This window comes from Engystomops pustulosus, chromosome 4, assembly GCF_040894005.1.
Source record: "Engystomops pustulosus chromosome 4, aEngPut4.maternal, whole genome shotgun sequence".
Classification (NCBI taxonomy): domain Eukaryota; kingdom Metazoa; phylum Chordata; class Amphibia; order Anura; family Leptodactylidae; genus Engystomops; species Engystomops pustulosus.
In genome coordinates this window covers 135,818,528-135,962,706 of record NC_092414.1, presented here as the reverse complement: position 1 = coordinate 135,962,706, position 144,179 = coordinate 135,818,528, and the positions used below count along the sequence as shown (strand labels likewise).

The 144,179-nt window shown below is 41.5% G+C and overlaps 1 long non-coding RNA gene across 3 annotated transcripts; it reads left to right on the top strand.

Annotated features, from left to right (window-relative positions):
• The first annotated feature begins 60,187 nt into the window (after positions 1–60,187).
• Positions 60,188–132,474, top strand: LOC140125649 (uncharacterized). 3 transcript variants are annotated; one of them, XR_011854669.1, is made up of 5 exons: positions 60,188–60,245; positions 61,933–62,062; positions 126,814–126,949; positions 128,956–129,073; positions 132,351–132,474. It is a non-coding gene; the product is annotated as an uncharacterized lncRNA (long non-coding RNA). The 3 variants fall into 3 exon arrangements; XR_011854670.1 differs by lacking the exon at positions 132,351–132,474 and adding an exon at positions 132,138–132,252; XR_011854671.1 differs by lacking the exon at positions 126,814–126,949.
• The last annotated feature ends 11,705 nt before the right edge of the window (positions 132,475–144,179 follow it).

Below are 144,179 nucleotides of genomic sequence, written 5' to 3'. Positions count from 1 at the left end.
ACGTCATGCTGGGTGGAGTGCAGAGTCTCCTGGCTTGTGATTGGCTCTGTTTCTGGCCGCCAAAAAGCAAAACGGCGGGAGCTGCCATTTTCTCGAGCGGGCGAAATACTCGTCCGAGCAACGAGCAGTTACGAGTACGCTAATGCTCGATCGAGCATCAAGCTCGGACGAGTATGTTCGCTCATCTCTACTAGGGACTAGAATTAGGGTATCCACACTCTGTCATTGTGCCACTCTGATCTCCTGCTGCTGCCACCACATCTACACTCTTCAGGATTGATAGCCAAAAGCAGGAGGGGATACAGAACACCGAGGACATCCAAATATCCTATTTACTGGTCATCTCTTTTCTGGATCAACTCCTGTTTGTTTTTGGCTTTAGCAATACTGATTATTGACCAATGAAAATATATATTTATATATACGTATACAACAAGTTGGGCACAATTTTTCTGCTAAAAAACGTGCATTTTACTTGAGTATATACAATATTTAAACACAATAAAAAGAAGTATGTATTAAAATAATGCTGAACAGTAGAATAATGTTAAAATGAAGTTTTTACCACAAAAAAACCATAAGGAAATAACCCAACTAAATTTTCATCTGAATTCACCCTGTTCTGCATTGTTGTGCAGTTTTCTTGTACATTGTTTTCCAATGGAAAACATAAAAGGGCTGCAATAGGAAAGGGTTAATGAACTGACAAATGGGAGCACCAGGATTCAGGATCTCAGCAATTCAATATTAATGCAATATAATTAAAAGGGTCATCAACATTCTGATCTCAGACAATGAATATTAAAAGTGGTTAAATCATATTAGAAGCAATAATTTTAACCAATATATTAGATATAAGAAAACATGTATTGTTCAAGCATTTGTAGATAGAATATTCAGGTGTTTCCATAGTGCATCTCTGTAATGAGTCCCCTTGGTATTAAATATATTTCCTTTTGTGGAGTCATGAATAATAATTTGTCTGGTATGTTTGTTACTGCTTGGATGTTATTGCTGTGCCCTTATAGTAACACTGGCAGAGAAGCTTCTCCTGGAATGAATGAATTAATTTCAATAAGTACAAAGACTTTGGGTTGTAATACTTTTTAAACTAGTAGAGAAGATGGTTAATATGTAAGTAAACGCGAGTAAAACTTTACTCGGTATAACTTAAAACATTTAAATTCCAAACTGCCAGGTTAAAAGCTTAAAGGGGTTTGTGCATGAAAGAAAGTTCTCAAATTACCCTGTAATGTTTACACAATAAAGATAATTAACCCCCTTACTTTACAATTTCACTCAGCTTAATTCACTTAGTGATGGTCATTGTAAAATTGTGTGGACAGGGACTCTCTAAGGAGATACTTCATGATTCCTCTGTGCTATGACATGTGTGCTGACAATGTGCTTAGATTAACATGGAACATGGTTTATATATACTTTCATTTAGCTTTTTACTGATATCTGAAACATAGACAAAAAGAGATGAGACAGATCTGAGATAAGAAATGATGAGATCCACGAGATGGATATAAAACATAATGGGGGACATGTATCTGTATTTATGTGCCTTATGAATGTACATGTCTTTTTTATTGTGATACATGTTTAATTTTTTCAGTCCTGGAAGGTGCAACTTTTGGCTTTATTTTTAGACTTTTTGTTGCAAACATCTCAAATCCACATGGACACAACCATGTAAGGGGGGTTATGTACAGGAGTGGACACTATTGTAAATTTTGGATTTGAGGATTCATCAGGGGATAACCATTATTGGCACAGCGTGCCCAAGTGGGGTGAAGAAGTGTGGCAGTAGCCAAACAATTAGGCCCCTTTCACACTTGCGTTTTTCACGCGTGTTTTCTGCGCGTGCTTTTGACGCACAGAACTTGCATTACACTCTGACCCATTGTAATCAATGGGCTTTTTCACACTTGCATTTTATTTCACACACACACGTGCGTTTTTTTGAATGCGCGTTTAAATCTCAACATGCTCTACTTTTGCAAGTCATGCGCGTGAAAAACGCACCATACAAGTCTATGGAGACGCATCAAAAACGTATAGCAACTCTGAGACACTTGCAAGTGCAATGCGTTTTTCACGCATCAATCGCCATAGAAAAGATAGACCTCAGTCCTGAGTCCTTTTCATTACCTGCGCATGAAAAATGCATTGAAATTGCATTGAAAACGCGCGTGAAAAACTGAGACACTGAACAAACTCTGATTGAATACTGATTGCACTCTGATGCAAAATGTGCGTTTTTCACTGACCAAACCCTGATCGCACCCTGATCAAACTCTGATGTGATCTGCAACGCAAGTGTGGAAGGGGCCTTAGAGGAGAGCCCGGCTCCCTTAGCGTGCAGGCTCAGGTCAGTTGGCGTGTGCACAAATTCAACTTACGAACAAACCTATTACGAACAAACCTGTGGTATGTAACCCGTGGATTGCCTGTACAAGAAAAGCAGGGAAAACTTTATGCACATTAGATAAATTCTTAGCCCATGCCACATGTTAATTTTTTTTTGAAAGTACATTATTTTTTATTACAAGTGCCCCTTAAACTGGAATATAGCAATTTATTAGCTGTTGACTGGTCAGCAGTGGGTGGCCAGGAAAAATCATAGTTGAAAATAAGTGTGAAGGTTAAAGAAGATCATTGCTTGCATGCTACTAGGTTGATTTTTATCCAGTCTGCACTGCATTTCCAGAGTATGTGAAATTATTGCACATTATTTTTAGCCTGCAGCACTTGACTTGTGTGAAACCTCAAGGGTTTATAGGGAATAATCTTTTATTATCCTACCATCAGTGTGTGTCTACCATAACTTCAATATAATTACCAGAGGGCATTTGGATTAAAACACAGCCTCAGTTACACTGTACAAGTAAAGAAATTACATTGATCAGAACTATGTTAAACAAGTGATCAATAAGACTACTTTCAGATCGATTCATTGCAATTTAACCCCTTAACGCTCTGCGCCGTAGCTCTACGGCGCAGAGGTATAAGGGATGTATGAAGAGGGCTCACGGGCTGAGTCCTCTTCATACAGAGGTGGGGGTTTTTGCATTTTGCACAAAACCCCCACCGCTAATAACCGCGGTCGGTGCTTGCACCGATCGCGGCTATTAACCCTCTAAACGCCGCCCGCAAAGTCGCGGGCGGCGTTTAAAAGACGGGGGGCGGCGTCATCGGGGGGCGGCGATCGGTTACCATGGTAGCCTCGGGTCTTCTCTTGACACGAGGCTACATGGTTTATGCAGGTTCGTTACAATGAGCCAGTGGCTCATTGTAATGTAAGACCTGCAAAAACGCCATATATTGCAATACTGTAGTATTGCAATATATGGTAGGAGCGATCTGATCATCTAGGGTTATTGTACCCTAGATGGTCTAAAAAATAGTGAAAAAAAAAAGAAAAAAAAAAGTTTAAAAAATAAAAAAAATTAATAAAATATTAAAAGTTCAAATCACCCCCCTTTCCCTAGAACGGATATAAAACATAACAAACAGTAAAAATCACAGACATATTAGGTATCGCCGCGTCCCAAAATGCCCGATCTATCAAAATATAAAAACGGTTACGGCCGGCGGTGACCTCCGAGGCGGGAAATGGCGCCCAAATGTCCGAAATGCGACTTTTACACCTTTTTACATAACATAAAAAATGAAATAAAAAATGATCAAAATGTCGCACAGACCTCAAAATGGTAGCAATGAAAACGTCGCCTCATTTCGCAAAAAATGACCCCTCACACATTTCCGTGCGCCAAAGTATGAAAAAGTTATTAGCGTCAGAAGATGGCAAAAAAATTTTTTTCTTTTTTGTACACATTCGTTTAATTTTTGAAAATGTATTAAAACACAATAAAACCTATATAAATTTGGTATCACCGCAATCGCACCGAACCAAAGAATAAAGTAGGCGTGTTATTTGGAGCGAAGAGTGAAAGTCGTAAAAACTGAGCCCACAAGAACGTGACGCACGTGCAGTTTTTTTTCAATTTTTCCACATTTGGAATTTTTTTTCAGCTTCGCAGTACACGGCATGTTAAAATAAATAACATTACGGGAAAGTAAAATTTGTTACGCACAAAATAAGCCCTCACACAGGTCTGTACACGTAAAAATGAAAAAGTTATGGATTTTTGAAGTTGGAGAGCGAGAAATGAGCCGGAAAACCCTCCGTCCTTAAGGGGTTAAAAACCACAAAAAGTTTAGACTTGGCAGCATGTTTTGTACTAATTTGTTATTGGATACCTCTAGAGCAGGGGTCAGGAACCTTTTTGGCTGAGAGAGCCATGAACGCCACATATTTTAAAATGTTATTCCGTAAGAGCCGTACCGCATGCACATGCCCCCCAGTAGATAGGTAGCCCCAGTGTCACGGGTGCCCCTGCTATCTACGTCTCGGATCGCAGGCACACCCGTGCTCCTCTCTGTGGCGGCGCCCTTTTCCAAGCTCACTCAACTTACCACTTTCCGGCTTCCATCTCAGGCTGGCCAGCGCGCGCTGGCACTTGCAGATTTAAAGTGTGCTGATTGGTGCAGCCCACTTCCCGGGTTCCTATAAAGACCAGCGGCTCCCGGCATTCCCCACCGGATCTTAGTGCTTCATGCCTATGAAGAAGCTTTCCACAGTGTTTCCTTCCCAAGTGTTGACCTCTCATTGTGACCCCAGACCTGTTCCTGATCCCTTGCTCCGTCCCTGACCTTGCATCATTGCCGCCTGCCTTGACCGTCCGCCTCTTCCTGACCACGAGGCTGCCTAGTGATCCTGTACCTCGACCTTGGCCGCCACCATGGACAAGTCGCACTGTGGAACGATCTGGTGTTACCAGGCTACAGCAAGACCATCCTGCTTTGCGGTGGGCTCAGGTGAAGACCGGGTGCCACTTGGATTCCGGTCCCAGGTGTCTGCTTACATCATCATCTGCGGTGGTCCAGGGGGCTCACTACTCCAAATCCTGACACCCACCACAAGCCTCCTAGTAGATAGGTAGTCCCAGCACATACCCCCAGTAGATAGGTAGCTACAGCACATACTCACAGTAAATAGGTAGCCACAGCACATGCCCCCAAGTAAATAGGTAGCCACATTACATGTACCCCAGTATATAGGTAGCCACAGCACATGCTTCCCAGGAGATAGGTAGTCACAGCACATGCCTCCCAGTTTATAGGTAGCCCCAGCACATACCAATAGATGGGCAGCCACAGCACATACTCCCAGTAGATAGGTAGCCACAGCACATGCCCCCAAGTAGATAGGTAGCCACAGCACATGCCCCCAGTATATGGGTAGCCACAGCACATACTCCCAGTAGATAGGTAGCCCCAGCACATACTCCCAGAAGATAGGTAGCCACAGCACATACTCCGAGTAGATAGGTAGCCACAGCACATGCCCCCAAGTAGATGGGTAGCCACAGCACATACCCCCCCCCCTCACTTATCAGCGCCACCTGCAGCCAGCTCCTCATTGCTCCCATGCCCTTCTCTTTGACGGTGGCGGATGGGTTCGTACAGGACGTAGGCAGCTGTAACATGCCTGTGTCCAGTGATTACTCTAAGAGACACACAGCAGTCATCGCTATTTATTAAAGATCTGTCTGAGAGCCAGATGCAGCCAACAAAAGAGCCATATCTGGCTCCCGAGCCATAGGTTCCCTACCCCTGCTCTAGAGGATATCAAAAAGGTGACTCTGCCAAAGTGCAAAATTCCCCAGGTGTTTTGTTACTTTGTCCTTGTCTGATCCTTCCATTTAAAATGCTAGTAGAAAACTCTGCAGATTTTCCTCACTGAACTTTGAAATTCCTATATCTGCTGGTCAGGTTCTATTTAAGCAGAATACTTTGGTATGCACAGCTGTGATAGTAACATACCATAGTTGAAGTTGTAGGACTTTTATTGTGCATGGATGCTTTGATGGTAAAAACCTCTTGCCCAGGACAGAAATCAGTAGAACAACACAAACTGCACTCAGATACTAAAATGAAAAAAAAAATATATCTTTTTCAATACATCATAATATACAGTTATTAAAGCCCCTGCGCCATTTGTTGTCTGACTTTGCATGTTCTTTTCAGTGTGAACTGCTTGCACATTTGTGTTACAGCTGCACTATACCTGACTTGACACAAAATTCTGCACTGAAAGTGCCGTTCCGGTGCACAGTCAGACCATGTGCCGCATTTATCATGCAGTATCCTACAGAAGTGTTTCACATGCCCCATGTAAAAGGTGCATCAAAAAACATTGGTGCACTCTTTCAGAACAGTGCAGGGGGCACCAGATTCACGAAGAACATGCACCAGAATTTATGAATCAGGAGCACTCTGCATACTCCACAGGAACCCTCCACATAGTGCAGTTTGAACTGTTTTTGATAGATGTTGCCCTGTGTCCACTATAGCCACTGCTGCAGCATACTTGACAGATCTTGGATTGTTAAAGGTCCACTATAGAATATTGTATATCATTATCTGTGAACAAGGTCCACTATGTCCACTCAATATGATCCCACTAAATTTGTTGTCCAGTGCCTGTTGCAAAGTCTTAAATCCAAAATAACCATAAAAAACTTTATTCACTCAACACCTGTTTGCACTTGTTCAGGATGGTTGATGACATTGGTTTCCAGGAAGTAGAACAGAAGAACACAGGTTTATGTTCTAGAATGTTAGAATGAACATCTCTCTCTCTTCTTATTGTGATGTGAATGTTAATATACACTTGCAGTTAGAAAACATGATTGAACTTTAAGCATTGACATAATCTTGCAGATTTACTTACCCTGTCCATTCGCGATCCAGTGGTTGGTTCTCTGTCGAGGATTCGGGTCTTCCGGGGATTCACTAAGGTAGCGCGCCCGATGTCCACTAGGTGTCGCTGCTGTGCTGAAGTCTGTCGGAGTTCACTGGAGTTCACCATCCGTTGCTGGGTGCAGGTAAGCGCGTTTCAAGCGACGCTGTTTTTAAAAAAATTCTGCAGGTTTTCCGATGGCCATGCCCCCCCATTTCCGATGCGTGCATGCCGGCGCCGATGCGCCACAATGCGATCACGTGCACCAAAAACCTGGGGAAATTCGTCGCAAATCAGTAATTTTCGGCAAACGAGTTTCGGGCCCTTAGTAAATGACCCCCAATGGGCCAGATCACTAGTTTTTACTGTTTGCTCTGTGCCTTTTCACGCTGGCGCACTGTTTTTGCGCCAGTTTTGTGACTAAACACTATACTAGCTGAGCAGTTAAAATAACCGAGTTGTTTTACTCATTTATCTTACCAATCCAGATGTTTTGCTATGCCTAACAATCATTCATCACTAGCAACTTGTTCATTTAGGCGCAATTTAGGCGCATAAACACTCCAGCCTGAAGGTGATGTAAACTGGGAAGCAACACTGAACTCTTGTGCAAAGAAGCTTTTCCCCAGCAGCAGAGCTCAGCAGACACTACAGACACCTACTGCAGCCTCTATTAACAGTTCATGATCTTCTATTTACAAACAATCATCAAAATCAGAAGCTCAGAGCAGTATAGTGAGAAGTATGTAGGATTTTGCAGATACTACACAGAAGTGTCTCTGTGTAGCAGGATGATGACACTGGTGTCTGAGGAGGATACTGGCCAGAATTACAAGAGGGCAGCAGAAAATTAGCACTGAAGGATCCCCTCCAGGAAAAGCTACTGCTGAGGAGATCACTGGGTGCTGCTTGTCACACACCTGGGCTCTGCTGTGAAGGTTATCTTCATGCTGGGGTGGGGATGAGAAGCAGAGAGAAGCTTGTAGGAAGATCACATGTAAGTAAGTAATCTAACATTGCAACTATATTGCGCCTAAACTGTGCCTAAAGTAAAGTGATTAATAAAAGGCAGGAACTCAACTCATCACAGATGGTTGTAGCATGTGATAATTTTGGCACAACAATGCTCCAGAATTAAGGTGCAACAATGAGACTTAAGCGCAGAACAGTGATACATCGGGTCCAATTTTTGTGTTCAGACCGTGGCAATTAATTCTAAAACATCTAATTCCTAATTCTGTTAATACTTTTAATATACCAAGGCTGAATCATGAATCCTGTAGACCACACATTTTATTCACAATAATATTTGAGCCTAATTAAATTGTAGACTGAGAACGTTTATTCAAATCTGTAGCCCATACCCCATGTGCACTCATCGGCTTTCACTATAGATAGGAAACGTCTGTCTGATCAGAATACAGCTGACTGCAAACTGCCAAAAAGAACTTTGCTTGTCTTGCTAAAATGCTGGGAAGATGTTTGCAGATGTTATGTACATCAACATGTCCCTCCAAGCGAGAGACCTTGGGTTGTTTTTGATGCACAGATTTGCAGAAGAGAAGAAATCTAAGAATGGAGTAAATATATTTATATTGGCTCTGGAAATGGTAGGGTTTTGTCAATACTATACTATATAAAAGGACATATATAGATGTTTATTTGACATGAAATCAGAATAAACCTTTCCCTTTTTAGGTCATTTAGGATTACCAAAATTATTTATATTTGCCAAATGCCAGAATAATGAGATGGAGAACATTTTTAAGCTATTTTCATTACTTCTAGCAAAGTCAAAAGTTGACATCCTGTACATTTCATTATTATTTGTTACATTTGCCCTTTATAACTTAGGAAAACATTGTTTAGGAAAACATTAGGATAGCCTTCCATAAGTTTCTCACAATAGTTGGTTGGATTTTGAACACATTGCTCCTGACAGAACTGGTGTAACAGAACCATGTTAGTAGCTGCCTTGCTAGCACCTGCCTTTTTCAGCTTTGCTCATGAATTTTCAATATCTTTGTGATGGATCCAAAACATTGACTTTGTTATACTTAACATGTTGACGCTCCTTGACATACTGTAACGACATAGAGATCAACGGATCACTCTCCATGTTTTAATAGTATGTCATGGACCCAATGCTAGTTCAGCTTGGACCATCCAACTGATTTGCACTGAGTGACAGATTTAAAGGGGCTCTCCCATTTCAGCAAATTAATGTTATTGTTAGTGTAATAAAAAGTTATATAATTTACAGTATGTAATTTTCCAGTACAGGCAGTCCCCGGGTTACATACAAGATAGGGACTGTAGGTTTGTTCTTAAGTTGAATTTGTATGTAAGTCGAAACTGTATACTTTATAATTGTAGTTCCCGACAATTTTTTTTTTTGCCCCAGTGACAATTGGAGTTTCAAATTTTTTTGCTGTAATAGGACCAAGAATTATCAATAAAGCTTCATTGCAGACAATTTTAAGCTGATTATTGCAATCTGGGACTATTTTAAAGCACCCAGAGAGCTTCACCAGAGGTCACAGTGGGCAGAGGGGTCCGTCTGTAACTATGGGTTGTCTGTAAGTCGGGTGTCCTTAAGTAGGGGACCGCCTGTATACTATAAAAAAGCTTCTAAGTTTACTTCCAGTGGACAGAAATCTGACAATGGTCACACAGGTGCACAGCTAATTAGTATCACAGAGAATAATTAGAGCTGTGTGATATAACGAGCCGTGCACCTGTGTGACCATGGTGCATTTCTGTCCACTGGAAGTAAACTTAGAAGCTTTCTATAGAAAGACATCAAGCAGAGATCTAGAAAACGGTGAGGAATTGAAACAGAAAGTATATTGGAAAATTGTATAACTTTTCATTATACAAGCAATAATATTTATTTGCTAATATTGGAGCATCCCTTTAATTTTCGGATGAATAAGGTGAACTCCGGCAGACCTGAGCAGGGAAGCACACATGCATGATCTTAGTGAATCGCAGCACAGGGCATTATAGTCGGACAATGCACTTTCGCGGAACTCACTGGACCGGGTAAGTAAATGTGTCATATTATCCAGAAGTATGGACATGCTGTCTGAGATAGATGATTCCTCCTGAAATCATATTGGTTATACTTTACATGTTTTTATTTCAAAGCACTATTTGGAAGTGCTTTTTTTGTATTTTAAGGAATCTACACTGATATCAGACTTTTAGCCAATACTTTTGTCTTATACAAAGTTGGTATCCCCCTAACTCAGTGATGGTGAACCTTTTAGAGACCGAGTGCCCAAACTATAACCAAAATCCACTTATTTACCGCAAAGTGCCAACATTGCATTTTAAACAGTAACTTATTGCTACCTGCTCTTCAACATTTATCAATCGTATCGGCCCCTTGAGGCCACTAATACAGTTGAAAGAAGGAGGGCAAATTCAGACTATCATTGTAGTTTCTCACCAGGGTCTATGTAAAGTAAGAATGAGGGGTCTAGTACGTTGAACTATAAAGATACTGCAGTTCTATCAACACCTTCTCACTTTTTACCGCAGTTCCAAACAGCCAATGAAGTGTCGTTTTAAAATAGCGCTGATTGTAGCATCTCTTAAATTGCCTGGGTCTGCAGGAAGATTTGGTGAATTTGGTCCTGTTTGGTGAGCTCTGTCTTGGGGTCAATGGCCTGAGTGCCCACAGAAAGGGCTCTGAGTGCCACCTCTGGCACCCGTGCCATAGGTTCGCCACCACTGCCCTAACTCCTACTGTCTTTCAGGCCATAAACATTAGATATTTATTAACAGGTTAATTCTCTGTGATTTTTTTCCGGTGGACTTATTTTAATCTATTTAATTTGTTATGTATAATCACTTTTGGGTAATGTTAAATATTATTTTAAGACTTAAAGTCATATTAAGCATTTGCCATTATATATTCTACATTATATACAAAACAATAAGGAAAACAAGTGTAAATCATTATTGAATAAGGGAATTATTGTCACACAAATCCCCTAGTGCCTACTTGTTACATATTTTTTACAAATTGTCCATTTTTTCTTGATGCCAGAAATCAAGTGATAGCACAAGTTTTTGTAAGACAAGTTTTTGTCTCATACATCAAGTGCTACTATCTACAAGTACTACTATTCTTCTAAGTAGTTTTGTGTAAAATTGTAATTAAAACAGTTTGCCGAAAAGTTGCAAGAAAGCGGCTCTATGTATTAATTATGAACTTATTTTTTTATATATGGTAGGAGCTTTTTACTTTGATTATTATATAATTTTAACACATTTGTAGATTTTAATCAAACATTGAAAGGAATTTATAAGCATTTACTTTATAATATGTGTAATATTTTACAGCCTGTGACTGTCTTGAAATGCAGTTGGATATTCACAGACATACCATCTAGACTGTAACTGATTTTTTGTTTGTTTGTTTTTTTTAACCACTTTACATTTTAAACATAGTGTGGATGGAGCCATTTTTTATTCTGCAGTCCCATCACTGTTCTGTTCTGCGTTGTCTCTGATCACAGACCATCGACCCTTCAAATCCAGTGAGTAGATTACCACATTTAAAAGTTTAATTTCACTTCTAGTGAAAGTAAAGGTCATGCTTCTAGGCTTCCTGTTTAATTTTATATCCATTGAAGCCTTCCTGTGGCAAGGCTCAAAACATGAAGTGGGGTAAAAAAAACATCAAATTGGTAGAATAAGTGCTTTTTATCCATTTTGCCACAAATAAAATTTGTAACTGTGGCAACTACAGTTCATTGCACAAAAAAGTTACCACTTACTTGTTTCCATACACAGAGGTATTAAAAGTAACACGTGTCAGCCCCTGGTTTTTAGGCTAAATAGAAGTGGGGCAAGCTTTGGATCCTCATGTTCTAGGTAAAAATTTAACATAATATTTGGGGGATTATATTGCAGTTTGCTTTCACATCAGAGGCGTAACTACAGCTGTAGCAGCTGCAGTACCCGTGAGCTGCAGGGGCCCGTGGCACAAGGCACAATCATATTGTCTGCCTAATGTCTGTGTAATGACTGCTGGGCTCTCAGCCTAGGCTGCACTCGGCTAGAACAGCCACCCCTGCTACGTCCGGTCCTGCTCCCTCTGTTCCTGGCTTATCAAGGCCACGGTCCGTCTACCGTCTGATCCGCCCGCCCCTGGTCACTTGACTGACGTGATCCAACGTCACATTTTGTAAAGAAGAGGGAGAGAAGAGACAGTGTAGACACAGTTAAGACAAAATATCCACTTCTACACTCAAGGGTGAGTATGTAAGTTTAATATTTGTGAAGGGAGGCTGCTGGACATTTTATTAGTAAAGGGAGGCCTCTGCTGGACATTTTATTAGTGAAAGGAGGCCACTGCTGTGCTTTTTATTAGTAAAGGAAGGCTGCTGCTGGACAAGTTATTAGTGAAGGGAGGCCACTGCTGGACATTTTATTAGTGAAGGGAGGCTGCTGCTGGGCATTTTATTAGTAAAGGAAGGTCACTGCTGGACATGTGATAAGTGAAGGGAGGCCACTGCTGGATATGTCATTAGTGAAGAGAGGCCAATGCTGGGACATTTTATTAGTAATGGGAGGACGCTGCTAAGACATTTTATTTGCAAAGGGAGGCAGCAGCTGGGGCATTTTAAACATGAAGGGAGACCACTGTTGGGTCATTTTATTAGTGAGGGAAGGCCACTGCTGTACATGTTATTAGTGAAGGGAGGGCCACTTCTGGCACATGTTATTAGTGAAGGGAGGCAACTGTGGATACATTTTATTAGTGAAGGGAGGCCGCTACTAGGCATTTTATTAGTGAAAGGAGGCCATTGCTGGACATTTGAATTAAGTTTAGTAGCTGAATTTTCCACCATAGGCTTATACTCGAGTCAATAATTTTCTGCAGTTATTTGTGATAAAATTAGATTACTTAAGTGAACTTATACGCGATAATATATGGTTTATGTGTGTATGTAGATATATACACTGTATGTATATATTTTTGTGTATATATACATGTGTGTGTATATATGTTTGTGCATATCTGTATATACTGTATCTGACGACTTTACTTTTATTTATGTTTTCTAGATCATTGTATGCTGATTCATACTTCGGGTGATTTGGAACTCTTATTTCTAGACCCTAGTCACAAGCCTCTCACTCAGCCAAACCAGTTTCCTACACTGTACTGAGGAGACCCAATCAGGTCGAAACAGTGCTGTTTACAGTTGGGAGTCTGTTTCTTCTTATATTGGTTTGTTTTTAATCCTGCATCATGACACAAGGTCTGTTGTAAGTCATGCTTGATGTCAAGGGAGCTGCCTTAAAGGGTAGCTAAAAGAGGTGTGGTTTTCCTTATCCCATCCTGAAAAACTTTGCATATTTTCCCAGAATTTCTTCAGTGGAACATCCATGGCTAAAAGACTCCACATGCCTACATGGTGCCCTTAATTGGCAATCTCCGTAAGGAGAAGTATTACTTCCCAACCATGGTGGACAGCATAAATGATCTGGATTATTATTTTAATAAAATGGTTAACAAGGGTGTGTCAGGGAGTTCTTATTTTAATAAAATATATTTCCTAAAAAGAATTGTGTGCTTTTTTAACTCAAAACTTGCCTAAGTAATGGTGCTGTCTAATATACAGCACCCATTACTAGGACTGGGGTCTAGTTTAAGCCAATAAAAAACACTATCCCCCTTATCGTTATCCCAGTACCCACCATCACCAGGGGTGCTGGGAAGAGCTGGGTACAATCCAGTACCTGACCATCTATAGATGATCAGGTAATGGGGTAGCTTCAGGGTGGTATTATTGGGCTGTGATGGCCCAAAAATAGTGGGAATTCACAGCCCAGTAATGTCAGGGTGCTGCTGCAGTATGAGGGATTTGAGGGACCACACGTCAATTTCTTTTAATTAATTATTTATTTTAAAAAAATAACGGTGTAAAGGAGGCAATACAGCAGTAGCTGGGATGTGAGTGCACACTGTTTTTGGTCCATCACAGCCCAATAATACCAGCCTGAAGCTGCCCCAGTACCTGATAATCTATAGATGGTTAGGTAGTGGATTGTATCCGGCTCTTTCCGGGGTAATGATAAGGGGGCTAGTGTTAGCATTTCTAATGGCTATTACTAGACCATGGCCTAAGTGATGGGTCGTGTCCATTAGACATTGCCATCACTAACAAAAGTTTTCAGTTAAAAATGTTTTTGTTTTTAGGAAATATATTTTATTTCAATAAAAACTCCCCGACACCTGAACTTCATAACCAAAGACAAATCAGCATTTCACAATACATTTTACGTATTATTCTCCATGCGCTAGGAATGTAAAGAGGAGTGAAATGGGTAGGTTTTTCATGTCATTATTTGAAATTAAATATAAAAAAGCAACAGGATAAAAAATCCTGAGTATTGAGTGTTATTCATTTTTGAGACTTTTATTAAATCCAATAAGCTGAAAGAATACACATGACACCTCCATGTGGTCCTTAGTGTTAAAATTTTTTAATATTTTAATATTTCTTTGTACTCTGCTCCTCACCGTTTAGCAGAACATGCAGTAGATTGTATCCATTTATTGCTTCCTGTTAGCTTCTTAGCACATATTTGTAACACAACTTTTAACATAGAAATCCATAATAATCAACACAAGGAAAAACTAAAAGTCTCTGTCACACACAGTGGTGTGGGAGTCTCTTTGGGACAAGAGTCTGTGGACTGCCAGGACCACCGCGGGGGATAACGATACTAGCCGCAACCCAGGGAGCAGAGTCTAAGTGGACTGCTGGTCTTCGGCAGAGCCAGCCAAAAAGCAGGATGGTCTTGTTGTGACGGGGAGCCACCAGGTTGCTTCACGAGTGCAACTAGGCCTATGGTGCCAGCCCGTATAGGGACGCGGGGACCACGGGAAGGCAGGACCACGGATAGGCAGGACCTTGGCAGGATGGCGGCACCTTTGCAGGATGGCGGCACCTTTGCAGGATGGCGGCACCTCGGCAGGATGGCGGCACCTCGGCAGGATGGTGGCACCTCGGCAGGATGTTGGGACCTCGGGGAGACCACTGGGATACTAGACCGCCACAGGAATACCACGACCGCCACAGGAATACCAGGACCGCCACAGGATAACAGGACCGCCACAGGATCACAGGACCGCCACAGGATCACAGGACTGCCACAGGATCACAGGACTGCCACAGGAACACAGGACCTCCACAGGAACACAGGACCACCACAAGAACACGCGGAATCCGGAGCCAGGAGAGGTGAGTATGGACCTGGAGAAGCAGGGACAGCGGCAACAGGCATGGGTGCACCCGCGATCCATACCGAGGATCGCAGGCGTAACCGTGACAGTCTCAATTATGAGTCATCAATAATATAAACTGTACAGTATGTACAATACTTTTAATGGTATATTTTATATCATAAACTGTAATGTATTTTTTGCCGCTCCATATTCTTATATTTTTTTTGTACATTATTCCGCTTGGCCGGCTGCCCCTCCCCCTCACTCCCCACTGGCGTGAAGGTGGCGGAGAGGGCTTAATAGTTGCAAGTCACAAGTCGGATAGTCACAAGTGCTAGCGATAGACTAGCATTTGCGATTATTTCAGGGCCTGAGTGACTGATAAATATGCCCCAATGTCTCTAAAAATACCACAGTCACTTACAGTATAAAGTCTCCAGGATAGCAACCTATTTGTTACTAAATAGTATAAACCTCTCACAACGCAACTGACCTCACTCTCCCCCACATATAAAACATCCCTTCATTATATAAATATTCTACTGGAATGATAGCATGCACGGCACACCAAGCAATATACAAAACCACTAATTTATTAATACAGACGCCGCAACATTTGGTTTACATGATGCAAAGTAATCTATTGTATCCTATAACTAATATATCCCACCCTGGTATTGTTTTATATACAGTGCTACCCTGGCCAATGTAAATATATAGCACCCCTTAATGAATATATACTTCATATATAATAATGTATTTATAAAGCCCTGCACTCATATATTTAAAGGCCTTGTTATTCACCCCCCAATTAAATTATATACAGCTCATATATACAGATCCCCCCCCAGCTTAGATAAAATCTGGTGCCACATATACAGTAACATACTGTATCCCATATACAGCCCTCCCAGCTTAGTAATATACTGTATCCCATATACAGCCCCACCTCGTTTAATTTAAATCCAGCCCTGTGTACAGAACTCCCTAGTTTACAGTCTCTCATATAGTGCACCAGCCCTGTTGAATTACTATCTGGCCCCAATAAATAGCCCACCCCTCAGTTTAATTATATACAGCCTCCCATATAGTTCCTCCCATTTTAATTAATAGCTTGCCCCTATATTTAGTGCCCTGACAGTTTGACTATATACAGCCTCCCATATAGCACAACCCCTGGTTTAATTATTAACTTTCCTCATATATATGGCAGATTTCCCCACCCCAGTTTTATTATGTTTAGAAGGTTCATTTACATATGGCCTCACATATAGCCACCCCAGTTTATTTATATTATATATAGTTATATATGTTTAGCTTATTACATACAGACCCCCCTCCAGTATAAAGAGTATCCGGCCCAATATGAATATATACAGACACCCCTAGTATATCAGAATCCGCCCCATATAAATATATACAGACCCCCCCCAGTATAAACAGTATCCGGCCCCATATAAATATATACAGCCCCCCCAGGAAAAAAGAATCTGGCCCCATATAAATTTATACAGCCCCCCTCTAGTATAGGAATCTGGACTCATATAAATATATACGCCCCCCCCCCCCCAGTATAAGAAGAATCTGGCCCCATATAAATATATACGCCCCACCCCCCAGTATAAGAAGAATCTGGCCCCATACAAATATATACGCCCCACCCCCCAGTATAAGAAGAATCTGGCCCCATATAAATATATATATACCCCCCCCCCCCTTAGTATAGGAAGAATTTGGCCCCATATAAATATACACAGCCCCACCAATATAAGAATAATTTGGCCCAAATATAAATATATACAGCCCCCCAGTATAAAACAAAATCTGGCCCCATATAAAGATATATATAACCCCCCACCCATATACCGTTATATTAGTATTCGCCTCTTATATACATGGCCACATTTAATTGATAAGTATATATGAAAAATAATAACTTATACTTACCTGCAGGCAAGGTGGTCCCACACCGTGCAGCTCCCATCTTCATGCGGCTCTTCTGGCAGCCGTGGCTCCGGTCAGGCACAGGCGGTGTGCCGTCATCACCTGCCGCTGTGTTTTTGCATAGTACGGAGCAAAGCCAGCAGCCGGAAAGGCGTTGGTCGCTCCGCATGTAAATCGCACCTGCGTCTTAAAGAGACAGGTGCGATTTATTTATATGGTGGGCGATTCGGGTGGCAATGGGCGGCATTAGAGCGGCAGAATGCACCTCTTAAAGAGTTCCGCATTCTGCCGATTGGGCGAGATTTTCATCTCGCCTCATGGCAGATGTGGCCCTAGGGTCAAGGTTATGTAATAATATTGGTTCTCTACTTTCATTACTTACAATGACTGATCCCTCTGCCACATCCCTCTGCTGGTGTTACTGCATTATACATTTTAAGTAGTGGCAGTGCTGCAGTGTTTCCATACATTATTTTGTCTTTTCATATCTTGTCTTACAATATTTCTTCTTGATTGAGTGTTACCTGTTTACTGCTCTGTAATTGTGATTCATGCACATATCCTGCCAGGATGTCTGTTACCTACTCATTGTTTGAAGTTCTATATCTTTTCTTCAGTGTTTTAGTTTTCCTGTGTTTTTCCCATTTTATTGTATGATTACACACAAAGGAACATTAATCTGACATATTTTATTTCATTGTGTTTAGTTTTGTTTTCTGCCATTTCACGATTGTGTTTGATCTTTCTGATTATTATGCATATGAAAAATTTAATTGTACACTTATAAGAACAATTCATTTTTATAAAATAGTATTCTTTTTCTTCAAAGCACAAAATACTAAGTTAGATTATCTAGTTCCCTTCGCTCTTGTCAAGTGTAATTACATTGCCAGATGAAAGCATTAATATTAAGTTAACCTGGCCTAAATTATCTTACAGACATTATTTTTATTCTTATGCAAATTTCCATTTCAAATTAATAAAAGTTTGTAAAACTAAATATTACCACAGACACATTGTTCACGGTCAACTCCAATAAAATGGCTGAAAAGTCATCTTTACCATAATATATAGGCAGGTCCATTTCTTTCACCGGGCAGAGCGGGTGATCGCCCTGAGTGCCTCCTGGTGGAAGGCATGTGCTGGGGCTGCCTATCTATATACTGAGTAGGCATGTGCTGGGGCTACCTATCTATATACTGAGGAGGCATGTGCTGGGGCTACCTATCTATATACTGAGGAGGCATGTGCTGGGGCTGCCTATCTATATACTGAGAAGGCATGTGCTGGGGCTGCCTATCTATATACTGAGGAGGCATGTGCTGGGGCTACCTATCTATATACTGAGAAGGCATGTGCTGGGGCTGCCTATCTATATACTGAGGAGGCATGTGCTGGGGCTACCTATCTATATACTGAGAAGGCATGTGCTGGAGCTACCTATCTATATACTGGGAAGGCATGTGCTTGGGCTGCTTATCTATATACTGAGAAGGCATGTGCTGGGGCTGCCTATCTATATACTGAGAAGGCATGTGCTGGGGCTGCCTATCTATATACTGAGAAGGCATGTGCTGGGGCTGCCTATCTATATACTGAGAAGGCATGTGCTGGGGCTGCCTATCTGTATACTGAGGAGGCATGTGCTGGGGCTACCTATCTGTATACTAAGGAGGTATGTGCTGGGGCTACCTACCTATATACTGAGGAGGCATGTGCTGGGGCTGCCTATCTATATACTGAGAAGGCATGTGCTGGGGCTGCCTATCTGTATACTGAGGTCAGTGTGCTGGATACATATATACTTGGGGGGGGGGCAGTGTTCACAGGAAATATCTAATAGAGGGGTGCATCATATATATCGAATAAAGGGAGCATAGTATATAATATAAGGGGCACAGTATTTAGCTAATTGAGTGGGCACAGTATATACAGTACAGCTAATCGAGGGGAGTAGAGTATATATAGCTAATAGAGGAGGCACAGTATACATATGTAATAGAGGGGGGCATATTATATATCTAAGAGAGGGGGCTCATTTCTACTTCTTTCAGCCACACAGAATAGCAAATATATATTATGTATTTTAAGCTGCCATTCTGAATATTAATTGTTAGTATTCTTTAGTTTTCTCCCTGTGGTTACTAGCGTGGAGAGGGGCACTGAATATATATATATATATATATATATATATATATATATATATATATATGTATATATATATATATATACACCGGCCTCTTTATTAGGTACACCTGCCCAACTGCTCGTTAACACTTTATTTCTAATCAGCCAATGCAACTCAGTGCATTTAGGCATGTAGACATGGTCAAGACAATCTCCTGCAGTTCAAACCGAGCATCAGTATGGGGAAGAAAGGTGATTTGAGTGCCTTTGAACGTGGCATGGTTGTTGGTGCCAGAAGGGCTGGTCTGAGTATTTCAGAAACTGCTGATCTACTGGGATTTTCACGCACAACCATCTCTAGGGTTTACAGAGAATGGTCCGAAAAAGAAAAAACATCCAGTGAGCGGCAGTTCTGTGGGCGGAAATGCCTTGTTGATGCCAGAGGTCAGAGGAGAATGGGCAGACTGGTTTGAGCTGATAGAAAGGCAACATTGACTTAAATCGCCACCCGTTACAACCAAGGTAGGCAGAAGAGCATCTCTGAACGCACAGTACGTCGAACTTTGAGGCAGATGGGCTACAGCGGCAGAAGACCACACCGGGTGCCACTCCTTTCAGCTAAGAATAGGAAACTGAGGCTACAATTTGCACAAGCTCATCGAAATTGGACAGTAGAAGATTGGAAAAACGTTGCCTGGTCTGATGAGTCTCGATTTCTGCTGCGACATTCGGATGGTAGGGTCAGAATTTGGCGTCAACAACATGAAAGCATGGATCCATCCTGCCTTGTATCAACGGTTCAGGCTGGTGGTGGTGGTGTCATGGTGTGCGGAATATTTTCTTGGCACTCTTTGGGCCCCTTGGTACTAATTGAGCATTGTTGCAACGCCACAGCCTACCTGAGTATTGTTGCTGACCATGTCCATCCCTTTATGACCACAATGTACCCAACATCTGATGGCTATTTTCAGCAGGATAATGCGCCATGTCATAAAGCTGGAATCATCTCAGACTGGTTTCTTGAACATGACAATGAGTTCACTGTATTCAAATGGCCTCCACAGTCACCAGATCTCAATCCAATAGAGCATCTTTGGGATGTGGTGGAAGGAAAGATTCGCATCATGGATGTGCAGCCGCCAAATCTGCGGCAACTGTGTGATGCCATCATGTCAATATGGATCAAAATCTCTGAGGAATGCTTCCAGCACCTTGTTGAATCTACGCCATGAAGAATTGAGGCAGTTCTGAAGGCAAAAGGGGGTCAAACCCGTTACTAGCATGGTGTACCTAATAAAGTGGTCGGTGAGTGTATATATATATATATATATATATATATATATATATATATATGGGAGGATGGTTTTTAATTGAGGGGGCACAATATATATATATATATATATATATATATATATATTACAGGGTGCACAGTATGAATTAAATGGGGGTATGCATGTATTCATTCATTGTGGGGGTACTGTATACATGTAAATTAGAGGGCTCTGTACATATATAAAATCATTTGGGGTACTGTATACATGTATACAGGGATTGGGAATTGGTTTCTCGGTTCTAGTACTGTAATTATGTATGGAACTCTATACTGGTGCTGTATTTATTTACTAAGCTTTGTTCTGGTGAAGTATATATGTAAATCGCTATTCTAATAATTCCCCTCCCCCCCCCCACACCTTTCATTATTTCTGCATATAACACTTTATCTTGGCTCACTATCTTGGCTTATACTTTAAATAATCTGGTTACTTTAAAAGTAACAGTGCATTATATATTTTACCTTCTCTTTTACAGGATATTCATGGCACTTGACAGTAAGTGCTCTTCCATTCTCATCTTTTTTTCCTTTTACCATTTTCTGTAAGTTCTCCATCTCCCTCTTGTACTACCCATTTATCTCCAGTACATGGAAAAAGTGAAGTAAAGTTCATTTGCCAACACTTCATTAGTGTTTCTACATGGCGTGGCTGCGGCAAGTGTCACTCTCATTTCCACGCTTGATAAAACCAAAATGCAGCCAGAAATTCAATTAACATAACCCACGTCATTTCTGACAAATATTGTTTTCTGTAAATACTAGAGCTGTGCTTATTTTTTAGAACGTAGCTTGTGAGGGATTCATGTAAGGGGCAAATCTCAAAAGCAAAAGCTGTCATTTAATTAACATATTCTTACTGACATGCGTTAGTGCTAATGATGACATTTAACCCTCATGTTGCTAGGAGACAGTAGATTACAAATATGAAATGTATGATTTATGGCTCTTTTACAATACTGTCAGATTACTGTTTATAGATAAGGCAATTCAATTAGCTTGAGAAAAATATAGACAATGGATCAGTATACCATAAGAAATTCACATTTTTTCTGGATTTTTTTTTCTCCAGTGTTTTTTTAGGCAGAAAGATGAAACAAGGGCTAATATTTGAAGAAACCTGTGTAGCAAATAAAATATACTCCATGACAAGAATTAGTAAATGTAAAGTCAAAAAACGGCAAGTGGCCGTACATTGGTCACAGCTACAGCAGCATTAATGTTCAAGTATTGCTAATTGGGGATTAACGCACCCGTTAAGGTGCGTTAAACCTGGACCTGAAGGTTCTGTTCGGGTTCTGGTACTGAACAAAAAAATACTTGTAATGCACTGGTGACCCATATGAAAAGTATAATTAGATGTAGCAATGGATTATCAAGCAGTTTGGCAGTATGTGTTACACCATATTAGTCATAATTATTATCATATTCATACATTTTGTCATATAGACCCTTCACTATATGACTTCATGCTTGCACACGATGCAAAAACTGGCACACAACCCTTAGTAAATGTGCCCCACTTAGTACAATAGTACAAAGGTATCATAAACTTAAATTGCCTGCACATATATTGCCACCATATTGCCACATCCACAACTTACCTTGTTTCTACAACTTTCACTGTGCAGTGCAAATAATGCATCCCCTTTAATGTTGGGGTCCCCTGTTTTCATTGTAAAAGGATGCCATCAGTATAAATAACTTTCCTGTCCTGGGAAATTAGTTTTGTAATGTTACCAAATGTACAGCAAGGTCCAAAGTAATGCCATATATTTGTCACTAAATAGATTTGATAATAAAGAGAACATGGTGTGAATTGGTGATGTATAGGTTACCTGACAACTGCTATGATAGTAGCATGTTATGTCATACAAATTTTATCTCAATCGAGGTTTTGGAGAAATTTGGAAAGATCAAGTTTTCTAAAAGACATTTTGCCGGTGTTAAGCATTTGCATTCACCTCCTTCAGCTCTGGTCTCCAGTAACCGTGTGGTAATTCATCAGAGACACAGGACAAATGAGCTGATCATTTCCCATGTTTATCGGTCTTATAGGATGGCAGGAGTAAAATTTGCAGTGGAAATATTTCAATAGATATATACACAGCATATATACCGTATATACTCGAGTATGAGACATGTTTTTCAGCACAAATTTTCGGCTTATACTTGGGTATATAAAAAAATAAACTCTGTACTCTCCTTTCCGATGTCACCCCCTTACCCCAGCAGGTCCTCTTCTTGATCTCTGCCAGCTAGCAGCGCACAGACTATGACAATGGGAGACTAGAATAGCAATGTAGGAGTGACATAGAATTAGCTGGAGTTTATCATGGTACTTACCAATAACATTATTAGTGATGACCGTGTTTATCAAAATTTGGGATTCGTGGGTGCACCTTAACATCAGGAAAAATTCAACACTGAGCCTGAACTTGGCCCCGAACACTAACCCCATTGTAGACAATGGGGCTAGTGGGATAAAAAAAATGGAGGTAATAACAGGGCAGTTGCCCTGACAAAAATGGGCTAGGGTAAGTACTTAAAATATTAACATTAGATAAACAAATTAAATAAACAAAGAAATAATTAATTAATAAAATGTCATTAAAAATAAATAAAATGCTGTTCATTTTCTGCTCTAGAAGATGGTATGGAATGTGATGAGTGGACCGACTATCACTATTAGGCCCCTTTCACACTTGCGTATTTCAAACGCGTTTTCTGCGCGTGCTTTTGACACGTAGAACTTGCATTGCACTCTGACCCATTGTAACCTATGGGTCTTTTCAGACTTGCATTTTTTTTCACGCACACGTGCATTTTTTTAATGCGCGTTTAAATCTCAGCATGCTCTACTTTTGCAAGTCACGCGCCTGAAAAATGCACCATACAAGTCTATGGAGATGCATTAAAAACGCATTGCACTCTTAGATACTTGCAAGTGAAATGCAAGTGCAATGCGTTTTTCATGCATCAATTGCCATAGAAAAGATAGAGCTCAGTCCTGAGTCCTTTTCACACGTATTATCTGCGTGTGAAAAACGCATTGAAATTGCATTGAAAATGCATTGAAAATGCGCTTGAAAAACTGAGACACTGAACAAACTCTGACTGAAAACTGATTGAAGTCTGATGCAAAATGTCAGTTTTTCACTGATCAAACCCTGATCGCACCCTGATCAAACTCTGACGTGATCTGCAACGCAAGTGTGGAAGGGGCCTTAGTGGGAGTGGAGGCACGAATGACTGTGAAGGGCAGCTAGAAAGACAATGTGAAGTACTACGTGTATTCCTATACCTTCCTATAGTGAAGTGACAATAACTTCATGTGCATACTGGTTCCGTCTTAAAACAGAGTGACAAAAACTGTGACTGTGCTAAAATGAAAAAAGCAGCAAATAATGGACAGGTACATGGTGCTGTCACTATTTTTCTCAGCAGGCCATCCCCACCTTGCACCAACAGGTTGTGGAGAAATCAGGTGTGCACTGCAAAATGTCATCAATAGCAAGGTGCACATTACAATTCATATGTGAACAAGTAAGCATCGGCATCTCTTTAACTGGCCACTGGGTTAATGTAATAGCAGTTGGGCCTGAGGTAGGAAACACTTTGGCGCATACTCTTCTACAATCCATGATTGCTGGGAGTCACTCTTTGGGGGGCATTTATCATACACCAGTGCTTCTGCGCAGAGTTTATTCTATGGCAGGCAGGACCTGTTGTACAAATAATGTGAAAAGTCGGTGGCAGCCAGTGCGCCGGTGCAGGGACAGTAACATCATGAACCTTTGTCTCCAAGAAAGGTTCACACACATCCCATGCCTTGTGCATGTGCTCAAGTTGATGGTGCAATTTTGGCTGGTTAATTTTGCAGACATGTGGAAGCTGATGCCTAAAGTGTGTGCTATTTACTGGACTCTTACCTGAGCCCTCTTCATACACCCCCAACTGCACCATTAGGTTAACATAGGCGTATAAGTAATTAAAATACCAGTGGATATGCCTAAAAAGGGTTTAGAAAAATAGCTGGAGATGGTACTTACAAGTAGGTCCCCACATATGTTGACATATAAAGTTACAATTATTTGTCGTTCCAGTCCCAACTACTGAAGGAAATGGTTTCTTCAACGCACATGGACATCTGACTGCAGGGCAGCCTATACGGGAAGTATCTCAAGGCTCCACGCCAAAAGCATTAAAGGTAAACCTCCACATAAGGTGCGGGTACAGGCACCAAAACTAGTCATATGAGTCTACATTAGATGAACACTGTCTTTCTTTTATATTTCCTCTACTAAGCATAGGTGGGATTTCTTGTGGTATAATTTTTATTTCCAATGGTTTCCAATTTTGGTAAAAAAATGATATAATGATTATAATGTATAATTTTTTTCTTGGAGGGGTAATAGAAAATTTTTCCCAGTTCACAATAAAATAAAATATGCTATTCTTTATATGAGGACAATTAAAGAGACACCAATACGTTAAGGTTATCAGATTTTTTTCCTCTGAGAGAGAATTGGCTAAAGATGTCCAGGAGATTTTGTTTTACCTTTCTATCTATAAAATGACCTAGAAAAACATGTCTCGATAAAACTAACGTAGAGACAAATAACTGGTGCTTCCAAATATGGTTTCCACATAAATCTAGCATGGTGTTGGAAAGCAGAAGTACATGAAATGTGCACATTTTAACCCCCATGTTCTGCACCAGGATAGCATACCACAGCACAACCTTTCTGCCCAATGTGAACTCTGGTGAAGCTCTCTGCTTTATTTGCAGGCTGTAAATGATCAGCTGTAAGGTGTCTTGATAATGATAATGATAATCCTTGTTCCCATGACAGGCACCACATTTTGAAAATCCTATTGTCACAGGTACACATATTTTTTGTCTAGAGTCACAATTATAAAATATACCAGTTCCAACTTACTTACAAATTTAACTTAAAAGCAAACCTAAAGAACTTATCTTGCACATAACCCAAAAACTGCCTGTAATGGTCTCCTGCCCACTGGAATGAAACATGCGTAACAAATTTGCATCCACATGCTTCCCCCAGCAGAAGTTATTTCCTGTGTGCTGATTACCCGTTGTAACCCTGGTTCCGTTCTTGACTTTGACTCTGTGCTGCCTGTTCTGACCTTCTGCTTTGTTCCTGACGTTGATCCTGTGCTACCTGTCTCGACCTATTGTCTGTTCCCGACCATGATTCTGCCTCACGACTTTGTACCACGTCTTGGCCACCACTGCGGGCAAAGTTGCGCCTGTGGAGGGACCTGGTGGGACCCTGCTGCAGCACGTCCATCCCGCTTTGTGGCGGGCTCTGGTGAAAAAATAATCCACTAGTTATCACTATAGGTCAGACCCTCGGTTATTTATCTGTTGGATGCTATAATTTTTGTATGTAATAATACCCTTTTTTTCTTTTTGGCAAAAATAAAGAAAAAAAAAGAAACAGGAATAACAAACTTTGTAATATAACTTAATTTAATGCAAACCTGTCACCAGGAATGTAATTTTTAGCTGGTGACAGGTTCCTATCGCCTATGCAATGCTGATTTTATCCTCTACTCTACACCATCCCACTCTGTTTTCTGTGCACATGACTCAATGCACATGATAGGAAGTGGTGAGGGGTTAGGAAGCTTCATAAGTGTGGAGGAGAGGAGACTGATACAGACATACACAAGATGTAGCTAACCCCCCTCTTCTGGTATAGCAGACCAAAATAACCCTGTCCCAGATTATAACTGGGTATACCCTGTATACCCCCCAGGGGGATAAATTCTGGGGATAAACTCTATACCAGGAGATATAAAATAACCTAGGTCCTATCCATCCAGACCTTAATGTTATCACTTTACTGGTTTTCTCACCTTTATAAGTTGAATTTTCAAGAAGTTTTCTTGTTAAAGTGATAGCAGTCTATAGTAATTTCTACAGTGCTTTTTTCTGTGTTTTAAGGAATTATTGCTTCTGTATTTTGGTGCCTAAGCCTAAGTCTGCTTTGACTAATTTATCCCGTACTGGACCGACTGCATCGCATTTCCTATTTAAACTTCCCCAGTACTCACCAGACCAGCGCTTCTTCTACACAGAGCAGTTTCCCGCCACTTCCCTAAGCGCCAGCGCCAGCGCCTGCACAGCAGCCATGTATGCTTTGTCACATTGCAAACTGGTAAGCACTGTATATCATTCTCTTTTACAGGTCTACTCCATTTTCAGCTTCTCTGCATACAGGTTGGCTAGTCCTTAGTCACCTCTGGACTGCTTTTTCAACAATGATCTCTACACTTGATCCCATATACCCAGTGGATAACTGAATGTTTAGATATAACATAGCATTTCAATGCACGGAAATGACTTCTTCCGGTTGATGGACTTACCTGTTGAAATTACTTACTTATTGTATATATGTATATATATTCATGTTTTCTAGATCTCACTTCTTTGACATAATTGGTATTCACATAGTTATGTGTCTGTTATCTACTTTATTGCAGTGTCAGATCAAGGTCAGAGATTGACCGAAACGTCACACCACTGTTTTTGTTTGCAAAATAAACTTATACTCATATTAAAAATCAGTGTGACTGGATTCCATACTTTACTTGCTAAGGCGATCGGGACCCTATCCAGAGCACCTGAAAAGCTTATTCATAGGTGTGCGGTACGACTCCTAGACATAGATTTATCAAGCTGTCTGAAAGTCAGAGTATTTCTAGTTGCCCATGGCAACCAATCACAGTTCAGCTTTTATTTTACCGGTGCTCATGAATATTTTAAAGGGGAGCGGTGATTGGTTGCCATGGGCAACTAGAAATATTCTGACTTTCAGACAGCTTGATAAATCTGCTCCATTATATTCAGTAGGTTTTGCCAGACTTGAATTTTTTTAAAGCATTAAAAATCTCAGCTCTACTTTTGCAAGTCACACACGTGAAAAATGCCCCATTCAAGTCTATGGAGATGCATCAAAAACTCATTGCAGGTTTTCTGTCGGATTTTGCACATTCTTTTATGTGAAAACGGCTTGCACATGTATTTAATGACTGTCCATGCCACATATGAAAGAGGTGTTCCAGTGCACAGTCGGACCGTGCGCCACATTTAGCATGCAGAGTCCAACAGAAATGTGTTAGACATCCCTATGTTGAAGGTGCACCATAGTTGGTGCACTCTGTTGGAGCAGTGCAAGGGATGCCAGATTATTTAAGAACGGGCGCCACAAATCATGAATCTGATGTTCTCTGCACACCATACAGGCAAACGCACATAGTGCAGTTTGCACTGTTCTTGATTAATGTTCCCCAATGTGAACACAATAAGGCTTATTTACTAAGGGTTGCGGATCGCACTTTCATCAGATTGCTCACCGTTTTCCGGATTTGTGCAGCTTTGACAGGTATTTAACAGGGTTTGCGCTGGGATTGTGTCGCGTGCGATCGCATCATGGCACAGCTACACTGGCATTCATGCAACAGAAATCGAGGGGGGCGTTCCTTCGGACGATCCAACTGATTTGATTTAACTTTCAAATTGCAAGTGCACTTACATACACCAGGAAGAGGAAGGTGAACTCCGGCGGACCTGAGCGGGGAAGAGACGCATGCAGGATATCGGGCGCATGATCGTAGGGAATCGCACTTTTGGGGAACTCGCTGGACCGGATAAGTGTCCCCATGTTTACACCACATGTCCATAAAGAGGCGTATCCAGGGACAACTTTCTTGTTTTTTAAAGGGACAAAATGGTGCCATTTATGAGAAATTATATTCACATTCATAAAATGTAATTGAAGAAATGGCTATATATGGCAATGTGAATGACAAGATGAGAATGCGTTTTTTAAAGAAAGCAGTTTTTGATGTCTAAACCAGCAGCATCTCCATTATATGTTCTCACCCATTAGAAACCACACCTGCTACACAACATACACTGTAATGAAGAATTAAAATGCTTCCAGCCCTTTAATTAGTCCATTAATTTCCTTTGTGCGGAGCAGACACAGGACAAAAGATGACCGCTGGTCACATGTCGACATTGCATGTCCTGCAACTGCCTGGGCAGGTCATGTGATCACCACTACATTTGGCTGTAATAGGTTGGTTTTATTGCATCCAGTATAGTCAGTGTTATGGTGACATGTCATCTCAGTGATGCAATATACAGTAATGGCAGTTACACACATAATTACTATGGTAACAGAGCAGGAAAGTCTGTTAGATCATCACTGGGAGCAGAGCATAAGAGGGAAGAGGAGGAGTTAATGAGAACTAAAGGATCATGGAACTTGTAGTTTCCAGTGGCGTCCATCTTGGTGATAACGCCGCATACTTTAGAGAGGCCATAAAATTTTGTGAATCAAACTATTTTGTGACTAATGACATTGAGTTTTGTTATATTCATTTATCTGTAGCATCATGGGTTTTTGTATCAGATGTTCATATTCCCGGAATACTCCTTTAACTTATAAGTAAATGAATTACATAATTCTTGTGTATATCTGTAATGTCCGTGCCTGAACGTTGCTCTATCCGCAGTTGGCAGAATAGATGACATTTATTTGTGTGTGAACTGTGGCTTTCTGCTTGTGTTTGGTTTAACTAGCCACACCCTGCTCCTTGCATTTTAGTCCTGCCCAGCAAGGGTTACTAGCCTGATAGACAGTTCCTCCAGTGTGCTACGGGGGATCGGCCTCATATACCTACCTACTCCCATCATACCTTGCTGGTTATTTTTAGTCTGACCTGTGTTTATACCCGTTTGATCTTGACCTGTCTACGCTTGTCTCCCTGTATCTGTACCTGACCTGTATATTACCTGTTCGATCTTGACCTGACCTGTGTATATCCCGCCTGTATCTGACCTGTGTATATCTGCCTGAAGACCTGTATATATCTGTTGTTTTGTCCCTGTCTCAGTCCTGTGTTTGTATTCTGTGAAACAGTGTGAACACTGGTCTATTCCTGTATTCCGGTTACCTGTTCAGTCTTGTGTTGGTTTCTGTGCACTAGTGTGAACACCGGTCTATACCTGTATTCCCGTTACCTGTCCGCTCCACCATCCAGCAGCTGCCAGACGAAGTAAGCCTTCCCTGTCATCTTGTATGGTCGCTCAGGGACCGTCTGTTAGGTTCCTGATAGTGGGTTCGCCCACGTCGCATGGTGAGTTCGCCACCTAGTCTGACAGTTAGTGCCAGCCTGGTTGTGGTTGCGCGATTTGCTGGACAGGTACTGACATAATAACCAGCCTTACTTACACTATGGAGGCCATGGAAGCTGTTGTTAGACAGGTACAGAGTATGTGTGCAGCAGCAGGAACAGCGCCTCCCTATGATTTCTGGTCAGCCTGTCCGTACAGCTTTCTGATCTCTTTGCTGGAGACATTTTTCCCTTCAGGGAGAGTTGCAAGCTGTATTTCCGGCTTAGGTCCCAGTCTTCTGGTAATGATGCCCAGAGGGTAGGCATCATGTCACTCCTTAGTGGAAGCCCTCCTCCCAACTTCTGTGGGAATGGTGAGGGTCCAGTGGCCCCTCATAAAAGGGGGGTGCTGTAATGTCCGTGCCTGAACGTCGCTCTATCCGCAGTTGGCGGAATAGGTGGCGTTTATTTGTGAACTGTGGCTTACTGCTTGTGTTTGGTCTAACTGAGCCACACCCTGCTCTTTGCATTTTTTGTTTTTGATCTTGACTTGTCTCCCTGTATCTGTACCTGACCTGTATATGACCCGTTCGATCTTGACCTGACCTGTGTATATCCCGCCTGTACCTGTATATGGATCTGACCAGTGTATATCTGCCTGAAGACCTGTATATATTTGTTGTTTTGTCCCTGTCTCAGTCCTGTGTTTGTATTCTGTGCACCAGTGTGAACACTGGTCTATTCCTGTATTCCGGTTACCTGTTCAGTCTTGTGTTGGTTTCTGTGTACCAGTGTGGTTACTGATAGTGGGTTTACCCTTATTAGGGCGGTTTATCTGCTTTAGGCAGGGCCTTAGCCCGCAGGGGGAGTTCGCCACCACTTACCTAGTCTGACAGCTAGCGCCAAGCTTGGTTGTGGTTGCGCGGTTTGCTGGACAGATACTGACAATATCACAATGCTACTGATGGGGGTTATACTCTAGCTTGGGAAGGGGGGAATATACTCTGGCCTTAGCCAAGGCCAAAGTATATCAAGGGTATACATTACTCTGGTAATGTAAGTCAGGTAATGTAAAATAAACTATTATAAACTAATAAAAAATGATTCAGATTGCTGACAAAGGCATTTCTAAAATAAGCATAGCCTTGCCTGTTGGAGACTGTCATCAAGTCATTCTGGGTGAGCTTTATGTACCTCTTTCAATTTTATTAGCTTCTCTCATGGTCCCTCTGCTGTATGCTGGTTTCCATCCTGCTTACAAAACACATAAAAGCTCACAGAGGTACAAGAGTACATTACTTCCTCCAACAGTTCTCAGATAGCGGCTACACAGAAGAATACTAACAAAAAGGGTAGAATCACGTAAAGTGCAGGTTACATAAAATCCAGAAACAGGATCATTCCTTATGTACATAAGTTTACAGCTGACTGTGGAAAGAGGCTGAGTGCACTGCAACATGCAGACAAGAGAAGCTTTTCATGAGAAAAATTCAACCATAGCCAGAATATTTAAGGTTGGATCCAGGAGCAATCAAAATTGTAAACACCAGGGCTGGTCTTGTCTTCATGGGAATACAATAAAGTCAAGCATGATAAACCAGGTTGCTTAGATTCTTAAACATATGATTTGTAATATGGATAATATACATGTATACAATTATAGCACCAGTAGTGTTTAAAAATTCCTCATGCTTTTTGATCTGGGGAAGAAGTTGTAAGGGTAAAATTGTAGAAGAACTTTTAACTTTTTAAAAGGAATTGTACCATCCAGCTTAATAAACCAGGGGCACTTTAGCATAGATCCAGTCACTGTGACAATCTGTGACAACACTGTGGTAATCTTCCTATATTTGTTATCCATGACCTACTTCCTTCTAAAATCAACTTTAAAATTATTGTAAAAAATGTAAATGCAAAAATTTATGAATTTTCAAAAAACAGGTTACTGTTTTAAAGTATGTGAAATAATTCCAATTTACTTGTCAAAACAGGGCCCATAAAAAGTGACTAAATAGTCACAAAAATAAGCAAAATAAGTGATACATAAGTGAAAAGTTGCATGAAACATGTGGAAAATAAAGATAAGGCACACTGCAGAAAGTGCAGAACAATGCGTACTTGAAAAATGATTGCAAAAGTCACAAAAACTAATTTAACTAGCAGAAATAAAGATCCCATTGTGTCTGGATCTATGAGTGACATTGTTGTAAAAATGTTTAACCATGTTTTACTGATTATCCAGGTATACAGCTCAAAGTGGCATCGCCAAGGAACATCAAGGAAAATTGGCAGGAAACATTTTATTTACATCAATATCAAATTAATATGTACCTGTTCTTTGGTATATTGAATATTGATCTCCTTGTGGTGTACAAATAGTAACGTAACAAGGCACTGAACTCAAACATTAGGATAATTGCAGATTTTAAGAAAGCCAAATACTAGAAAAATTAAAAATAGTAAGTATAATACAGGCAAAAAAATAGTACATTAAGGAAATTTGGGACACAATTTGGGACACTGAACCACTCACAGCTCCTGATGGACCTGTGGTTTAGTGTCCTAAATTGCCCTGTTTGATTTTTAAGCATTCAGAATAAAAATAACCCTTTACATTAACCTCATCCCTTGGCACCTATGCTTTCCTACAAGTAAAGCTGGCGTATTATACTCTGGTTTCACTGCGAAAGTGATGCGTAGGTACAGCACATGTGCAGTGAAGCCGGGATACTGTCCATGCTCCACTTCCTGCATTGCGAGATGAGGTGCCGGCACGGGACCTTCAGATATGAGTCCTATGTGCCTCATTGGACTCACATCTAGGTAAGTATTTAAGTTTATTTTTTTAATCTTTTTCATGTTTAAAATTCAAAAAAGGTAGTTGGTTCAGGGTCCAAAATCGTCTTTAAGAGGAAAAAAAACAGATTTTCTGTGGCTAAATTTGGTTCCACCATTAACTTTGACAGGATCATGGCAAGTTTGGGTGGACAATTCTTAAACAGGTTTCACAATTTTAAAACATGCTACAACTACAAAGCTACAATATTTATAGGACTTAGACCGAGTCTGAGATGACACGTACCCATACATGTTCTGTAGACAGAGCTTACATTACTATCATTGTCATTCTGTTATGTTTTTGAGAGGTAATAAACATGTCAAGCTGTGCATCTATACAAATAAATGTGGATTGCATGATTCATATTAACTGGATAGGAACTTGCTAGAAATGTTATTTTTTATGCAAATGGAACATCTTGTCTCATTATATATTCATGCAAGATTTACTAACAAGTGATAGAGTGAATAAATCAGTCAGTGGAGAGTCATATCTGAACATACCGTTTTATGAACTGCTTACTGGCCAGGAAAATGCAGCAAATGAGCTGTAATTTTTACTATTTTACATCTATGCGCACAGTACTACATCAGCAAATATCTGCATCATGAGAGCAAATAAATGTCGCCTAGAGTTTTTGTTGGTAATAGATGTAATGATACAACTAAAATTAGAACCTGTATCTTGCCTCCGCTAATGCAGGCAGTCCCCGGGTTACATACAAGATAGGTTCCGTAGGTTTGTTCTTAAGTTGAATTTCTATGCAAGTCGAAACTGTATATTTTATAATTGTAGCTCCAGACAAAAAATTTTTTTGCCCCAGGGACAATTGGAGTTTCAAAATTTTTTGCTGTAATTGGACCAAGGATCATTGCAGTCTGGGACTATAGTATCCAGAGAGCTTCATCAGAGGTCACAGGGGGCAGAGGGATCTTTAACTAGCAGTCATCTGTAAGTCAGATGTTCCTAAGTAGGGGACCGCCTGTATTCATGATGTAGACCTTAGCACATGATCCAATGAATTGCATGAAGAGTAAAGCAGCCTGCAAAGGCAGATCATAGTATATGTCACTAGGCACCGTGTACACAGTGCCCAGGGCAGGCCACTGAGGGAGGTGGCTGAGGGGGGAATTTTTATTTACATTTTTATTTTATTTGGCAGCTGATCGCTGAATCACCCACTACCAGGGGGATGATCGGTGTTATCAGAGCCACGGACTACTGCGGGGGTGGGCAATAGCTGAAGTGCCAGCACCCACCCCATACTTGTTGCAGCAGAGCACAGGAGTTCTCAGCTTTGGTGAGCTGAATGCATTCTGTTTCTGGGAATGGTGTTGGAGGTACATAAACTACAGTTTCTTAAATTTGTTAATTTTAGAAATGTTTGCTTATCTTAATTCTCTTTTACTGTTTAACACAAGGTAATAAATATCTAAAAGATATTGAGATATATTAAAGCTTAAGCGGGTTATTTATCACTTTTGGCGTAAAACATAGGCAAAGCAGTCTGTGCACGCCAAAGGTCTTAGCCTAAGGAGCGGGCCTATGCTTTTTATCTAGCGGGCACAGAAGAAGTATACTTACCCAGAACTCACATATGGGAGATTTGTGTGGATATAGAAAGTAATCCATTCAAGGGTGTGAAATACTTTATCCTCTCAACTACTCCAGATGTGAATTTTCATTGGATTTTTGTTCTCCTCATTTATTGCATACTTCAAAAAGCTCTTCAGACTTTGACAGCGGCAGAGAGGGAACAGGTACCAGGCCAGTCCACACAAGGGTGGGTTTCCAGACCAGTGATAGCACAAGGAGGAGGAGGAGGAAGTCACCAATGAAGAAGGAAGACCACCATGGCCACAATGTGGAACGCCATGGGGCATGTTGTACCTGGAGGCAGAATGTGACTCACATGATGGAGGATTACCTATCCACATGTCTCCTGGTATTGAAGGATGGGTCCTTCATGTTCAATTTCTGGGTGGGAAAATTGGACATGAGGCCAGAGCTTGCCCTATATGCTTTGCAGGTGCTGTCCTGCACTAAGGCATATGTGATGTCATAGCATGTGTTCATCACTGCCAGTCATGTCATCATCGACAACAGGATCCACCTCTCTACAGCCTATGTGGACATCCTAACATTCATTGTGGGGTCTTAAAGCATGGATCCCACACAGATTGATTTTGCCAGTGTCTGAATAAGTTATGCATTCCCGGAACTTTAAAGTTGAATTTTTTCAATTCTGCATTCCTGAAACTCCAAATTCAAATTATTTATTTCAACTTTCCCAGGACTTCGAATTCAAATTTTTCAATTCCACATTCCTGGAACTTTTAATTCAAGTAACTGGGTCTGAACACCTAGAGTGCCATTAAAGGGTTTTTCAATCAAGTTAACCCTTATCCAAAAGAGCAGGAGCAGACATAAGGTGAGAGACATACTGCCTTGCATGATAGCAAACACCCTTGAAAAACCCTGTTTCTTCAGGCAGAGCCAGGTAGGCTTACAAACCTTATTTTCTGGAGGTAGGAACTATGCATTTTTTAGTAAAAACAGTGAGGGTACATGTTACTATACTGCTATGGTAACTTGTTATAAGGCTTATTAGTGAAAATCTGGTGACAGGATCTCTTTAAATAAGACACTCTGGTAATGCCCTTGTAAAGTACAGGTCCCGCAGACTATAACATGCACAGTGGTGGGGGCTCACCCAGAACTTTATAATAAAATTTGGTAAATGGCACTGGAAATTCACAAGGAAACACAGTAAATCATATTTTTTACACTGAATTGTATTGAAGCTTAGATCTCAAAAATAAAGGATGTTTTATGTTGAACATAGATATTATTAGTTCCACCATAAAATATTTGTCCAAAATGAAAACAAAATAAGTTTACTTCTTCCTTTAAACACATCATGAAAGAAAGCATTTTCCATTTTTTTAATACAATAATTCCCCTAAAAGGTTCAATGCCTGGAGTGCAGAGACTTTTCCCAAGTTACCTGCAGGGAAATCTTTCATTAATATTGAATCCCTGCTGGGTGCTGAAGCTGAGCTGTGTCAGTGGAATACGGATTCATTAAATATAAATGGCAAGATGCCCTTTTAGAAAATGTAGCTTGCCTGTTTTGGCAGCATGGAGGGTATTTCTCAGCTAATCAGAAAATGATGATTAACCCATTCAAAAGTGGCATAATAAAAATATGTAATCTAGTGGATCTTAAACAACATTTATAGATAAAACGTATGATTTCTTCATAATATATATAAAAACTGGTCAGCTTTTTCTAATGCAGGTTTTCACAAAAGACAAAATTTCATTTTATAGTGTTGTCGAATGACTATGCTATCCTATACTGTGCAATAAAAATAGAAAGAACTGTAATTGAGGATAAAAAAAAACCTGAATCAGAGGAAATAGTCTTCAATAAAGATCAGCAGTTGAAAGATTATTTGAAATCAAAGTTGATAGTAAAATGAGAAATAATTAATCAAATAAAATTAACTTACCGTATATACTGGAGTATAAGCCGACCCAAGTATAAACCAAGGCACCTAATTTTAACACAAAAAACTGGGAAAACCTATTAACTCGAGTATAGGTCTAGGGTAGGAAATGCATTGGTCACAGCCTCCCCAGCATATAGCCAGCAAGCACATGCTCCCAGTATATAGCCAGCCCCTGCCCCCTAATATATAGCCAGCACTCTCCCCCCAGTATGTAGCCAGTGCTTGCCCCCTTTACTTTATAGCTAGCAGACCCCTGCCCAGACTAAAAAAAACCTGTGTACTCATCTTTCCAATGCCCTCGCAGGTTCTCTGTGTGTGCTGATGGCGGCGCACATACTATGATGTCAGCATGCGGCTGGCGTCATGGTGTGCACAACAGGACCGTGCTGGGAGCCGAAGATGGAGCTGGAGCTGCAGAAAGAAGAGGATCTGCGGGGGCCGTTGGAAAGGTGAGTACAGAGGGTTTTGGAGTAGTGCAACTCAGAAAGAAATAAAGGAACAAATTATGAATGTATTGGTATCCAAGGTCTAAAGGAGACCATTGAAGTTAAATTAATGTGCAGTTTTGGATCCAAATAATATGTAAGTCTGAACTGTCAGTAATGGTAAGAGAATCTACTCTGGTACATGCTTTTATAAGCATCTGTCTGTCTTACTGTAAGTAGGCCTATATGTAGGCCTTCCAGACAAGATGATAACATTCCTTCAGTTCAGTGTAAAATGCTGCACCAGTTTAATTACGATACACGATAACATGTGCCTATAATCCCCATCTAACCCACTTTGCACTAGTTTCCTGTCCAATATGGCACTAGAACTACAAACAACGTACACTCACCGGCCACTTTATTAGGTACACCTGTCCAACTGCTCGTTAACACCCCAGACCGATTATTACTTTCTCCCCCTCCAGGACTCTTGGTTAGTACTCATCTAATCCTGTGATGATTCACCAGGAACCGGTGATGAAACGCGTAGGGTAGGGAGGGACGGGTAGCACTTATTTGGCTATACCTTTTAGGGCATAACAGTACACCGATCTAGGGACGATTCGGGTACTGTCCTTGTCAGGACGGGAGCATCTGGGGTGGTAGGGACAGCTAAATATATAGGGAGAGAACATTTATCCCCCCTTAGGTCTCTCAAGGATACCCATCCTGCAGCCAGATACTCCACCTGGTAAGACCGCTCCATTTTTAAATGTTTGTGTATTTGCTGCATTTATAGATACAAGTGGTTTTTAAAGTGATTAAGTAAAAGTTAAGTTTTAAGTGACCAAGTCCGATGCTTTAATATATCTTTATAAATGGACTTGTAGCCTTGAGATTGCTCATACTTCCTCACAATTTTGATTCTCAAGTCCTCAGAGAGTTCTTTGGTCTTCTTTCTTTTCCCCATGCTCAATGTGGTACACGCAGGTTATTGCCACCACCTGTTAGGTGCCACAGGTATGATACAGGTGCTGTTAATTACACAAATTAGAGATGCATCACATGATTTTTCAGTGCCAATACTTTTGTCCTCACCCCCCACATTTTTATGTTTGGTGTGGAATTATATCCAATTTGGCTTTTTGACAATTATTTTTGTGGTTTTCCATTGAAGACAAATTAAATGAAGATAATAATACCAAAGAATTTCTGATTGCAATCTTTTTTTGGAAAGAATTATCTGACAGAATTGCAGGGGTGCCAATACTTTTGGCCACCGCTGTATATACTAGGGGGCATGGTATGGCTATATACTAGGGGGCAAGGCGCTGTCCAAACCCTGGGGAAGAGGGGACTGGCTAGCTATATACTGGGTGTAGGCTGTGACTGTGTTTTCAGTTTCCATAATTCTATGAAATAATAAACCTGGCATACCAATGTTATGCTGATGACACCCAGCTATACATCATTTTCAAGTCTGGAGTGAGTGACCCATCTAAAACCATGAAGCTTATACTCGAGTAAATAGGTTTTCCCAGATTTTTGTGTTAAAAATAGGTACCTCGGCTTATACTCGAGTCGATTCATACTTGAGTATATACAGTCACCGGCCACTTTATTAGGTACACCATGTTAGTAACGGGTTGGACCCCCTTTTACCTTCAGAACTGCCTCAATTCTTCGTGGCATAGATTCAACAAGGTGCTGGAAGCATTCCTCAGAGATTTCAGTCCATATTGACATGATGGCATCACACAGTTGCCGCAGATTTGTCGGCTGCACATCCATGATGCGAATCTCACGTTCCATCACATCCCAAAGATGCTCTATTGGATTGAGATCTGTTCCTGTGTCTACAGTGCGCAGTGTCATCAAGATGTTTAAAGCCTGTTGCACTGTGGCAAACCTCCCTAGATGTGGACGGAAAAGAAAAATTGACCAGAGATTTCAATGCAAGTTTGTGCGGATGGTGGATAAAGAACCTCGACTAACATCAAAACTAGTTCAAGCGGCCTGCAGTCCAAGGGTACAACGGTACTATCCCGTACTATCCGTCAGTGTTTGAATGAAAAGGGACTGTATAGTAGGATGCACAGGAAGACCCCACTTCTTACACAAAAACATAAAAAAAACAGGCTGGAGTTTGCCGAAACTTACCTGAGAAAGCCTAAAATGTTTTGGGAGAATGTTCTCTGGTCAGATGAGACAAAAGTGGAGCTTTTTGGGAAAAGGCATCAACATAGAGTTTACAGGAAAAAAAGGAGTCCTTCAATGAAAAGAACATGGTCCTTACAGTCAAACATGGAGGAGATTCCCTGATGTTTTGGGGTTGCTTCGCTGCCTCAGGCACTGGACTGCTTGACCGTATGCATGGCATTATGAAGTCTGAAGACTACCAACAAAGTTTGCAGCATAATGTAGTGCCCAGTGTGAGAAAGCTGGGTCTCCCTCAGAGGTCATGGGTCTTCCAGCAGGACAATGACCCAAAACACTTGAAAAAGCATTAGAAAATGGATTGAGAGAAAGCACTGGAGACTTGTAAAGTGGCCAGCAATGACTCCAGACCTGAATCCCTTAGAACACTTGTGGAGAGATCTCACAATGGCAGTTTGGAGAAGGCACCTTCACATCTCAGGGACCTGGAGCCAAAGAAGAATAGTCTAAAATTCCAGCAGAGCATTGTAAGAAACTCATTGATGGTTACCGGAAGCAGTTGTTCGCAGTTATTTTGTCTAAAGGTTTTGCTACTAAGTATTAGGCCATGCACTGAGAAGAGGATATTTTCTTGTGGGCTTGGTTATTAAGTATTTCACTGTGTGCCCTAAATGACATGTCTCTTATATTGTCTGGAGTGGTAAAATTTCATAATTTTGCCATCTTCTGGCACTAACTTTTTTAAACTTCAGAGTTCAGAGCTGAGGCGTGTCATTTTCTGCGAGATGAGATGAAGTTTTCAGATGCTACTATTATGAGGACTATACTGCCTTTTGATCGCTTTCATTTTTTATATATGTTACAAAATGGCAAAAAAGTAGCATTTTTTACTTTGGACCCGATTTTCCATTACAGAGTTAAACGCCGGGAATAATCATATTTATAATATTTTGATATAATACCTAGCTTTTATGATTTTTACTGTTTTTTATTTATTTTTAAATCAGTTCTAGGGAAAGGGAGAGTAATTAGAATTTTTCTGTTTAATATCTTTTTCCTAACTTTTTTATTTTATTTTTTTGATTTTTTTCAGAACCCCTGGGGTACTTTAACCCTAGGTTGTCTGATTGATCTTACCATATACTGCCATACTACAGTATGGCAGTATATAGGGATTTTACTGACCATTTATTACAAAGTGCCGCTGGCTTTGGGCCCTGGCTGCTTCTTTTCTGACAACAAAGAAAATAATAAACAATTACCCTACCTTATGCTGCAAAGAGCTATGTGGCATAGCATTTCTGCCATTATGAGACCCCTGGCCTTCCACAGCAGGATGCTAACAAGGTGTGCACCGACAATGAAGTGCCTACCTGTTAAAGGACAAGTAGCACACAAGTGTTTCAAATCAAATATTCTTTCATCAACTGACCAGCAAATTTACAAAAATGCCTCATACAAACTCTAAAGCATGATGTATGTAGTAAGGGTGATAATTTGTATTTGCTTTGCAGCTATAGGGCCTGTCCAACTCCAGCAGTCATTTGGGTGAGATGTATTAAAATACATCTACCACTAGAATCAAGGATTGTAAACTAAGCACACTTACATGCTGGTGTGTGCCCCCTCTGGCAGGAACCACTGTTCTTTTAGCTTGTTATGTCTTGTTTTTTTTCTCCAAAAAGAAATTCTGAAATTTAAAATTATGCAAATGAGCCAGAGGGGCTCTAGGCTCCATTAGCATCTAAGGAGCTTGGGTGGGGCTTCTTTCATTACACTGAGCTTCCTGCTTATACTTACAAGCAGATCAGGGATTGTCCAGAGTCAGTGTATTTATCTCCTACTCCACCTCTCTCTCCTCATTCCCCTTTTGCTGACGTCAGGGGCCACAGAGCTAACGTAAAAAGCAGTGGGTTGTGGACCCACTGTGCTATTTAACTGGTTTGTCTTAGGGCACACACATGACATTATCCCTGGCTCTTTCACAGGGATCTAGACTTTGCTGTGGAGATATCACAAGGCCATTACTTCTTGTGGTGGTCTTAGTATAGATAGCAGCTGGCTCAGCAGGCACAGAGACACTTGTACATAATACCAAGGGGTCAGGCAAAGCGATAGTCAATGTTAGTCTATAGTCGAGGCAGGCATCTTTCAATCAGAATATAGAGACTGGCAGAGGGTTTTGCAGGGAGCGCTGATCAACAAGGTCACAGAACTAACTGGGGTCAAACAGAAGAAGTCAATAGAAACAGGCATCATACAGCAGGAACTAGACAAAGTAGGAACCTTCGCTCGTGCGAGGGAAGCAGGGCATGCCAGACTATAAGGCTGTTGGTGGACCCTGATTGGCTGTGACATACTGCTGGAATACGCCCTGCTCCTTCATGAAGGGGAGAGAGGTGCCCCCAGCACCATAAGGGAGGTTGAGCATTGATGGACTTGGTGGCTGAGGGTAACCTTGCGATGGGGAATGCAATCAGGGGCAGAACCTGTCACCATACAGTACCCTCTTCTTATGCCTCCACTTCTTGGGACCAAAACTGGAAAGAAACCTCTTGATAAGGGCTGGTGTGTTGATGGTTCCCAAGACCTTTGTCAGAAGTTTACACAGACCTCTTCAGAATCTGGATGTGAACTGGACACCAAGTTCAGAGACAGGGCTTGTTTGGAGCCGACTTAGCATAGGTAGCTCAAAGTTTGGTGCCCGTCTCAAAATTTTCTTCTCTCGGGATACCTCTTTGGCACACTCACAAAAGCGCATATCAATACATTTAGCCAAGGCAATGAGTTTGTCCAGGGAGATGGGTACATCTTTCCCTACCATTGTCTTGTTGGTAGATAAATCGACTTTTTGGTCACTATTATATTTTTTTATGTATTGCAAAATGGGGAAAAGGTGACGATTCGTACATATGGGCACTATTCTGTTATGGGGTTCTCCAAAGGAAATAACAGTTTTTTAATTTTGGTAGATCGGGATTTTTGGCGTGCGCCAATGCCTAACATGTTAACAAGTTTAGCTATGCAGTTTTTGCTGATGGCACATTGTTACAGATCTTCAGAAATAACAGTTCTTGGAGTCTTATAAAGGCTGTCATGGTTGCAGACAGTCACCCCCCAATGATAGCACGGGTTGTGACGATCTGAACAAAAATGCCTCTGGCAGTCATTAGCAACCATAAATTGCAGTGCCAGTACCTATTGTGAATGTTAGCTGCAGGTGACACAAAGCCCCTCCCCTTTTTTCTAAACCACACCCATTGTCCCATCTGCAAGCATAGAATAATATTGACCTTAATGGCCCCCACATAGTATGATTCTCTTTACTGTGGCCAACACCCCTATGGACTTGTACAATACCTCCTAATGCAACCTGGTAACATATAAAACACCTCTTTAATTTTATCCTACCTTTAAATTTGGTTTTCCACTTTTATTTATCTCCTCAAACTTACACATAATACTATCTTTACTCCTACCCCCACCCCTACTTACATGGTGTGGCCCATGTTCTCAAACCCCCTTATATTGTTGCCTCCTGTCCTCTATGCTCCTCTTACTGTCCTCCAGCCTTCTCTTACTGTGCCCCCTATCCTCCAGCCTCTTTATACTGTGGCCTCCTGTCCTCCATCCTTCTCATGTTGTGGCCTCCTGTACTCCGATTCTCCTCTTTACTGTGGCCTGCTGTCCGCTATTCTCTTCATATTGTGGCCTCCTGTCTTCTAGCCTCCTCTACCTGTGGCATCCTGTTCTCTATCTTCCTTTTCCTGTTACCTCCTGTCTTCTGGCCTCCACTGCCTGTGGCCTCCTGTAGTCCATTCTGCTCTTTCTATGGCCTCCTGTGACCTCTTGTTTTTTAACCTCCTTATGTGACCTCATGTCTTCCATCCTCCTTATATTGTTGCCTGCCTCCTCTTAATGTGGCCACCTGTCCTCCATCCTCCTCTAATTATGGCCTCCTGTCTTCCAGCCTACTCCTGTAGCCTCGAGTTCTCCAGCCTCCTCCTGTGGCCTCCTCTACCTGTGGGTTCCTGTCCACTATCCTCCTCATATTGTGGCCTCCTGTCCTCCAGCTTCCTCTTCCTGTGACCTCCTGTCCTCCATCCTCATATTGTGGCATCCTGCCCTGCAGCCTGTCTTTGAGCCTACTCTTACTGTGGCCTTATGTCCTTCATCCTCATATTGTGGCCTCTTGTCCTCCATCCTCCTGATATTGTGGCCTCCTGTCCTCCAGCTTCCCATACCTGTGGCCTCCTGTTCTCCATCTTCCTTTGCCTGTGGCCTCCTATCCTCTATCCTGCTCTTTTTATGGCCTCCTGTCCTCCATCTTCCTCTACACGTGGCCTCATGTCCTCCACCATACTCTACCTGTGGCCTCCGAATCTCCCTCCTCCTCTTCCCGTAGCATCCTCCTGTCAACTATGACCATGGGGTCTATAGGGTTAAACAGCGGGATTGCGATAGTCGTGATCCCGGCTGTTACTGTGGGATCTCGGCTATTGCTTACTGCTGAGATTTCGCAGTGATCACAGAAGCTGAGCCTGGGCGATCACCATGACGTAACTGTACTTCAAGATACAGAAACTATCTGCATCCTATGACGTAGAGTTACGTCAAGGTGCACGAAGGGGTTAATGTGATGTTGAGACAATGTAAATGAAAAGTGTGTGAATGCAGGCTAATATTGCATTCACATAGCGCTTACGTGAATGCGGCATAAACATTGCGTTCGCATTGCTTTTACAGAAATGTGTTTTAAATCAATGCAATGTTAATGCAATGTGATGTGTGAACACAACCTAACACAACCTCACATTGCTTTTACGTAAACACACTTTAAAATTCTTTTACACAAGATTAGGGAAAGCTTGTGGCGTGGTTGAGATGAAAAGGGGTGAACGATCCTCACCTCTTGGTGTTTGTTTCGTTATGGTGAGATGAGACACATACGTTTTGTGGTGAGACATGACCGCCATTGACTAGCATTATGCATGGCCACGGTGTGCTGAGCACACCATGGCTTTGCATAATGCTAGTGAATGGTGGCCGTGAACAGTATATGTGGCCAGTTTACAGCCACCTAAAACAGTTGTGCACATGAGTTGAGATTAGTTACCCGTTTATAAAGTACATCTGTCCACTTAGTGAGCTGTACTCATGACTTCTGGTAACACAATCCCCATTTGGACAAGCTGAATGTTTAGATAGGTTCCTAGCTAGTATTAAAACTCCAAATGCATAATGTTGGGGGGAGGGGGTTATCATGACTGGGCACGAGCTTAAGTTAATTGTACGCCTGGCATAGAGTTGCATGGATCCTGGTGCAGGTTATAGAAAAAGTGGCGCCACAGCCTTGGTGCAGGTGGAAATAAACAGCAAGGAATTTCTGTCATGACAGAAAAACGCAATAGACTGGTATCACTTTAACCAGAAAACTTTTTGAAACTTCAACTTAAGTGAGAAAACCAGTGAAGTGATAATATTAAGGTCTGGATGGATAGGACCTTATTTTATATCTCCTGGTATAGAATTTATCCCCGGGGGACAAAAATATATTTTTGGATGGGGGGTTTACTTTGGCCTAGCCCAGAGTACATCCCGGGGTATACTCTGGGGTATACTCTGGGATGGGGTTACTCCAGCCTGCTACACCGGGGACTGTCTATACTTTCCCTAGCCCATTGTGGGCAGGGCAATTACCCTGTTATGTCCTCTAGGCCCTACTAGCCCCATTTTACAGTCATTTTGGTTGTTAAAATCTGGGTCCCCATTGATTTTAAAGGGGTATTCCCACGAAGACAAAATTTTTAAACGTACTTAGCATAACAATATAACACATTCTCTATTTTACTGTTATTAACAAAAATGCAGCATTTCACAAATATAATTCCATCCTATCTCTATCAATCCCGGCATACATATATTTCAGTTGAGACAATGTAAATGAAAAGTGTGTGAATGCAGGCTAATATTGCATTCACATAGCGCTTACTTGAATGTATCTTCTGAGTTTAGGGTCGGTAGCTATCTTGCTCTTGTGTCTGATGCTGCACTGAGCTATTCTCTGCTCCCTGCAGCGGCCCTTTGCATTCCAGGACAAGTTCTCACACACACTGACTTCCTGCCGGCAGCTTGTGAGGAGGGTAAAGCTACAGACAGATAAGATCTGACAGTATGTGTTATAGGTATGATATAGCAGTGCTGTGTATGTTATGCCTGTAATAGTAGAGCTGAGAATGTGTAATATGCATCTCATGGATGTCATCATCCCTAACCTCTGATCTCTCTTAGTATATAAGGCTGGAAAAATATGCAAGTCCACCAAGTCCAACCTTTAAGAATGAAAAAAGTGTTTTACCCCATAACCCTTGATATTTTTGCACTCCAGAAAGGCATCCAGACCTCTCTTGAACATGTACATAGAGTCCACCATAACAACCTCCATAGTGAGTTGCATAATCTCACTGCTCTTACAGTAAAGAATCCCTGTCTATGGCGATGTTAGAACCGCCTCTCCTTTAGGCGTAAATGATGCCCCTTGTCCTGGCCACTAGCCTAGGTATGAAAAGATCTTTGGAGAGATCCTTGTATTTGTACATTGAGGTTTGCCATCAGCTGTTCTTTTTACAAAACTGAATAACCCCAAATTTTGTAATCGCTCATTGTATTCTAGTCCCAATAATGATCTTGGTTGCTCTCCTCTGCACCCGTTCCAGTTCTAGCATGTCCTTCTTATGCACTGGTGCCCAAAACTGTACACAATATTGCATAGAATGTTCAGAAGCCAAATAAAAGTGTATATAATCCTGTACCCTGATAATCTAACCACACTGTCAGCTCATAGAACTAGAGGGATCCTAATGTGTCTGCTAAAAGAGTCCCTGCCCACACTCTGGAATTTTACACTGACCATCACTGAGTGATAACAGCTAAAACAGCAATAAAACTGAGTAACATTGTAAAGTAAGGGGTTAAAAATGATCTTTATTGTGTAATCATCACTAGGAGTTGAAATTTGAGAATTTTCTTTCATGGGCAAAACCCCTCTAATAGGGTTCGTGTTCGGCTCCAAGTTCAGTCTAAAGCTCGGATCCCGAACCAAACTTTGTGGCGAAATTTGGACTAACCCATCGAACCTAAATATTGACCCACCTGCTCATCACTAGATGCAACTCATTTAGAGTCACAGATGAGTATATGTTTACACAAGGAATTCTAAATCTAGGACTTCAAAAGATCAGCCACATTTTTTGCTAGTATTATAAGTACAAAGTATGGTAATGTCCATTGTGAGTTCCTGTCATTAGTCAAAATTAAAATCATTAATGACTAAGTTACAAATTATTTAAAATTCCAATTTAAACCCTTAAGTCAGAGAGATTTATAGGAAAATCTCAGCTTCTGGCTCATTAATGTTAGATATATACTGAATCATAAGATGATTTATGGAGTATGGTATTCTAGTTAAAGAAATGTAATGGAAAGTGGGAATTCAATTTCTTGCTTTGTATGACAAAATCAGTTTTTTAAGCCTTTGCTTTAGTCTCTGCATGGTGTCATCCACACAGAAGAGGCCACACAGGTACTACAAAAGACAGATCACATTCGATTAGTCACACATATGGTGATTCCACATCTTCTATCTACTACAAATCTGTGGGTAAGTCAAATATTTCACTGAGTTTCAAGTGAAGACATTTAACGTTCACATAAGTGGGAGATCAGAAAAGCTGTGTAACCTCTCCATTTGGATTTACAATTTAAACCGTAGGACTAAAATACTTAAGCCCCTCCCCCCTAAAACTGGCTCAAGTAAGCATCTTATTTATATTACAGTATGTAATTTTTCAGCTTCTTATGCCCTTGTTGTTGTTTTTTTTTGTGTTTACAAAAAAGGCTTTACAAATTATGCAATTGAGCCTAAGGGACTCTGGGCTCCATAGGTGTTAATGGAGCCAGGAGCCACTAAGGCTCATTTTCATAATTTAAAAGCCTTTTTTTCGTAAAAAGCAAGGCCATAAGAAGCTTAAATTAGAGCAGATCCTGGCAGAGGGGACATACACCAGTATGTCAGTGTGCTTGGTTTGCAATACTTCCTCCTGGTGGTAGATGCCCTTTAAAGTTAACATGTCAAGATGTCTCAGCAGATTAATATATAGTTTTGTAGGAAAGTTTGATAATAACTTTTTGTACCCTATGTACCCGAGTATAAGCCGACCCTAGTATAAGCCTATAAGCTTAGGTGCCTAATTTTACCACACCAAGTATAAGCCTATGGTGGGAAACACAGCCACTACTTTCTCATAAAATGTCCAGTAGTCTCCCCTTATCAATAAAATGTCCAGTAGTCTCCTCTCCTGAATGAAATTTCCACAGCAGCCCATCCAATTAATATAATGTCCAGCAGAGTGCCCCCATTAGTAAAGTGTCCAGCAGAGTGCCCCCATTAGTATAATGTCCAGCAGAGTGCCCCCATTAATATAGGTCAAGAAGAGTGCCCCATAAATAAAATGTCCAGCAGAGTGCCCCCATTAATGTAATGTCCAGCAGAGTGCCCCCATTAATATATTGTCCAGCAGTGCCCCCATTTGTGCCCACATTAATGTAATGTCCAGCAGAATGACCCCTTAAAAAAATTAATTTAGTTCTTACAGTTGCTCAACGCAACTCCTCAGCACGCTCCAAGAACCGCACGTCTATCCGAGTAGCCAGGCTGATGAGACCACTCAGAGTAGCCAGCAGGTCACGGGTGGCCAATGTGTCTTTGACTGTGTTTAAAAGTTGCTGACAGGGCCGCATCATCAAGGAGAGCTTGGAAGCCAGGGTATTGAATTTGACAGCATACTCGCCCTCGAACGAGTACCCTTGGCGCAGGTTCAGCAGCTCCATTTCAGCTGAGGAGGCTCCTCAAACACGGAGCAGAATTCAACCAGGAATGCATAATGGGTGTTCGTGAGGAGTGGATCGCCTCTGTCTCATAGAGTAGTCCACACCACGGCTTTCGCGGAGAGGAGCCTGACAACAAATGACACCTTGGAGTTTTCGGTGACAAACTGGAATGGCATCAGTTCTATGTGCAGCGAGCACTGTTTATTAAATGCTCTGCAGAGCTTGGGGTCCCTATCATACTTCATACTTATCGGGCATCGAGAGTCTGAACCTGGCTTCAGCTGCCGGTAGACAAGCCAGGGTAGCAGGAGAAGTCACAAGAGCTTGACGCTGGTACTGAGTGGCAAGCATCTGTTGCAGTGTGTCAGTGACTTGGCCAAGCAGCTCTCCTTGCGAAGCAATCTGCTGGGACTGCTGGGCAACAACACTGGTAAGATCAGCCAGTATCGAAAGCGGCACCTTGGCGAATCTTACTGTCAGGGCTCGGGGTTAGTGGATTCCCAGCACCACCACGGGAGATGGTACTAGCCAACACCTGCAACCAGAATCTAAGTGGCACCTGGTCTTCACCAGAGCCTGCCGCAAAGTGGGGTGGTCCTGCTACGGCATGGTGCCACCAGGTCGTTCCACAGGGACGACTAGCCCGCGGTGGCAGCCAAAGTTGAAGTACAGAATCAGCAGGCAGTCAGGGAAGGCGGCAGGGATGCAGAGGTCAGAGGTTGGGTCCGGGGTCAACAACAGGAGCTCAAGCAGAGCAGGAAGAGAACCAGGAACAAGGACAGGAACAATGCTAGGATTCTTTAATTGATCACAATTAGCTCAAAGATCCGGCGGGGGGTGATGGGAGCCGCCGGTTTAAACAGGAACCCAGAAGTGGCCAGCGCCAATCAGCGGTGCGCTGGGCGTTTAAATCTTTGAGTACCGGCGTGCGCGCTCCCAAGGGAGCGGGGACGTGTGTGCGGCCTAGCCTGGACGGGAGCAGGAAAGTGGAGAGGGGCACGGGTGTGCTTGCGATCCAAGGCATGGATTGCACGGACATTCGCGACATAGCCCAACACTGTGCAGGACCAATGCCATTTGCTAAAGTTCACCAAGATTAGAAGAATAAACATTGGTGCCCTGCGCTATTCACAGATGATAGCACATGACTATCTTTCCCTGTGTTGTGGCGTCGTGCGCCGTGGATCTCTGTGGAGAGGGGGTGGGCAACCCTCCTCCTCTCCATGGTGCCGCACGTATGTCCGTCCGGCTACAGCCTAGAAATCAGCCTAATACTGTAGATTTTTCAACAAATCTATGCATCATTCTGCTCAGTGCTTTATCCTCAGTCTATAACATGATACCTGCAAATCAGACTCCATTTCAACATGAAACGTTCCCTTCGGAGGAGGTTTTCATTGCACATATATATGCTATACTATCTATACATCCTTTCAATATGATAGATATAGCTATAGTTCTCCTAAAGATTAACCGTCTCTTTTGTATATTTCTCTTTTATTCCAACACAGTACTTGTCTATGTTATATGGCAAAGACATTTTAAATGATATATCCAAAGGGCAACGTAGATGGTATATATGTTACCATCCTGATATCATTTGATACTGTATATTGGTATCTGACAATTCAGTGAAAGGACATCTACCACCAGGATAATGGATTGTAAACCAAGCACACTGACATACTAGTGTGTGCCCCCTCTGGCAGGATCTGCATTAACATCTATGGAGCCTGGAGACCCTTAGGATCATAGCAATTCTAAAGGCTTTTTTTCTTAAAACAAGGGCATAGGAAGTTTAAAGAAGAGCACAGCCTGCCGGGAGGGGCACACACCAGTATGTCAGTGTGCTTGGTTTACAATCCTTCTGGTGGTAGATGTCATTTAAGAAACTAAAAATAATGAATGATATTTATATAAGAAATGAACCAATGAGATCTTACATTAGAGCAGCAGAATCATCCATGACAGCAGCATGCAATAATTGACATTCCATTTCAACATACATCTATAGAAATCTGCCCCAATGTGTTAATACTGGTGTAAATTTTAGCTACTGTGGAAAGTTCCTTCTCTAAATATATTGCACAGTTTGTTGTATCTAGCTTTTATCTTTACTTATATACAATCTGCAGTAATATATAGCACAATATTGTAAAGTAAAGCACTAATTCCTGTTGATACGTAATGGAAAGATGTAAACTATAAAGTATTTAATTGGAGATCACAACTGCCAAATAGTGAAGTCTTCATCCTTTCCTTCACTTTTATGTGAAGTGCAGAAAACCTTAATATGCATCATGTACTGGCCAGGTTTTACAGTTTATGTTGTAAGCTTTCAAGTATAATCCATCCAATAAATAGAATGATGGATCATAGGTTGTTGGATTTTTCATTCCTCTATAAAATGTTGGCCTGCAATTCACTGGTTAGAACTGAAATGTAGCATCCAGCTTTGAGAAACAACTAGAAATGTCTGTGTCTTCCTTTTCTGATGATGTTTTTCTGGCTACTTTTTCCTCTACTGGTTGGGTGCTTGCCATTTGGACCACGACTTACTCCTTCACTGTTTTGGATGTAAATTGTAGTTTTAACACCTTAATCACAAGTGTCTTGTAAAAACTTAATCTACTTTATAGTATAATAAAGGAAAGTATTTACCTTTATCTGATCAGTGTTATATTGTATGGTTTGTAAGTACTTGGTGTTTAATGTTATGGACTAGGCTTCATAGCTGGAAATTTCTCTGTGGCCACTTTATTAAGTTTTACTATAACGGGAAACTTTATTTTATATCTTTATAAATGTCTTAACAATGATATTATTTGGGATATTTTGAGGCTCTTGCCCAACAGTATCCCAAAAAGTGTTTGGGTTTCATGGAAAACTATTTCATGTATTAATACATTTTTGAAAAGAATTTAGGAAGCTGCCATATTTTAGTCTTCTAGTTATTTTGATCTAGAGGGTGTATATCATATTGATGAAGCTTGTCCTACATAATGTACATGGTGTACCCTATTGATAAAGCTGGTTATACAGGTTGAGTACCCATTGATTAAGCTGATCCTGCATGATCTACAGGGTGTGTTCCGTACTGATGAAGCAGATCCTAATTGATCCGTATTGTCGAAGTTGTTCCAACATGATCCATGGCAGTGGTGGCGAACCTTTTAGACACAGAGTGCCCAAACTACAACCAAAACCTACTTTTATGTCGTAAAGTGCAAAGATGACATTGATACAAACTGTATCATAAGTCTTAATCATATTGGCTTTCTGAAGACACCAATACAATAGAAAGAAAATTTGGATTTTAGCTTCCTTCCAGGGTCCCCTGAAAAGGAAGAATCAGGGGACCCAGAGCAGGATCTCTAACCATAATACATCCCTATCCATACCTTCCCGCTTCTTGTGTGGTCCTGGCAGCCAAGAAGGTGTTGCTTTAAAATATTTTTGGACCGCAGAAGGAAACTTGAGTCATGTCTAGCAAATCTTGTGCTGGGGTGAAGGCCTGGGTGCCCACAGAAAGGGCTCTGAGTGCCACCTCTGGCACCCGCGCCATAGGTTCGCCACCACTGATCTATGGGGTGTACCCTATTGATGAAGATGGTCCTGCATGATCTACACGGTGTGTATCCTATTGATGAATCTTGTCTTACATGATGTACAGCATATGTATCCTATTGATTAAGCTGGTCCTACGTGATCTACAGCAGTGGTCCCCAACCTTTTTTTGCCCAGGGACCAACTGTAAACATAAATATTCTCCAGGGGGAGATGTTCTTCTCTGGGGATGTGGTCTGGTGTCATAGTTTCATAGCCAAATATGTATATTTGCATGCCCCACCATAACTCCTTGTATGGCAAGCTTATATTGTCCCAATTCCTGAAGAAGCACTCCCCTTAAATTGTCCCTTTTCCTGCAGCATGCCCCCTTCAATGTCTTCTTTCCTGCATCATGCCTTCCACCCATGTCCCATTTCCTCTAGCTTCCCCCACTATAACAGTGCACATCTTCCACAGTTAAGATGTGCAGATAAGATAAGAATATGACAGCAAAATGACAGGGCTAGGGATTTCTCATCTCTAATTCCTGCTGTGTACTAGGCAGCTAATACAGAACCGATCTGTGTAGATGTATAAATATATGAATAGTGTATAAATGTATCAGTGCATAAATGTGTGTGCATAAGTGTAAAAATGTGTGAGCATACAAAAATGTATATTTTCTGTGGGGGGAGGGGGCCCATTCTGGTCCACCTGAAATATTTACTCTTGCTGCACAGTCAGTCCCATTTATTTTTGTACCAAGTATACGAATTAGAAGAGGCATAACTAGGGGTTCAGCACATGGGGGGCAAACCCCATCTCAGTGGGTCCCAACTGAGGAATACCTATATTACTACCATACAGTGATAAATATATCTCGCAAACCTTATTATTTATTTATTGTATATAAAATATATGGTATTTAAAAATACTAAAATGAATATGCCCCTGTGTGCTGCCCCATATACATGCTTCTTTCTATTGCCCATATATAAATTATTGTCCACTAATAATGCCCCTAATATAAATAACTAGTCGTTATATTATTGATGGCAAGCCTTTTAAAGGTTTTGGTTTCCAAACTACAATAAAATTCCACATACTTATTACAAAGTGCAAACACTAAAATTTTAGCAGTAACGGTCACAGCTTTTAATCGTATCATCATCCCCAGGACACCAATACAGTGGGAAAGTAGTAATTTAAAATTTTTAACTTCCACCTAGAATCCGCAGGAAGAATCTTGGTCATGGAACCAGAACTGGTCCTCTAGCAATTCCAAATAGTCTAGTATTTGTTGCTTAGCATTGATGTAGTGCGTCCTGAGCTATCTGGGACTACAGGAGGTGGCCTTCAAGCCTTCATGCCCGCCTGACGAAATGTGTCCTGGGGTGATGGCATAGAGGCCCACAGAGAGGGCTCTGAGTGCCACCTGTGCATAGGATCGCCCTAACTACCTTATATATTGACCTCATACACTCACCGGCCACTTTATTAGGTACACCATGCTAGTAATGGGTTGGACCCCCTTTTGCCTTCAGAACTGCCTCAATTCTTCGTGGCATAGATTCAACAAGGTGCTGGAAGCATTCCTCAGAGATTTTGGTCCATATTGACATGATGGCATCACACAGTTGCCGCAGATTTGTCGGCTGCACACCCATGATGCGAATCTCCCGTTCCACCACATCCCAAAGATGCTCTATTGGATTGAGATCTGGTGACTGTGGAGGCCATTTGAGTACCGTGAACTCATTGTCATGTTCAAGAAACCAGTCTGAGATGATTCCAGCTTTATGACATGGCGCATTATCCTGCTGAAAGTAGCCATCAGATGTTTGGTACATTGTGGTCATAAAGGGATGGACATGGTCAGCAACAATACTCAGGTAGGCTGTGGCGTTACAACAATGCTCAATTGGTACCAAGGGGCCCAAAGAGTGCCAAGAAAATATTCCCCACACCATGACACCACCAGCCTGAACTGTTGATACGATCGCACCCTCTGCACCCCCTCAAGTTACGCCCTGTTACTGAACTAAGGATCCCAGGAGGCAGGAGATCAACCTTCCACACACATGTGGGAAAATAGGCAAATACGTTTTCCAGGATAGGATAAGGGAAACCGCAACTCTTTTAGATACATTGTAAGGTAGCTCATTTACCATTAAGCATGACTTTAATAGCTGAGAAAATTCACATTTCATATCATCTGATGTTTAGAATGTGGAGAATCATTGCAAGCAAGACATCCATGGAATTCGGCATTGAACTGATATTTCGGGTACCTTTTATCTAAAACATCTAAATGTATACTAGTGACAAATTAGCAGTGACAAACTGTCACTACACCAAAAGCATATGGGACCAGACATGCCTCCCAACATTTGTGAAAGGGAAAGAGGGACAATCCCCCTAAGCCACACCCCCAATCACTCCCTGGTCACACCCCAAATTTTAGCCATAGTATAATAATAAAAATCATCTCAATAAAAAAAAAAAAAAACTATTCTCATTGGGATTTGAACTCAGAACCTGCAGTGTCCATGTACAATAATGTCACAGCGCCCCAACCGACTGAGCTATAATCTCAGTGATTAACAAGGTGTAGAATTTTGGTAACTAAGAACTATGACTACTGTTACACTGTGACACAGATTTACTGCCGTGGTATATAGAGAGGGATCTTCTCAGAGATTATTGTAATTATTGAGACTATTATTATTATTATTATTATTGAGATTATAATTATTATTGAGATGATTATTATTATTTTTACTATTATTAATAATCATCTCCATAATAATAAAAATAATAAAATTTATAATAATAATAATAGTCTCAATAATTACAATAATAACCTCTAAGAAGATTCCTCTCTATATATCAGTGCAGTAAATCTGTTTCACAGTGTAACAGTGGCAGATAACACTTCTTAGTTACCAGAAATCCTCAGCTCTGTATCACTGGGCTTATAGCTCAGTTAGTTAAGGCTCCTGTCTGCAGTGCAGAGGGTCCCAGGTTCGAATCTCAGCCTGGCCAAAACTTTATTTAATTAAATACAGAGCTTGTGTCTGGGTAAGCCCTGGAGACCATATAAGGACAGATGGTGATCTGAAGCTGATGACGTGGTCCCTGCTCTCTCCGCTAACCCGACACTTCTCTGAAAAGGATTCCCTGCCCGATGTCTGTACAAGCCATTCTTTACTATCAGTTCTGGCTTTCAAAGTATTTACTATGCGGACACAGCAGCGGGACCTGGGGGAAAATCCGTGACAATCTCATAGCTGCCCGTGAAGCGGGGCAGAGGTAAGAAAAACTGGACTTTCCCGGCAAAATCGGGACGGTTGGGAGCTATGGACCAGAGATATAAGTTTGGGTCTTTCAACTCAGCAAAAACAAAAATTGAGAGGAAAGATTTCCCATAGCAATAAATTGAAGATACCATTAACACTCTTTTACAAATAATCATAATAAAATTAGAAATACATATGCAACACCCTCGCCGATGCAATGGCGAGGTAGTGCTTGCGAATACGTCCCACCTGTAGGTAACACCACATTACACTACATGGTCCTTATAGGATCAAGGGGAAATTGCAGTGGTTAATCCTGCCTGGCAAGGCAGATGTTAATGTATGATGTAATTATGTCAACCAATGTCTGTGTTACATCCTGTGCTCTGTAGCTGAGATGTGATTGGAGGAGCAGCCACCACCTGACAAAAGGGAGATAACAAAACCTCTGGCCAGGAATGTTCTGGGTCTTTCCAGAGATCTTTTCAGAGAGATTCTGTTGTAGGAGAATCAGTGAGTGAGTGAGTAATCTCTGTCTAGCCCATACCAGAGCAGGAAGAGCCTAGCCCCTGCCTCTGAAGAGTGGAGCATTAGACTAGAGTTAGTGTAGTGAGGAAAAGGGGTATCATCTTACCTTTAAAGGTGATACCTGAAGCCCTACAGGACAAGCTGAAGCTTCCTACCAGGACACAGCTGCCTCCCAGCCTGCCCTCTACTTCCAGGCTGGTGAACTATCTCCTGAGGCTCCCTCCAACTCACATCTCGGCACCCTACCTACCTGTTAAAGGCACGTTTGCTGCGGTTCCTGCGGTTCAAATAAAGAACTGTAAGTTGTTTTCTTCAACTTCTGTCTCCGTCTGGTCCCTGCTAATACGGCTGCCTTCATCACCGGCACCCTGTCCATCACCCAGAGACTCACACTCGGGACATTAAGGGGTTGCCCCAGGGAGATCCGCTATAGCAGCCGCTCCCTCATCATTTCTTGCCAACACCACCCTGCTGGAGACCTGCCAGGCTGTAGGACAGCCCTCCGGTTCCCCCGTACCAAGCACCGTGACAATAGCGTGCTTAGGCCGCAACCGCCAGCCACTCCGGTACCGCGGGCCCCGGCTGTCTCCAGGCCTCACCTCAAGGGCTAGGCCCCGGTGGGGGATGTTGCAAGTGGCGTCACGAACAGGATTGATACTTCTGTGCCTTATTACGGCATTAAAGACTTTCCTTTATTAAAAGACTGTGCTGCCTAACCCTGCTGCCATCCGGGTTTAGGCCCAAGGACTTGTGTGTTTCTGGACTGAACTGCGTTATACTGCTGCCACGTGCTGCCGAGCGTCGCTCCAGCACTCCAGAGGTTAATCCTGGCAAGAACTGTACCAGCTCTGCTACATCCGGCGCTGCCGCGCCTGAAGATTTTTACCTCAGAAACTGTGGCGCAGCAACTAATTCAAGCCCGCCAAAACCTTCACTGGCGGGAAATCCAGATGACGCACAAAGCTCCACCCACGCGCGAATGGCGCGAACCCCGCCTCCTGTGGCACAGGAAAAATTAGAGCCCGCCACAGCTCTTGGCGGGAAGGACTCAGACTCCACCCCCTGGCCCGAGGCGGACTTCCTGCCCTGCCTCAGAGAAGCGCCAGTTCTCAAGTGGATGTTGAGCGGTGAGGACTACATCATGTGGGGTCCTCCGCCCTTCCCTCCTGTGGAGCGACCTGACTTCTACGAAGTCTTTGAAACGATGGTGGTCGTCTCTGCACAGCCCGTCCGACGACCTTCCGCTGGACATCGGCTGCATCGAGGAATTACTCGGGCTTTCGTCACCCGGACCTGCTACCAGACGGTGACGCACTACCCGATTCCTCCCGGGCGGATCCTGGTCCCTATCCCGGCTGCCATCCCGGTAGCGCGGGCCCACGTGGAGGCGCCACGTGGAGAGGCCCCGACTCCTGCGGAGCCAACGCCTGGGCCTAGTACGACCGCTCCACCTGCTCCGAGGCCTACCCCTCCGGCTACGCAGCCTGCTAGCCCCGCTAGGGTGGTTCCTGACCCTCCGGTGGTTCCTGCTCCTGTTCCGGCACCTACCTGTCGCCCCAGGAGATCCGAGCCTGCACCGGAGCCACGAGCCCCAGCACCGGCACCTCCGCAGACTCGAGGCCGAGGTGAGGCCGCCCGCCGGCGACTCCGAGACGCTGTCTCGGACCAGCGACGCCGAGAAAAGGAGGCCCAGCGGTATATGGCCGGCAGATCCACAGCGGGAGCTTGGGTCGAGAAGAACCGCACCACCGGCATGGTCAGGTTCTTCGACAAGCGGAAGGGCTATGGCTTCGCTACCCAGGACTATACCGGACGGGAAGTATTTATACCCCGCCGGTCCGTCAAGAGGCCTGATCTGCCGGAGAGCCAGCACAACCTCAAGCCAGGCGAGTGCATAGAGTTCTCCCTGCAGGAAGGACCGCGTGGACCCTGGGCGGCTGGTGTGATCCGGATCCCTGACTCCGATGAGGACCGCTACTACCCGCAGGATGACTGGTATGAGGACGACGAGTGGCCGGAGTCCCCGAACACCTCCTCTTCCTCGGCTGCGAGTCCCCGGGCGGTGACCCATGTGAATGCCCCATCCACGGTAATCGTGAGTACGGGTCCCATTGCCATCCATGGGCCGGGCATGATACAGGGCGCCACCCCCACCGGTTCCCCTGCTGGGAGCATAGCCAGGTCCCGCGGCTCTTCCGTGGGTGAGGACATCCCGGCTGGTGAGCCTTGTCCGGAGGCTTCCACTAGGCCCTCTTCTCCAATTGTCACCTACCAGTGGGGTGATGACCCGGCCCCAGAAGAATCGGAGCCGGAAGGAGCCGCGGCGCCGCCGCAGGTTCCCATTTATTTCTTCCTGGACCCCTCTGTGGTCCCTGGCTCAGTTGAGCCCCCGGCTGGAACAGCCGACACCCCGGGTGACAGCGCTCCTCCCCCTGAAGGTCCGGAGGATGTTGCTGCACCTGCAGTATCCACTGCTGCCACCGGGTGTCCCCAGCCGGCACCTACTCCCGCTGAGGAAGCACAGGATTCCTTATTGACTCTGGATCCTGTCCTTGTGGAACCCAGCGAAGATGCGGAGTAAGGCCTGAAGGGCTGTCGCCCTCTACAGGTACTATGCCCTATGTACATATTGTATATTTCTCCATTTACCCCAAAGAGCCAGAGACAGTCCTGAGACTCTTACCCTTATTTATCTCAGTCAAGAGATTATGTGCTATGATAGCACCCTTCCTCTGCCACAGCAGAGATTTCTTCAAAGGACTCTGTCCCTCTCCAAATAGAGGAGACCCTTTGCTTCTTCATTGCACTTTTTCCCCACACCAAGGGCTGTGCCCAGAAGATGGACTTTCCTATTGGAGACCTTCTGAGAGACTGTTGCCAATCTTGAGGAAAAGTTGCCATGTCTATTGACTACTATTTTGCACTTAATGCCTTCCTTTTAGGTACGGACATTCTGTTTGCACTTTTTATGCCTTTTCTTTGCAGGAAAGAGACATTTACTATCGTGCTACCCTGAGTAGCCTATCCACCTCTGTAACGTTTGCAATGTTATAAGATGTGTACCCATTGGGCTCCTAAGCCAATGTGATCTTAACCTGTTTGCACACTGTCATATATGCCAGTAGTCTGCATTAACCCTTTCATAGGCTTTTCAGGTTGTAGTGTGGCTGTGTCGGACCGTCTTTTATGTAAAACACTGACCGCTACCTGATCCCTCAAACTGAGGTTTGCACATGGGGGTAGTCCGTAAACTGCGGGTCTTTAGGGGACCGGGGGTGTTACACAGATAGCACCTGGATGCCACTCATACATGGGTAAGGTTGTCAGTCAGGAGGTACTCGTGTCGCATATGCTAACGCAATGCAGATAGACACCATATAATTGCCGCCAGGGAAGAAGCGTTGATCAAACAAATATACAGGCCTTGGTGCAAGGAGTGGATTACAGGACATGACACCACACCTTTCCTACTGTACAGTTCGGTTTAATGGCGTCAGCGACCAACTGTCATACAGCTATATTTTTGTCTTAGTCCGACACCAACCCAGGTGCCTGTCTCCAGGACCATGGGCGGTTTGTCCCTACACCTCACGCAGCCTGCACTTCCCAGAAGTGCCCTTAGCCCCCTCTGTGCCCCAAAACATCTGTAGTCGAGCCGAGGGCGGCTCTTTCAATTGCCCCCGGGGTATGCAACACCCTCGCCGATGCAATGGCGAGGTAGTGCTTGCGAATACGTCCCACCTGTAGGTAACACCACATTACACTACATGGTCCTTATAGGATCAAGGGGAAATTGCAGTGGTTAATCCTGCCTGGCAAGGCAGATGTTAATGTATGATGTAATTATGTCAACCAATGTCTGTGTTACATCCTGTGCTCTGTAGCTGAGATGTGATTGGAGGAGCAGCCACCACCTGACAAAAGGGAGATAACAAAACCTCTGGCCAGGAATGTTCTGGGTCTTTCCAGAGATCTTTTCAGAGAGATTCTGTTGTAGGAGAATCAGTGAGTGAGTGAGTAATCTCTGTCTAGCCCATACCAGAGCAGGAAGAGCCTAGCCCCTGCCTCTGAAGAGTGGAGCATTAGACTAGAGTTAGTGTAGTGAGGAAAAGGGGTATCATCTTACCTTTAAAGGTGATACCTGAAGCCCTACAGGACAAGCTGAAGCTTCCTACCAGGACACAGCTGCCTCCCAGCCTGCCCTCTACTTCCAGGCTGGTGAACTATCTCCTGAGGCTCCCTCCAACTCACATCTCGGCACCCTACCTACCTGTTAAAGGCACGTTTGCTGCGGTTCCTGCGGTTCAAATAAAGAACTGTAAGTTGTTTTCTTCAACTTCTGTCTCCGTCTGGTCCCTGCTAATACGGCTGCCTTCATCACCGGCACCCTGTCCATCACCCAGAGACTCACACTCGGGACATTAAGGGGTTGCCCCAGGGAGATCCGCTATAGCAGCCGCTCCCTCATCATTTCTTGCCAACACCACCCTGCTGGAGACCTGCCAGGCTGTAGGACAGCCCTCCGGTTCCCCCGTACCAAGCACCGTGACAATAGCGTGCTTAGGCCGCAACCGCCAGCCACTCCGGTACCGCGGGCCCCGGCTGTCTCCAGGCCTCACCTCAAGGGCTAGGCCCCGGTGGGGGATGTTGCACATACACAAGGAGAGGGTTGCAAAAAATGGGACTGGCCAGACAGGGAAATCCACAGTATAGCAGTACAAGATAATACGTCATGCAATGAAAGTGCAAGTGAAAAAAAAAATCAAAAGATGATAATAATAATAATAATAGTTTACACAGTGCTCCACAGAGGTTGCTAAATCGGTCCCTGCCCCCATAGGTCTCACAATCTAATCGACCTACGAGTATTTTTTGGAGTGTGTGAGGAAACCAGAGGACTCAGAGTAAACCAGTCCAATCACGAAGAGAACATACAAACTCTTTGCAGATGTTGATGGGGCTATAATGAAGAAGTATACGGTACTGTAATAAATAACCTTTAGTAAATTGAACAACTGTGTAAGATGGTTCTTAGTAAATATCATTAAAGGGGTTATGTCACCAAAGCACCTGGACAGAGTTCAGCTCAGTGCATTGTAAACTATAATTTCACCATTTACATTTATTAAAAATTATGCAGCCTTACTGAGATATCCTGCTGTGAGGTGACTGCTGGCTCCCCCTGCTGGTAGCTGTATCAGTCCTGTCTGCCTTCTCCCCTGGCCGAGTCTGCGCAGAAGGAATCACTTTACATCTTTGACTGCAGATTCCTCCACTGCCTCACACTGAAGGAGGTCAGCTGACAGGAAGCAGCCAATGGGAGAGAGGGGGAGGGGCCGATTCAGCTGTGTAGCCGAGTGCAGGCTGTGATCTGCATTACATGTCTAACACCAGGCTTCTCCAGAGCACATTAAAGGTAACTACATCCAAGAAGGAAGAGGGTCTCTCCAGAGCACAGTCTGCCCCCAACATGTTTGTAGCTCTGTCATATTACAGTGTAGCAGCCCCCCATGTAGCCACCATTAATCAAACAAGTAAAGGATCTGAGCTCTGACTTCTCCTCATCTCACACATGTCCTGCAGCCCTCCCCCTGTAAGTCAGCAACATGTGAGTGTTCATCTACTATCTAGTCATATCTAATCTATCTATCCATCTATCTCCTATCTATCCATCTATGTATCTATCTATCTCCTATCTATCCATCTATGTATCTATCTATCTCCTATCTATCCATCTATGTATGTATGTATGTATGTATCTATCTTCTATCTATGTATCTATCTATCTATGTATCCAGGGTCGGACTGGCCCACCAGTCGTCCACTCAAGTACTGTCTTTGATGTAATGCTCGCGACGCGGCCGGTCTTTTTTGGCCGGCACGCGTCGCACTGTGACCCCAGATGCGCGGCAGAGTGATGATGTACTCACGCTGCTGCGCATCTTGTTCCTGTCGGTGAGTTTTATTATTTTCAACTATTGCAGAAATATATACATATATTAAAGGGGCCCCTAGAAGAAAATATATTTAAATGGGCACTAGAGGACTATATGTAATAAGGGTGGGGGCTATACAGGATAAGAGCAGTAGTAGTGTGCCCATATATGCAGGAAAGGAGTAGTAGTACTCAGCTGTACCCATATATACAGGATAGGAGTAGTAGTAGTAGTAGTAGTAGTGTGCTGTACCCATATATACAGGATAGGAGTAGTAGTAGTGTGCCCATATATACAGGAAAGGAGTAGTAGTACTGAGCTGTGTCCATATATACAGGATAGGAGTAGTAGTACTGTGCTGTGCCCATATATACAGGATAGTAGTAGTAGTACTGTGCTGTGCCTATATATACAGGAAAGGAGTAATAGTACTGTGCTGTGCCCATATATACAGGATAGTAGTAGTAGTACTGTGATGTGTCCATATATACAGGATAGGAGTAGTAGTACTGTGCTGTGCCCATATATACAGGAAAGGAGTAGTAGTACTGTGCTGTGCCCATATATACAGGATAGTAATAGTACTGTGCTGTGCCCATATATACAGGATAGGAGTAGTAGTACTGTGCTGTGCCCATATATACAGGATAGTAGTAGTAGTACTGTGCTGTGCCCATATATACAGGATAGTAGTAGTAGTACTGTGCTGTGCCCATATATACCGGATAGGAGTAGTGGTACTGTGCTGTGCCCATATATACTGAATATAAGTATTTATTAGGACTTTTATATAAAATATTCGATAAGAGCAGTAAATATTAGAAGAATAATTAAGTAGAGCATTATTTAAAACATAATAAATACGTAGGAGCACTATAAGACTATAGATGAAATGATTAATTGAAAATGATATATTATGTAATTAATTAAAGGGAATGATGTCCAATTTAATTCATTAGGTGTATCATATGATTTACTCAGGAGTGTGCATGTAATATACTGAGTAGTCGCAATGTACTATTTGATTTATGGAGAGCACAGTATGGTTTTTGTTATGGGGGTATGTTTTGGTCAGTTGTGTTGTGAGTGGTAAATATTATTTAGGAGCACAGAGTGGGACATTGTTATCCAGGTGACATTATGCTATAGTGACTGTGATATTTTTAGTTCTACAGTGTGGTGATGTGCCTCACAGAGATGAAGGTATCTGGTGGAACATTCTCCAGTGATAAGAAAAAAAAAGGGAGAAGTTGTCCTGCAGTTCAGTACCCAAAGGAGAAGACGTGTGACATGTGAGGTACTGAATCCCACTTCTAATCTGGTAACTGTAGTTATTGACTATCTAGACCAGTGATGGCAAACCTTTTAGACACTGAGTGCCCAAACTACAAACAAAACCCACTTATTTATCGCAAAGTGCCAACATTTCAATTTAAGCAGTAACGTCTTGCACCCTTCTCTGTCATAGCTTTTAACCGGATCAGTATCCTGAGAACACCAATACAGTAGAGTGATAAATTCAGGTTCCCCAAAATAGGAAGAATTCTCGGACCTGAGGTCGGTGTTACAATGATAATCCAGATCTGCCCACACCTTCCCATTTTTCTTCTAGTCTCAGGCAGAACTGTCACTTTAAGATAGTCCTGGGCTGTCTGGGAATCCATTAAGATACCTTGCGTCCTCTTTGGTGTTGGCCTGAGTGCCCACAGTAAGGGCTCCGAGTGCCACCTCTGGCACCCGTGCCATAGGTTCGCCACCACTGATCTAGACTATAATGTCAGTGCCCTGTCTTCTTGTGGGCTGCAGAGAACATTCGGAGAAGGTGAAGGGTTATAGTTAGTTATTCTTATTGGTAAATTACTGCTAAGCACAATGCAGCAGCTGTGAACTCCTGGGAAATAACGAATATTTCTAGGCAGCGGTATGGTGGGCCCCTCAAAAATCTATCTCATATCTATCTATCTATCTGTTACGGATGCACCCATGTTCCATGTTTCATATCGTGGGCACACCCTTGTCCTTATATGTGGCGTCTATATACCCCGGCCCATATTCACCCATCCGGGCTCCTGGCTCTGCTCTGGGTCCGACGAGGCCGAACGCCTGCATCCAGACTAAGGCATTCGTGCGCCGGCTAGGCTAGTCTTAAAGGGCCAGCCTCCTCTTGATTGGCGCTGGCTAATCCGGCTGGCCCTTATAATCTGGTACCTCCCTTCACTCGCCGCCAATTCTTCTCCTAGGATCTCTATGGTTTCCATGCCAGGCTTCCCTAAGCCGTTCCTGCAGAAGTGATTGACACCCAGCGTTCCCAAACACTCCCGTGTTGTTGCCATTCCTGTGTCCTGCTGTGCCTTCCTGGGTTCATGTCCAGTATAGTATATATATCTCACCAGTTAGTCCTCAGTATAGTATATATGTTATATTTTATGAGAAAAAATATTTATTAAAACTGTTACGGTAAAGCTGTCTATATTGCCACTAGGAGCCAATCCTAGATCATATTTCATTTTTTAAATGGGTTTGAAAAAAAGTATAGCTTAGCTGTTATTAGCTGTTATATGTATTTTATATATACGGTGACAAGGACTGAAAGGCATTTCTATAGCAGAATCTGCTGTGCTGGGGATCAGCAGGTGTAGGGACTACTTGAACACAGCAGGTGGAAGTATACTCTAAAAGCAGTGATGTAACAATGGTGGAAGGTGAATGAGAGAGGCGCCTGTAAAGCATTATAGGATTTGTGGTTAAGTTGCCGCTGTTAGTGCTGTGCATGTGCCCGCTAGGCCCCTCCCACACCTGCTTTTCTGTGACACAGCATAGATGCCGCACAAGCATCAAAATAACAAATAAAAAAGTATTTATAACTCCAGGTAACCATTATGAACCAGATTTTGAAATATTTTAACCTCTATGGGAGCTTTTTGAAGTACATAGTTTTGTGGCATAACCCCTTTAAGTAAGAACCACAAGTACATCACATATGTCTATGCAAGTGCTGGACGTATGCAAGTCATATAGTGCATGGGAAAATGAGAAACCTCAGAGCAATATACATTAAGACAAGGGATTATAAATGCTTACACAATGTTAGAAATGGCATATACCAGGCAGTCCCCAGATACATACAAGATAGGGTCCATAGGTTTGTTCTTAAGTTGAATTTGTATGTAAGTCGAAACTGTATATTTTATAATTGTAGTTCCAGACAAAAAAATTTTTTGCCCCAGGGACAATTGGAGTTTCAAAATTTTTTGCTGTAATTGAACCAAGGATTATCACTTAAACTTCATTACAGACACCTTACAGCTGATCACTGCAGCCTAAGACTAAAGTAAAGCATCCAGAGAGCTTGACCAGAGGTCACAGTGGGTAGAGGGGTCCGTCTGTAACTAGGGGTCATCTGTAAGTCACGTGTCCTTAAGTAGGAGACCTCCTGTATCTACACTTTTTAAGGAACTTTAAATAAAGATAAAGCACATCAGACATATTTTCACATCTGTGCCAGTGCCTTTCTCGATCTGTGCTGCAACACCACCTCTCTCTAGCAAGGGTTAACTCTGTGTGTCTGTGATTGCCTACTCCTTTCACCTGGGGCAGGGCCTATACTCTGGATAAGTATTCACCACTCACTTTAAATTTCAGTCTGGCATCATTCACATTTGATCTGGTCATTTTTCTGATATTCTTCTGGCACCTGACCTCTGGCTTCTTACTACCCTTTGGATCTCAAATTTGTCAATATCTGTTCCTATTACTCCACCTTTTTGTGTTTTTAATTTGTTTGTCTTATTCTGTGTACGGAGAGTTAAGGAGAGATTGTCTTCCAGTTGTCTCGGGTCATTGGGACTCATCAAGGCAATAGGCAGGAGTGAGATTTAGGAGGCTTAGCTTAGGGCTCAAAGTCCTGTATGTCTTCCTGAATCCTAGTCCCCCTTAGGCTACATTCACACACATGTATGGGGGCCGTATATACGCTCACGGCCCTGTACAGGAGCGGTACGGTGCAGCGCACGTGCGGCACCGTACCGCTCCGTAGCACGGAAAAGATAGGACATGTCCTATCTTTTCCCGTGATATGGCGCCGTGCACTGTATCTTCCTATGGAGAGGGGCGGGGGTGAGCAGCGCTCATCCCCTGCTCCTCTCTGCAGCGCCGATGTATGCCCACCATACTATGGTACGGCAGGCATACATCGTGTGAATGTAGCCTTACACATTTAGAAAAATTTGGATAATAACATTATAAGAGGGCTATATTAATGCTTTGTTATAGTCTTACGATAGGCCAACACAGTAAAATCAGCTAGGGGCTAGGAAGTTTTACGTTGATAGGAGGACAAACATGCTCAAAAGTTAGGATTATGATCTCCTAAGGGTCAGGGTTAGGCAAATTGCCTGTTTACCTGCACAAAAGCCCCAAGGGTGTTGATTCTTTCTGCCTTTTTCTTTCTAGTTCTTATGCTGACTCGTCTTTTAGCTAACACTCCCATTTCATCTTTGATGTGATGCAATGCAATTAGCAAATCACATGGTTGGCACTGCTGTTTTATCATTGGCTAATAGAGGATGATGCAGCGTCTGTTTGGAAGAGCTGTCTGCAGCCATATTCTGGGAAGAAGGAATACATGGAAGGCAGAAACCAATTGCTGTTGGAAGTTAACCTCTACATGACCAAAGAGCACCAGGGTGTAAATTTCCACTCCATTACTGAATCTTGATATTATAGGTGCTATGTTTTTTTAATTTATCTTATCTATGATACAATGGCATTTATCTTTGGGGATGGGGTCCAGTATCCATCAGTATTGAGCTTATTGTCTAGTACTACTGAGTACTGGTGAGATTACCAAGAAATGAAGCGAGAAGCATTTTGTCAGAGCTTATATTAAATGAGGTGTATATATATTCACATTATATGTTGGTAGGCACTCTGTATTTATAGCTCAGTGCTTATCATGAAATAGCATTAAGAGATTATTTAAGTGTTGACAGGTTGTTGTGAGTTAGAAAATCAATGAGAAAACTGCTGCCTTTTATAATTAGTCAGTCTGCTTGGGTGAGTGTACATTCCCATCATTAGTATGGAAAACATGTATCTTAAACCCTACAGAGTATTCTGAAATGGATGCTCTTTCTGGATGCTTTTCAAGACTGTAGACTGCTATGATTTCACTTACTGTTTATTGTACTCAGATATTTTGCACATGAATTTTGATTGGGTTTTGAATACAAATATATCAGAAAATCTACAGCAGCAACAAAAACACTGAAAGTTAAAAATTGCAAATTAATTTAGTTTTAACATTTCTTTCTATTCCGTCAGGTGCATATGCATAATTTATCAACTGCAAAAGCAAAAAGTAGCAAATAAAAAGTTAATACTTTTAAATATAGTTAACACTAAAAACGCTAATAAGATTTGAGGTAGGTATATTGTTGGAGGTACAGTAAAAATAATAAGCAATATAAGTATACAATTTTAGTAATTACATTCATGCAAAAGGGATTATTTCCCAAGCAGCTCATATTGGCGAGTTATTGGTATTATAAAGTATAAGGTCTGTTTAAATGGGAACATTATATTAGCTTTTCCATCCTTATTTCTATTCACCTTTTCATACAGTGTAGCATTTAAAAAGATTATTGGAGGAATTTGAGGGTAACATGAATAGATATTTTTATTAAAGATTTAAACTGGTCACTTAATTTAAAGTATATGATATGAAATGTACATCAAGTGTATGATGGCACATGCCTCCACACATTTTAAATATCTCTATGGTTCATGTACTTTTTTCACATCCATAGAACTCCATGGGTCTTTCCTGTACAGGCGGTCCCCTACTTGAGAACACCAGACTTACAGACGCCCCTAGTTACAAATGGACCTCTAGATGTTGGCAATTTACTGTACTTTAGTTCCAGGCTTCATTGATCAGCTGTAAGAGTTCTCAAAGGTGTCTGCAATGAAGATTTATTGTTAATCCTGGTTCTGATGACAACCCAAAAGTTTTACAATCAAATTGTCATTGTGTTGAGACCAAACATTTTTTTGCTGGCGTTGCAATTATAAAATATACAGTTCCGACTTACATACAAATTTAACTTAAGAACAAACCTACAGAACGTATCTTGTACATAGCCTGGAGACTGCCTATAACTCTTCAATTATGTGTGGAAACTTTTAAAAACAAAAAATAGGGAGAATGTTTATTTGTTACAGTGTTGCCTTACTGGATGGTGCATTGGGTACCATACGTGGCACCATACTATGACCCACAGATGCCTACAGATCAGTTGAAAAAAGCTGCAGTGATTTGGTGTTACTCCTTATTCAAGGCTGAAAGGAAACCTACCCCCACAGTTCTACCTTTTACGGTTGATCCAGTGGCAGATCACAAGAGGCTACTTGGAGAATGGCCTCTTTAATAAATTTGCATATTATGGGCATTAAAACCTATAAAATAGTTTGGCAACTAAAGAATTAGCCCTAAAAGGGCTGTATTACTATAGATTAGAGGGACCTGCCACCGGATATAGCTTAATAGGTAGATCCGTGGTGGTAGGTTTCCTTTAACTGGGTTTTCTGGTCACAAACATTGATGACCTGATTCTGATATCTAGTACTCCCACTGGGCAACAGAAGCAGACATCACTTTTCTCTGTGTAGTGATGGAATGGAATCACTGCAGCTTAGGTTACCATCTGCAGTTACCTGGTCTTACCAATACATGGAGAAAAGAGCTTTATTTTATATTCTCTGTTATTTTTTTATTTATTTATTTTTTACATTTTTATTGATTGTCATAGTTGTACCTATACATATACACAGAAGCATATTATATTATTTACATGCACATCATATCATCTCCAAATATGTGTAATAGCAGCTATAACAAATAGCAAATACTGTTCTTATCATCAGGATTCTGGGCTGATTGCAAGGAGGCTGATATCTATGTGGGGTTGAATGGACAATATATAGATGAATGGCAGTTAAACATCTGAGTACTGTGGTACATTTATCTATATTTGAAAGCCAAACCTATCATCATTGCGTTATCATCGTTGTCATTGTCTTGCTTTCTCTGGGCCTGAAATCCAATAGGGGAAGCTTTATCTCTGGAAAAGAACCAAGGCTGTCTGTACGGGATTGTTATGTATGAATGGTAAAAAGCGGACTGTCTACGCTTCATCATCATACATACATATTTATCACAAAAGAAAGAAGAAGTCTACCACAGCGTGGAGAACTAGAAGGAAAGTGATGTGTCGGGGATAGCTAATCCACCATCCTTTGTACCTCTTTGTAGTGTCTGGAAGCTAATGCATGCATATTGGCCCTTCCACATCAGTCTGCAGAACAGACTACAAATCTTATGAAAAATTCTCTGTGCAATCCATATTGAGGGTTGCCTCTACCTACTTAGGAAAGTAGGTAGAGGCACATATTTAATTAGGCTTGGAATCTACTGGCAGTAGGTCCAGGTAATCCCTGACATAATCTCTCAATTGTGTCTCACCACAATACCAAGATATTTAAAGCTGGTTACAACCTATAAGGGGATCCCGCAACAAGTGCTTGTCGGGCAAAGAATATAGTGGGAGTAGGAATATATTTTTCCCAGTTGACGGTGATCCCCGAGTAGGTATCAAAAGCTCTGTTAATATCCATTTAATATCCCCTAGAAAGATTAATAAGTCATCATCAAAGAGAAAAACATGTCTCTTCTTATCCTTGCCTGGAAACACTTTAATCTCAGGAGAGGTTCTATAGCTATTGCAAACAGGAAAGGGGACAGAGGGCAGCCTTGGCTTGTCCCACTCTTGAGTGTAAATGCTGCTGAGAAACCATAGACTTAAGTGGCCTGGGTTGGGAATACAATAACTGAATTTACTGAGGCCCAAATTCCATAATGCAGTGGACTGCCCACAAAACAGGTAGACATCAAGATCATATTGAATGTTCAAGTGCATACATCTTATGTTAATACCAGTTGACCCAACTGGCATGAAGCCCATTTGGTTGTTGTGTATCAGGGAAGTAACCAAATAATTTTGATAAGGACAATAAGATACTGGATATCTCAAGTCCTTGTCCGTCTTGGGAATCAGTACTATCATGGCTTCTCGTATAGAGCCCAGGGTTGCTCCATGTATATTGGACTCTTGGAGAACTTCTAATAAGCGAGGCAGTAGCACCCCTTGTTTTTTTTTTATTCCCTAGTTAGCCAGTCCATGCTTTATGCTCTCTCATTAGGGAAGGGAGCCAGTACTGTTTCTAATTCCTCAACAGATACAGGAGCTTCCATCAAGTCCCTCTGTTCTTCACCGAGTTTAGGCAAGTCAAAATTAACTAAATAATCCTCTATTGCGGTTGGGGCACATGCACATAGCTTGGTATATGTCAATTATTAATAATTTTATATGGGAAAAACCCTTTAAAATTTTAATTCAGATGTTATAGCATTCACCAATGCTCTAATTCCTACAATACATTTTTTTCCTCTGGTAAATAGAGCAGACCTTAAAGGAAACCTACCAAGTGAAATTTGACTTGTAAGCTTCAACTACCGAGAACCAGCTCAGGGTGAGCTGGTGCCAGATCATAGTTTCGTTATTCTCCTAAACTGCTGTATTACGGTTTAAACACTTTTGTAATCTTTATATGTGAAGACCGTGCGCGCGTGATGTCACCGACTCTCTGGTACTAACTATTCAGGCGCTCGGTGCACGGTCGTGAGCGCATACCACTTGCGGCGAACTGGCTTCACATATAAAGATTACAAAAGTGTTTAACCCCTTAAGGCTCTGCGCCGTAGCTCTACGGCGCAAAGGTGCAGGGAATGTATGAAGAGGGCTCACGGGCTGAGTCCTCTTCATACAAAAGGTGGGGGTTGTTGCATATTGCAGCAAACCCCCACCGCTAATAACTGCGGTTGGTGCTTGCTATTAACCCTTTCATTGCCGCCGGCAAAGTCGCCGGCGGCATTTAAAAGACGGCGGCTTGCGGGCGCCGCCATATTTATTACGATCGCTGCGCCCCCGAACGTCATGGGGGGGGGGGGCGGCGATCGGTTGCCATGGTAGCCTCGGGTCTTGACCTGAGGCTATCTGGCTTCTGCAGATTCGTTACAATGAACCAGTGGCTCATTGTAATGAATGAGCTGCAAAAATGCCATATATTGCAATACAGAAGTATTGCAGTATATGGTAGGAACGATCTGACCATATAGGGTTAATGTACCCTAGATGGTCTAAGAATTAGTGAAAAAAAAAGAAAAAAAAAAGTTAAAAAAAGAAAAAAATTCCCCCCCCCCTTTCGCTAGAACTGATATAAAACATAATAAACATTAAAAATCACAGACACATTAGGTATTGACGCGTCCCAAAATGCCCGATCTATCAAAATATAAAAACGGTTATGGCCGGCGGTGACCTCCGAGACGGGAAATGGCGCCCAAATGTCCAAAATGCGACTTTTACACTTTTTTACATAAGATAAAAAATGGAATAAAAAATGATCAAAATGTGGCACAGACCTCAAAATGGTAGCAATGAAAACTTTGGCTCATTTTGCAAAAAATGACACCTCACACAGCTCCGTGCGCCAAAATATGAATAAGTTATTAGCTTCAGAAGATGGCAAAATTTTTTTTTTCTTTTTTGTACACATTCGTTTAATTTTTGCAAATGTATTAAAACACAATAAAACCTATATAAATTATGTATCACCGCGATCGCACCGAACCAAAGAATAAAGTAGGCATGTTATTTGGAGCGAAGAGTGAAAGTCGTAAAAACTGAGCCCACAAGAACATGACGTGCGTTTTTTTTTCTATTTATTTACATTTGGAATTTTTTTCAGCTTCGCAGTACACGGCATGTTAAAATAAATAACATTACGGGAAAGTAAATTTTGTTACGCACAAAATAAGCCCTCACACAGGTCTGTACACGTAAAAATGAAAAAGTTATGGATTTTTGAAGGTGGAGAGCGAAAAATGAGCGAAAAAACCCTGCGTCCTTAAGGGGTTAAACCGCAATACAGCGGTTTAGGAGAATAACGAGCTGGTGCTCGGTATTTGAAGCTTACACGTTGAATTTCATGTGGTAGGTTTCCTTTAAACAGCCCCAATTACAGTATTTTTCAGACTATAAGGCGCACTGGAGTATAAGGCGCACCATCAATAAATGCCTGCTAAAATGTCTAGCTTCATATATAAGGCGCACCTGATTATAAGGATGAATGACCAGCAGGTGGCAGACCTGTGCACAGTTCAAGGCAGCTGTTGTCTGTAAGTACGGTTCATATATAAGGCGCACTGGACTATAAGGCGCACCTTTGATTTGCTTTTTCTGCTGAAGAGTTCCACTAAATATCACCAAGTTTTTCTTATTTTTGTAATGTATTTTCACAAAAACATTATCTATCATGTCAGGCAGTTAGTGGCAAAGTTTTAGTTTTAAGTAATGGTAACTGCTATCTCAGAATGCTAGCAAAAGCATTAGATTTCTGTACACCTGGTTTTAATGGAGACTGGATATAAAAAATGACAAGTACACAGGGACAGCTGTATGGTTTGCTGCTAGGAACTTGAGCCAAAAAATAGCATTGCATTTATCAAAAAAATATATCTGTGTGATCCAAATGGATTTTCTCTGGTTTGATAAATGCAGCCTTTTGCCATTGTTTTGTAAGCATGAGATATGTGCACATTGAACCAGTGGGCTATACATAGTATGAAATCCTTTTATTGCCATGCTCCTGAAATATCGCTACTAAATCCACACGGACAAAGAACAGAGTAAGATAATTCTTTTTTTGCATTAAATAATACAACATACCCTGAAAATCTCATGCTAATAAAAACTACTGTGAGCTGTAAAAATTACAGGTTTGTGTAGATCCTAAAATTATAGACATAATTCAGGAACAAAATCTCAGAAAAACAAAATAAACGTTTTTCTCAAGCAAGGCCAATGTGATCCGTCATCGCATTGGACTTGCACTGTACTCTGACGCACAGCTGTTCAATAGATTTTTTGTTTTGATGCGTCAAAAGTGAAAAATCGAATGAAAGCACTAGAATGCATCCTAGTGCGCTCAGCATGTCCTGTATGAGTGTCACGGAGATGCTCTGTCTCGTCATGTGACTTGGGGTGCGACTGCATGGGGTTCATTTATTTAGCTCATTCAATCTTGCATTCAACTTTCACTCAGGTCACAAATTGATCATAAATCACCCTAGACAGTACTTACAATCCAGTTATGAACATATGCTGCCATCACTTATTGAATTAAAACTGGGACCAATAAGTATCGCATTCTACATTCGCTCTTGCCTCTCAAGCAGTCACCTTGTTACCCCACCAGTCATGCATGCTCAGAACTCTAGCAGTCACACAGCTAACCACACGTTACAAGGCTATGGATTTACCCCACTAGACATGCACGCTCAGAACTCTAGCAGTCACACAGCTAACCACACTTTACAGGGCTATGGATTTACCCCACTAGACATGCACGCTCAGAACTCTAGCAGTCACACAGCTAACCACACGTTACAAGGCTATGGATTTACCCCGCTAGACATGCATGCTCAGAACTCTAGCAGTCACACAGCTAACCAGACTTTACAGGGCTATGGATTTACCCCACTAGACATGCACACTCAGAACTCTAGCAGTCACACAGCTAACCACACGTTACAAGGCTATGGATTTACCCCACTAGACATGCACGCTCAGAACTCTAGCAGTCACACAGCTAACCACACTTTACAGGGCTATGGATTTACCCCACTAGACATGCACGCTCAGAACTCTAGCAGTCACACAGCTAACCACACGTTACAAGGCTATGGATTTACCCCGCTAGACATGCACGCTCAGAACTCTAGCAGTCACACAGCTAACCAGACTTTACAGGGCTATGGATTTACCCCACTAGACATGCACACTCAGAACTCTAGCAGTCACACAGCTAACCACACGTTACAAGGCTATGGATTTACCCCACTAGACATGCACGCTCAGAACTCTAGCAGTCACACAGCTAACCACACTTTACAGGGCTATGGATTTGCAGAGCATATCAGAACCAACATTAAGGTAGGAAGATTTAATACAAAAAAAAATTCAGTGCCTCCAAAAATACGTTAAAAAGTTTCCAAATAAAATGACACACAACAGAGCAAAGTTACAAAATAAAAAAAGGAGAAAAATAAAAGAAACATACAAATTTAAGTAAATTCTGATTCCCTGGAAGTAGGAAAAATATGGTGATACACGGGTGCCAGAGTATTATAGATTCCCCCTCTATTCTGGTCTTATGTCCATGTTTTAAAAATAATCTTATAATCTTGTTTCATGTGAATAATTTTGCATAATGTAAAATAAAAATGAGTGAAATGCTGTTATTGTTTTTATATTTTCTTTCGTTATGATCTGTTGTATTTACCTATACCTTTACTATTTTATTTACATTTTACATTTACGTATTTTTTAAATTTTTTTCAAATATTTACATTTTTAATTCAAATAAAGCAAGATTATAAGATTTTGATATTTACATAAGATATGAATATAGTATCAAAAAGTAAGTGTCAAGTTCCAGAAGAAACATTGGGGGTATTTATTAATTTGGGCGCAGGGTGGCGTTGGAAGTGTGCTACAATTTTCAGTGGGATGTATGATTTGGCGCTAAAATAAAAAGGATTACAAATGTCTCCCCATTCATGAAGGGGAAATAGAAAATATATAACTTTATAAATAAGGCACAAGAGTCACAGCATGGGAAAAGAAAGCTTTCCACCAGTTTGAAAGACAATAATAAATGCCCCCTATTTTTTTTACTAAATCCAGTAATTCATACATGTATTCCAGCCTTATTGCTTTGCTATAAAGATTCCCTTGAATTTTTAAAAGTGAGCTATTCTATATTTCTCCATGCTCTTTATCCTATATGTGTAAAATAAGGGTGACATTTTAATTATAGGGCACTTTGATGTGTCTAATTCTAGCATAGTATATTAATATAGCTTCTCTCCAGATTTTCAGCTAATTAGAAGGAATTCAATTAAGTTACTGTATATGAATTCTATACATGGCATCATATTAAATCTGCATTATGCATAATATAGCCATAATAGGGTTGGATTCATTTCAATTACATTAATAATCTGTTTTTAACTTTGTTTTTTTGATACAGTTGTCTATATTCATTTTTGTAACCACTGTTAACTGCTGCTTACATAGATTATAGAACAGCCACGGATATGAAATTTATTTTAACTCTTGGACAACCCCTTTAACTAACCTAATTTTTTATAATAACCTAGTTTCACGCAGTGGATGGATTAATGTGAATTTAGAGTATCATTCTCAGTTTATGCAATCTGACCTCACTCCATTGGTGAGAAGAATGATGATATGCTGTAATAACAAGTGTAATGCTTCACTTCATTATTAAACAAATGAAATGAATGCCCCCCCCCCCTTTCTGAAAAGGAGATTTGGAATCCAAGTGGATACATTGGTTAAAGACTATGACCCTGCAAGGGTCATTGTATTGTAGATGTTTACTTAACATATTGCTCTCTCTGGATCTACATAAAGAGAAGAGTGAGAAAGGTCTAAAGGTATTAGTTTTATCTTCAGTGCAGGAAGGTCATCATCTGAAATATTGTATTTCTATACTTACGCCATCAATTTTAGTCATATCTGATTAATCATGATAGGGTACATTTATAGGTTCATCTTCAAATAAATTCTTTTTTGATGTCTGTGAATGATTTTCATTGACCGCTATGATAGCCGGTTGTGATATGCAGGTGAATTAATGTGTTGAGCGATTTTATATATAACTCCACCACCTGTACAGTGTCTCCCTCATAAATTTATATACAAGGTGACTGTGAGAGATATCACATTTCTCACCAGGCGTCATCTTGTTCACTGTCTCATGAATTAGACACCATTTTGTGTAATCTGTTTAGATAAAGCATTTGTCCCTCACTCGTCTTTCTTTTCAGCTCCTGCCTAAACTAAAGGTCATGTTTTGACTAGTGGGAGCCTTCACACGAACATTTAGTGATAAGACCCTGTTTCCTTCGAGTCTAGTGTTTTTTCAGAAGAAACAATACATAGGGGCAGATTTACTTACCCGGTCCATTCGCGATCCAGCGGTGGGTTCTCCGAAGCTGATTTGTGTCTTCCGGCAATTCAGTAAGGTAGTGTGCCCGATGTCCACCAGGTATCGCTGCTGCGCTGAAGTCTGCCGAGGTCTGCTGGAGTTCACCAAGCTAGGCTGGGTGCAGATAAGTGCGTGTCAAGTGACACATTTTTTTTTTTAAATACGGCAGTTTTTCCGAATCTGTCGGGTTTTCCAACGGCCACGCCCCCCAATTTCTGTCACGTGCATGCCGGCGCCGATGCGCCACAATCTGATCGCGTGCGCCAAAAACCTGGCGCAATTCAGGGAAAAACGATAATATTCGAGAAACACGTCGGAAAAACGCGATTTGGGCCCTTAGTAAATGACCCCCATAGAGTTCATCAATATTATTTTGGGAAAAGTAGCCTAAGGAGAGGTGTTCAAAGTATATTCAAGCTAGCCTATAGCATTTCAGTGTTTGATCAACTTTTCATGCTCTTTGCAAAGCATTTCTGTTTTCCATATACGCGTCTGCCTGCTTGGAATAAAGTGTGATTTTTAGTATAGTTACGACTGGAGTGGAGTTGTGTCTGTTATGCTCTGTCATCTCAGTACTGTTATCTTATCCTCTTTCTGTAACAATTTATTTGGAAATCCCCTTAAAACTGAGAAGGGTTGTTGGAGCCCTCATGGATTTCTATTCATTGACCCTCATGGATTTCTACTCATCTTCCAGCTATACAATACCCTCTCTGGAATTTATATGCATCCATTTCTATACAACCTCCCATCATTAAATTATATAAAACATACTCCCCATACAGATTGTACATGACAGAAGAGAATCAATTGTGTGTGTGTTTTTAAGACACATATAGAATTGATTATGAGAGCACAGCAAATACTGATGTTAGGTAATCTTTACTGTAAGCCCAACAGAAAGACCTGGGATTGCCAGTGAGAAGGAGGTAAGTATTGATTTCATTATTTGTTTCTTTTGTTGGCTGGCCACAGACATGGGGCTAATGAAGTGGGGCACTGCATGTTAATTAATAAGGGTGGGCTAGTGAACCATATAGTAATAAAGCAGATATGCTGACCCTTATATTAATGAATAAGGGGGCTGTGCTACATATTCATTAATGAGGGATTGGTAATGATGTGCTTCATATTAAAGAGGGGGTGCTGGCACTGCAAATTCATTTATGAAGATGTGCTGATGGTGTACATAATTGTACAGCAACAAGGGGGTGTTGTTGCTTTACAAAAATTAGTGGGTGCCATACATAAATTAAGGACATAGTTAATATTCAGGGGAGACTATATTGTAGGTAACTGTGGTATCTTTTGGGGTGCAGTGTTGAGATGCACTGCAAGAGACTGATTACACCAGGGTGGCAAGAAATCAGCAAGAAATCAGGGACAGGAGATTATTGTTGTTGTTGTTCTATACCTGAAAGAGAAAAATTGTCCACCAGGCCAACACAGATAGTGACTAGCTGGAACTAATTTATGAAAATAATTTATGTATTTATGTAGGTAATGTCTATGTACTGGAACTAGCTTTATCCAATATGACAACTAGAATCGCATGTGTTAAAATACAGGCGGTCCCCTACTTAAGGACACCCGACTTACAGACAACCCATAGTTACAGACGGACCCCTCTGCCCACTGTGACCTCTGGTGAAGCTCTCTGGATGCTTTACTATAGTCCCAGACTGCAATGATCAGCTGTAAGATGTCTGTAATGAAGCTTTAATGATAATTCTTGGTCCAATTACACCAAAAATTTTGAAACTCCAATTGTCACTGGGGCAAAAGAAAAAAAATTGTCTAGAACTTCCATTATAAAATATACAGTTTCGACTTACATACAAATTCAACTTACGAACAAACCTCCAGACCCTATCTTGTATGTAACCCGGGGACTGCCTGTACTTTATTGCACGATAATAGATTTAAAATACTGTACATCATAAAAATAAAGTAGTAAATTCTTAATTTTGCCTTATTTTTCAGACCCCCCAAGGATACTTTATACCACATTACACTGCAAATCACACATTGTAATGAATGTGTTAAACCGAGACAGCCTCCGGTCTTTGTATGACCCGAGGCTGTTGAAAATAACAGATGGATGCTCCCTGATGACATCACGAGATCGAAAATCTAGGCCAATAAGTGCTCCCTGCACTGCTCTAACAGAGTGTGCCATTTTTTTGGTGCACCTTTAACATATTGCATGTGACAAATCTCTGTCAGACTTTTCATGACAAATGTGGCGCATGGTCCGACTGAGCACTGAAATGCCCATTTCAGTGCAGAAATTTCTGTTTTGTTGAGTAGAGTGCACCAGAAATGTGTCTCGGACACCTTATAAAGGCCTTTACTGAATGTGCAAAGTAAGACAGAAAACTGATGCAAGGACTTTAGTAAATGTGGGCCACAGTGCTTTGGAACTTTCCCTGTAGAGTCAGGCAGCTCAAGGACCTGTGATGATGTCATCATCACATGATCCTCCGGGTTCTCCTCTATGCCGCAGCCAGGGATCTGGGGACAGTGGGGCGTAAATAGGTGCGGGGTATTAAATGAGGGCAGGGGGGACTTACTAGGTGCAGGGGGATTAGCTGAGGGCAGGGGGACAATCTGATGGAAGGGGGGACTAGATGAGAACAGGGGGGAAAAAGCTGGGGACAGGGGGGAACAAGCTGGGGACAGGGGGGAACTAGCTGGGGGCAGAGGGGAACTAGACCTGTGGGCAGTATTGTAGTGGTTACATTCTTGTACATAGGGAGTAGTAATATAGTAGTTACATTATTGTATCTAGGAGGCAACTGACGTTGGAATGCCGGGCATCCTCCTTGCAACACTAAGGGGCAGATTTTCTTACCCGGTCCATTCGCGATCCATCGGCGCGTTCTCTGCGGTGGATTCGGGTCTTCCGGCAATTCACTAAGGCAGTTCCTCCGACGTCAACCAGGTGTCGCTGCTGCACTAAAGTCCGCCGAGGTCCGCCGGAGTACACAATGCTATACTTGGTGAAGGTAAGGTAAGTGAAGGTGAAATATTCGGGTAACACATCGGGAAAACGCGAATCGGGCCCTTAGTAGATGACCCCCTGTGTCTCAAGTATCTGTATTGGGTTCCGTGCACAAACAGGAAGTCTTAAAGGTCGGGTGAGCAGATGTATTTTTTTCTATTCTGCCAGTAATTTATATTCTTGTCCATAGGGGGCAGTATTATAGTAGTTATACTCTTGTATATAGGATGCAGTATTTTAGTAACTATACTGTTGTCCATAGGGAACAGTATTATAGTAGTTATATTCTTGTACATAGGGGCAGTAATATAGTAGTTATATTCTTGTACATAGGGGCAGTATTATAGTAGTTATATTCTTGTACATAGGGGCAGTATTATAGTATCTATATTCTTGTACATAGGGGGAAGTTTTATAGTAGTTATATTCTTGTACATAGGGGGCAGTATTATAGTAGTTATATTCTTATACATAGGGGGCAGTATTATAGCTGTTATATTCTTGTACATAGGGGGCAGTATTATAGTAGTTATTTTCTTGTATATAGGGGGCAGTATTATAGCAGTTATATTTTTGTACATAGAGGGCAGTATTATAGTAGTTATATTCTTGTGCATAGGAGGCAGTATTATAGTAGTTATATTTTTGTACATAGGTGGCAGTATTATAGTAATTTTATTCTTGTACTTAGGAGCAGTATTATAGTAGTTATATTTTTGTACATAGGGGCAGTATTATAGTAGTTATATTCTTGTACATAGGGGGCAGTATTATAGTAGTTATATTCTTGTACATAGGGGGCAGTATTATAGTAGTTATATTCTTGTACATAGGGGCAGTATTCTAGTAGTTATATTCTTGTACTTAGGAGCAGTATTATAGTAGTTATATCCTTGTACATAGGGGGCAGTATTATAGTAGCTATATTTTTCTACATAGGGGACAGTATTATAGTAGTTATACTATTTTCGCCTCTGGCAGCAAAAATCGGCCCTGTGCAGCAGGTAATAATGGATAATAATAATAATAAAGATAGTAAAAACACCCTATAACATAAAATAAATAAATTTAATTGCAGCAGTTGGGTTACTCCACATATGTGAATATATTTGAGCCATATGTGATAATTGATCTCTTTTGTACTCTAATGCTAACTGGGGGACGGGGAAGGGAGATCATGGGAGTGGAACTGGTATATGTTAGACATATATGGCAAATACTGAATGTTTTATATATTCTAAACGTCTCAGATGCTAATATATTTTTGGGTTATATTATGGCTTTTAGGAGTGGTTTAATATGACAGTGTTGCTCTCAAATCAGAAAAGGTTGTTAGCACCTGCAGTACAGGGTCTTATGTAGAGGACAGAAATACTTGGTAGCTAGGTGAGATGCTCTTATGTTCTTAACCTAGTTTTGTAGAAAAAACTGTGGATGATAAGAAGTAGAGCACACTGATTAATAATGACTGAAATAGAATGAGTGATACATGCACTGTAAAATGAATTGTAAATTAAAGGACTATGCTAAAATATATACCCCGCTCATACAATGACAGCTTCTTTGTGCCAAAACCTTTTAAAGTAGGGAAAGTGGAACACACAAGTACTCACTTAATATGAAATGCCCAGCAGAAAAGATGTAGGCAGCTGAATGTTCTCTGAAGTAAATAGTTATTTACAGCTTTAAGAAAGCCAACTGTGCTCTATGATTTACTTTCTATTTATAATTCCCTATATAATAACTATGCAGGCTTCCCTTTTCACACTATTTGTATGGGGAGAGCTTTGCATGTAGATAAAAAATTTAACCTGGCTCCATTTCATTATAATTTAAGCTAGTGCTGACCAGATTATCTCTTGAGTGAAATGTCATTCCGTAAGGGCTAAAGATGTTACACAAAAGAACCTTGATGGCTCGCCAAATGGAAAGAAAATGTACAATCCTGCAGTAGCTTGTCTGCCAAAACACATTGGCATGTTTAGAGTGGTTCGGAGCATACCTGGAGAATCACACTACTGAAAAATCACATTTTATTTAATAAATTTATACATTGTTATTTATTAATTGTTGTTAGGGGACCATATAAAAATGTTTGGAACCTTTTTTTGACAAGGCTATGTTCACATCTGCATCAGAGATTTGTTATGTGATGTGTTATGATTCTGTCATAAACAAAGACTAAGTGCAGTTACCTATGTAGTCAAGCAATAAATAATTCAGCAATTTGCCAAAAAGGTGCTTATTGCTTGCCGTGTTTAAATTCATTGCTTCCATTTAACTCAATAAAACATGTGCGAGCAGTTACCTTGTCACGGACGTACGCGCTATCCTCGGTACGGATCCCGGCTACACATGTGCCCTTCCATGTGGGATGGTGTCCCCCCGGCCCATACTCACTTCTACTGACTCCTGGTTCTACTCCGGTCCGGTCTAGGCCACACTCCTGCTGCCTGACTAGGCTGCACGCACCAGTTTTTTAAGATTTAAAGGGCCTGCGTCCTCCTGATCGGCACTGGCTAATCCAGCTCGCCCTTACAATCCGGCACCTCCCTTCCTTCCTGGCCCGGATCTTCAGCATTCTACAAGGAACTTCCAAGGTTTCCACACCTCGCTTCCCACAGCGGTTCCTGCTGAAGAAGAAAGCCCGTCAGCGTTTCAAGACGCTCCTGTCCTCCGTGTTTCCAGACCCCTCCGTATTCCCTCCATCCCTCCATCTTCCAGCGTTTCCCGATGCCTCCGTGTTCCCTGTGTTCCTTCAGCGTTTCCAGATGTCTTCATGTTTCCTGTCTCCGGCGTTCCCAGACGCTCTTCTCCAAGGACTTCTCCGTTCCTGTCCGCCTAGGTCCTGTGCCAGCTCCTGCCTGCTTGCCTGCTGTGAGTTCCAGATCATCCTTCCAGGCCGCACTCCTGCTGTCACCCCAGGCTCGGACTGTGTCCTGCTACTCTCTGTTTCCCTGGATGCCACCGCGGGCCTAGTCGCACCCGTGGAACGACCTGGTGGCACCCCGCTGCAGCAAGACCATCCCGCTTTGGGGTGGGCTCACGTGAAGACCAGGTGCCACTTAGACTCCAGTCCCGGGTTGCGGCTAGCACCATCATCATCTCCCGCAGTGGTCCAGAGGGTTCACTGGTCCACAGACTCCTCCTTCCGGACTCTTCCCATAGAGACTTTTAGTTCTGTTGTCTGTGGACCGTTAAAAACCTTTTAGCTCCCCTATCTAGTGGATGCAAACAATCAGTGTTCTTCTGTAACACTGTAACACTGAAGCTTGGATCTCTAGAAATCTTATAAAATTTTAAGCACTCAAAAATAAAATGATTTTGAAAGTTGGAATTTCAATTGAACCCATTAATAAAAAAGGACTTCAATACCATACAGTATTTATAGTTTTGGTATATGTAGTGGTTTTATTTTTGGTCAGCTGCCAAAAATAATCTTTGAATTTAAATGTATGATACTTAACTTTTTCAAATCAGCAAATTCTTTTCAAAAATAGTCAAAAAACAGAAATACTGGAGCAATGTGGGAACCATGAGCCAAAGTGTGATAGGTTTGTGTTTTATTTTTCCAGGAATACATCTCTAATGACTTGTGGAAAATTTGTGTAATTGCAATTGTTAATGGGGATTCCATATTAATTGTAATAATGACCTTTAGACATATGGAGTGAGAAAACTGCGATCTGCCGGGCAGTGCATACTATGATGCGGCCGCTGGTGATGTTATATTATGCAGCCGCCGGCAGATTGTATGGATGCATCTCTGCCGGCTGTTATAGCAGAAAGAAGACAGAAGAGGACCTGCGACGAGCATCGGGAAGCCACAACGAGCATCAGGGACACGCGGGCTGGCTGTATACTTAAGGGGGCTGGCTGGTTATATACTACTTGGGGCTGGCTGTATACTACAGGGGGCAGGCTATATACTACTGAGGTCTGGCAGGTTATATACTATTGAGGGCTGGCTGACTATATATACTACAGGGGCTTGCAGGCTATACACTACTGGGGCTGGCAGGCTATATACTACTGGAGGTTGGCAGGCTATATACTACAGGGGGCTGGCTATATACTACAGGGGGCTGGCAGGTTATATACTACAAGGGGCTTGCTGGCTATATACTGGGAGGCTGTGACCAGTGTATTTCCCACCCTTGGCTTATACTCGAGTCAATAGGTTTTCCCAGTTCTTGGTGGTAAAATTAGGGGCCTTGGCTTATACTCTGGTCAGCTTATACTTGAGTATATACGCTATACGTATAGCATGATGGCCGGTGGTTGGTATTAATTATTTCCGCTTTTTGGACGTGACTTGTTTGTAGGAATAATATTTTCTGCACTTGTTATGTGGTGTGGGGCTTATTGTACATAAAATGATGATGTGATAATGTTATAGTACAGATCCTTAGCATTATCAATGTGCAATATTTGATAGTGTTTGCACTTGCATTTTATTGCAATAACCTATAAGCCAGTATCCAATTATATTATTTGTCATCTTTCTTCCAGGGCTTTGATATTTGGCTATGGGTATTAGATTTTCTAAATAAATTACATAGCACATATATGGAATATATATATTGTGCTTGTGTATGTCATACTGTCCATGGTTCTGTTTTATGTTTTTACATAATCTTTTTATGTGGGGTATTTTTATGCTATTTGTTGACTGTAATTGTTTATAATAAATTTTGACTCTAAACATATTAGTATTGTTAATTATTAATTGTATATGTTTATAGGGGTTGTGATTTATAGGTCAAATGTTCAGCACAGACCCGAACTGTACAGTTCATATCCGCTCATCCGGATGTTGTTATGGCTGATACTTTGCATCTTTGCCCCAAGAGGAGCTTGGATGCCTTTCTTGAATTATGCCTTACAGGGCTTTTTTTGTCTTCCTCTTGATCAACACTCAAGGATTATAGGCTGAACTTAAAGGAAACCTACCACATGAAATGGTAGGTGTAAGCTTCAAAAACCGAGCACCAGCTCAGGGCGAGCTGGTGCCAGAGCATATTTTCGTTATCCTAAACCGCTGTATCGCGGTTTAAACACTTTAGTATCTTTATATGTTAAGCCGGTTCGCCGCACTCGGCGCACCATGCATGCGACCGTGAACGGCACTCCGGCATTTCCTATTTAGGCGCACGGTCGCGCGCATGGTGCGCCGACCGCATACCACGGTGTGGTGAACCAGCTTAACATATAAACATACTAAAGTGTTTAAACCGCGATACAGCGGTTAAGAGGATAACGAAAATATGTTTTTGAAGCTTACACCTACCATTTCATGTGGTAGGTTTCCTTTAACACATCTGCATCTTTACTCTATGAATACTCAAACTAGTACTTTACCATTGTCCCTTTTTATATATTGTAACATTTTTACTTTCGTGTTGGAGCCTTATTTATGCCACAGATAATGTCATGCTGAAGCATGAAGCAAATTGCATTAATATACCTAAAGATTTTACAAAAAGACAACAGAAGTAAATGTGACTAATTTGTGAATGACATTTTAAATTACATTTCTCATGTAGGGAATTTGCATTTTTAACAAATTCACGTCTTACAAGTTTGTCATCCATAGCCCAGTATAGCTAAGACTGTTGTCCCAATCTGCATTACCGTAGCTACTCAATTCATCAACAATATTGGAAATAATGTACTTAAACTGGCTTAGTGTAAACCAATTAGCAATATTAACTACTTAGTTAGAATTTGCAAGGCATTAGACATTTAAGCTAATACTAATTAAATGCAGAAGTTACCAGCTAATTCTGATACTTTATTAATATCTACCAACAACTGAGTGACTATACAAGCTATATAAGCCCAATATTAGAGAACAATTGTGCAACGGAAATGATATTAAATTATTATAGAGAATCCATCACAACAGGCTTACACATTTTGTGGACAAATTTCAAACCCCCATAAGACAAACCCTAGATCCCTGCACTTCTAAGCCATCACCCCTGTTGCCCTTCCATCTGTAACTAAGAATTCCAGGAGCAGCTCCTTTTGAGAGTTAACTTAATGGGGCACATTTACTTACCCGTCCTGTGGGATCCCCGAAAGTGCATTGTCCGACCGGAATGCATATCTGCCGCGATTCACGAAGATCGTGCCCTCAATATCCTGCATGTGTCACTTCCCCGCTCAGGTCCGCCGAGGTCACCTTCTTCTTCCCAGTCTATGTAAGTGCATTGTCTTGCGACACAAGTTGAATCTTAAATCCTGCCCTCAGTCTGCCTGAATCAGTCGGCCTGACCCCGATTTCTATCAAATGAAAGCGGGCGCTGCCGCGCCAAAATCCGATCGCGTGAGTCACACATATCCCTTCTTAATACAAGTTACAGTGGTGTAAAGCCCGGGAAATGTCGGGAAGTCTGACGGAAATGCGATCCGTGGACCCTTAGTAAATAAACCCCAATAAGTTAATGCACGTTATGTCATGTTAACCAGTGCTAGACAATTTAATGTATTAACATCACAGAATAAGAACCATCTTAAACTTTCTCTGGCTCCTTAACCCCTTTCCTGTTGATGCCCTTTTATCAATTTTGGCTTTCCGCTAACACCTGCCATGAGCCTACTCCATAGTCATGTGAAGGACATGCAGGTGCACGGCTCGTTATATCACACGGCTCTGGTTACTCTCTGTGATACTAATGGCTCATGCACCTGCATGTCCATCACATGACCATGGACAGATTTCAATTCACTGGAAATAATCATAGAAGCTTCTACAGCAGGACAGCAAGCAGAGATCTAAAAAAAGTGAGGAATTGATACAGAAAGCATATTGGAAAATTGTATAACTTTTCATTCCACAAACAATATCAATTATTTGCTGAAAGTGGACAACCCATTTAGGTAGTACATATGACAGTTGTTGTTTTTATTGCCCATTATCCGCAAGAATAAATATGAAATATGCAGAGTAACTGAGTTATTGTAAATGTTTGTTTAGTCTCCCTAATTCTTTCTGTTCACACTTCACTTAAAAGATATTGCAGCAAGATAGCAGCTTTTTATCACAGTCTTCCTGTTGTCAGACCAAATGATTGACACTTTAATTCTTACTTTTATTCTGTTTCACTTTGTGTTATTAATTTAAAAAATATCATTAAGTTGTCCTGAGAGATTACTTTCCTTTACATTTTTTCTCCTTCTGTGTTTATTAATCTTTAAGTGTATGAAGACATTTTACAAACTATATAAATTTGGTATTTTCATATACACCCAGTACTCACAGCTTAAGCTATAGGCACTGCGATTGGATAGCCACCATTAAGGGACCATTGATACTCAACATCATTTATATATTTTATAATATTCAAATAATATTTGGTCGGTATTAAGGAAAGAAAAGTATAAAACTAGACTATGACACCCCCCACTTCAGTAGAATTACTACTTGTGTTCCCATTGCTCTATATTACCCCACTCTGTACACTATGACATCCCTGTGCCATCTAACACAGACAATTAATCTCTCTGTGCACACTTCCTTAGATTTCCAATCTTTTATGTTCAAGACTTTTTGGGACACCTCTCCTTTAGTTCATTTGGATTTTTATTTGTTTCCCATTTGATATTTGAAACCAATACTATTGCATTGGAATTTTTTATTTATTTATAATTAATTATTCAGTCCAAGTATAATATATATATATTAGTTGGAAATCTCCCTCCATAACTGGACACCCAAGGCACAGGCCCTTAAGTGTCTAATGGCAAATAGATCCCTGTCTAGGGCATCTGAGAATGTCAATATAAAATAAGTTATGTACCTGGGTAACTTAAAGGGCTTAAGCACAAATTATGGGTAGATCATGATTAATTCCCCACTTAATTATGCTAAACTGTTTTAGAATATACTGTACTGACAGTGTACTTTATTGTGCTTGTCTTTAAAGTTTTATCTTTATCATGCTTTAATTTACCTGTAAAGTCTAATTTTAATTGTGTGTAGTTTGGGCTCTAAAAACTTAAATGTATTTCTAGTATACCAATGTAGACCCATGTATCATCTGAGTCCAGCAGGATGTAGTGATTTAGGGTTTGCTTGCTTCTGCCTCTTTTCCTTTTACTCCATGTGAAGCCTCTGTTAAAAATTCTGTCAGCACAGCACATTGTGCATCAAAACAATGATCGCCATGCTGATCTGCGTTTTTATTGGTGATAGCATAATATCGACATGAGCTTCAGTTGTAATTTACTGTATAAAATAAGTTGTTGTTTGGTATTAATTTTAACCTTTAACATTTATGAAAATATGAATTCTCATACCTACATTTCTCAATAGCCCTTTTATCTTCTGTATGAAAACAGCATAGAAGACGCAAGGGCACTTATCAATGAAAGCATTGATTGTATTAATTAATAGGTTCCCTGCAGGAAACTTACGAAGCTCACAGGCTGGCCTTGCTAACAAGCCTTCGCACAGCCTGATAGAAGGCTAACAAGGATCGCTGAATGCAGGGGGGAGATCAAAGCAAGTGCTAATTGGCCAGAGATCCAGCCTACTCCTGATTTGTTGAATTGTGTTAACTTTATTAATAAAAAATTATATTTACTTTTCCCGGGAAAAAGTGAGATTATATAGCTAATAAGCGACAAATTCATTCAACAAAACATGCTGCTAGGTTTACAATTTTTCTCTTAAATTCATAATTTAATGCCCAAAATATTCATTGTATTATATAATATATTTTTACATCAATTTCACAGGGCACTGAATGGCAAATAAATAAAAATCCATACAAGTACAGCCACATGTCTAGAAAGCTCTCTATATAGATCATCAATCATTAGTACATACCAAGATCCCCAGGTGACACACAAGATTCTGTAGGTTTATTCTTAAGTTGGATTTGCATGTAAGTCGGAACTATTTAATAATTGTAATCCCAAACAAATTTCTTTTTGGTCTACGTGTATTTTAAAAATGTTGGATTGTCATAAGAACCAGGATTAACAATAAATCTTAATTGCAGACACATTAGATAACGGTTATAGCTGTTTATTGTAGCCCAAGGCTAAAGTACAGTAAATTACCAACATCCAGAGGTCTGTTCGTAATTAGGGGTCGTCTGTAAGTCAGGTGTTCTTAAGTAGGGGACTGCCTGTAGTTGGATTGTTGTTAGTTAATAACAATTACCTTTACTTTCTCTAAGCTTAAAATATGATACAAGGGAAAAAAAATTTATAATCTTTTTAATATCTAGGGACTCTACTGTGTTTTCGCAGGACATGATTATGTAATGGGCATAAAGGCCTAATAGTGGGACTTTTGATTTCCTCATCCTGCCAAATTACTTGAGTGAGGGGTTCTATAAAAATATTAAACAGGAGGGGGAAAGTGGATGAACCCCATTTGAAATTGAAAGTGGGAGGTAAACGCCAACCCACTCACAAAGGTTTATGCTTCTATTATATGAGCTCATAATAGTATCAATGAACCCAGGTTCAAACTTTATTAGGGTAGCTCTAAGGTTGTCCCAGTGTACGCTGTTAAAGGCCTTTTCGGCATCCCTCGGTTTCTCTATCTAGATATAGTTGATAATAGAGATGAGCGAGCACTAAAATGCTCGGGTACTCGTTATTCGAGACGAACATTTCCCAATGCTCGAGTGCTCGTCTCGAATAACGAGCCCCATTGAAGTCAATGGGAGACTCGAGCATTTTTCAAGGGGACCAAGGCTCTGCACAGGGAAGCTTGGCCAAACACCTGGGAACCTCAGAAAAGGATGGAAACACCACGGAAATGGACAGGAAACAGCAGGGGCAGCATGCATGGATGCCTCTGAGGCTGCTTAATCGCACCATTATGCCAAAACTATGGGCAACAGCATGGCCATGACAGAGTGACAGAATGAAGCTAGATAGCATCTAAAACATCCAATAATTGACCCTGACACTATAGGGGATGGCATGCAGAGGCAGCGGCAGCAGCGGCAGGCTAGAGAGTGGCATGGCGACATACCCTAAATTGACTCAGGCTTCAAACCAATGGGTGGCAGTGAGGAACCAAAGGAGGTGAGCAAGAAGCGCTCAAATAATATCGGTACATGATAAAAGTTTGCCAGTATATTTTGTGGATTACACAGCAGGGTGGCGACAAAGTTAACATGGAAGCCATGAAAACAACCCAAAATTCTGCCTGACACAGCTCGTTTGATAAGGGGACTATGTATGGAGGCAGTGAACTAGTAGTAGATTAAAGGTGCTGCAGTTAAAACTATGTTAGTTGGATCTTGGCATGGAGCTGGCGCTCCGCTGCCAGGCGAGCTTTCGCCAATCCAAGCCCCTGTCTCTAGGCTACTCCCCAAACAGCACTTCTAAGAACCTTTTGTATAAGATCAAGTGTAGTAGCGTTCTTATAAGTTTAGGATATGGCGGGTGAGGGGAATGTAAACAGATGCGCAAGAAGCGCTGAAATAATATTGGTAAATGATAAAAGTTTGCCAGTATATTTTGTGGATTACACAGCAGGGTGGCGACAAAGTTAACAAGTTTGTTGTGGAAGCCATGAAAACAACCCAAAATTCTGCCTGACAAAGCTCGTTTGATAAGGGGACCATGTATGGAGGCAGTGAACTAGTAGTAGATTAAAGGTGCTGCAGTTAAAACTATGTTAGTTGAATCTTGGCATGGAGCTGGCGCTCCGCTGCCAGGCGAGCTTTCGCCAATCCAAGCCCGTGTCTCTGGGCTACTCCCCAAACAGCACTTCTAAGAACCTTTTGTATAAGATCAAGTGTAGTAGCGTTCTTATAAGTTTAGGATATGGCGGGTGAGGGGAATGTAAACAGAAGCGCAAGAAACGCTGAAATAATATTGGTAAATGATAAAAGTTTGCCAGTATATTTTGTGGATAACACAGCTGGGTGGCGACAAAGTTAACAACTTTGATGTGGAATCCATGAAAACAACCCAAATTTCTGCCTGACACACCTCGTTTGATAAAGGGACGATGTATGGAGGCAGCTATATGGACGACTTTTGGAGGTAGCAATGGAGACAACGTGTGGAGGCTGCTATGGAGACAATTTAATTTGGATAGTGCCTGTATGTGGCAGTCCAAAAAAGTTTTCAAACCAGAGGAGCAGGTAGGTGGCCCTCCAGAAAAATGAAATAGATTGAGTGCCTGTATGTGGCAGTCCAAAAAAGTTTTCAAACCAGAGGAGCAGGTAGGTGGCCCTCCAGAAAAATGGAATAGATTGAGTGCCTGTATGTGGCAGTCCAAAAAAGTTTTCAAACCAGAGGAGCAGGTAGGTGGCCCTCCAGAAAAATGAAATAGATTGAGTGCCTGTATGTGGCAGTCCAAAAAAGTTTTCAAACCAGAGGAGCAGGTAGGTGGCCCTCCAGAAAAATGAAATAGATTGAGTGCCTGTATGTGGCAGTCCAAAAAAGTTTTCAAACCAGAGGAGCAGGTAGGTGGCCCTCCAGAAAAATGAAATAGATTGAGTGCCTGTATGTGGCAGTCCAAAAAAGTTTTCAAACCAGAGGAGCAGGTAGGTGGCCCTCCAGAATAATGAAATAGATTGAGTGCCTGTATGTGGCAGTCCAAAAAAGTTTTCAAACCAGAGGAGCAGGTAGGTGGCCCTCCAGAAAAATGAAATAGATTGAGTGCCTGTATGTGGCAGTCCAAAAAAGTTTTCAAACCAGAGGAGCAGGTAGGTGGCCCTCCAGAAAAATTGAATAGATTGAGTGCCTGTATGTGGCACTCCCAAAAATTGTTTAAAACAGAGGACCGGGTCGGTGGCCCTCCAGAAAAATTAAATGCATAAAGTACTATAGCTAGAGCCAGTGGGCCCTGTCAAAAAATAGCCAGTTTCCTCTGCTTTACTGTACAAAGAGGAGGAGAAGGAGGAAAATGAGGAGGAGGAGGAGTGGATAAATTATTCAGGTTGAGCTTCCTTCACCTGGTGGAGATTGGAAATTATGAGAAATCCAGGCTTTATTCATCTTAATAAGCGTCAGCCTGTCAGCGCTGTCAGTCGACAGGCGTGTACGCTTATCGGTGATGATGCCACCAGCTGCACTGAAAACCCGCTCGGACAAGACGCTAGCGGCAGGGCAGGCAAGAACCTCCAAGGCGTAGAGCGCCAGTTCGTGCCACATGTCCAGCTTTGAAACCCAGTAGTTGTAGGGAGCTGTGTGATCATTTAGGATGATGGTATGGTCAGCTACGTACTCCCTCACCATCTTTCTGTAAAGATCAGCCCTACTCTGCCGAGACTGGGGACAGGTGACAGTGTCTTGCTGGGGTGACATAAAGCTGGCAAAAGCCTTGTAAAGCGTACCCTTGCCAGTGCTGGACAAGCTGCCTGCTCGCCTACTCTCCCTCGCTACTTGTCCCGCAGAACTACGCACTCTGCCGCTAGCGCTGTCAGAAGGGAAATACTGTTTCAGCTTGTGCACCAGGGCCTGCTGGTATTCATGCATTCTCACACTCCTTTCCTCTCCAGGGATGAGAGTGGAAAGATTTTGCTTGTACCGTGGGTCCAGGAGAGTGAACACCCAGTAATCGGTGCTGGAATAAATTCTTTGAACGCGAGGGTCACGGGATAGGCAGCCTAGCATGAAATCTGCCATATGCGCCAGAGTACCAACGCGTAAGAATTCACTCCCCTCACTGGCCTGACTGTCCATTTCCTCCTCCTCCAACTCCTCCAACTCCTCTTCTTCTGCCCATACACGCTGAACAGTGAAGGACTCAACAATGGTCCCCTCTTGTGTCTCGCCAACATTCTCCTCCTCTTCCTCCTCATCCTCCTCCACCTCCACCTCCTCCGATATGCGCTGAGAAACAGACCTAAGGGTGCTTTGGCTATCAACAAGGGAATCTTCTTCCCCCGTCTCTTGTGACGAGCGCAAAGCTTCCGACTTCATGCTGATCAGAGAGTTTTTCAACAGGCCAAGCAGCGGGATGGTGAGGCTGATGATGGCGGCATCGCCACTGACCATCTGTGTTGACTCCTCAAAGTTACTCAGCACCTGACAGATATCAGACATCCACGTCCACTCCTCATTGTAGACATGAGGAAGCTGACTGACCTGACTACCAGTTCTGGTGGAAGTTGACATCTGGCAGTCTACAATCGCTCGGCGCTGCTGGTAAACTCTGGATAACATGGTCAGTGTTGAATTCCACCTCGTGGGCACGTCGCACAACAGTCGGTGAGCGGGCAGTTGGAGGCGGCGCTGCGCTGCCCTGAGAGTGGCAGCATCTGTGCTGGACTTCCTGAAATGCGCACAGATGCGGCGCACCTTCGTGAGCAAATCAGACAGATTGGGGTATGTCTTGAGGAAACGCTGAACTATCAGATTTAACACATGGGCCAGGCATGGCACATGTGTCAGTCTGCCGAGTTGCAGAGCCGCCACCAGGTTACGGCCGTTGTCACACTCAACCATGCCTGGCTTCAGGTTCAGCGGTGCCAGCCACAGATCAGTCTGCGCCGTGATGCCCTGTAATAGTTCTTGGGCGGTGTGCCTTTTATCGCCTAGGCTCAGCAGTTTGAGCACCGCCTGCTGTCGCTTAGCGACGGCACTGCTGCTGTGCCTAGAGCTACCGACTGATGGCGCCATGCCCACGGATGGTAGTTCGGAGGAGGAGGTGGAGGAGGGGTGGGAGGAGGAGGAGGCATAGTAGGCCTGAAACACCTGGACCGAGGTAGGCCCCGCAATCCTCGGCGTCGGCAGTATATGACCAGCCGCAGGGTCAGACTCGGTCCCAGCCTCCACCAAGTTAACCCAATGTGCCGTCAGCGATATATAGTGGCCCTGCCCGGCAGCACTCGTCCATGTGTCTGTGGTCAGGTGGACCTTGTCAGAAACGGCGTTGGTCAGGGCACGGATGATGTTGTCTGACACGTGCTGGTGCAGGGCTGGGACGGCACATCGGGAAAAGTAGTGGCGGCTGGGTACCGAATACCGAGGGGCGGCCGCCGCCATGAGGTTGCGAAAGGCCACGGTCTCTACTAGCCTATAGGGCAGCATCTCCAGGCTAAGCAATCTGGAGATGTGGACATTAAGGGCTTGGGCGTGCGGGTGGGTTGCACTATATTTGCGTTTCCGCTCCAGCGTCTGGGGTATGGAGAGCTGAACGCTGGTGGATGCTGTGGAGGATCGTGGAGGCGATGATGGGGTTTTTGTGGCAGGGTCCTGGGCAGGGGGCTGACTATCAGCTGACACAGGGGAAGGAGCAGTGGTGTGCACGGCCGGAGGTGAACGGGCTTGTTGCCACTGAGTGGGGTGTTTAGCATTCATATGCCTGCGCATACTGGTGGTAGTTAAGCTATTAGTGGTGGAACCCCTGCTGATCCTGGTTTGGCAAATGTTGCACACCACAGTCCGTCGGTCATCCGGTGTTTCCTTAAAGAACCTCCAGACTTCTGAAAATCTAGCCCTCGCCGCAGGAGCCCTCGCCACGGAAGCTTCACTAGTTGACACATTTGGCGCTGATGCACCAGGTATGGCCCTGCCTCTCCGTCTGGCCCCACCACTGCCTCTTCCAACCTGTTCTGGTCGAGGACTCTCCTCCGTCTCAGAAGCACTGTGTTCACCCGGCCTATCAACCCAGCTTGGGTCTGTCACCTCATCATCCTCCGATCCCTCAGTCTGCTCCCCCCTCGGACTTCCTGCCCTGACAACAACTTCCCCACTGTCTGACAACCGTGTCTCCTCATCGTCGGACACCTCTTTACACACTTCTTCCACTACGTCAAGAAGGTCATCATCACCCACAGACTGCGACTGGTGGAAAACCTGGGCATCGGAAAATTGCTCAGCAGCAACCGGACAAGGGAGGGGGCAGACTGGGGGGGAGGAGGCTGAGGTGCAGGAGCTGGAGGAGTGCCGATTTCGGTGACATGGGTGGACTGCGTGGAAGACTGACTGGTGGACAAATTGCTCGAAGCATTGTCGGCAATCCACGACATCACCTGTTCGCACTGTTCTGGCCTCAACAGTGCTCTACCACGAGTCCCAGTAACTTCAGACATGAACCTAGGGAGTGTAGCTCTGCGGCGTTCCCCTGCTCCCTCATAAGCAGGTGGTGTCTCACCCCGCCCAGGACCACGGCCTCTGACCCCTGCAGTAGTTGGACACCCACGTCCCCGCCCTCGTCCTCTACCCCTAGCCCTCGGGTTAAACATTTTGAAAATGAGAGTTATAACTTGAATTTTTTTTTAACTTTTTTTTGTGTTTTTTGTTTTTTTGTGTGTTTTTTAGTTTTTAAAACCAAACGATGCTATCCTATTGCTATGGCTATTTTCTAGCCAAGTATGAAAGCACACTGCTATGCCAGATGAGATGACGTTGAGTTATTAAAAAAATAAACGTAAAATAAAAAAGGAAATGGCAGACTGTGCCTAATTGAAATCCAACCCCTAATAAATTTTCCCACTTCGGTCTTTGCGATGGATATGTGCGTCACTAAGCGCAAAACATAGCGGTCGCAAGTCTCACTACAAATTGCTCACAATTTGCTAGTAGATGCACTGCAGCAAGGACAGCCACCAGCAGATCAACCAGAAATCAAATATATATAACGCTACTGTAGGCGTAAGTAAGCCGTTTGGATTCTCCTATGGCTATTTTCTAGCCAAGTATGAAAGCACACTGCTATGCCAGATGAGATGACGCTGAGTTATTAAAAAAATAAACGTAAAATAAAAAAGGAAATGGCAGACTGTGCCTAATTGAAATCCAACCCCTAATAAATTTTCCCACTCCGGTCTTTGCGATGGATACGTGCGTCACTAAGCGCAAAACACAGCGGTCGCAACTCTCACTACAAATTGCTCACAATTTGCTAGTAGATGCACTGCAGAAAGGACAGCCACCAGCAGATCAACCAGAAATCAAATATATATAACGCTACTGTAGGCGTAAGTAAGCCGTTTGGATTCTCCTATGGCTATTTTCTAGCCAAGTATGAAAGCACACTGCTATGCCAGATGAGATGACACTGAGTTATTAAAAAAATAAACGTAAAATAAAAAGTAAATGGCAGACTGTGCCTAATTGAAATCAAACCCCTAATAAATTTTCCCACTTTGGTGTTTGAGGTGGATATGTGTGTCACTAAGAGCTAAACACAACGGTAGCAAGTCCCCCTGCAAATTCCTCACAATATGGTACTAGCTGCACTACTAGTGCCAGCAAGCCCAGCCACAAGCAAACAAAAAAAAAAAGTATAACGTTATTGTAGCCCTAAGAAGGGCTGTTGGGTTCTTGTTGAATCACTCCTGCCTAACACTATTCTAATAGAACACCCTAACGCTTTCCCTGACCAGCAGCAGCTCTCTCCCTAGCGGCATCCAGACACAGAATGATCCGAGCAGCGCGGGCAGCGGCTAGTCTATCCCAGGGTCACCTGATCTGGCCAGCCAACCACTGCTATCGATGTGTAAGGGTACCACGTCATGCTGGGTGGAGTGCAGAGTCTCCTGGCTTGTGATTGGCTCTGTTTCTGGCCGCCAAAAAGCAAAACGGCGGGAGCTGCCATTTTCTCGAGCGGGCGAAGTATTCGTCCGAGCAACTAGCAGTTTCGAGTACGCTAATGCTCGAACGAGCATCAAGCTCGGACGAGTATGTTCGCTCATCTCTAGTTGATAACTCTATGTGTGGCATCTCTTGCTTGGCTCCTTGGCATGAAGCCTGTTTAATCTGATGACATTATGGATGTGATCGTTTTAGCTAATCTTGAAGACAGAACTGATGAGAAAATCACTATTAAATAAAGATATTAGTAGGTGATTCTCTACCCTAGTTGTATCTTTATCAGTCTTGGGGATTGTTATAACTTTTTCCATTATCATATCTTTTGAGATATTTTTTTTTTATTTCACACAACATATTTACAAACTAGTGTGCCAGAATATCACTAAATTGTATGTAATATTCATTTATTAAGCCATCCGGGCCTGGTGATTTAGATTTTTTTAAGTTGTTTATTATACATTTGACCTCGTTTAATGTGATGTCTGCATCTAACATCTTTTCCTGGTTTGTATCTAGGCTAGGATGCCAACAAGTGATGGCAGCTCTGTATTGCACATTATACATTAATTCTAAACCATATAAAGTTTAGGATTGATGAGTTTATGGAAAGAAGTTCTGATAACCTAGGTTTCACAAAGCTCGGCTCAAATATATCAAATTACAGAGTGTTATTTCAACGTAAACACCCTATGTTTTTCACCAGCGTTCACTACTCTTTGTAAACCATTGTATTATATCTTCTTTTTGAATTAGCTATAAGCATGCCCCCATATTTCTTTAGCAAAACCATGTGTGCAGTGTATAAAAGCAAAACATTTAAACAAAGGAAGCGGCCTAAAGCCACAGATAATCTAACCCATGCAATGATAATTGCTCAGTGCCATTATATTTCAATCCAAAAAAAACCAAGTAATTGGTGCATGAATTAAAAAAATTATCTTCTTTGTTGGTAATTCATGTGAAAGAGCAGTGTACAAATGGAGTCAACAAGGATCATGATTTTTGTTCTTTTGTTTATCAATTATCACTTTTATAACGGAAAAACATTGGTTATTTGGTCGAAAACTGAGGGAAAAGCTCAATTTGTATCATAGTATCATACTATATAAGGCTGAAAAAAAGATGCAAGTCCAAGTCCAACCTTTAAGAATTAAATAAATGTTTTATCCCCATAACCCGTGATATTTTTTCTCTCCAGAAAGGCATCCAGGCCTCTCTTGAACATGTACATAGAGTCCGCCATAACAACCTCCTGCGGCAGAGCGTTCCATAGTTTCACTGCTCTTACAGTAAAGAACCTTTGTCTATGTTGATGGTAAAATCGCATCTCCTCTAGGCGTAGAGGATGCCCCCTTGTCCTGGTCACAGGCCTAGGTATAAAAAGATCTTTGGAGAGATCCTTGTACTGTCCGTTCAGGTATTTGTACATTGTAATGAGGTCTCCCCTCAGTCGTCTTTTTTCTAAACTGAATAATCCCAAATTTTGTAATCTGTCATTGTATTCTAATCCCCCCATTCCCCTAATAATCCTGGTTGCTCTCCTCTGCACCCGTTCCAGCTCTACTATATCCTTTTTATACACTGGTGCCCAAAACTGTACACAATATTCCATGTGTGGTCTGACCAGGGATTTGTATAAGGGCAAAACTATGTCTTTATCATGAGAATCTATTCCTCTCTTGATACATCCCATAATTTTATTTGCTATAGCAGCAGCCGCATGGCTCTGGTCACTAAAATTAAGTTTACCATCCACCAATACCTCTGAGTCCTTTTCAGCTGCAGTTTTACCAAGTAATTGACCGTTTAGAACATAATTATACTTTTTGTTTCCATGGCCCAAGTGCATAACTTTACATTTATCTACATTAAATCTCATCAACCATTTCTCTGCCCACTCCTCAAGCTTCCACAAATCCCTCTGTAATGCTAAACTATCGACCTCAGTATTTATTACTTTACACAGCTTAGTATCATCTGCAAATATTGAAACTTGACTGTGTAAACCCACTACAAGGTCATTAATAAAAATATTAAAAAGAAGTGGCCCCAATACTGACCCCTGTGGCTCTCCACTGGTAACGTCAACCCAATCTGAGAATGTGCCATTAATGACGACCCTCTGTTTTCTATCACTAAGCCAATTACTTACCCAAATACACAGATTTTCTCCTATTCCCAGCAGTCTCATTTTATATACTAACCTTTTATGTGGCACAATGTCAAATTCCTTTGAAAAGTCCAGATATACAACATCCACAGCGTCCCCCAGATCCAGTCTTGAACTTACCTCCTCGTAGAAACCAATCAGATTAGTCTGACAGGACCGATATCTCATAAACCCATGTTGATGCTGGGTTATAAGGTTGTGCACAGTGAGATACTCGAGGACAGCATCTCTAACAAACCCCTCAAATATTTTCCCCACCACAGAAGTTAGACTCACGGGTCTGTAGTTTCCAGGATCGCTATTTGATCCTTTTTTGTATATTGGTACCACATTTGCTATGCGGCAGTCCTGTGGAACATAACCAGTCCTCAGTGAATCTTCAAATATTAAAAATAACGGTCTGTTTATCACGGTACATAGTTCATGCAGAACACGGGGGTGTATGTCATCTGGCCCAGGTGATTTATCTATCTTAGTGGTTGCGAGGCGGCGCCGTACCGCTTCCTGGGTTAAACTGTTGACATTCCAAAAATAATTTACATTATTCCTCATTGTGTCTTCCACCAGGGGATTTTCCTGGGTAAATACAGTTGAGAAGGCGACATTCAGTAGATTGGCCCTTTCCTCATCTCCTTCCACCATGACCCCCATGTTATTTCTAAGGGGACCCACACTCTCTGTTTTTAGTTTCTTATCATTTATATACTTGAAAAATAATTTGGGATTATTTTTGCTCTCCCTGGCAATTTTTCTCTCAGTGCAGCCTTTATCTGCTTTTTACAGGATTTATTTTTCTCTCTATAATCCTGTAATGCCTCATCGCTACCTTCACGTTTTAGCACCTTAAACGCCTTATCTTTCTTGCTTATTGCTTTCCTTACAAGACTAGTTAGCCACATTGACTGTTTCTTGTTCCTCTTATGCTTTTTCCCATAAGGTATGTGTTTCTCACAGGACTTTTTCAGAATATATGAGTAAAAGTCCCATTTTGGGGGGGGGGGGGGCTTTTGTCTTTGAGAACATTATCCCAGTCTATGTATAGATAAAACAAAAACAAGGAAAACCAAATCCGCTGTAGGGAACGGAGTAACTGCGCAAGAGAGACAAAAAATGGATAAAAGTCCAAATATCCAAATATCCAAGGCAAAAAACCTTATTTGTGCGTTATCACTCCTTGGTGTATTGTTCTTATTAAGCTCGATGCGTCCCTGGATCCTGCGGCTCCCACTGGAGATGCGGTGCGAGTGTCCGGTCTTCCGACTCAGAAACTCAAACTCCTCCAACGTTGGTTCCGCTACGGTCCGGAAAGGGAACACTTCAAGTCCATTCACCAATAAGGAGAGAAAGAACACACAATGGTGCAATAGGGTTTTGCGTAAAGCTTTTTCTTTTTATTTCGTATACTCACAAAAAAACTTCTGATAAAAGGCCTTATAAGAATAAAATGGTTGCACGTCCGACATTAGCAGCCTGACTCCGAGTTTCGCCAGGTGGCTTCATCCGGGGCTTGTCGACGTGCACAGGTTGTTGCTCATTTATAGATAATGAATCGCAAGTACAAAAAACTTAACCCCGACTGCCAGTTTCTGATCTAACTAACCCAAAATACTAGAGGTATTATATCTAACAATAAAAATAAAGAAATAAATTGATAAGAGGGCTTCATGAAAAAGATTATTTGTATACATAGGTAAAAATCCACAAATAACAATAGAAAATGAAAAATTAAAAAATATAAAAAATATATACAAAAATATACAAGGAAACAATTAGAGGGGGGGGGGGGGTTACCACCCATCTTTTCTGCAAATTTATTTCTTCAAATGTATTAATAAATTTATAAATAAATTTATATAAATTTAAATAAATTTATATATAAATTTATAAATAAATTTATTATTTTCTTCAAATTTATTCATTTTTTTGTCTGGAATATATTTCAAACTTTTATAAAGGAGGCTAACGTGTGCCGCAGACAGGGTTTTTTTGCTCAAATTGAAGATACCCTTTTTTATCGGATCTATCTGTCCTTCGGTTTCTTTGGCGCCATGACATTTACCTCCATTTTTCTTACTTCCTCTTCTAGTTTTTCTAGTTTCCTTTTTATTGGGGTGGACTTGTTTTCTAGACCCTTTTCCAGACAAGTTATCTGTGCTCCCAGCGTTTGCCCATTTCCCCTTAGTTGATGGGGAAAATTTTTTGGCTCATTTGAAGGGTGTGGAATGGGGGCTATTTCTTTCTAAGTCACCGGTCCCACTGAATTTGCCCCATGTTATGCCAATTTATATATGGCCACCTGGGAGAATAAATGCATTTTTGAAAATAATCCCTTTGAGGAGTACCTGAAGCTATATAAGAGGTATATCGACGATATTGTAATAGTGTGGGATGGCCCTCAACAGCTGCTAGAAGAATTTATTAGATATATTAATATGAATGATTTTAATTTGTCTTTTACGTCTAATTTTAGTAAAACTAGTATTTTTGGACTTGGAATTGATTAAGGGAGATAATAAGATATACACTAAAACGTTTTTCAAGGAAACTGACTGTAATAGCTATATAGATTTTGAGAGTTGCCACTTTGGCCCTTGGTTAAAGAATATTCCAAAGGGCCAGTTTAAAAGAATAAAGAGAAATTGTACTAGAAAAGAGGATTATGATGCAAAAGCAGCGATTTTGGAAGGAAGGTTCATAGAAAGAAACTACAATTTAGAGGATATTAATAATGCAAAAGAAGAAATAGAAAATGACACCATTACACCAGTGAATAGAGAAAAAATAATTGGAAATAAAGGTACTAAAATTAAAGATACTAAGAAAGGTGAAGGTAGAGAAGAAAAAATCACAATTCCGTTTATTACAAATCACACAAAGGATTCTTATTGGGTGAGGAAGATTATTAAAAAGAATTGGCACATTTTACAGCACGATCCGGTATTAGGGCATAGAATGGCAGAACCAAAGATTGTCCATAGAAGATTAAAGAACATTAAGGACCACATTGTTCACAGTGGTATTAGGACAAATTCACAAAGCATTAGGACTGCACACACCGTTTTTTTAAATTGTTCCCGTTGTAAAGCATGCAAAAGCACGAAGAAAATTTGCACTGGAGGTGTCCATAATTTTACATCATCTGATAGTCAACAATTTTTTAATATAGAGCACTTTGCCACATGCGATTCGACGGGTGTTATCTACATGATCGTCTGCCCGTGTGGTTTAAAATATATATGACGAACTATAAGGAAGTTAAAAACCCGGGTGAATGAGCATGTTAGAAACATTAAAAATGGAAAACTAGATCATTCTCTGTCTGCACATTATGCGAAATACCATAATAAAAATCCTGTAGGTACTTCCTTCTTTAGTACAGAAAAGGTGTCTCCCCATTGGAGAGGAGAAGATCTTATAAAAAAGATGAGCCACAGAGAATCCTTCTGGATTCTTTCAATTAAAAACGCTGCTTCCACTTGGTCTGAATGCAGACCTAGAAATAAAATGTTTCTTATAACTGAAAACATTTGAAATAACATTACAGTTGAGTCAATATTCCAGAAAAGATGGGTGGTAATCCGCCCCACTCTAATTGTTTCCTTGTATATTTTTGTATATATTTTTATATTTTTTAATTTTCTATTGTTATTCATGGATTTTTACCTATGATTACAAATAATCTTTTTCATTAAGCCCTCTTATCAATTTATTTCTTGGGAATTTTTATTGTTAGATATAATACCTCTAGTATTTTGGGTTAGTTAGAGCAGAAACTGGCAGTCGGGGTTAAGTTTTTTGTACTTGCGATTCATTATCTATAAATGAGCAACAACCTGTGCACGTCGACAAGCCCCGGATGAAGCCACCTGGCGAAACTCGGAGTCGGGCTGCTAATGTCGGACGTGCAACCTTTTATCAGAGGTTTTTTTGTGAGTATACGAAATAAAAAGAAAAAGCTTTACGCAAAACCCTATTGCACCATTGTGTGTTCTTTCTCTCCCTATTGGTGAATGGACTTGAAGTGTTCCATTTCCGGACCATAGCGGAACCAACGTTGGAGGAGTTTGAGTTTCTGAGTCGGAAGACCGGACACTCGCACCGTATCTCCAGTGGGAGCCGCAGGATCCATGGACGCATCGAGCTTAAAAAGAACACTACACCAATAACTGATAACGCACAAATAAGGTTTTTTGCCTCTACTCGGGTACATATGTTTGAAAATGGAGAGGTACTGTGTCTTTTCTTATTGATTATTTTAAAATTATTTTTTAGCTAATATTTACTGAGGACGTTGATGCAGAGGGACTTTTGCATTTTTTGTATTATCCCAGTCTATGCCTTTAAGGTCTTCCCTTAGTTGCTGAAAATTTGCCCTTCTGAAGTTTAGATTGTTGGTTGCCCCTTCCCTAAAGTTGTTAGTAAAGCGTAATACAAAATCAATGATATTATTATCTCTATTCCCCAGGTTCCCCAAAACCTGTAGTTTTGATACCCTATCAGGTCTGTTGGTTAGGATAAGGTCCAGCAGTGCCCCCCCCTCTTGTTGGCTCCAGGACTATTTGCGACAGGTAATTGTCTTTTGTTGTTGACAAGAAGCTGCTGCCTTTGAAGGACCTGCATGTTTCTGCCCCCCAGTCAATATCTGGGTAATTGAAGTCCCCCATGATAAGTACTTCACCATGCTTTGAAGCCGCATCCATTTCACTTATCAGCATTTCCTCTGCTGCCTCCAATATATTTGGAGCCTTATAACAAATCCCTAGTAATATTTTATTATTTTTTTTCCCTCCCCTTATCTCCACCCATAGGGACTCCACATTTGCATTTGCGTTACTGATGTCATCTCGCAGGACAGGCTTGAGGCAAGAATTCACATATAAACAAACCCTTCCCCCTTTTTTATTTATACGATCCTTTCTAAAAAGACTATAACCATCTATAGTAACAGCCCAATCATAGCTACTGGCTACATAGCTACTGGCCTGGGCTGTCTTTGGCCTGGGCCTCCCGTACGCGCCGGCTCTGAAGCCGGCAAACGTGATCCGATGAAGTCATCATGTGCGCCGGCTTCAGAGCTGTCGCATACCCTGCATCGTGGGAACCGGGACAGGTGAGATTTAGATTCTGCCTCTATGCTGCGCTCCCGACCAGCGCAGCATAGAGGCAGAAAAGTATTGATCCGGATGGTGATCAATTGTACCAGTGTCTTATAGCCTGATTGTATACACTGCTCATTGTGAATTGTTTTAAACCTATAAAGAATGGGGAGGTCTGTAATATTTTTCACAGGCACATGTCAATTATGAGAGACAGAAAAAATTTCCATAAAATTACATTGTGCAATATAAGTAATTGTATTGCATGGGGTAAGTATGATGCATGGCACAGTGCTTTTATTTGGGTCTTTTTACTAGTACAATACATTCAAAACTATATGTTTACCTTAAGCTGTAAATAGTAACACACCTTCTTCATACTGCACTTGCTCCCTAAGATTTGGTTTAGGCTAGGAACAATTGCTCAGGGTAACAGATGTTTGCTAGCACAACAGCTTATAGCTATTAACACTCGCTGTAAGATGTGATCTGGGTTACCAACATAAAATAATCTCACAAATCTCAAGCTCAGAAAGCTCAAGCTACCTTCTGCTTTAATATTTAAAGAACCTGTCAAAGCCTCACAGCTGGCTAGAAGGATAGACAGAGCTATGCCCTCCTTCCTTTAAGCCATGGCACTCTTCCACCATGCTGAGCCTAGGTTTTTGGAGGAGTCAGACAAGTACAACCAACCTTAACAGCAGTGTGCAAGTAATTTTCTGCAGAGTGGCACAGCATGGAGAACTGGGAATCACCTTCTTTCAAGAATGTTTAGTGAGTTTGTAAAGAAGCTTGGTATTCAGAGCAGGAGGCCCAGTGCATATTCAGCAATGTGAGCGGAAGAAGCTCATCTGTGCCGCTATCATCTGAGGTTTTGTTTTGCTCTGGTGTTGCAAAATTTTTTTCTTCTTTATGCTGTCTGAATGAAATCACTCTGTTTCAGCGCGGTACATATTCAGCCATTGTGCACAACCTGTATTTATTTTTTGCACTTGCTGTTTATTTTTCCATTGAGGACCTTTCCCTACAATAAATATTACATGCTCAAGCCGACATTACTTGCACACATCCATTTACTGATAAATTGTGCTCGCTGGCATGCTATTAAGAATTAAATATAAACATTGTGAGAAAATCGTACAATGCCCTTTAGAAGGTAAAAATAGTCAGTAGTTTCTAAAATAATAAAAAAAAGCATGCTGTAGCTTTGTAAATTCTACCTGAATTCATAATAAGATGATATGTGCTCGTTTACATAGAAATTACCGATCCTGGCGATAAACATAATTCCCATGAATATGTAATCAGAAAATTCAGGCCCATTTGCATATACACTGGCAGTAGTGGAGCTATTTAACTCTTTTGCAAAACATCAATATAAAACTTTCAATAGCAAAAGATGGATGACACTTATCACTGGTAATAAGCACAAAATCGGATACACAATGAGTGACCTTGATGAACTAAATCCTGACAATGAGGGGAACAAGCTTGTACCACATATATAAAATAAACAGGATATCTCCACTAACAACAGAACATTGTGCAGCATTCATTAGTGTTTGTGAGGCTGGTCGAGTATACAGGCAGAGGCAGTCTCAGGCCGATGCAACACGACTGTGTGAATAACGGCCCATGGGCTTGCTGGATTTGAGCACAGTTCCAGGGATGGACTTCTTGCATCATAGTGAATTATAATGCTTTATCACAAACAATAGTGAAGGTGTGTGCAGTCTGTTCAGAAAAAGCATGTCCCTAAGTCTCAACTGCTTAGAGATATCCAGAGTCTCTGGTGCGGTAGGTAGAGATGAGCGAGCGCTAAAATGCTCGGGTGCTCGTTATTCGAGATAAACTTTTCCCGATGCTCGTGTGCTCGTCTCGAATAACGAACCCCATTGAAGTCAATGGGAGACTCGAGCATTTTTCAAGGGGACCAAGGGTCTGCACAGAGAAGCTTGGCCAAACACCTTGAAACCTCAGAAAATGATGGAAACACCACGGAAATGGACAGGAAACAGCAGGGGTAGCATGCATGGATGCCTCTGTCGCTGCTTAATCGCGCCATTATGCCAAAATTATGGGCAACAGCATGGCGGTGACAGAGTGACCTAATGAGGCTAGATAGCATCTAAAACATCCAATAATTGACCCTGACACTATAGAAGATGGCAGCGGCGGCAGTCTAGAGAGCGCTGAAATGATTTCCTATGTGAACAAAAGGTTGACGGTATATTTAGTCGATAACACAGCATGGTGGCGACATAGTGACCAAGTTCTTTAACGTATCTGGTGAAACACCCGAAAAAATAAGCCTGACACAGCTCGTTTGATAAGGGGACGACATGTGGAGGCAGCCATGGAGACGACTTCCATGAGTAAGAGTGACAGTATGGGGCATCCATATTGCTTCTAAGATTGAAACTTCAGGTCTCCAGCATGGCGGCGATAGATGTGCCGAGTTCCATTATGTATCTGGTGAAACACGTGAAAATTCTGCCTGACACAGCTCGTTTGATAAGGGGATGATGTGCTGTATATCCTCTCGCTCTTCAGCGTCTGGGGTATAGACAGTTAAAAGTTGCGCATGGAGACATTGGTGGACGCTATGGAGGATCGTGGAGGCGAAATGGACAGGAAAAAGCAGGGGCAGTATGCATGGATGCCTCTGAGGCTGCCTAATCTTGGGATGGAGCTAGCGGTCCGCTGCCAGGCGAGCTTTCGCCTGTCCAAGCCCCTGTCTCTCGGCTCCTCCCCACCCAAAATGGGCCTGGGGGCCAGAAGCGTTTACTTTAAAAAAATAATAATATTCAAAGCAGGCGGGGTCGTTTAAATATTTCATCTAGGAATAATGGAATAGCATAGCGGTTCTATTTTTAATTGTTTTTTCGGGAATGGTTCCATGATTAAGAGCGACAGTATGGGGCATCCATATTGCGCTGCTATGATTGCAACTTCAGGTCTCCAGCATGGTGGCGACAGATGGGCCGAGTTCCATTATGTATCTGGTGAAACACTCAAAAATTCTGCCTGACACAGCTCGTTTAATGAGTGGACGATGTATGGATGCAGTAAAGTAGTAGTAGATTAAAGGTGCTGCAGTTAAAACTATGTTAGTTGGATCTTGGGATGGAGCTGGCGGTCCGCTGCCAGGCGAGCTCTTGCTTGTCCAAGCCCCTGTCTCTCGGCTCCTCCACACCCAAAATGGGCCTGGGGGCCAGAAGCGTTTACTTTGAAAAAATTATAATTTTCAAAGCAGGCCGGGGCTACAAACAGCACTTCTAAGAACCTTTTGTATAAGATCAAGTGTAGTACTGTTCTTATTAGTTTTGGTTATGGCGGGTGAGGGGAATGTAAACAGATGCGCAAGAAGCGCTGAAATAATATTGGTAAATGATAAAAGTTTGGGACAAAGTTAACAAGTTTGATGTGGAAGCCATAAAAACAACCCAAAATTCTGCCTGACACAGCTCGTTTGCTAAGGGGACGATGTATGGTGGCAGCTATATGGACATCTTTGGGAGGCAGCTATGGAGATGATGTGTGGAAGTAGCACTGGAGAAAAGGTGTGGAGGCAGCTATAAAGACGACGTGTGGAGGCTGCTATGGAGACAATTATTGGATAGTGCCTGTATGTGGCAGTCCAAAAAAGTTTTCAAACCAGAGGAGCAGGTAGGTGGTCCTCCAGAAAAATGAAATAGATTGAGTGCCTGTATGTGGCAGTCCAAAAAAGTTTTCAAACCAGAGGACCGGGTAGGTGGCCCTCCAGAAAAATTAAATACATAGAGTACTATAGCTATAGCCAGTTGGCCCTGGCAAAAAATAGCCAGTTTCCTCTGCTTTAGTGTACAAAGAGGAGGAGAAGGAGAAAAATGAGGAGGAGGAGTGCATACATTATTCAGGTTGAGCTTCTTTCATAAAACTGGCAAAGGCCTTGTAAAGCGTACCCCTGCCAGTGCTGGACAAGCTGCCTGCTCGCCTACCCTCCCTCGCTACTTGTCCCGCAGAAGTACGCCCTCTGCCACTAGCGCTGTCAGAAGGGAAATACTGTTTCAGCTTGTGCACCAGGGCCTGCTGGTATTCCTGCATTCTCACACTCCTTTCCTCTCCAGGGATGAAAGTGGAAAGATTTTGCTTGTACCGCGGGTCCAGGAGAGTGAATACCCAGTAATCGATGCTAGAATAAATTCTTTGAACACAAGGGTCATGGGATAGGCAGCCTAGCATGAAATCTGCCATATGCGCCAGAGTCCCAAAGCGCAAGAATTCACTCCCCTCACTGGCCTGACTGTCCATTTCCTCCTCCTCCAACTCCTCTTCTTCTGCCCATACATGCCGAACAGTGAAGGACTGAGCAATGCTCCCCTCTTCTGTCTCGCCAACATTCTCCTCCTCTTCCTCCTCATCCTCCTCCACCTCCTCCGATATGCGGTGAGAAACAGACCTGTGGGTGCTTTGGCTATCAACAAGGGAATCTTCTTCCCCCATCTCTTGTGACGAGCGCAAAGCTTCTGACTTCATGCTGACCAGAGAGTTTTTCAACAGGCCAAGCAGCGGGATGGTGAGGCTGATGATGGTGACATCGCCACTGACCATCTGTGTTGACTCCTCAAAGTTACTCAGAACCTGACAGATATCAGACATCCATGTCCACTCCTCATTGTAGACTTGAGGAAGCTGACTGACCTGACTACCAGTTCTGGTGGAAGTTGAAATCTGGCAGTCTACAATCGCTCTGCGCTGCTGGTAAACTCTGGATAACATGTTAATGTTGAATTCCACCTCGTGGGCACGACGCACAACAGTCGGTGAGCGGGCAGTTGGAGGTGGCGCTGTGCTGCCCTGAGAGTGGCAGCATCTGTGCTGGACTTCCTGAAATGCACACAGATGCGGCGCACCTTCGTGAGCAAATCAGACAGATTGGTGTATGACTTGAGGAACCGCTGAACTATGAGATTTAATACATGGGCCAGGCATGGCTCATGTGTCAGTCTGCCGAGTTGCAGAGCCGCCACCAGGTTACGGCCGTTGTCACACACAACCATGCCTGGCTTCAGGTTCAGCGGTGCCAGCCACAGATCAGTCTGCACCGTGGTGCCCTGTAATAGCTCTTGGGCGGTGTGCCTTTTATCGCCTAGGCTCAGCAGTTTGGGCACCGCCTGCTGTCGCTTAGGGACGGCACTGCTGCTGTGCTTAGAGCTACCGACTGATGGCGCCATGCCCACGGATGGTAATTTGGAGGAGGAGGTGGAGGAGGGGTGGGAGGATGAGGAGGCATAATAGGCCTGAGAGACCAGGACCGAGGTAGGCCCCGCAATCCTCAGCGTCGGCAGTATAAGAGCAGCCCCAGGGTCAGACTCGGTCCCAGTCTCCACCAAGTTAACCCAATGAGCCATCAGCGATACATAGTGGCCCTGCCCGGCAGCACTCGTCCATGTGTCAGTGGTCAGGTGGACCTTGTCAGAAACGGCGTTGGTCAGGGCACAGATGATGTTGTCTGACACGTGCTTGTGCAGGGCTGGGACGGCACATCGGGAAAAGTAGTGGCGGCTGGGGACCGAATACCGAGGGGCAGCCGCCGCCATGAGGTTGCGAAAGGCCTCGGTCTCTACCAGCCTATAGGGCAGCATCTCCAGGCTAAGTAAATTGGAGATGTGGACGTTGAGGGCTTGGGCGTGTAGGTGGGTTGCACTGTACTTCCTCTTGCGCTCCAGCATCTGGGGTTTGGAGAGCTGAACGCTGCGCATGGAGACATTGGTGGATGCTGTGGAGGATCGTGGAGGCGAAGGTGTGGTTTCCGCACGGGAGGTGTTTGGGCCGTTGTCCTGGGCAGGGGGCTGACTAGCAGAGGCAGCAGATGACACAGGGGAAGGAGCAGTGTTGTGCCCGGCCGGACTTGAACGGCCTTGGTTCCATTGAATTCATATGCCATTAGCATTCATATGCCTGCGCATGAACCTAGGGAGTGTAGCTCTGCGGCGTTCCCCTGCTCCCTCATCAGCAGGTGGTGTCTCACCCCGCCCAGGACCACGGCCCCTGACCCCTGCAGTAGTTGGATACCCACGCCCACACACTCGTCCTCTACCCCTAGCCCTCGGGTTCAACATTTTCAAAATTAAAGTGTAAACTGTAAATTTTTTTTGTGTTTTTTTGGTGTTATTTTGTGTTTTTGCTTTTTTTAACAAAACAATGCAATCTGATTGCTATGGCTAGTTTCTAACCTACACTGACAGCACAGAACAGGATTTTGTGCTGTGACTGATGACTTTTAGTTTAAAAAAAAAAAAAGGCAGACTGTGCCTAATTCAATCAAACCCCACTTAAATTGTCCCACTTAGGTGTTTGAGATGGATATGTGTGTCACTAAGAGCTAAATACAACGTTCGCAAGTCTCCCTGCAAATTCGTCACAATATAGTACTAGCTGCACTACTAGTGCCAGCAAGGCCAGCCACAAGCAAATAAAAAATATACATACATAACGCTATTGTAGCCGTAAGAACGCCGGTTGGGTTCTTGTATGGCTAGCTTCTAGCCTACACTGACAACACACAACTGGATTTTGTGGTGTGCCGGTCACTTTAAGTTTTGAAAAAACTGCACTACTAGTGCCAGCAAGCCCAGCTATTAGCAAATTAAAAAAAATATATATAACGCTATTGTAGCCCTTGTGTAGAATCACTCCTGCCTAACACTAATCTAATAGAACACCCTAATGCTATCACTGAGCAGCAGCAGCTCTCTCCCTAACGGCATCCAGACAGAGAATGATGAGAGTAGCGTGGGCAGGGACTAGTCTATTCCAGGGTCACCTGATCAGGCCAGCCAACCACTGCTATCGACGAGTCTCCTGGCTTGTGATTGGCTCTGTTTCTGCCCGCCAAAAATCAAAACAGTGCTCAAATGAGCTCGAATGAGCATCTAGCTCGGACGAGTGTGTTCGGTCATCTCTAGCGTAGGACATCAGCCGGTCAGAGCAAATAAGACCGTGGGGGATATTTATTATTTGTTTAGAGTGGATGCAGGTATGCTCTTTTAAATATCTCCCTGATTCCACCCCCTTTGTCATGTGAGAAGTGCATGGCAATGCCTGTACTAAGGTGTGAGGTTGGGGGACATATTTGCTACATTTAGAAAATTAATGAAAAAACATATGCCATATGTCAAAAAATGTATATCTGTATTAATAACATGTAAACAATCCATAATATATACACTAGACAAAAAAAAAGATGTAAACCCCAAACAAAGACCATAAGAAGGATTTAGGCACCTGATAATGCCCTCCAACCAATCTTCTTATAAAACCCTTTACCAAAACATTGTCTCAATATATATAAAATATGTATAATGTCATCTGAGGCAAGATCAAGCCTGGCTAAAGGTGCTATGAGGATGGGCCTAATACCCTGTGCCAATAATATACAAGGAGTAAAATATGTTTATGAATGGCAGATCCAAAAATTAATAGCCAATCACTCAATAAAGCCATTACCATAAAAAGCACTTTATACAATGCCAGGTCTAAATGTTGAAAAGTCAGAACAAATGCATGACAACCACATATAATTACCATGTACCAGAGACACATGGTGGAACATAATGGTACATAATGCAGTTTTGAGAAAGTAGTGATGTTACTTGTTCAGTACTACCCTGTTTCCCTGAAAATAAGACAGCATCTTACATTAATTTTTGCTCCTAAAGAGTCACTAGGTCTTATTTTCAGAGGATGTCTTATTTTTCCATGAGCAAGAATTCACAATTATTGCTGAACAAAAAATGTATTCTGTAATAGCCTTATAACTATCTAAACTCTGAATTTCATGTGGCTCCCTTTCTAATGAAATCTTTGGCCCCAATCTCTAATGTTTAGCAATAGCACTTTCCTTAAATGAGCCCTTCTTGGCAGAGTAGCTGCTTTTACCGTATTTGCACCGCAACAGTCAATGATTTCATCCCACAAATTCTTCCTCCTTGTCACAGACTCTTGCAGCATCTAAAAGATCAACTAATATTAATGTATGGCTTGGGGGAAGCTGCTGCGATGACTGCCGATAGGTATTATTTTTAGGGGAGGCCTTATATTTCTAGGCTTCAACAAAATTGTACTACATCTTATTTTCAGGGAATATCCTTTTTTAGAGGAATCAGGGTAGTATATTTCCTACATCTCTCATATATTCTCCCACGGGCTTCCTAAGGAGAATACATGACCAGTAAATTCTCAAGCATTAATTTACCAAACTAGCCATACAAAACACTAGGATAAAACATTGATCCAACTGTCTAAGACTTATTTTGTAAGCTTCTTGACTTTGGAACTGTTGGCGATTGATACTCAAAAGTATAAGAGGACCCTAATCATAATGTCTGCACTGAGACCCCCACTGATCAGCAAGTTAGGCCCTATCCCATGGATAAAGCCTACCTTTAGTTTGTGGGAAAACCCCTTTAACAAAAATACAGTATTTCTCAGAATCCAACCTATCTCTATCAGTCCTGGTGTTTACAAATTTTACTATAAATCTTCTGATTATGGTCGAGTCTACTCATAAATAACCTTTATTGTCTGCACACTGCAGTGCTCTCTACAATGCAGTTTTTTTGTTATATATATATATGCTTAACAGTCTGTACTTACCAGCAAACTTACAAAATTTGTATTAAATTCTGTTCATTCTTCACCACCATTAAATATATGTTGGCAGGTTGTGAAAGGGTTAAAGAGGAATTGATCACAACAGTGGGGGTCATTTACTAAGGGCCCGATTCACGTTTTCCCGACGTGTTACCCGAATATTTCCGATTTGCGCCGATTCTCCCTGTATTGCCCCGAGATTTTGACGCACGCGATCGGATTGTGGTGCATCGGCGCTGGCATCCACGCGATGGAAATCGGGGGGCGTGGCCGAACGAAAACCCGATGGATTCGGAAAAACCACCGCATTTTTTAAAAAAAATCGGTCACGGAGCTTGCACTTACCTTCACTCGGCCCGACTCGGTGTATTCCAGTGCGTTCCGATGCTTTTCAGTGCAGCAGCGCCACCTGGTGGACGGCAGAGAAACTACCTTAATAAATCCTGGCCGGACCCGAATCCAGCGTAGAGAACGCGCCGCTGGATCTCGAATGCACCGGGTAAGTAAATCTGCCCAGTGTATTTTTCAGTGGCCCATAATCTGGTGTCCCTTACCCAAACTAAGAGGTCAGTACTATAAATAATACATTATAGTTCACAGTTTAGGGTCTGGGCACAGATTTTCTTTGGAATCCTCTGGTCAGGTTAGTACAATTTTTATAGAAATAAACTTACTATTATCGATGTGTAATTTGGGTTTGATGAGATCGTCTGAATAACGGGAAAAATCTTGGTAAGGGACCCGGACTTCAGAAGACACTTTGACCCAAGCATAAACCCCCTTGAAATCAATGGGAACCCAAATTTTAACATCCAAAAATGGCTGTAAAATAGGGTTATATGGTTAAAAAATGGAGGGAACAATAGGGCAGGGTAAGTACTTAAAATAATAACATAACATAAAAAATAAGAAACAATCATTTAAAAAATTATTATATCCTACAGTACCAGAGATTTAAAATTTCAGGTACTGCAGGATTTATCAATTTTAAGTTTAAATTCCAATAATGCAGAATATGTAATTTTTAAGTTAAATTTCGGGTAATGTGATATTTCACTCTCTTCCAACTTATTCAGATACTGGCACAGCAAAGTTGCATGGGATCCATGAGTGGTTCATCCTGAGCTATTGTTTTCTGTGGGTGTTCACATGTGGCGTTTTTTTCCACTGATTCATTGCTGTGGAAAAAAAATTGAAACATGTCCTGTTTTTTTTCACGGATGCGGATTATGGAAGGCTATGGGTCCGCAAAATCAAAAAAAGAATTACAGGTCCACATTTTTAACTGATGAGGCTGAGAAACCAGATGTTGTGCAGTATTTTTGTGGATACAAATGCAAAACAGAACCACACGCAGCGTATGCGCAACGCACACGTCAATGTAAATTTACCCTAACAAGAATGTGAACTGATCATTAGGGGTACAATCAGGTAAGTATTTATATCCCATTATTTCAATTTGAATTCTTATAAGGCAATGTACGTCCCTTACAGCTATGTCATTTTAGATCAAAATCTAATGCTGGGATGAGAACAAATTTATTTTGGCTGATTATCATAGATATTTAGATTATTTTTTTTAGAACACAACTGTTTTTAGAACTTAGAATGCAACATTGGAAAAAGCTTTGTCTATTTATTTAACCGGAAGGAGTTAAAATAATGAATTAAGACGATTTTGTCTACATAAAATGTAGGAGCTGAGGGTAGGATGTGTGAAGCAGCCAGAGAGAACAGATCCTTGCTAATTAATTAGGGACCTTTTAACGATCTTTGCGAACAAACAAGTTGTACTTTTCATTATGACTGCATGGCATATGTTGCTCTTCAAGTGACTAAATTGTAGCAAAGTGTTTTCCGCCTTTCATACTTTATGAACTTGTGGGTTCTCTGGTTGAAGCAGCTGGGACTATTTGAGTTTAAGGAGGCATTTTATATCCTTCCAAGGTCACCGTCACATTCACTAAGACAAATACTTCTTTAACTTTTCTCTGTGAAAATCAAGACTAACAAACAGTGTTTACAATTATTTATCAACAGACATTGCCACAATACATGGTCATTTTATTCAGTTTGAAAATGTTTAAATTGCTGTGAAAAAGACAATAATCGAACAAGACGATTGTGCAACCCTTTAAAGGGGTATTCCGGGAATATGAACGTCTGATACAAAAACCCATGATGCTATAAATAAATGAGTACAACAATACTCGAGGTCATTAGTCACAAAATGGTGCTTAAATAGTTTGATTTTATGATTTACAAAATATATGGCCTCTCTAAAGTAGGTGGAGTTATCACTAAGATGGCTGCCACTGGAAACTACAAGTCCCAAGATCCTTTAGTTCTCAGTAACTCCTCCTACATCCTATGCTCTGCTCCCAGTGGTGATATATAACAGGTTTTCTTGCTCTGTTACCATAGTAATGATGTGTAACTGCCATCACCAAAACACAATACTGGATGCACTTCAACCAACCGACTACAGCCAAATGTAGTGGTGATCACATGACCAGCCCAGGCAAGTGCAGGACATGTGATGTGGTCATGTGACCAGCGGCCATCTTCTGTCCTGTGTCTGCTCTGCAACGGACCGCACGGAGGAAATTAACTGATTGATTAAAGAGCCAGTAGCATTTTAATTCTTCATTACAGTCTATGTCACCAGCATTTTCTGCTAAGGGGAGCAAAATTTTAATTAACAACTAATTACACATTAGCTTATATTTTGAGTACCCATTTGTATATGAATTATGCTTATTCCTGGAATACTGCTTTAACTAGCTGTGTTGTTTATTCAAGAGCTGGTAGTGCAAGATACTTTAACCACTTTCCCAGCGTCGGGCAGTAGGCATGAAGAGAGCTCATGGGCACATCCATCTCCATACAGGGTGGGAGTTTTCTGCATATTGCAGCAAAACACCCACAGTTATAACTTGTGGTCAGTGTTGGTACCGATTGCAGGTGTAAACCATTTAATTGCTGTTTACAAACCTTGGATGAGATACCAGTTTCCGTTGTGTATAATCCCCAAGTGTATGCTGGAAGACCAATGGCAGAACATGGCATTACTGCATTATTGCAGAAGTGATATTTTGTATCTTATTTCTCATGCCTTTTACATGTATATACATTTATTTCTCTGTATATATTTTGATTGCACATATTTACTGTACATTTCCAGTGGAAACAATTTAGTCAGTCGGGATGGAAAATACTAAAATTGTTCCCAATGAAAGCTGAAACTTGCAATGTAAAAAAATACAGTGAACATATATAATAGAAGGTGTTGGAAATACAACAGATGCAACAGGGATTTTTGCATTCAAATGAAAGAGACAAATGCATGTCTTTCTTTGTCCCTTACTCCATAACAACGTTACATAGATTTTTGGATGGAAAGTTGGAAAAATATGCAAATAAGTTTTCCTAGATGGGTTAAGAAAAACCATGCCTCTTTTAGCTGCCTTGTAAGGGAGCTGCCTTACAGCCTTACAAGGTAGAAAAAAGAGGTGTGGTATTCCTTATCCCATCCTGGAAAACATTTTTCCATGTTTTCCCAGAATCCCCTAGTGGAGCGTTCATTGGCTAAAAGTCTCCACACAAATCCTGGTTTTGGCTCACAATAAGGGAAGGATGTAGTTGAAGATTTTAGGGCCCTTTCACACTGGTGTTGTTTTTCACATCCGTGGTTCAGGGAGTTATTTAAAAATTCACATTTTCTTTTCTAGCCATCATTAGATGGAATTTACCAGCATTGACCTATCCTATGCCAGGCATTCCACTAAAGCTCAATTCAGTGAATATGCAACTGCGAGCACCTTTCAGGGCAGATCAATAAATCCTAAGCTACAAAGTCTTCAAGTCCAGTGTGGTCAGCAGAATGGAGGTACACACTGTACTGTGCCTTACCATGCTGAAGTACTTAGTTAATATCTGACCATTATCAAACTCTACATGAAGTTTGCATGTCCTTCCTATGTTTGTCTATCACAGACTAAGCTTATATCTAATTTAAATTGTGAGGCCTACAAGAGATAGGCCTACATTTACTATCGACTTTCAAATGGAAAACTGGCAGAATTTTTTTACCCCTTGCTGCACATCTTCCACCTAATTTACGAAGTGTCGGTGGCACAATTTTTTGTGGTTTTCCGACACTCACGACTAGTTCTGTTTTTTGGCACAAAATTGTGGCGCCACTTGTGAATCCACCACTTTTCTGGCGCTTCTATTTTTCTGGTTTTGTGCACAATTTTTGGCACAAAAAAGAGCAGATAAAAGCTGGTCTAGGGAGTTCTATTTAACCTTCAACAATGTGGAGACAGTTCTAATCCTTTTTTTTGTGCGCCAAATCATTAATCCCTTGTGCCACAAACTTACATCACAATAATGTAGCATGTTTTCTGTGCCACCATGCCCCCCAGAATATTGCCACAATGTATGTAATGCTTTGCAGAATATGTTAGAGATATACACTCACCGGCCACTTTATTAGATACACCATGCTACTAAGAGGTTGGACCCCCTTTTGCCTTCAGAACTGCCTCAATTCTTCGTGGCATATATTCAAAAAGGTGCTGGAAGCATTCCTCAGAGATTTTGGTCCATATTGACATGATGGCATCACACAGTTTCCGCAGATTTGTCGGCTGCACATCCATGATGTGAATCTCCCGTTCCACCAGATCCCAAAGATGCTCTATTGGATTGAGATCTGGTGACTGTGGAGGCCATTTGAGTACAGTGAACTCATTGACATGTTCAAGAAACCAGTCTGAGATGATTCCAGCTTTATGACATGGCGCATTATCCTGCTGAAAGTAGCCATCAGATGTTGGGTACATTGTGGTCATAAAGGGATGGACATGGTCAGCAACAATACTCAGGTAGGCTGTGGCGTTGCAACGATGCTCAATTGGTACCAAGGGGCCCAAAGAGTGCCAAGAAAATATTCCCCACACCATGACACCACCACCACCAGCCTGAACCGTTGATATAAGGCAGGATGGATCCATGCTTTCATGTTGTTGACGCCAAATTCTGACCCTACCATCCGAATGTCGCAGCAGAAATCGAGACTCATCAGACCAGGCAACGTTTTTCCAATCTTCTACTGTCCAATTTCGATGAGCTTGTGCAAATTGTAGCCTCAGTTTCCTGTTCTTAGCTGAAAGGAGTGGCACCCGGTGTGGTCTTCTGCTGCTGTAGTCCATCTTCCTCAAAGTTCGACGTACTGTGCGTTCAGAGATGCTCTTCTGCCTACCTTGGTTGTAATGGGTGGCGATTTGAGTCACTGTTGCCTTTCTATCAGCTCGAACCAATCTGCCCATTCTCCTCTGACCTCTGGCATCAACAAGGCATTTCCGCCCACAGAACTGCCGCTCACTGGATGTTTTTTCTTTTTCGGACCATTCTCTGTAAACCCTAGAGATGGTTGTGCGTGGAAATCCCAGTAGATCAGCAGTTTCTGAAATACTCAGACCAGCCCTTCTGGCACCAACAACCATGCCACGTTCAAAGGCACTCAAATCACCTTTCTTCCCCATACCGATGCTCGGTTTGAACTGCAGGAGATTGTCTTGACCATGTCTACATGCCTAAATGCACTGAGTTGCCGCCATGTGATTGGCTGATTAGAAATGAAGTGTTAACGAGCAGTTGGACAGGTGTACCTAATAAAGTGGCCAGTGAGTGTATATGTTGGAGATTGCTTGATAGTCAAGTATGTGAGCCTTTAAGATGATGAATCTGAAAAAATCTGCAGTTAGTGATAAACCGAATGTATTTACTTTTCAATACCACATGATACTCTTAAAGAAACTGCACATTGTTTACAGTATTTTATATCCTATATGCCAATAACAATATGCTGAAGTCCATACAGATATGGTCATTGAAAGTGTATGTAAAAAGGAAAAAGAAATACTGGAGAACAAAAGATACAGTATTATTTCTGAATTATTCTGTATAATTGATAGATAGAAGGAATTAAGGTCTTCATGTACATCTGACTACAAAAAAGTCTCCACAATTATAAAATGCCTTTAGGAAAAGAAGACCTACAGTCTTTATACAAAAAAGAGTAAAGAAATGGGACACCAATTACAGATTAATGACACAAATCTAATGCTAGGACATGCAGCTAATTTTACAGCTACTGGAGAACAAAGTAGATTTTTAATCTAACGGTGACTTATATTAACATTGTTTTTACAGTAAAAATGCTTAAAACTATTTTGATTATTTCAGTGATTCTTAAAGGAAATCCATCACCAAGTAGTGGTGCTGTCCCATGTAAGAGCAGCTTGATGTCACGACAAGGTCCCTTATTTCAGTGCTGTGTTACTTATTGCAAGTCTTGCAGTAGTTTTCTTCAGATCAGTGCTTATCTGCTGCAGCAGGAGCTAAGCATCTTTAAATATTTAAAGGGGTTGTCTAAGATTTTGCAAGTGGGAGATGGGAGAGAGGGGTTGCAGAGGTCCCACTTGTGTTACAACTTAGGCCTACTGCCTCACTGGGGGTCCCTGTCATTGTTGGTAATAGCACTTCATGCTAAATCATTTGTAATACAAGGTTTATATATTATTCATTAAAGACACAATAGAGCACATTTACTAAGGGCTTTGCGCCAGTTTTCTGTCGGACTTTGAACATTCTTCCTAGTGCAAATGCTTGCACAGGTATTTACGAAGTGTCTACACCCTTTTGTGGCACAGCTGCACTAGGCACTCTGTCGGACCAGTTCAGGGAGCGCCAGATTCATGAAGAACGGGCGCCAGAAATCATGAATCTGGCTCACCCTGCATTAAACACAGGCAAGCCACACTTGCAGTTTGAACCTTTGTTAGTAAATGTTCCCCAATATGTAATAAAATGTGTTAGGGGAACTGTTGAGATACCTGATGGAGAAGTGAGTTATACAGTGATAAGAGATCCAAGCACCTCAATTTTCTTGAAATTCCGAGAATAATAATTTTTACTGTGGCAATTATTTTTTTCTCTACCTATTACTTGATGAGTGGGATTTCTGTATGTTAGCACCCACAGCCTCAACCTATTGAGTACATCCAAAACTATTTGTATTAGTAACCTGTGAATTGCTAGATGTATATAATCAGTCCTGTGGTAATTGACTAACCTAGAATGAGACAACCATGACAGTGCAGTTCCCAGGCACACAGAGCAATGCCCTGAGTTTACTGTGAATCTCATTTGCACACCAAACTGAGTATCCATCTAATACCATCCTAGAGCAAACAGCTGATTTTACAGCATAAAGAAACAGACAACAAATTTCAGTCCTGTGTTTAATCAACCTTGGCTTTGTTACTTCTCTTTTCTGCTAACACACAAAACGTAATTATATACAGAATAAGCACAGAAACACAAACAGAAATACTAGATTACTTTTATCCAAAGGCACAAAAGACTAAATAAAACGCATTTATATTGAAATACAGCTACTAAAAAAATGCATAAAATGTTAAATTAAGTGCCAACAAGAAAGTTACATCAGGTATAGATACTCAATTATGTTCTGTACATTTTACCCTCTATACAGTACTTCAATAAACCAAAACTAACCTATGTATATAGTCACATACAAAATATTCACTGCATAGTATCCAGAAGAGATGAGTTCTACTAGACACTTAACAGTATCCTATAGTATTCATACTGTGAAGAACAGATGACCTATTTTTGAAGGTATCTAATCCACTATGAAAAAATAAAACCTTAAAATGTATAAACAAACTTTAATGTCAGCAGACCAAATGAACTCTTATTCAAAGGTAATTGCAATTACCATAAAACACAAGCCCTATCTGTCAACAGAAAAAAATCCAAAGTTTCTTTCATTCTAATCCTTTTTTTAAGATTCAAAAAATGCCTTCCAAAATCACATGTGCCATACATCAGTCTTATCTGCTGAGAAAATGTTGTCACCTCATTAAAATCTCACTGACAGCTATATCATGTTGCTTGCTTCATGAATATAATAATATAGGCACATATAGAGTGCGACCACCTATCCACCTAACTACATCTAAATTCCTGGAGGGATAACTTCTGAAGGGTATCAGCTCCCAATCACCTGTCAATTATTGGTTGGACACTTAATCAACTATCCTGAAATACCTTTCCAGTCTTATAGCAATCATATCAATAATTGTATAAAAAGTACTCCCACATACAAAGAAGAAAAACAGCAATCCAGTTAGTAGGTCACAATAAATATGTAAACAAAAATTTCTCTTAAAAGACAGATTAATGGGAAACAATGTTGGTTTTACTTTTACAGTGGGTACGAATATTCAAGGCCCTTTAAATTTTTCACTCTTTGTTTAATTGCAGCCAATTGTTAAGATAAAGAAAAACTTCTTTTTTTGCTAAAAAAAAACTTCTTTTCTTTGTACACTCTGCACCCCATCTTGACAGAAGAAAACCAGAAATGTATATTTTTGCGAATTTATTAAACTAAAAAAAATGAAATAGAACATGGTCATAAGTATTCCCACCCTTTGTTGTGACATTCATATCTAAGTGAAATGCAGTCCATTTCCTTCTGATCCTCCATGGGATGATTCTAGTCATTTGCTGAAGTCCATCTCATTAAACTGACTAAACTTGAGTAGGATAGCACATACCTGTCTATATAAGAACTCACATTGCATGTCAGAACACATGAGAATTATGAGGTCTAAGGAACTGCCCAAGGAGCTCATAGACAGAATTGAGGCAGGGCACAGATCTGTCCAAGGTTATAAAAGAATTTCTGCAGCTCTCAAGGTCCCTAAGTGCTATGGCCTCCATAATCCTTAAACTAAGCAACTGTGTGAGAAGAGCCTTTTTCTAGAGAGGTAAAGAAGAACCCCAAGATCACTGTGGCTGAGCTCCAGAGATGTAGTACTGAGATGGGAGAAAGTTCCACAAATTCTATCACTGCAGCCTCGTGGCCACCGGTTGTGGCTCTATGGCAGAGTGTGCCGATAGAAGCCTTTCCTCAGTGCAAGACATTGAAATTGAAAGCCTGCAGACACATGAAGGACTCCCAGACTATGAGAAATGAGATTCTCTGGTCTGAGGAGATGAAGTACTGACATATCCTGGATGGATGGAAACCTCTTCTGGATGGAGTGCTGTGGGCCTCAGACTTGGCCAAAGTCTTCCAAAAAGTTAAGCTGCACAGCTAAAATAACAAAGCAGGGGCTTCAGAACAACTCTGTGACCACTCTTGACTGGCCCAGACAGAGCCCTGACCTAAACCCAGTTGTGCACCTCTAGAGGGACTTGAAAATGGCATCCAGCAATGTTCATCATCCAACCTGAGGGAACTGAGGAAGATACCCAAATCCAGGTCTGAAAAACTTGTTGCATCATTCTCAAGAAGACTCATGACTGTAAAAGGTGCTTCTACTCAATTTATCATATAACTGAGGAGATTAAAGGGTACACATCATATACTGTATAGTTATGTACAAGTTATATTCACAAATGCTGCATATCCTCAAATTTTTGGAGGTAAATATTTTGTTGCTCCCCATCCATCAAACAGCAGAACAGCAGAACTACCCTGATGCTGCTATTGTACAGATACATAGATACAATTCAAATCTTCCAAGGTCTTGACAGATTTGGAAAGTGATTAGAAAATTGTCTGCACAGTTAATTGGTCAGGTTGCATTTATAGAGTAGAACAGAATACTGTAGGGGGAAATTGTGATAAATCTGAACATAGTTTCAATATTATGTTAAATTAATATACAGTCATGGCCATAAGTTGAGAATGATACAAATGTTAATTTTTAAAAAGTCTACTGCATCAGGTTTTATAATGCCAATTTGCATGTACTCCAGAATGTTATAAAGAGTGATCAGCTTAACAGCAATTAATTTCAAAGTCAACTTCATTGCAGGCCTGCCTTGAAAGGAGCAGCTAACATCGTTTCAGTGATTGCTCCATTAACACAGGCGTGGGTGTTGATGAGGACAGGGCTGGAGATCAATTTGTCATGATTAAGTAAGAATCACACCACTGGACACTTTAAAAGGAGGCTGGTGCTTTGAATGATTGTTTCTCTTCTGTTAACCATGGTTATCTCTAAATACACACGTGCAGTAATCATTGCACTGCACAAAATTGGCCTAACAGGGAAGAGTATCACAGCTAGAAAGATTGCACCTCAGTCAACAATCTATCGCACCATCAAGGAATTCAAGGAAAGAGGTTCCATTGTTGCCATAAAGGCTCCAGGGCACCCAAGAAGGACCAGCAAGTGCCAGGACCATCTCTTAAAAGTGTTTCAGCTTCGGGATCGGGCTACCAGCAGTGCAGAGCTTGCTCAGGAATGGCAGTAGGCAGGTGTGAGTGCATTTGCACGCACTGTGAGGCAGAGACTCTTGGAGCAAGGCCTGGTGTCAAGGAGGGCAGCAAAGAAGCCACTTCTCTCCAGAAAAAACATCAGAGACAGACTGATATTCTGCAAAAGGTACAGGGAGTGGACTGCTGAGGACTGGGGTAAAGTCATTTTCTCTGATGAATTCCCTTTCCGATTGTTTGGAACATCTGGAATACAGCTTGTTTGGAGAAGACACGGTGAGCGATACCACCAATCTTGTCTCATGCCAACTGTAAAGCATCCTGCAACCATTCATGTGTGGGGTTGCTTCTCAGCCAAGGGAATTGGCTCTCTCACAGACTTGCCTAAAAACAAATCCATGAATAAAGAATGGTACCAGAATGTCCTCCAAGAGCAACTTCTCCCAACCGTCCAAGAGCAGTTTGGTGATCAACAATGCCTTTTCCAGCATGATGGAGCACCTTGCCATAAAGCAAAGGTGATAACTAAATGGCTCAGGGAACAAAACAGAGATTTTGGGTCCATGACCTGGAAACTCCCCAGATCTTAATCCCATTGAGAACTTGTGGTCAATCATCAAGAGATGGGTGGACAAACAAAAACCAACAAATTGAGACAAAATGCAAGCATTGATTGTGCAAGAATGGACTGCTATCAGCTAGGATTTGGTCCAGAAGTTGATTGAGAGCTGCCAGGGAGAATTGCAGAGGTCCTGAAGAAGAAGGGTCAACACTGCAAATATTGACTTGATGCATTAACTCATTCAATAAAAGCTTTTGTTACTCAGAATATGATTGCACTTGTATTTCTGTATATGATAAAAAAAAATCTTACAAACACACATAAAAACCAGAGGGCAACAGATCATGTGAAAATACAATATTTGTGTCATTCTCAAAACTTATGGCCATGACTGTAGTTGTAGGTATTCAGGAAAATTAACCTTTTAATAAATTTAGCACTTATTGCTCCACCCCCACCCCCACTTAAATATGCATCTCGCCTGTCTGTCAACCTTGGTTAATTATGTAAACTCACAAGAAAAGATGTGCCATAACAACCCAGAAATAGATATCAAAATTACTTTATTACTATACAAACAACAAAGACCAGACAAACAGTATAAAAACAATTAAAAGGTGTAGTAACTACACCGAAAAACTCGATGTGGTGAGTGGGGTGAGAGTGATCATCCCCAATTCATATAATATAGTAAGGTGCATGTAGAAAAAACAATACTGTTACAATCAATATGGTCAGTAAATGTACAGACAAGATATACTTAACATAGTCAAGGCATAATAACCGCATAGACCATCCTAAATGCAAAACCTGAAGTCAGCATGGCTGTACAAGAGAGAGCAAAAAAACCCAAGTAACCAGGGAATGAGCGTGTCCACCCCACGCGTTCCGTCACTCACGGTGACTTCATCAGGGGAAGTGTGGACAGGGAGTTTGGTTGGCGTTTTTATGTGCATGTGTTGGGGGCATAATTAGCCCACCCGCGGTCACCCTCTCACCTGTGCAGTCAGGTCCGGCGCCTAATTTATTTCCGGTAGGAAGCGTCTGAATGAGCGCGCTCAGAGGATATACTGAATACTACGCATGCGCCAAAATTACTGCATATCGCGCGTGCGCCAAAACCTTGGTTAATTATTGTTAACTAAAGTTTGTTCTGTAATAAAGTTATCTAATTCATTGCTTAAAATATTACATTGCAAATCGAAGATGAGATGCTTTGGATTCAATTTTAGTCAGAATTTCCATCAATAAGCATCCCACTTTGCTAACAAAACCTTCAAAGGAAGCACTTTTAAAAATGATAGTGAACTTAGTACAGCACACGGTATTGACTATTATTTAGATACCGTATATACTCGTGTACAAAAAATGTGCTGAAAAACCTCACCTCGGCTTATACACGAGTCAATGAAAATAATAAACTTATATACTCACCCTTCGGTGGCCCCAATGCGCAGCGCGGCTCCCCGATGTCGGCGCGGCTCCTCTTCTGGCTTCCCCATGGCTCCTCTTCTTTCTTCCGTCTTCTGTAACATCAGCAGCCGTGTCATAGTATGCGCCTGCCGGCAGATAACATGGCCGCGCCCTGCAGGCTGTTACAGAAGCCAGAAGAGGAGCCGCAACGACATCGGGGAACCGATTAGCATTCTGAATAATTTCACTATTTTATATAAGTTAAATTCACATTAACTGGCTCCCTGCCAGCATTGTGTGATGAGTCCCCAGAAGGGGAAACTGCAGCCTGTATGTGCCTTTGTCAGTCTCCTCTATCCAGCTCCCTCACCCTTCCCCACTTAATGTCATCTATATTGAGCAGGGGACTGAGGGAGATTCTGTGCAGTAGAGAAAGAATGCATGAGACACAGGATACACGGACTGCCTCTCCCCCAGGACTCTCCACATGCTGCTTGTGTGATTCTGAAAAGAGTGCGGTAGTGTACTGTTAGTATTGTTGTAGTGTTTAACACTTTTGCACTAAACCCTATTTAGAGGTTTTTAACACCAGCATTTTTAGAAATGCTTGATGGACATTTCAAAGTTTTTTTATATTAAACAAAGCACTTTCTACAGTTTTTTTCACTTGTTTCATATTCCTGTAGTACTCAAAGCAGGTCGCTTTACTGATCTTTTTTAAGTTCTGTAGAGACATAAGAAGAATTAGCATTGAATTAGATTGTGCACTATGGTTATTAATTTATGGCTGCATAAAAAACCTTTATAAACAGAATGCTAAAAATGTCAAAGAAAAGACTGTGTGAATCCACCCTTAGGCTGCAGACATATAGGAATTCTCACAGCTGGTCAGCCATTGCAAACTTTGTGGTAGCTACCCTGCTGTGGTATGCAATAGCAGCATGCAACTTCAGTATTATGTCTGTCCATGAGTGTCCATTGCTTCAGGGTGCAATTGTACAGTGTTTCTAAATAAAAATCCACAATTTTTCACTTTTTTTTTAAATGTTTTTAGCCAAAACCAGAAAGTAAATGAAGAAAATTAAAGGACCCCTCTTTCCCACTGGATCCACATTCAGCTCAGTAAGATGCTTCACAAACTGCAGTGGCATTTCCCCCAAACAATGTTGTGAAACAATCCTTATATAGTATAAAAGAATTGGATTAAGGCAAAATTGAAAAATGTCTAAGGGCAGTAAATAGAAATAGAAAGTTTATCCCTCACCTTATGTCTGATATGCAGTAAATGCCAGAGGCATAGCTTCCATTTATAAGGTTTGAAACAATTCACCAGCGGGCACAGAGGAATGAAGGGAAGTTACAGTATAACTGTAGTAAGAAACCTACACTCGGAATAAATAATTTGCTGAGCAGCTCCTCGGAGAAAAGATCATGCCGCAACCAAAGGATACTCATCAAAAGAAGACCTCAATTGAAAACAAAGAACAACATTTAATCTTGTGAAAAGAAATTCTACAGAAAGAAATCTTAAACTAAATCTTCTTAAGTGGCAGCGAGTGGATATGAAAGGGCATAAGTTACATTTTCTATATCAAGATGTCTCCTATGAATTGGAGATACCAGTAACTGGTTTTAGCAGCATTAAAGGCATATAAGGAATGATTTCTATCTTTTGTATCCATACATACACTAGAACTTCCATATCAGTAATCCATGGTCTGCCCTTTTATGTCATGCATAAAGCCTCTTGGATCAGAGAGCCACATAGACCGTATTACATCCCATCAGTTTATGAGCATTCAAGGCACATTTAGTAATTCAGCTTTTTCCACTACATTAGAAATGATTAGGAGCTATTTATAAGCCGTTGTACTCAAGCTTTTAGTTACATATTTGCTTTCTATGTTTTGCTATCTGCAGCATATTTTATTAGGTTTCATTATGAGAGCTATGTTTCATTTCTACACCTGGAAATTTCCTTTCCACTATCCTGTTTGAAAAATTTGTACTGATATTTATTAGCTTTTTCCAGAATGATTTTTCATCGGTTTAGATAAATGCAGCAGCTCATAATTGTAATGCATTTTATTAGGTTTTCACTACTTCTCGAAATCCTAAAAGAAGAAAAACATTACTAGGACATACCCTTTAAAGCATGATGCATTATGTAAATGTGAGTATAGACCAGCTACACCATTTTTCAGGACACAGATGGAAATTGAGTTTTCAAATGACAAAGCAATTTATTGACATAGCTCCTTATACTAGAAAATCCAATGAATCAAAGCAAAATCTAAAAACAAAATACAAAAACATGTGAACAATAGTCCAGTTCATTATTGAGAGCAGTCCTAGTCACAGATATACACTCACCGGCCACTTTATTAGGTACACCTGTCCAACTGCTCGTTAACACTTAATTTCTAATCAGCCAATCACATGGCGGCAACTCAGTGCATTTAGGCATGTAGACATGGTCAAGACAATCTCCTGCTGTTCAAACCGATCATCAGTATGGGGAAGAAAGGTGATTTGAGTGCCTTTGAACGTGGCATGGTTGTTGGTGCCAGAAGGGCTGGTCTGAGTATTTCAGAAACTGCTGATCTACTGGGATTTTCACGCACAACCATTTTTAGGGTTTACAGAGAATGGTCCGAAAAAGAAAAAACATCCAGTGAGCGGCAGTTCTGTGGGCGGAAATGCCTTGTTGATGCCAGAGGTCAGAGGAGAATGGGCAGACTGGTTCGAGCTGATAGAAAGGCAACAGTGACCCAAATCGCCACCCGTTGCAACCAAGGTAGGCAGAAGAGCATCTCTGAACGCACAGTACGTCGAACTTTGAGGCAGATGGGCTACAGCAGCAGAAGACCACACCGGGTGCCACTCCTTTCAGCTAAGAACAGGAAACTGAGGCTACAATTTGCACAAGCTCATCGAAATTGGACAGTAGAGAAACGTTGCCTGGTCTGATGAGTCTTGATTTCTGCTGCGACATTCGGATGGTAGGGTCAGAATTTGGCGTCAACAACATGAAAGCATGGATCCATCCTGCCTTGTATCAACGGTTCAGGCTGGTGGTGGTGGTGTCATGGTGTGGGGAATATTTTCTTGGCACTCTTTGGGCCCCTTGGTACCAATTGAGCATCGTTGCAACGCCACAGCCTACCTGAGTATTGTTGCTGACCATGTCCATCCCTTTATGACCACAATGTACCCAACATCTGATGGCTACTTTCAGCAGGATAATGCGCCATGTCATAAAGCTGGAATCATCTCAGACTGGTTTCTTGAACATGACAATGAGTTCACTGTACTCAAATGGCCTCCACAGTCACCAGATCTCAATCCAATAGAGCATCTTTGGGATGTGGTGGAACGGGAGATTCGCATCATGGATGTGCAGCCGACAAATCTGCGGCAACTGTATGATGCCATCATGTCAATATGGACCAAAATCTCTGAGGAATGCTTCCAGCACCTTGTTGAATCTATGCCACGAAGAATTGAGGCAGTTCTGAAGGCAAAAGGGGGTCCAACCCGTTACTAGCATGGTGTACCTAATAAAGTGGCCGGTGAGTGTAGTTCCACAGTGGAGGGCCCTCTCAGGGTTTTTGCACATCTGTTTAAATAATTGGTCTCAAACTGAATGCATCTCTACTAGGTAATCCATGAAATGAGCCTGCATAGTAAAGAATGGTGGGCAAAAAGAATCAATTTATGAGTTTTATCACATATTCTACAAAGTCCCTATAGCAGTTCTTCACGGTTCAGTTACACTTTACAAACAAATTATCATGGTACAGTGGATGGGTGTAATCTACATCTGGAAACCTCTGGGATGATGCCTCCCAACAATATTTACATTTTCATAAAATATAAAAAATCTGTTAGTGAATAAAGTTGTGTTTTCTGACAACCAGATGTCTTTCATACAAATCAGAATTGCTTCGTAATTCAGTTTTATATAATGTGGAGAGATTTCTTCCACCATTTATTGGGATGAATCATAATTCATATGATTTAATAACGTCAGAAAAGTACATTGGGCATTTCTGTTGGCCACTCATGTAACAAACTTGTTTTTAATTATCTTTTTTTAATTACATATTCTTCTAACAGCAAAACATCTGGAGGTCTGGAGTTTCTGTTTCCTTCACAAACATACAAGCTGTTATAAAAATAGGATATGTAACATGGATATGCCTGGGGCCTATAGACCTCTGTCTAACCATGGAACTGAAATGCTAATATAAAAGTAAGTCACCGGAATTGTTACTTTATTATAAAGAATCACATACATGCAGATTGACACAGAATCAGAAATGTTACGAATAGTGTTGAGCAAGAGAGGGCTGAACACAGATGAGGTATTAGGGTAATAGGAGCTTAGTTATCATTCTAATCGCTTCATTCATAAATCATTAAGATATAAAACACATGAATAATTTGTAATATCTCCTATTACTTAAAGGGGATGACTGGGAATATGCATTCTGAAATATATATATATTGGGAGCTATAAAAATAACACACCTCTTTCATTCACTTCTCCACTAATCCATGGGGTTGCCCTCTGTTCTTTGCTGATTTTAAAAATACCTTTGGCAGCATTCTGAATCATTTCAGTGCCTTCTATAAGCTCAATTCATGTTACCTGGCTTCCTGGCAGCAACATGTGATAAGCCCTAGGTTGGGGGCAGCTAGTAAGTCCCAGGGATAGGGGACAGCTGCAGCCTATGTGTGCCTGCGTCTCCTCATACATTCTTCCTCTTTATCACATCATCCCCCTCCCCTGGCTTCTCAATGCACATGACAGGAAGTGAGGGTAGGATGCAATTGGATGAGTATGGAGATGAGGAGACAGAAACAGGCTGCTGCAGTAAACCCTTCCCACCGGGGACTTAATAAACACTGCTGGCAGGGATCCGGGTTATGTGATTTAAACTTATATAAAGTACTGAAATTATTCAGAATACTGAGAAAGGCATCTTTAATATCAGCATAGTATAAGTCAGTGGTGGCGAACCTATGGCACTGGTGCCAGAGATGGCACTCAGAGGCATCTCTTTGGGCACACAGGCTGTCTCCCAGGCACAGAGTTTGCCAGACATGGCATCTTCCTGCAGTCTCAGGTAGTCCAAGTAGTGCCCTGCTATTGTAAAGTGACCCATCCTGTACTGCTTGGTCCTATCCAAAGAGTGAAAACGTGTCGGATTGAAGCTCAAAGATTCTGGTAGCAATACGTTTGTTACTGCCTAAATTGCTGTGTTGGCACTTTGGGAAAAGCTAGTGGTTTTTGAGTCTCATTTTGGGCACTCGATCTCTAAAAGGTTCACCCTCACTAGTATAAGTTATTGGAACCTGTCACTACCAACTGAAGATATATAACACTAAAGCAGGAAGGGGAGGTAGGGTATAATGCTGCAGTATCCCTGCATCATATGGAAAGGATGTATGTATTGTGTAAGCCCCTGAAGGATAAACCACCATTTTATTATTACATGGATGTAGCCATATGTGCAATTTTTAGAACAAGTTGCAATTTTTTATAGGCATCAAAATCACCATTCCATTCTCCATCTGCATAGTAAAGCTGTAAACTTGTTTGTGGGGTGAAATGTAAATAAATCTACTATTGATGTACAGGTTTTTTTTTTTACAGTGTATTTGTAAGAGCATATATATTTCCATCTAGAGAGTTTTCATTGTTTTGTTTTAGAGAGATGAGACATTTTTATTGGTATGAATATGGGGTGCATATGATTTTATGATGTTATGCAGCAGGGTAAGTTTTATCACACAGTGTGAGGGTGGAGTGATCCTTGCACACTGTAACAGCCTATGAATCTGCAGTATTGAGATGCCCTTCTAGCTCATTAGTATAATTTTAAAAGTTGATTTTAGATGAAAAAAGGCCATGGATAACCAGTAAAAGAAAATTACCACAGTCACTGTGCCTGGATCTATGAGTAAGTTGCCCTGGTTTATCCATGCTTGATTTTGATGGTAGATTTCCTTTAAATATAAAATACTGTGGAACTTAAATTCCCTTGTTTCTTTTCAATTACAATCTTCAATATGGCATGTGAACCTTTTTTTTTAAACTTGGGATGGATTGTTTTATATTTATTGATTATCTCTCATATTGCCAACTTTTTAAAGTAAGTGGCCCTGTAAGATTCATTCTTGAAATATATAAGATAGTGTTTTTGTTGATAACAAGTGAATGTTCATTTTTTCCTTTTTTTATTTTATCTCCAGCACTCTATGCAGTATTGATGAAATCTTTGAACCAAAGGCATCCATAGGGATAGGCTTTGATATGTTTTCACTCAAACTCATTGGTTATGTATGGCGGAGAGAAAATCTAGTGTATCAGGTAAATCTGTGATTCATGCTGTGTGATAGTACCAAGTGCTCTTAAATCATAAATGCTTGTGTAATGTTGTGGGGGTTTTACATTTTTGATGGATGAAACTTCCATCAAGTTACATCTTTTCTCATTATTTTTCTGCCAAAGAAAGTGAAATAGCTGAGACTTATTAAAAAATAGATGAATACATGCCATTAGTGTGAAAACATCAAAATAGCGGTATATATATATATATATATATATATATATATATATATATATGGTAATTTATCATTAGACCATCTCCTTTGGAGTTCCGATGCAGTCAGATTCATTTATATGGCTTTGACCCTTGATAAATCTTCTGGCTGTGTGTTATGCAAAGTGGGTTGTTTGCGTCAATCACAATAAAAGTCTGAAAAAAACATCAAAAGTCGCAACACATAGACCAGGGTAGGGACTAGCGTCAGTTTGTGCTAAACCTTGCGCCTAAATGGAAAGTTGCAAATCATGAATTAAATCCAATTGTGAAAACTATTCTATGAAAATAATGAATTTGATGCTGTCAGGGTTTATGTCAAAGTGACTTTGCACAGTACTATGTTCACTTGAATGGAAAAGGCGCAAAATAGCATTTGTACCACCACTTCACCAAAACAATGTCAAACATAGACAAAAAGAACAATGATAAATTATGGTGAACAATTAGTTTTTCTCAGCTCACCATCCTTAGTCATAGTCAAGTTAATACATTTTATAATGAGATTTAACCCCTTAGGGACGTGGCCCCTTTTCGTTTTTGCATTTTAATTTTTCACACCCCACCTTCAAAAATCTGCAACTTTTTTATTTCTCCATGTAAAGAGCTCTGTTTGGGCTTGTTTTCTGCGTAACAAATTGCACTTCATGGTGATGGTATTTATTATTCCATGCCGTGTACTGGGAAGCAGGAAAAAAATTCAGAATGCAGTGAAAATGATGAAAAAACGCATTTGCGCCATTTTCTTGTGGGCTTGGATTTTACAGCTTTCACTGAGCGCCCCAAATCACATGTCAATTTTATTCTTTGGTTTGGTATGATCACGAGGACACCAAATTTGTACATGTTTTATAATGTTTTCATACATTTAAAAAAATTAAAACTTTCTGTATAAAAAAAAAAATTCTTCATTTTGCAATGTTCTGGCACTAATAACTTTTTCATACTTCAGTGCACGGAGCTGTGGGTGGTGTCATGGTTTGCGACTTTTGATGATGTTTTTAATGCTATCATTTTGAGGACTGTATGGGCTTTTGATCACTTTTTATAGAATTTTTTTTTATTTTTCAAAATGGCAAAAAAGTGACATTTTCGACTTTGGGCGCCATTTTCCGTTACGAGGTTAAACGCTGGAAAAATTCGCTAATATATTTTGATAGATCGGACACTTTAGGACGCGATGATACCTAAAGTGTTTATAATTTTTACTGTTTATTTATATTTATATCAGTTCTAGGGAAAGGGGGGTGATTTAAACTTTTACTTTTTTTTACTAATTTTTCATATGTTTTTAAAAAATTTTCTTACCATTATTTAAGATCCTCCAGGGTAATTTAACCCTGCAGGGTCCAATTGCTAATACTATATACTGAAATACTACTATATTGCAGTATATAGCAATTTTACAATGGCTAGCTATTATAAATCATTGCACATGGCAAGCCTACGAGTCTCAATGAGACTCTAGGCTGCCTTAGCAACCGATCGCCGCCCTCCGATGACATTCCAGGGGGCGGCGATCGTCCATCCAAGATGGCGGCGCCCATATAACGGTATGTTATGTGCCGCGGTTCGACCGCGGTGTTTAACAGGTTAACTGCCGTGATCGGTGCCAGCACCGACCGCGGCAGTGACAGGCGGGTGTTGGCTGTTTTATACAGCCGTTACCCGCTGTGTATGGAGAGAGCTCAGCTCGAGAACTCTCTCCATACACCCCTTGCCGCACGAGGACGAAATAGTTCGTCCTCGGTCGGCAAGGTGTTAAATAACACTGAAAAAGGCTTTCATTTGGGTCTTGTGACTAACTAAAAAACATTGGGGCACATTTACTTACCTGTCCTGTGGAGTTCACCAAAAGTACATCGACCGATGATAACGCATTCTGCAGCGATTCACTAAGATCATGCGCCCAGTATCCTGTATGTGATGCTTCCTGACTCAGGTCCGACGGAGTTGACCTTCTTTTTCGTGTTGCATGTAAGCGCATTAGCTTGCAACACAATTTGAAAGTGAATTCCGCACTCAGTCCGAATCAGATGGATTGTCCAATGGCACGACCCCCAATCTGTGTCCGATGGAAGTCAGCACAGCTGCGCCAAAAGTCGATTGCATGCAACACAATCCCAGCGCAGACACCTGTTAAATACCTGTCCAAGCTGTGCAATCCCCAAAAGTGCAGCACGCGACCCTAAGTAAATGAGCCCCATTTTGTCAGGTGATAAGGGAGGAATGACAAGCACACAGAAAACATAGCTATGATGGAATCTACAACCTTATATGTGTATCCATACTTTTCAAAAATGATATCCAGCAATTGCATCACTATGATCAAAGATATATAGGATACAAATTGCACATTTAAATAGCTAAAATGCTGTCCATGTATATAATATGTAGGCCGAATAGAATGTGAATGTTACTATTACAACTTCTATATAGTGTGTATCAATGGAAGATATAAATATTCAAGCATAGTTATACTTTTAGTCCTAATGTTAAGTTCATTAGTACTTAACATTTGAAATGTTAATGTCCATATTTCCTCTCTAGGCCTTAATAGTTTGGTCCAATCACCTCCCCTTTTTGGGTGATGGACTCAATTAATTGGGATAACTACCATATATTTAAGATTTCCAATCACAGAAATGGCGCAAGATTCCAGAAATATTTTTATTTGTTGTTTTTGTATTCATAGAGGATGGACTTGCTGCTGTAGTATACTCAGATATGCATATTTCATGTTTCTTTACTGTACTGGTAATTAAATATACTGTGTGATTGTTTTCACAATTCAGATATGATTTGTGTTCTATGTAATACTTGTTGTTGCAGCAGCGTATTGATTAGTCCTTGTGATATATTTGCATGACCACATTGGGTGCCTACACATTTGTGGCTACCTTGAGCATATAACCAGCAAAATGACAACCTGTTTATAACATTTGTGAGAGAAGATACTTTGTTTCATGAGTGTATTTGCTGTCCTTATGATATTTTGTCTATGGTACCCTCTAATCTGTAGTCTCTCTGTGATTTGTGTTACAGCTGTAATGTACATATCATCAGTAGAGCAGATGTGTCTTGCCCTGATCATCTCGTCATTTGGAAAATTTGTCTTCACATAAAGAGGGTGGCATTATGAGGCATGTAGTAACATATTACCTGATGTGGGTTCTCTGTACATATTTGTGTACATTTTTCTGGTATACATATTACCCAATAACATGAGATCCAAAAAAGATCAGAATATGTAAATGTGAATTTCAGGTTATAAGCATCGTCATTCAGATAATTCACAAACTGTGAACTGAGAGATGTTAGACGGCAAACCTGTCCATATAATCATCAATGAAACAACTGTATATTTTTATTTGGTCTATATATGGGTTGCTTTCATTGAAACCAGTAAAATACACTATTTTACCTGAAAGGATTTTAAATGTCCAAAGCATACTAGTATTAGCCCTATGTTTTATAGAAGTTAATTTTTAAAATGTAAACCGTTTGTAAACTTTGATAACAATACATTGTAGATGTTTGTTTTGGTGTTGCCATAAACTGTATTATTATTTTTTGCTTCTCTCTAGACCAGTGGTTCTCAACCTGTGGGTCGTGACCCCAGCGGCGGTCGAGCGACCAAAACCGGGGGTCGCCTAAAGCAATCGGAGCCACAATTTTATTACATTTTTACTGCGAATCTCATGGTTTGGAGTCACCGCAAAATGAGGGACTGTATTTCGGGGTCACAGCATTAGAAAGGTTGAGAACCACTGCTCTAGACTTTACCATATTACTTCCCATACTGACTCCTTAGAGGTAGAGTTAGTATTGTTGGTTGTTCTTACTATAGCATAGGTAGGCATTATCCTTATGCACTGCTGTCAGAAAACAGAAAGGAAGCAGAATTTAGAAGATTGACAGACATGGGAAAAACAAGTAGTGATCAGAATGCAAAACAAGTCAGTATATTTGTCAGTCCTAGCTACATGTTACTTAAACACAGCAAAAACTTATTGTGATTTAACCCCAATTCCCCATAAATATTATTTCTATTGTAACCCCGATTAGTATAAAACAAGCTGAACTAAAAAACAAAGAAATTGACTTAAGTGTAATCAATGACATTACATGTAATGCTGGAAGGGATCACTGATTTCTGAAAGACACATTTTGATGCTGTGCACAATGAAATATCAACAATTTCTGGTGGGAGTAAAAGATCAGAGTTAGGCCTCATGCACACAACTGTTTTTTAATGGCTGTTGGCTAGCCGCATATATTGCAGCTATGTCCCATTGACTTGTATTGTGCACAATACCAGAGCAGTGACGCGAGGTGTATGCACTGTATCTCAGCTCACTGTGAGTTGGATATCGGTGAAGTGAGCGTCGCTCACCAGTTGTTTGCGTCCCGCATTTGATCCTCATGCCCACATGGTTGTGCATATATGGCCTACGAAATGTGAAATTTGTATCTACAACTGCTATTGTTTCCCATTTTCTATATTATAAATATCTTTTCTACTGCTAAAAGTTGATTACCATTGCTAAAGGTCCATGTCACCTACCTTAAAATGTGTCATGATATTAGCAATTGTAGAAGCAATAATAATATTGCAATATAGTATAACACAATATTGATTATGTAAACTGGAGATAAAAATTAGGGAACAATGTCTTATCACTTGATTTTTTCCACAAATGAGGTAATCTCCATTGATCAACACTTAATGGGGATTTTCTAAGGAGAACACCATGCCACTAGAACAATGTTTTACAAAATTACCAAAGTATATCAACATAAAACCTTTAATACCTCACTAGGAAGTATACAGGCCTTTGCTGTGAATGACTTCAGCACATCTGTGACCACAGGACATTACTAGTCTCTCACACTAACATTACACTGCTCTGATTTTGATCCACTCTTCTTCCAGTCTTTTCCACAGTTCTGTGACTGTTTCATGGTCATAACTTTATCAACAAGGATTTTCCAGTGGTTTTTCTATTGGGTTTATATCAGGACTCTGGGTTGGCCATTACAATGTTTTTATGTTTTAAGGAACTGCTTTACCTGGTTTGCTATGTGACAGAGGGTATTGTCCTGCATAAAATTGCTGGCTGATTGAGTGATGAATGGAGGGAAGGAACCATGAGTTGTTAAAGAAAGTTTTGATACACACTTGTATTCACTCTGCAATGTAGCTGTATGAGAGGTCCAACCCCTGATGCAGAAAACATTCCCCAAACCATGACACTTCCTCCACCACCTTTTACTGACATCTTTAGACACTTTGGGCTCAATCTTTCACCAGCTTTTTTGATTTAACGTAATGTTTCCCATCAGTTCAAAATAAATTAAACTTGCCTTTATCACTAAAATGAACTGTGGACCACTTCTTCTCTGGCCACACAACAGCTCCTCAGCAAATGTGTATCTACTCTTTTGATTCCCTCTGATAATGAGAGGTTTTGTCACTGCAGAGTGGCTTTCAGTCCAAATGCGCTTAATCATAGAGTCACTGTATTACGAGACAAATCCTTACCCTGTTCAGTGCTGAATTGGTGAGCAATTCCAGCTGTAGTGCAATGAATATCTGTAGAGATTCTCTGCATTAATCTATCCTCTCTTGCATTTGTCTTTTGAGGATGAAAAGCCTTTTTTGGGGAGTTGAATGAGTTTGTGATGTTGTAAAGTTGCATTATTTTTGAAATAACAGACTTGGAATGACCAAATTTTCTTGCTATGGCTGATAAGGTCCCCCTTTGACCTTCATCTAGACAACCTGCTACCGGAGGGTTTCAATCGCTTAGGAATGGCACACCCTTTTTGCAAAGTCAGTAAAAATTGGAAAGTAAGGCTACCGGTTAAATAGGGTTTGTCAGATAATTAAGGAAATTAGGACCAGGTGCTGGATTAACAATAATAACATGCAGGTATCTGAAAGTGTTCTCTAATCATTTGTATTCTGTGCTTAAAAATATATAACATTTATGAAATATCCTTAAATATTGCTATTTTACTAATGTTAGGATATATTCACATAGGACTACACAATGACCTTGACATTTGAGGAAATGTGTTATTCTCTAATTTTGTTAAAAGTTGTGCTAAAAGAAAAAATATATTTTTGGAAAGACAAAAGCATTTATAATTTTGAAATGGAGACATATGCGGCATCAACCTATGGCCTGCATAGTATTTTCTCAAGGCGAGCATCTTGATCACAAAAAAAAAATATGGCAGTAGGTAATCCATTGGTTTACAAGCAATAATTTTCTGGCAAATACTGTAGGAATATAAAATGAAAAAAAACAGTGAATAAAACATCCATCTTAAAAGTGTAAACCCTCCCTTTATTGTAACTGTGGCAAAATGTTCAGTTTTAAAGCAGAAGATACTGCACATTTGATCCTGCAGTGCTCTGAATGCCAGAGGAGCAGGAACAGGGCAGAGGTTTAATGGGTTTCGGGACCCATTAACTTTTTATGGTTCTCCATAAACTTGCCTTGCTTTCAAATGAGGGAGTCAGAGAAGTGTTTCTGCTGAAATCTGTGTAATAAACTTAGATAGCTTGTTCCAGAAGGCTCTCAGCACTCTTCTCTCCGCAGCATTCAGAGGCTAGAATAAATAGTTGCAAACCTAAGGTTGTAAATTTTATCTTATGTAAATGAGTTTGCAGCAGGCTTCAAAAACAAAGCTTACACTTTCTTTGAAAGAGATCAGAAACATTGCAATTTTATATCTGTATGTCAATGATCTATGCTTTATGTAGTGAGAATGGAAAGTAATGCTGGTCAAATGTCTCTGTTCTGCAGATACCTGCTGCAGGTGCTACAGAGTGCATGCTCTAATAATAATAATCATAATAATTCTTTATTTATATAGCGCACACAGATTACACAGCGCTGCACAGGCATGTCAAATTGGTCCCTGTCCCCATGGGGCTCACAATCTAAACAACCTAACTGTTTTGAAGTGTGGGAGGAATCCGGAGTACCCGGAGGAAACCCACGCAAACACTGCCGTAGATTGCACAGTGATTTGGTTATTGAATATGGCTATTGTGATTATGGTTAAAATTAGCCCTGAATAGATTGCTTTAAGATGTCACACATTTATATTTATTAGATTCCATCTGCACAGGACGTATACAGGACTTAAATGGAGACAGAATTCTGTTTCCATTAACCCCTTGCCGCTGAAGCCACTTTTCACCTTCCTGACAAGGCCCTATTTTTCAAATCTTACATGTATCAATTCATATGGAGATAACTTTGGAACGCTTTAACATACACCACTGATTTTGAGATTGTTTTTTCTTGACACATTGTACTTAATGATATTTGAAAAATTTGGGTGATAACTTTTGCCTTTGGTTATGAAAAAAAATGGAAATTTGGTGAAAATTTTGAAAAAAACTTTTCAAACTTTGGAAATTTAGACTTTTCAAGAAGATTGTCATACCCCCAAATAACTTAATAACTAACATTATCCTGAAGTATTCTTTATGTTATCATGATTTTTTAAGCACCTTATACTTTTTTTAGGAAGATAGGAGGCTTATAACTATACAAGGGATTTTTCAGATTTTTGTGAAAAATCGACAAAATATATGTTTTGCAGGACTAGATAAATTTTGATGTGACGATGAGAGGCCTAAATGAGAGAAAACCCCATTTAATGACCCCATTTTAGAAACTGTACCCCTCAAAGAATGTAAAACAACTTTTATGAAAGTTGTTAACCTTTTAATTGTTTCACAGGAGTTAAAACAATATCAGGTACAATTTTCAAATGAAAAAAAAATATACACATCCTCGATGGATACATTACCAAAATGCTCCACAGAAATTAATAGCCAATTTCTTCTGAGTATGCCAACACCCAATATGTGGTTGGACACTGGCACACAGCGGGGCATGGAAAGGAAGGAGCACGACCAAGTTTTTTGCAGAGTAGATTTAGCTGGAATACCTTTATGTTACCATGATGCATTTGGAGAGCCCCTGAAGTACCATTACAATGAAAATCCCCGCAAAATGACCCCTTTTTGGAAGCTACACGCTTTAGAGATTTTATCAAGGTGTATAATGAGTATTTGGACCCTACATGTGTTCACAAATTTGGGCTGAAACATGAAAAAATGAATATTTTTCCATCAAAAATTTTTCCTTTTTCCCCAGTTTTTTGGCATCCACAAGTGGCAAAAGGAGAAATTGCTCCACAGAAATTGTTCAACAATTCCTTCTGGACACGGAAATACCCCACATGTGAATATAAACTTCTGTAAGGACACACAGCAGGACGCACAGAGGGAAGAAGCACCCTGTGGCTTTTTGAAGGCAATTTGGACCAAAATTGTTTTCAGTGGCCATGATGCATTTGGAGAGCCCCTGAAGTACCATTACAGTAAAAAACACCCAAAAGGAGCCCATTTTGGAAACTACACCCTTCAGAGATTTTATCAATGTGTATAATGAGTATTTGGACCCCATAGGTGTTCAAAAATTTGGGCTCAAACATGAAAAATCAACATTTTTCCATAAAAAATCCACTTTTTCCCCAATTTTTTGGCATCCACAAGGGGCAAAAGGAGAAGTTGCTCCATAGAAATTGTTCAACAATTTCTTGTGAACCCATAAATACCCCACATGTGGATAAAAACTTCTGTAGGGACACACAGCAGGACTTGGAAGGGAAAAAGTGCCGTTTGACTTTTTGAAGGCAATTTGGACAGAAATGTTTTTTTAGTGACCCCTGAAGTACCATAACAGTGACCCCCCCACCAGAAGACCCCGATTTGGAAACTACACCCTTCAGTGATTTTATCAAGGTGTAAATGAGTTCACTTTTGCCATGTCCACAAGGGACAAAAAGTGAAATTGCTCCACAGAAATTATTCAACAATTTCTCCTAAACCCAGAAATACCCCTCATGTGGATATAAACTTCTGTAGGGACGCGCAGCAGGAAATGGAAAGGAACGAATAGTGTGTGGTTGGGATTATGGTGGTGTAATGTACCAGGGCAGATGGGTATAAGGAGGTTGTAACCAGGGTAAAGAAATTATAATTGAAATGCAGGTGAATGATAGATTCTGAAGCACTCTTTCATATGGAGGCCAGGTTTTTCAGGACATGTGTCACGTTGATAAATTGTGTCCTTTCTTTTCCCCATTTTGTAACATACTTTGCATCTTTTTTGTGTCCTTCCTCGTCCTCCAGATTGTGATACTTCGCCAGGGAAATGTTGCCCTGGCACAATAAGGGGGACATCAGAAGTACTGGGTCCTTCTTGATGACCAAATAAAAGGGCCTTGATCACCGCCTCTTGAAAGCAAAGAAATGATGCAGCATGACCTGCACAGGATTTATACAGTGCCATCTGTACAATGTGCACGGCCAGCTTTTTGTACCATATCTTTGTTTTCCACAGAGCACTGTATGGCTTCAGCACCTGATCTGACAGATCATCCCCACCCATATATTTATTGTAATCCAGGATGCAATCTGGCTTGGGGGCAGTAATTGTGGTACCTCGTACAGGGGTGGCAGTGCTGGTGTCTCTATGAATTGTGGTCAAACTAAGGACATCCCTTTAGTCCTTATACTCGACCAACAGCATGTTCTCACGGGAGAGAGCCCTCATGTCCCCTTTTCTAAGTGGTTGATTTATCAGGATCTTAGGGAGCCCTCTCTGGCTTTTGCGTACAGTGCTGCACGCTAAAGTACACCTGGAAATGAGGGACTTGAAGAGTGGAATGCTGGTATAAAAGTTATCTACATACAGGTGGTAACCTTTATCCAGCAGTGGGTGCATCAGATCCCAGACAAGCTTCCCAGTAACTCCTAGGACAGAGGGACATTCTGGGGGGCTAATTTGTTTGTCTTTTCCCTCATAAACCCTAAATCTGTGGATGTACCCTGTGGTACTCTCGCACAGCTTGTTCATTTTAATTCCATACCTTGCCTTCTTGCTGGGCAGGTACAGGCTTATTCTTAGTTCCTTTAAAATGTACAAGTGACTCACCTACACAAATAAATGTTTCAGGGGTGTAGGCCTCAAAAAACTTGGTGCTAAAGTGATCAAGGATTGGCCTAATTTTGTATAGACGGTCAAATGATAGGTCGCTTTGAGGTGTGCACTGCAAATTGTCGTTGTAGTGCTAAAATTTTAGAATGGCCTCAAAGTGTGTGTGAGTCATTACTGTGCTATAAATAGTACTGTAAGAAATATCAGAACTCCATTACTGCCTTATCTAGGTAGCACAAGACCACAAAACTTCATCATTTCTACCGTATCTACAGGGGTCCATCTAGAAAATGATGAAGTTGGGTTTTGTGCCAAAAACTGTTGGGCCTACAAATTTGTTTGTACCACCATCAAATTCACAAGATCCCCAGAGAAAAAGACTTTGAAAAAGTCAATTTCTGTGAGGCCTTCTGTCTCAAAATTAATTCCTGAACTTCCCACAAGCTCAGGAATTTGAGGCTCAAAATTATCAGGGGGTGGGATCCATTCAGGGTCATTTGGGATCTGGGGAACAATCTCAACCAGTGCCCTGGGGGGAGGGCGCCTCATCACTGGATGAGGAGGATGAGAAATAGAGGAACGTGGCATCCTCCCCTTCTGAATCAGCTTCGGAGGCAAGAAAGGCATATTCCTCCTCTGCTGAAACGGTTCGGATGAATGGGACATTTTTTATTGGGAGGGGGTGTGTAAATGTTGTGCTTCAACATATGTAAAAACTTTATTCAAGGGGGTGCGGAAACAGGAACCAATAACACTAGTTTAAAAAAAAACAAAACAACCTTTGTACTTTCAAAAAAAACTGTAGAAAAAGTTACTACAGTAAAAAAAAAAAAAAGTACCGAAAAAGATACTATGACAAAAAAAATTAGCACAGACCTGATCAATAAAATGTCACTAATCAGTGCTCAGTTGTCACAGCAGGTACCAAAAATGCAGTATAAAAAGTTTCAGTAAAAAAAAAAATTATCCGTCTACATAAAAAAAGATACTACGACAAATCGGCAAAATGTCACTGATCAGCGCTAAGTTGTAGCAGGACCACTGCCCCAAAAAAGAGCACAGCCACTGGCCAGTGAACTTCGGCACTGATCAGCTGCAGGCGGTTTGCAGAACGCACACAGGGGGGTGCGACTGCTACAAAACTGACAAAAGGAGAAAAAAAAATGCTCCTGTACCAAAAAATGAACAGAGATACAAACAATTGCTCATCGGTCACAGGATCCACAAAAAAAAAAATAATGTGCAAAATAGAGCACAGAAACTGACCAGTGAACGTCGGCACTGATCAGCGGCAGGCAGTTTGCAGAACGCACACAGGGGGTGCAACTGCTAAAAAATGGCAAAAGGAGAAAAAAAATGCCCCAGTACCAAAAAATGAACAGAGATACAACCAAATGATCAGCGTTCACAGGATCCACACACCAAAAAAAAATAAAAATGTGCACAGGGGGGTGAAACTGCTACAAAACTGACAAAAAGAGAAAAAAGCAACAAAAAAAGAGCACGGAGGCTCAAAGTCGCCACTGGCACAAAGGGAGGGGAGGAGAGGGAAGGTTCTGGAACAGGGATAGGGACAGGGATCAGGACGCTGCGACTGCTGTATGCAAAAAAAAAACACCCCACAAACAGTAGCAGCAACAACAGCTCAGCAGTAACTTGGAACACTCGGTAATGTAACAGATGGCACCAAAGGTGCCAACTGCAGCAATATCTAGCTAGACAAAGCACGGACGGGTATCACACACTGATCTGCACACTGTTCAGGACTAGAATGCAACGTGCACCACTTGGCACAACCCATGGAAGATTCTGGGAAGATGGCGTGATATCGGCATCTTCCCAGGCATGCACCTCGGCAATACCGATCGCGATCCGACATGTCGTATGTACAGCTCAGGAAGGTGGCACAATGCCATCCATGCCGCCTGGCAATAGGAGGTGATCAGTGCTTCCAAAGAAAGCTTTAATCACCTCCTTCTATGCTGTTAAGATGCTAATACAGCGTCAGGGACAGCAACCATCTCCCCTTGATCAGTGTGTCTGTAGACTAAGTGATCGTTACAATCCATGATGTAATAGTACTGCAAAATGCGGGAACTCACCTCCCGCCATGCAGTACTATTACGTCAAATGTCGGGAAGGGATTAACTCTTCATCTGGATGCCACTTACCTTCCTCTAAGTGACCACTATATGATCGCTGCTAGGAGGAAGAGGACAGAGGAGCAAAAAGTAAGCTGTGAGTGTCGGAAAAGAAGCTACACAAAAGAAGCAACATATAATAAATATGACTCACATGGTGCAGCAACAACAAAAAAAAAAGTGGACGCCTTTGTGTGGCCCTGGAAAAAAAATCAACCCTTTTCCAGTGCTTTTCATAGAACACAGAAAATGCTGTGAGTTTCAGTGGAAAATGGGTCTATGTGTGAATAAGGGAGCATGGGACAGAATTTTGCAGCATCATAAATTACAATTTTTTTTCAGCTGATCAATTATTGCCCCTGTAAATGCAGCCCCACCATGATGAACCCTGACCACACACTATTGTCTGAATAAGCTGTCAATATGATGTACATAATGGAAACAGAATTGCACCTTTCCTCTCCTCTAGAAGTAAATTAAAACAGGTATTGTCAGAACTCACAAATTGCATTGATGGGATCAGGGTTCAAGCTTCTTGCTGGAAAACCACACCCAGAGCTGCCTGTGATTGACAGCTCCATTTCTGATCCTGGGAAAGCTGGGTGTGTCTCTGTAATTGTTTTGCCTGCAGCTGCGGTTTGAGTGATGGACTGCTGAGCCAGTCAGTGCTGGAGGTAGTGTCCATTACTGCCTTATATTCTGCCCAGCCCTTCATCTGGTGCTGGTCATTGCAGTCTGTGTATCTAGTGCTCTTGCCATTGCGGTTCTTGCTATTCTGTGTATTGCCTTCTGCTTTGCCTACTGACCATTGTATTTGCTATATGATTCTGTACCTTTGCAGCCATCTTGGTTTTGACCCGGTTTGTTTGACTCCGCTTGTCTGTCTGTATCTGTTGTTTGTCCCTCAGTACCGTTTATCTCCTAGTGTGACCCCATCTTCCTGTCTGTCTTGTGTCGGCTTCTGTTACCAGTGTGAACACTGACCTATATCTCTATTCTGTTTACCTGTCCGCTCCACCATCCAGCAGCTGCCAGACAATGTAAGGTCACTCAGAGACCATCAGTTAGGTTCCTGATAGTGGGTTCGCCCTTTCCAGGGCGGTTTCTCTGCTTTAGGCAGGGCCTTAGACCGCAGGGACGTCACAGGGTGAGTTCGCCACCACCTACCTAGTCTGACAGCTAGCGCCAAGCCTGGTTGTGGTTGCGCAGTTGCTGGACAGGTAGTGACAGGTATATTAAAAGGTGATGGTTATTTTTATATAGTATGTAAGTTTAATGTGCTGACCATTAGTTATCATTTTAGAAGTGATAGCGTTGCACATTAAACATGGTCCTGTTTAGAGCAGATATCACATTTAGCAAGCCTTCCATTTGATACCCCAAGATATTTCAGTATTAATGTGTATTACTGGACCATATCTCTAATGCTTGGGGCAAGAACTAAAATACAGTTACTTTGTTTCCTGATGGAGCTCACTCTGAACCAAATCTCCATCCTCTCTATTTCTGCTTACTGCAGTAGTCTCTGAGTCACAGCAGACGTCACACAGTTTTATTCTTAGCAACTATTTTGCAGTTGAGATTTTTTTGCATTGTGTTATTAAAAAAAGGATAGATTACCAAATGAATCCAGATTGGCTCCTGGCTGTGTATCCAGTCTTAGAATGCAGAACTACGTCAGGATTCTTAGTTAAATATCCCGGAAAATGTGTATTATATGAAAGCAGTCTGTATACATTACTGTGAGAAAGGCACATGATTTTGTGGACCACATAGGCTACAAATGCATTTTACGTTGATCCCTAGTGAAATTCTGACTTCTTCCGCTTGCAGTTTATAATTAAAGAACTGATATTCTACTACATACAAATCACTTCTTGGTTTTTCAGTCCATGAAAGCCTGAAGAGTCATGAGGGGACCCTACTGTTTCCCCCAGTTTTGAATGAATCATTTTAAATGAGGTTAAGCAAACATACATTGATTTTGAAATAATAAAAAATACAAGATAAAGAACTTCCACGTATAGCATTTCTGGATCAGGATACCCTTTCACTTGCTCCAGCAAAGATAGAGGTGCTTGCCTTTGATCTTGTGCCGATACACACTAGCTATTGCATTTCGGCAGTATTTATTTGAGGTTAAGTGCTGTACTTCATGGACTGGATAGCTATATCCAACTGCTGTTGAGGCTAGTGGAGAAATTGGAAACATTGGATCACATTAAAGAAAAATAGCATTTCCTCTTTTTACTTCAACAAATCAGTGATCACATGGCATTTTTTATTTGAAATAAATATATATATATATATATAAAGATTATACATTACATGGCATTGTGATTGGGTCAAATTAGGTCTTCTCTGTTGTTTAAAAGTATACGTTTTGTTACACATACTGGGGCACATTTACTTACATGGTCCTGCGCGTTCCCCGATCCGTGTCTGACGAGAATGAACTCTGCCGTGATTCACTACGATCGCACGCCCGATATCCTGCATGTGTCGCTCCCTGCTCAAGTCCGCCGGAGTTCACCATCTTCTTCCCTGTGCATGTAAGTTCACGGCTTGCGACACAATTTTAAAGTTAAATCCAACGCTCAGTCTGAATCAGCCGATTTCTGTCACATGAAAGTCTGCACCGATGCGCCAAAATCCGATTGCGTGCGACACAATCCACTTTTAAATCCCTGTCCCAGCGG